The 125874-nt window shown below is 44.4% G+C and overlaps 1 pseudogene; it reads left to right on the top strand.

The window, feature by feature from the left end:
* The first annotated feature begins 22325 nt into the window (after nucleotides 1–22325).
* Nucleotides 22326–107984, top strand: LOC131277692 (protein arginine N-methyltransferase 2-like; annotated as a pseudogene).
* Nucleotides 107985–125874: the final 17890 nt, after the last annotated feature.

Raw genomic sequence — 125874 nt, forward strand, 5'->3', positions numbered from 1 at the left:
CTACGACCCCTTTGGCAGCTAACTATTTTCCTTTTGAGAAACAGCTTCTAGCTTGCTCTTGGGCCTTAGCAGAGACTGAGTATCTAACCACGGGACATAAGATGGCCGTGAGCCTGAGTACTACCTGACCCATCTAGCCGTAAGCCTGAGTATTTGTAGCAACAATCTATTTTCAAATGGAAGTGTTACATGTGAGACGGAAACTTGGCCAAGTATAAAGGTACAATAAGTTTCATGAGTAGGTAGCTCAGACTTCTTTGACACCAAGACCTGTCAATTGTCTCTCCCCTCTCAGTCCACGTCTGTGGCCTCTTGGGAAGCTCCTTATGCCTCTGCGCCAACAGGCAAAAATGGTTAATCTCCTGGCTCAAGCACCTGATCCCAGAATCAAGGAAAGGTTGGGTCACTGCTATACAGTGGAGGCAAGGAAGACTATGTCTGTAACCAGGGGATTTTCTGAGGCAACTCTTACTACTTCCATTGCCAATATAGTAAAAGTTAATGGAAAACTACAGGAACCGGAAGAAAAAAAAAAAGGAAACTAAAGGCTCAGACCCTTCAGGAATGAAGGGTCTCTCCACCTAAGGAACCCAGAGCAATCGAGACAGAGGGCCAGGGAGCTATGGAATGGGTAGTTGAAGAAGAAATCCATAGTATCAGCTACAACTTCATGACCACTTACATCAAGAGGACTAGAGTAGCGTGGCACATTTTCTCTTTGCTTGTTATATACATGTGCTTATTTGTATGTACTAACCATTTTATTATCTCTCCTCATTTTTATTTTATATACCTGTTGTTGGAGGTTAACTTGTCAATTTAATATTTAGGTGACTGAATATTCTGTGGGCCTACAACTGAATTTGAACAATTAATATGGCCATCAACAGATACCATGACTGCTGGGATTGTACATCTTCTCAGTTGGGGAAAAGTGAGAACATCTTCACTTTTAATAAAAATAGTTGTATCTTTTTAGGTAGAAATAAAGAATTATTTTTTTATCATGAGGGAGTGCAAATGTGTAGAAGGTTGCTTGTGGAAGCTGAGGAGCTGAAGGGATGCATGGTGCCAGTTATCAATCTGTTACCTCTAGGCTCGAATGCACTCTTCAGGACTTGCCCTAGGTTGATGGACTGGACTATTTAATTACTTTTCCTCTACAGTGAGCATGATGTTAAGCTTTACTAGTGGAGGGTATTAGAGGAGCAAGGCTTCCTCGTTCTGGGGTAGTGTGGTTGGCTTTCCTGCCCCTGCCTCAAAGTTCTCCCTCAGTACTTACCCAGGGGCATGCCCAGGGGTGCCCTGCCCTGGCCATATGCCCAGAGACCTTGCAGCCCGGCCCAGGAGACGCCCTGCTCTGTGCCTCTTGACGTGGACCCTGCACACTCCAGAACCAGCCTGCTGAGCGGCTCCAACCTCTTCTGCGCGTCCACCCAACCTGCCTCGGCAGGCGCTTCCCACCGCCTTTGTGTGGTAGCTGAGCAGTTCAGGGCTCACACTCACAAAGCCACCCCAACTCCACGTGCACCCCATCACCAGCCCTGATCCTCTGTGCTCCAGAGGTTGTGCCGAGAATTGTGAAGGATCTGGAATTCCACCATGTGTTTAGGGTAAGCAGAGAGCTGGGTAAAGTGACAGCTTCCTGCCCAACGGAGGGGGTACCTCAGACCAAAGAGGCTCAGACACGCCCAGCTTGCAGAGCAGAAGAGCCTTCAGGAGAGGGTTTCCGTGGGAAAGACCTTCACCGGGCGGCGGAGCCGAGCCTGGCTGTGGCCTGAATCCTCATCCACGGCAGCGGGCAGAGCGTGGCGCTCCCAACGCTCACGCGCACTGGCCACAAAGCAAGAGGGGCCTTTGGGGGACGTGTCTACATGCGGACGGGGGCACGTGGCAGCGCACACACCGAGGACCGGGCGTCAGTGTCTCCCAGCAGGCGGAAGCTCCCTCTCAGTGGCCACGTAGAACGAGCCTTGACAATGTTGGTCCCTAAGGCTGAAGTTACCGTGAAGGTGGTCAGACCACGCTCAGATCAGATTATTCTGCGGGTTTCCTGGGAGAGGAGTCTGAGCTCACTTATAGCCACGAGCTCAGAAACAGCCATCAAGGCTGGCCGTGTCGCTGCTAAGAAATGAAATGCCGACTCAGAGGGGAGCGCGCGGGAGGGGTGCTGGGGATCACGCAGAGCCACATGTGCCACCCCTGCCTGCACGCTGACAACTCAGCCATCACTGTGGCAGGAGCAGGCGGCAGCGGGAGGACGGAGTCCCCACGGCAGGGGGGGCCCTGCGTCCTGTCATGCTGCACTCCTCACCCGAGCCGGACGCCGCCCTGGGCCCCGAGGCGCTGGGCGGGCTGCCGGGAAGCGGAGCGCTGACTGGTGAGGCCGCTGCGCTTTGTCCTGGTCACCGAGGCTGCTCCCTGCAGAGGCACCTCCGAGAAACGTGGAAGTGGGGCGGCCCAGGACAGCGCGCAGGGCTCTTGCTCTAACCCTAACCCTAACCCCAACCCCGCGGGTGCCCGCAGGGCTTGTCCTGCCCAGTGGCCGGGGGCCAGCCTGGCCTCGGCACCAGCGCGGTCTCCGGAGGTGAGACCCAGGCCTCGGGCACGTCTGGGTGTTCCTTTATATCATGGCAGGTGCTGTCGTAGTTTAACACTCCTTTATATTAAACTTTCCCCGTTTAAATTACTGGGTGGTTTCTGTCACTTGATTAGAGCCAGACTGATGCACTGACTAAAAAGAAATACAAATAGGTTTAGTAAATTTTTGCAACTCCTTGTTAGACTAAAATGACTTAAAAATAAAACTTTATGTAAAAGAGATAATATCTAGAAAGAGTAAACTTAGACAGACAAATGGAGAAAAACAGTAGCACTGATGCCTAGAATCAGTACTTAGGTTTTAAATATGTAAAATGTCCAAACTGACATAACGAGGCATCATCAATACAAATATTCCACGTATAAAAGTGAGCAATTAATTGAAAGCTCAGGAGGGGACGTGCGGAGCTGGTCATGGTATCGACCTTCAGGCGTCTCCTCCGAGGGGCAGCCGGGGCCTGGAAGGACAGCGTCCTGCACACTAACAGGCTGAGGGAGCCGCGTGGCCTCGCGCCGGCCCTGGCTGGCCGGCACCGCATTGTGGAGAACCCCCAGCATTTCAGTCTGCGGAACTGGGGAAACGGTGGAGGGCCGAAGGGACCCGCGCCGCGCCAACGAGTCCTTGTGGCCTCCGTCCTCCCCGACGGGCCTGGGAGCCAGGCTCGGCCTCAGCCAGGGGGAAGGGGCTGTGCTGCCCGCATAGCGGCAGGCCGGCTGGTGGGCACAGGGGCCTCCTCGGAAATGCAGCACGCGTCCCCGTCCTGCCCCGAGACGCCCCTTCCCCTCCAGCCCACCCCTCGCCCGCCCAGCCCGCCTTGGCGCAGTCGACCAGGGAACGGCGTCTGCTCTGCTGCTTTTCCAGGAGCAAGGTCCAGGCACAGGTGCAGCTCCCCGCGCCCAGGGCAGCGTGTCCACCGCGCGCTGCTCACGAGGCTCGCCGGCCACGGCTGATATTCCTGAGGAGAGAGGGGCCTCTGTGCGTGGGACGTGGGTGGCATTCACCGCAGGGTGGAGCAGGACAAAGCGCTTCTGTTGGAGAATGCAGTGAGAAGCAATTGTCCTTCCTATTTCAGAAATGCTGCCCCAGCCAGCAGGAAGCCGGCAGCAAGGACCCCTGCTCTGGAGCCTTGGAGCCGGGTTCAAATTCTGCCTCTGTGGAGAGACCTGCAGCGAGTGACATCCTTTCTCAGCATTGGAAAAAGAGGGGTGTTGGAGGAGTAAATGACATTTTAAACACAAACATGTACACATGGACAGAGTAAAGTGCCTGGTATAGGTGACACGCTCAATTAATGGTCATTATTATTATAAAATTACTACTCTTGCCTATCAAAAGAACCTGGACCTGTCAGGCGAACTCCTGGCACGTGAGGCAGATAAGGTGAAGCAAAGCACAGCTCATAACAGAGGTACAGATACTGCTTTCTGAGCCAGACCAGCAGGGCCCCAAAATGCAGAACAAACCCATGGGCTAGTTCGGATGCTCGAAACCCAGGAGCCCTGCCTGTGCTGGTTTTGCACCCCTCGGATCCCATGAATGCCGTTGGTTGTTAAGAGCCATCCCAGCGCCGGGAGCAGGCCAGGCCACCGGCAGCAGCCGCGGGGGTCCCAGCTGCACGCAGCCGCTCGCCGGAATCCATGGCAACCTTGGGGCCAGTTCCTAAAAATGAGGCTTTGTTTTTGTTTTTCTGTTCTCAACTTTTTCCTTTCTTCATGTTGAGAAGCAGCTGGAGGTTGGAGCGTAGAAAGCTGGCAGCGCACACCCAAACAAAGCCGCTCTTCACGGTACCGGCTCTGGGAGGCTGCTGCAGGAAGTGCGTTTCCATGAGCCGTGAGCAGCCGGGGAAGGCATCAACACTAAAACTGTGCAGTTCGCCCCTTGTAGAACTCTACTGCCCACATGTTTATTCCCATTATGCTTCTCATACCTTTAGGTGACTCCTGGAAATTTGCCATAAAATCATGTCAAGTTTAGCTTATTTGCTGTTTCTTCAACGGGAGCATTTTTGTTTAACCCCTACGTAAGCACCACACGGTCTTGTGGCTTTGTCCCATCCTTTAGGACACAGGACTTGACACGATATTCAGCCTCAATAAGCCAAATGGAAAAACAACCCATCAATAGGTGACACTGTCAGACATATTTAACAGCAGGGTTCATGCACCTTGATTTTTAAAATGCTTCTTTGGAATTGAACCATCTCCAGCAAGAATGATCCCGGTGTCGGGAGTGGGCTAATTTATTTGGAGAATCAGATGAAGAATGTACCATACAAAAAAGAATACTTGAAAGATAAGAACGTGTAACCCTGGAAGCCTAATCCTTAATAGTTTTCCTACCACAGGGCAGTAACATCTTTTACTTTAAAAAAAAACAAGCTTTAAGTTAAAGACACTATATTTAAAATTTTAAGTATAACTGAAATATATTCACTGGTATATTCAGTATCTAATAAGCGATGCTATAAATAAAAATTTAAAGGATACTTAGATAAAATCACAGGAAGGATAGTAAAACTATGACACAGTTGAATAAGTTGGTATGATTCTTGTAATATGCATATCAACATTAAACTTAACAGTTAAAGTTGACACCTCTTATACGTCTGAATGTGTCTTAGGTACTAGTTTTCTATCACTAGCTCGGCAAGTGTTTTCTTGAAGTATTGACACCTCTTTGCAGGTTCTTACAGCAAGCCTCCGGCTGTGGCCTCCGCGCTCCCACAGCACAGGGGCCCTCAGGGTCCCTGCAGAGGCTTTGGCAGACCACCGGCCCCTCCAAAGGCCCGGGGTCCTCTCCTTGCCTTCCCCACTCCCCAGCTGGGACCACGGGCACAGAGGCAAAGGAGCAGTTTCTAAAACAAAACGCAGCACCCAGGCATGGCCCGGGCACCTCCCCACTGAACCCCAAAGAACAAAACGAGGCAGCTGCTGACGCTGCTGCCTGTGACAGTGAAGGTCACCCCCGTACTCCTGTGCTCACTCCCCTCAGCCGCAGGGCGGGCTCGGGGTCCTCCTGACAGGAGCAGGGTGGGCTTGGGGCCTCCTGGCAGGTGTAGGGTGGGCTCAGGGCCCTCCTGGCAGGAGCAGGGTGGGCTCGGGGCCTCCTGGCAGGAGCAGGGTGGCTTGGGGCCTCCTGGCAGGAGCAGGGTGCATTCCTCCTGGCAGGAGCAGGGTGGGCTCGGGGTCCTCCTGGCAGGTGCAGGGTGGCTCGGGGCCTCCCCTGGCTGGAGCAGGGCGCGTTCCTCCTGGCAGGAGCAGGGTGGGCTCGGGGTCCTCCTGGCAGGAGCAGGGTGGCTTGGGGCCTCCTGGCAGGTGCAGGGTGGCTCAGGGCCTCCCCTGGCTGGAGCAGGGCGTGTTCCTCCTGGCAGGAGCAGGATGGGCTCGGGGTCCTCCTGGCAGGAGCAGGGTGGGCTTGGGGTCCTCCTGGCAGGAGCAGGGTGGGCTCGGGGGCCTCCTGGCAGGAGCAGGGTGGCTCGGGGCCTCCTGGCAGGAGCAGGGTGCATTCCCATCCCACCCAGGAGCAGGGCCTCCTGGCTTCTCCCCGGGCACACCTTGCTCGGGGGAGAATTCTGCAGCATGGTGGTTTGGGGGCTGTGGGCCCGTGTTCAGGCAGCAGTTCTCAACTTGTGTGCTCTGGTCACCCATGTTGCTGGGGAGAGCCAAGTTTGGGATTCTGGAGAGGGTTCCTCAGAAGGCGACCCAAGATGCACCCCGTTTGGCTGGCAGACCCACCCCTGACTCAGGGAGCGGCCCCAGTGACAGGGCTGAGGCTCCGCCGGGGGTGCACATGCTTGAGGAAAGCCCAGCAAGGCCGGGGAGGGGGGTGCTGGCAGCAGGCATTCCCTGCGTGAGGGAAACTGAGGCTAGAGAAGGGAGGCCCTTCCTCAGGTGCCATCACTGATGAGGGTCAAAGGCACATTTGAACTGGGAACTGTCTCCACATCCAATTCTAACTGCTGTGAAACGCTGCCGCCAAGCCCTGCAGCACAAGGAAAGCTCCTGAGAGAGACTATAACTTTCTGGGAGTAAATTTTGCAAATTCAACAATTTATTTTGATTAAGTCTTTTGGGGAAGATATGAATGAAAGTGAAAGGCAGGTAGGCCTATATTTGATTCCCTAATCTTAATTTTTCTAAGAGCATTTCTAAAAACAAAATAAAGTTTTGAATATATATCTGAATCACTTAATTTTTGCCAGAGATTCCTTATAAATAAAAATCAATCATGAATACTCCATTTAAAAACTTTGTGTGTTTTTACTCACAACTGCCAAAGGTGAATGAAAGACTTTATTAAGAAGTGGCCAGAACTCCATCATCAGACTGACCCCCTCCTGCCAGCGTTCTGGACCACATGTGTCACACAGCAGAAGAGTCCAGTTGCTATTGCTACAAACTACTCCAACCCTAGTGGCTTAAAGCAAAAAACGTTCTATTAGATCCCAGTGGTTCTACAGGTCAGGATTTGGGCTGGCCTTGGTGGGGCTATTTTTGTCCCATGTGGTGGGACTGAGGCCACTGGTTTATTCGGGGGCACTGGGCTTGGTCTAGGGGGCCAAGGGGGCCTCACTCACACTCCTGGTGCCTTGGTGGTGAGTGGTGAGCACCTCCCTGTGGCCTCTCCAGCACGGTGGTCTTGACAGGTTAGTATAGTGAAAGGGGAAAACTGGCTGGCCGGGCAGAGCACACGGCCGGCAGGGAACACGGCCAGGAGACCACTCGGCCAGCAGACCAAATGGCCAGGAGACCACTCGGCCAGGAGACTGCCTGGAAACCTCCTGAGAGATCTTGCAAGACTCTGGCCATAAGAATCTCATTTGGAATGAAAATCTCATTTGGAACAAGAATACCATTTGGGGTCAAGGGAAGCCCCGGATACCCTCAAAAGGCCTCACCATTGGCCCCTGATAAACTGACAGGTGGGAAAACCAATCAAAACAGCAAACAGCAGGGGTCCCATCCCAGCGTTATGAAAGAGGAGGAAGAGAGACTTTAAAAACCCTGACCTGGGCCCATATGCGGAACTCATCCATGCCTCAGACCATGCACTTTTCTCATCTTCTTGTTTCTTAATAAACTCTTTACTCCCTTGCCTACCTTATGGCGTGTTCTTAAATTCTTTTATGCAACTTAAGCCAAGAACCTAGAAGCCCAGAATCCAGAGCCATCTGGTAACATTATGTGGTGAGCCAGCCAGGAGACAGAGCTAAGTGGCACTCCCTGACCCCTGCAGAGTCTGATGAGTTCTAATTAAATTCTGTCTGTGCCCTCTTTTGTTTTATTAGCGAGGCCCAGAGATTCTCACCCTGGGCCGAGAAGTTTGCTCCTTAGCCCCCAGGAAGCCCTGAAGTTCTCTGAATCTATTTCCTCCAGGGAGGGCACTGAGGCTGTTGGCCTGTAAGCCACAGAACAGTCTCTGATTTTGAACTTGCCTTTAATGTCAGGTTTAACCGTGCAACTTGGTTCCTGGGCCTGGTCATGAGATGAGTTTGCTCACTGTTATTTCCCAAGACCTCTGCGAAGCAGACAAAAGAAAGTCCTAGCCAGGCCCTTTCCTAGCAGGAAAGCCCAATTTGGAAGTCAAGGACGGGGACCAGACCCAGAGGTCTCCGTCTAAGGCTCTGGGGATGCCCAGTCCCTGGAATTAGGGACAAGAGCGTGTTCTGGTACCCCAGGACCCTGGCTCAGTGAGCAATCTGGTCAACCAGGTCTAGCTGTGGAATGCCACCCAGACTGATGGATTGTTTCATCCTCCCTTAGGATAAAGGGTGCCTTCTAATTAGGATAACCTGCCTAATGGTGGTCTGAAAAGAAAGAGGCTAATCTTTTTCTGCCATACCATGAGGCCATAGTATGGCCAAGAGTGGGCTCTGTATACAACCCTTAAACCTGTGTAAGAGAGAAGGGAAGGACAGAGAGATCTGAGGGCCAGGACCATGTGGCCATGTCTCCTTAAAGCGGTGAGGAGATGCTCTACCAAACTGGAATGTCAGGTCAATTTCAATAAGCTCCAGGCAATTACGCAGAGGCAGAACCTGGCAACCCAGCCACTCTGCATCTGATATCCACAGCTACAGAAACTTTCCCTGGGCCCCCAAACTTCCACTGACTCTCTTTTAGAAGGAGCTTTCTCAGTTTTCAATGATCGAGACCATGTCACCAAGACTGAGAAGGTGAGGAGTGACAGGCACATGGTCTGGGACAGGCTCACCTTTTAACTGCTACCATTAAAGGCACCGGTCACCCTAGGGTTACCTGAATCTAGGCTCCCTGTCAGCAGGAACCTGGACCCAAGCTATCTCACCACCCAGACCACTGGGGCCTTGCCCAGGGGAGGACAGAAGGGGCCTGAAGCCACACGTGAACCATCAACCAGAGTAGCCCCAGGTGACCCTTGATGTCACAGGTGAGATCGTTAATTTCTTAAGTCAACATGGGAGCCAATTACTTGGTCCTGGCCTGTACTCTGGACCTCTCTAAACTTGGTTGTGCCTTATGAGGGGAGTGAAGGGGGAGTTAAGATCTAGGCCGTGTATTAAACCTCCCCGACCTCTGGGCCATGATTTAGATTACCCTGGCTCTCCTAGCTCCCTGCCTATTCCCTTGTAACACTCGAATACCTCCAGTGAAAAGGCCTAGCAGGGCTTTACCACTTGTGGAAAGTAACTAATGGAATGCAGCCCCCAGAACATCCCCAATTCATGTTTGGTCAGGGGAAGGGCTTCTTGGGACCCCTTAACTCCATACTTAGTGACTACCCAGGGATTTTCTTGGAGGAACAAAGCTGGAGGGTCCTGCATGAGATTTTTGCCGTGGACAGACACTGGAAGCTTTGTGTTTAGGTGATTCTAAAGGCAGGTCTTTCTGTAAGCGTAGTAAGTGTAGAATTCTCTATTATGTTCCCATCTGTGCTTAACTTTGTTATTAACTTTTAAATCTGTGTTTAACTTTGTCAGTCTGCTAGTGCCTTGGAAGTTGAAAATCAGATTTTGGGTTTGCCTGTTACAGATTGAATAGCAGTGAAAGGCAACCTAAACATGAGTCTTAAAAGACAACCAGTGGGAAGTGGATGTGACTCACCTGATAGAGCATCCACCTACCATATAGGAGGTCCAGGGTTCGAACCCAGGGCCTCCTGACCCGTGAAGTGAGCTGGCCCATGTGCAGTGTTGCTGTGCACAAGAGTGCCATGCCATGCAGAGATGCCCCTGTGTAGGGGAGCTCCACCCGCAGGGAGTGCACCCTGCAAGGAGAGCCGCCCAGTGGGAAAAAAGCCCAGCCCATCCAGGAGTGGCGAGGCACACACGGCGAGCTGACACAGCAAGATGACACACCAAAAAGAGACACAGATTTCCATTGCTGCCAAGAATGCAAGCAGACACAGAACACACAGTGAATGGACTTGGAGACCAGACAACAGGGCAGGGGGCAAGGGCAGAGAAATTTTTAAAAAAGACACCTAGCAGATAGCAGAGTAAGGAGATCCTAGAGTTAGTTTGAGCTACAGGGCAGTTAGTAATCACCCAGAGCTATCTAAAGCACCTGTTTGGGGGCTCCAAGAGACCAGAAGAGCATCCTGCAATGTCCTTGAAAGAATGGAAGGAGGAGACTGCCCACCTGCAGAGAAGACTCATGAGTAGAGGCTCCATGCGCTGGAGGCTGGTGCCCATCCTCCACTGGAGGCACAAGCTGCCTTGGGAGCTGCTCCATGACTGGAATTGGAAACTCCACCTCCCCAGAATGAGGGAGGAAGAGACAACTGGGCACCAACTTCAGCTACTGACTAGTAAATTTGTTGGGCTAAAGTATAATCCTGAGAACAGCTAAAGTTTAAACCTTTCCAAGTCAGAAAGAGGCAGGTAGCTGCCATCTTAACTCTGCTCCCAGCATGAGGGGAAGCGGGGCTGACTGAAAATCACAGTGGGGACTGGCTTCTTCTCATCCAGATCAAATTGCAGCTCTAGCATAAGTCCCAGCCCCACCTCTGACAGGGAGGAAGCTGGGGGGACCTGCGCCAGCCTCTCTGGGAAAATACAGACCACACCATGGAGGCCAGTGATCATCCTACTCTGGTGGTGCAAGCAGCCCCAGGAGCTGTTCTGTGGCTCGAACTGAAAGCTCCATTTCCCAAAAATGGGAGGAAGAGAAGGTTGGCCACCGACTTCAGCTACTGATGAGTCAGTCCAGCTAGCTAAAGTATAACCCTAGGAACAGCTAAAGTTTGAGCCTGTCCAAGTCAGAAAGAGGCCAGTAGCCTCCATTTTGACTCTGCCCCCAGCATGAGGGGAAGCCAGGCTAACCGAAAACCACAGTGATGGTAGGGACCGGTTTCTTTCACCCAGATTGGCCTGCAGCCCCAGCCTAGGCTTCAGCCCCGCCTCTGGCAGGGAGGAGGCTGGCAGGCTCCACACCAGCCTATTCAGGTAACTGCAGGTACACTCAGCTGGTACAGACTGAATAGATCGCTGCTCACATCTGTAGCTCCATCCCTGCCAAGGGTGTGTAACTTCCTCACTTTCTCTGGGCAACTACAACTAGGCCTGTACAACTTGGATTATTACATACAGCTGTGGCTCTGTCCCTACCCCTGGCAAAGATGAAACTTGGGAGAAGCTTCGTCTGTTCCCTGGGGAAATGAGGGCAGCTTGAACCTCCACAACTTACAGCATCAATTACATCCTTGGCTCCTACTACACAACCAGCAAGGGAGAAAGGGAAAGAAAGCCCTAAATTAAAGAGAGGAACTGCACCCAGAATAAAGACATCTAGTAAGCCAGATGCCAAGACATCAACAAAAAATTACAATTGAGAACAAGAAACAAGAAGATATGGCCCAGTTAAAGGAACAAGATTAACTTCCAGATGACATTAAGGAGTTGAGACAACTAATCAAAGATGTTCAAACAAATCTCCTTAACAAATTCAATGAGATGCTAAAGAGACTAAGGTTATTAAGACATTGGATGAGCACAAAAAATAATTTGAAAGCATACACAGAAAAATATCAGATCATATGGGAATAAAATGTACAATAAATGAAATTAAAAATACACTGGAATCATAACAGCAGCTCTGAGGAGGCAGGAGAAAAGATGGGTGAGGTTGAAGAAATGGACTCCAAAAGCAAACATACAAAAGAACAGGTGAAGAAAAGCATGAAAAAAAATTGAATGAGGTCTCAGAGGACTAAACAACAGCAAGAGACATGCAAACATACATGTCATGGGTATCCCAAAAGGAGAAGAGAAGGGAAAAAGGGGCAGGAGGAATATATATTTTTTAACAAGTGATTATTTTATTTTTCAATTCCCAAAGCACTTTATTTTGTTTTTTAGAAAGAATATTTTTTAAGAAATAATGGTAGAAAATTTCCCAACACTATTGAAGGACATAGATATCCATGTCCAAGAAGCACAACATACTCCCATCTGAAAAAATCCAAATAGACCAACTCCAAGACACATACTCATCAGAATGTCAAATGCCAAAGACAAAGAATTCTGAGAACAGCAAGAGAAAAGCAATGCATAACATATAAGGGATAGCCAATAAGATTAAGTGCTGATTTCTCACCAGAAACCATGGAGGCAAGAAGACAGTGGTATGATATATTTAAGAGAAAACTTCCAGCCAAGAATCTTGTATCTGGCAAGATTGTCTTTCAAAATGAAGGTAAGTTTAGAATATTCACAGCTAAACAGAAACTGAGAGTTTACAACAGAGACCAGCCTTGCAGGAAATACTAAAGGGTGTGTTACAGTCTGAAAAGAAGATACAGTAGAGACAGGCTTGGGAGAGAGTCTAGAAATGAAGGTTATATCAGTAAAAGTAACTAAAATTGTCAAAAGAGTGGTGAAAATAAAATATGACCGATAAAACCCAAAGGCAAAAATGGATGAAATAAGAACTTCCTTTGCATTAATAGCATTGAATGTTAATGGACTAAACTCCCCAATCAAAGACACAGACTGGCAGAATGGGTAAGAAAATTTGAGCCATCTATATGCTGTCTCCAAGAGACTCACCTTAGACCCAAGGGTACCAATAGACTTAAAGTGATAGACTGAAAAAAGATATTCCACACATGCAATAACTAAAAAAAAAAAAAAAAAAAAAAAAGCCAGAGTAGCTGTAGTTTTATCAGATGATATAGGCTTTAATAGGCAAGGACAAAGAAGAATTTGAAAATCTGAATAGAAAAGTAACAGAGCACAGGGGAATGAAATACATGATAGACAAGATAAAAAACACAAAGCTATAGCAGTTTGGTATTATTTATGAATTCCAAAAATAGATATTGGATTATATTTGTGGACTGCTCTGTTCTTCTGGGCATATCAGATTGTACTGGATTCAGAGGTTTCACTTTTGCTTGATTAAATTATGATAAAGGCTTTGATTGGGTTATGTCATTGGGCCCCACATGGCAGAGGAAGGAGTTGGAGTTTTTGGATACTGGAACCCCAGAAAGTAAATACAGGAGAAGAACAAAGAGGAATAGAGATGGCTCCATAGATATGGTAGAAGCCCTGGGAAGAGAGAGAGCCTGAGAGTTTACAGCTGACCTTGTGGAGAGAAGAGAGCAGCTGAGCCCAGACAGGAATGAGCCCTGGGAGAGAGATGAGACTTATCCCAGCCTACAGCCAATATTGGAAGAAGTGGGGACCACAGAGCCTTAAGAGGAAGAGGAAGGCTGAAACCTCACAGACATAGGCAGCCATCTTGCTCCAACATGTGGCAACAGACTTTGGTGAAGGAATTAATTTACACTTTACGGACTGGTAACTGTAAGCTTCTACCCCAAATAAATACCCTTTATAAAAGCCAACAGATTTGTGGTATTTTGCATCTGCACCCCTTTTGCTGACTAGTACATAGGCATACAAAAGCAGACTCAAAATGATTGAAGAAAGAATAAGTGATACATAAGGGAGAACAGCTGAAATAGAAGAGAGAACAGAAAGAGAAAAGAATCGAAAAAAAATTCAAACAGGGGCTCGGGGAGATGAATGATAACATGAAATGCAAGAACATATATGTCATGGCAGTTCCAGAAGGAGAACGGAAGGGAAAAGGGACCAAAAGAGTATTGGAGGAAATAAAGGCTTAAATTTTCCCAACTCTCATGAAAGAAATGAACTTACATACCCAAGAAGCGCAGCATACCCCAATCAGAATAAATGCAAAATAGACCTACTCCAAGACGCATACTACTCAGAACGTCAAATGTCAAAGAAAAAGAGAAAATTCTCAGAGCAGCAAGGGAGAAGCAAACAATCACATACAAGGGATGCCCAGCAAGATTTAGTGTAGATATCTCTTCAGAACCATGGAGGTGAGAAAACAGTGGTATGATAAAATTAGGATACTGAAAGAGAAAAACTGCCAGCCAAGAATCCTCTATCCAGCAAAATTGTCCTTCAAATATGAAGGTGAGTTTAAAATATTCACAAACTGAAACTAAGAGCATTTGTAATAAAGAAATCCACATTTCCAGGAGATATGAAAAGATGCCTTATAGCCTGAAAGAAAAAGACAGGAGAGAGAGAGGCTTGGAGAAGACTATAGCAAAAGAATAGCAGAAAGTACAGTAAAACCAAAAGAGTAAAATGACAGATAAAAATAAGATTTGATATATGAAAATCAAAGGATAAAATGGTGGAACTAAATAATGCATTTACAGTAATATCATTGAATGTGAATCATCTAAACTCCCCATTCAAAAGATAATAGGCTGACAGAATGGATAGAAAATATGAGATATCCATATGCTGTTTATAAGAAACTCACCTTAGACCCAGGGATACAAACCAGCTGAAAGTGAAAGGTTGGAAAAAGACATGCCACACAAATAGTAACCAAAAAAGAGCAGAGGTAGCTATACTAATATAGGACAAAATAGACTTTAAATGAAAAAGGTTACAAGAGATACAGAAGACCTTTATATATTAATAAGAGAGAGAATCCACCAGGAAGAAATAACAGTCATAAACATCTATGCACCCAATCAGGGTGTCCCAAAATACATGAGGTAAATTCTGGCAAAAACTGGAGAAACAGACATCTCTGCAATAATAGTTGGAAACTTCAACACACCACTCACACATTACATAGAATGACTAGACAGAAGATCAACAAGGAAACAGAGAACTCGAACAATAATAAATGGTTAGACCTAACAGACACATACAGAATGTTGCATCCAAACTCAGTGGGATATACATTCTTCTCAAGTGCCCATAGAGCTTTCTCCAGGATAGGCCATATGTTAGGTCACAAGGTAGATCTAATAAATATTAAAAGATTTAAATTATGCAAAGCACCTTCTCCGATAATAATGGAATGAAACTGGGAATCAATAATAGACAGGAAAAAGGTAAATTCTTAAATGTGTGGAGGCTAAACAACACACCTCGAAAAAAAATCAGTGGGTCAAAGAAGAAATTGCAAGTTAAGAGAGTAAATATATTGAGACAAATGGAAACAAGAATACAACATATCAAAACTTATGGGATACAGCAAAGGCAGTCCTGAGAGGGAAATTTATAGCTTTAAATGCCTATATTAAAATATTAAAAAAGAAGAAATAGCTAAAACCAAAGACCTAACTAACTAAACAGCTGGAGAAACTAGAAAAACAACAGCATACCATTCCCAAAGCCAGGAGAAAAAAATAATAATAAAGGTTAAGAACAGAAGTAAATGAAATTGAGAAAAAAAGTCAAGAAAGCCAACAAAACCAAAAGCTGGTTCTTTGAGAAGATAAATAAAATTGATAAACCCCTAGCTAGATTAAGAAAAAAAAAAAAGAGAGAGAAGATGAAAATAAATACAATCAGAAATGAAAGGAGGGAAGTTACAACTGACCCCACAGAAATAAAAAGGATCATAATAGGATACTATGAGAAACTGTATACCAACAAAGTAGTCTACCTAGACGAAATGGCCAAATTCCTAGAAATGCACAAACAACTGATACTAACACTACAAGAAATATAAGAACTTAACAAAGCAATCACATTTAAAGAGATTGAAGCATTCATCGAAAATCTCCCAACAAAGAAAAAGTCCAGGATCAGATAGCTTCACAGGTGATTCTACCAAGCATGTCCAGAAGCATTAACACCAATCCTGTTTAAACTCTTCCAAAAAGTTGAAAGGAGGGAAAAATTACCCAACATATTTTATGAAGCCAACATCACTCTAATACAAAGCCAGATAAAGACACTGCAAGAAAGGAAAATTACAGACCAATCTCTCTAGTGAACATACATGAAAAATTCTCAGCAAAATACTTGCAAATCAAATCAAACCACATATCAAAAGACTTAAACACTACAACCAAGTGGGATTTATTCCTAATATGCAAGGTGGTTCAATATAAGAAAATCAATTAACATAATATACCACACTAACAAATTGAAGGAAAAAACCCCATGGTCACCTTGATTGATGCAGAAAAGGCATTCAACAAAATCCAGTACCCTTTCTTGATAAAAACACTTTGAAAGATAGGAATAGAAGGAAAATTCCTCAATATCATAAAAGGTATATATGAAAAACCCACAGCCAACATTATAATCAATGGGGAAAGGATGAAAGTTTTCCCTCTAAGATTGGGAATAAGGCAAAGATGCCCACTGTCACCATCATTATTTAACACTGTTCTAGAAGTTCTAGCTAAAGCAATTAGACAAGAAAAAAAGAAAGAAAACTCATCCAAATAGGAAAAGAGGAAGTAAAACTCTATTTGCAGAATGCATGATCTGATATTTAGAAAATTCTGAAATGCCTGTGACAAAACTACTTGAGTTAAAAAAAAAAAAACTAGTTCAGGAAAGTGGGAGGATACAAGATCAACACATAAAAATCAGTAATGTTTCTCTACTCTAGTATTGAACAATCTGAGGATGAAATCAGGGGAAAATTCCATTTATAATAGCAACAAAAGACTCAAATACCTACAAATCAATTTAACCGAATAAATACAGGACCTATATGCAGAAAATTACCAAAAAATGCTGAAAGAAATCACCGAAGACCTAAACAAATGGAAAGACATTCCGTGTTCATGGACTGGAAGACTAAATATCATGAAGGTGTCCACCCTGCCCAACTGATTATAGATTCAATGCAATACCAATAAAAATTCCAAAAGCCTACCTTACAGAAATAGAAAAGGCAATTAACAAATTCATTTGGAAGGGAAAGTACACCTGAATAGTCAAAATCATTCTAAAAATGAAGAGCAATGTGGGAGGAATTTCACTGCCTGAACTTGAAACACATTACAAAGCTACAATGATCAAAACAGCATGGCATTGGCATAAAGATTGACACATTGATGAATGGAATATAATTAAAAGTCTGGAAATAAATCCTCACTTCTATAGCCAACTGGTTTTTGATAAAAGAACCAAATTCATGTTATTGGGACAAAACAGTCTCTTCAACAAATGGTGCTGGGAGAACTGGATATACATAACCAAAAGAGTGAAAGAGAACCCCTATTTCACTCCCCCTACAAAAATCAACTCAAAATGGATCAAAGACGTAAATATAAAAGCCAGGACATAAATACTAGAAGAAAATGTAGGGAAACATCTTAAAGACCTCATGATAGGTCATGGTTTCTTGGATCTTATGCCCTAAGCATGTGCAACAGAAGAAAAAATAAATGGGACCGCCTCAAAATTAAACACTTCTGCACCACAAAGGACTTTGCCAAAAGGATGATAAGACAGCAGACTCAATGGGAGAAATATTTGGAAATCACATTACTGATAAGGGTTTAATAGCAATGATATATAAAAAGGTACTACAGCTCAACAATAAAAAGGACCCAATTAAAAAATGGGCAAAAGACAAATGTCCACTATGGATGTGGTAACAATCAGATGATATTATCTATAACAAATGTTCCACCACAGTGTGGTATGTTGATAGAGGGGTGTTGTTTGAGAATTCTGCACATGTGCATGATTGTTTTATAAGTTTACAACTTCTGTCATAAAAAATATACTTGAAAATATTAATAGGGTAGGTTGGGGAAAAAACACACCAAATGTAAGATAAGGACTATAATTAGTAGTAAGATTTTGATAATATTCTTTCATAATTTGTAACAAACATCTCACGACAACCCAAGGTGTTGGTGGAGAGTTGATGTATGGGACCCCTGTATGATGATATGCATATTTGCTTTGTAAGTTCACAACTTTTACTATACTTATTGTTTATGTGTATTCACATATAAATAAATGATATAAAGATAATAATAATAGGGTTGGTTGGGGGAAAATACTTTGGTTAGTAGTAATATTTTGACAAAGCTCTTTAATCATTAGTTAAAAAGTTTTAACAACAATGCAAGGTATTGAAGGTAGGGTGAGTTATGAGAGTCCTGTATGATGCTATATATGTTTGTTTTGTAAGTTCACAACTATTAACTATACACTTATTGTTCATTTATGTTTATGTATGAGTGATATACATCAATAAATTAAATAAATTTTAAAAATGGGCAAAAGACTTGAACAGACATTTGTCCAAAGAAGAAATACAAATGGTGAAAAAACACATGAAAAAATGTTCAACATCACTAATGATTAGGGAAATGCAAATCAAAGCTACAATGAGGCATCATTTCACACCTGTCAGAATGGCCACTATTAAAAAGAAGGAACTATAAGTGTTAGAGAGGCTATGAAGAGATAGGAACACTTATTCACTATTGGTGGGAATATAGAATGGCACACCCACTGTGGAGGACTGTTTGGCTGTTCCTAAGAAGTTGAATATAAATTTGCTATGTGACCCTGCAATACCACTACTGGGTGTATACTGCTAGTTACCCTCATGTGATATATGCACATGGGTTAAATTGTATATGTAAGACCATCTTTCTTTGAAACTGAAGAAATGTATGTTTATACTACAAGATGTTAATATCGGACAAAAAATTATGCTAGGTGAAAGAAACCAGACACAAAGTACTATATATATTGTATGATTCCATCTTATAAAATATAGATATAAATCGATTTATAAAGATGAAATTAGATTAAGGGTTATGTAGGGTTGGGGAAGGCCTGCTAAGGGGTGTGGAATTTTTCTTTTTGGAGTAATGAAATTTTTCTAAATTTTTTTGTGGTGATGTATGCACCGCATTGTGATTATACTAAAAGCCATTGATCATACACTTTGGATAGATTGTATTGTATGTGTATTAGTCAGCCAAAGGGGTGCTGATGCAAAATACCAGAAATCTACTGCCTGTTATAAAGGGTATTTATTTGGGGTAGGAGCTTACAGATACCAGGCCATAAAGCATACGTTACTTCCCTCACCAAAGTCCATTTTCACGTGTTGGAGCAAGATGGCTGCCGATGTCTGCAAGGGTTCAGGCTTCCTGGGTTCCTCCCTTCCTGGGTCTTGCTTCTTCCTGGGCTCAGGGTTCCTCTCTTCCCAGGGCTTGTTTCTTTTTCCTCTATGTGCTTACTTCTCTGGGCTCCAGCTTAAGACTTCAACATCAAACTCCAACATCAAAAATCCTCAACTTCGTCCTTTACCATGTGTTTTATCTGTGAGTCCCCACCCACCAAGGGACTTAAGGCCCTAATGACGTGGCTCAAAGCCCTAATCATAACTTAATCATGCCCAGGCACAGATCAGATTACAAACATAATCCAATATCTATTTTGAAATTCATAACCTTATCAAACTGCTACAGTATGTAAATATATCTCAATCAAACTACTTAATAAACAAATAAATAAATTGTGCAAGAATAGCCAGAAATAGCAGCTCTGTAGAGCAGGGGAAGAATAGAGAGATTGAGAAGTGAAGAATTTTCCTGTGTGTCTGTTTTTAGTTTATTATTACTGAAATAATGAAAATGTTTTAATAATGATTCAAGTGACGAATGAACAACTATGTGATTATACCAAATACCATTGATTGTACACTTTGGATGAATTGTATGCTTTGTTAATATGTATCAATAAAATTGACTTGTTTAAAAAAATTATAGTTGGGTTTAATTACACCATCTTGCTACTTGTTTTCCATTTGTCCTATCCATTCTGTTTCTTGAGTTTTCCTTTACTGCCTTTTGTATTAATCCAAGAGGTTTTATTATTTCAGTCTATTTTGTTTGTAGTTTTTTGCCACTGCATTTTTATTGTTACCTTGGAGATTTCAGTATGCTCCCTTGGCCTATTTGCTTCTCCCTGATGCAAGTACAACACTTTTACTGTGTCCTAATAAGGGTACAGCACCTTACAATAGTTTAACTCATTTACTCCCCTCTTGCCCTTTGCACTGCTGTTGTCAAGGCAAGACCTCTACATGCTGTACAGCCCACAAGTCATTATTATTGCTGCTTTAAGCAAAAACTTTAAAACCATTTATCCATTTGCTTATGCATTCTAGTACTCTTTCCTTCCTGCAATTTTGTCCTTCCATTGGAGATTATTTTACTTCAGGTGAAAGGACTTTTCAGCTATTCTTAAGTGCCATTTGCTGGTGTCAGATTCTCTGACTTATCTGAAAATGAATTTACTTTGCCTTCATTTGTGGTGGATACTTTTATTCAGTTTAGATTTATAGAAGGGTAGTTTTTTTTAATGCTTCAAAGGTATAATTTAATTATCTTCTGGTTTACATAACTGCTGCCAAACCAGACAGTGGTCTTGCTGCTTTTGAAAAGTGATGTATCCCAATGATAAAAAAAAAAAAAAGTTAAAAAAAGATAAAAAAACAAAAGAAAAAGGTAAAAAAAAAGTAAAAAAATGAGGAAAAACAAAAGTAAACAACAAAAAAGATAAAAAATAAAAACAAAATAAGTTAAAAAATAAAAGTAATGTATCCTTTACTTTTGACTGCTTTTACAATATTCTCATTGACTTTTTAATTTTAAGCAGGCAAAGATGAATTTATTCGTACCTTCCCTTCCAGGGAAGAGAGGGTAGAACTCAACTTCATTGAAACAAAGGGCAGCAAGCGTTTTGTTTGTTTGTTTTAATTAGAGAAGTTGTAGGTTTACAGAAAAATCATGTATAAAACAGAGTTCCCATATTAACATCTTGCGTTAGCAGTGGATTTGTTACAATTACCAAAAGAACATTTTAGTTTTACTATGATGTGACTATGTGTGGTTTTCTTTGTATAAATTCTTAGATTTTACTGAGCTTAGAAAAATTCTCATCTATTTTCTCTTCAGCTATTCCTTGTACTCCAATCACTCTTTCTCTTTTCACATCTCCAATAACTCATACATTAAGCTTTCTGATTATTTCTTACATAATCTCTTACACTATTCATTTTACTGTTCCTTTTATCTCAGTGCTACAGGTCAGATACGAGCCTACCTCGTTTTATTGCATTTTTTTGTGCTTTACAGATATTGCATTTATTACAAATTGAAGGTTTGTAGCAACCCTTAGTCAAGCAAGTCTATCAGTGCCATTTTTCCAATAGTGTCTCCTTATCTCATGTCTCATTTTAATTATGTCTATATATACAGATATATATGTAGACATAAATGCTATTGCACTTAAAATACTACAGTACAGTATAAACGTAATTTTCACATGCACTGGGAAATCAAAAAATTTGTGACTCACTGAGATATTCACTTTATTGTAGTGGTCTGGAACAGAACCCACAGCATCTCCGAGGTGTGCCTGTAAATAAATTCTTCACGTTTGGGGTTCATTGCTCCTCCTGCCAGGTCTAGCCTGCTGTTAAAGTCATCCAATGTGTTTGTCCTTTTAGACATTGTATTACTTTTCAGTCGTAGATTGTTCACTTGATTAAAAAATATATATCCCAACATTCTATGTAAATTTTCCATTTTATCCTTTTTGTCCAACTTTTCCTTAAAGATTCTAACTTGTCAGTTTTCCTAATTTTAAGGTCCTTGTCGCTAACTTCTGTTGTTCCTCTCTATTGTGGCTCACATTTTCTGCCTCTTACAGGTGTAGCAATGTTTCAAATGGTATCTTCTCCAGTGAGGCCGCCCCCTTGGGGCACTGAGGGGCTCCTGGGGACTCAGCCCACGGGGGACTCAGCCCACGTGCGGCCAGAGCCTGGTCAGTCTTCCAAGACTCAAGGGCAGACGACTTCTGCCTCGTGGACGTCTCGGCCTAGCTCCTTGGCTTCCCACCCGACCCCCTGGACACCTGGCAGAGCCTGAGGGTGGACCCGCTGCGAGTCCTCTCTGGAGTGGGCCGGGGTCCCTCTGCCTTGCGCTCTGCCCAGGTTGTGGCCTCGCCCTCGGAGGCGCTTCTCCTTCCCGACCCACGTGCCAGCCCCCGCCTCCTCGTCCCGCAGCAGAGATCCCTGCTCAGCCCCGCGGAAGCGTCTCCGCCGCGGTCGAGGCAGCTCTTTTTGTTGCCCTTTGGGGACCTCAGGACGCCCCCTTCCACACCATAACGGGCGCGGACGTGGCCTTCTTTATTTTAATCTCAAACTTCCCCTTGGCTGAACACACGTAGCCACTTTACTTCCGATGGCCAGGCGGAGAGAAAGGCGCGCGGGCGGCCTAAAGGACAGCAAGAGGCTCCCCGATGCCCCCGCCCCATTTATACTCCCCGCGATCCCCACCACGCCCGTTCGGGACCCCACGAGCGCGCCCGAGACCGCGGAGGTGGGCGGGGCCGAGGGCCGAGGGGGCGGGACTCGAGGAGTGCGCCAGCGCCGCGACGTCTCCGCGACGGACTGCATGTACTGCGCCTGCGCAGGCGGAGGGCGGGGCCGCGGCTCGGGTCTACCCCGTACTCCTTCCTACCCGGCGGTGTGACTCAGAGGAGCAACCCGGCGAGGTAGGTCTCCCTGTCGGGCGAATGGGGCGGCGGGGCCCGCGAGAGGCCGACATGCCAGGGCAGGGTTTTCGCCCTGAGGTCCTCGCGTGCCTCAGGGAGCGGGCCGGGCGCCAGGAGGCGGAAGACCGACGCTCTACCCCGCCGCGGCCCCGGTGTCCAGGCCTCTCTTCCGGCCACGCCCCATTCGAGCTGCGCCCCAATCTTCCAGGCCACGCCCACTCCCTGCAGCCACGCCTTCCCTCCTCGGGCCACGCCCACTCCCCGCAGCCACGCCCTCCCTGTCGCCCGCCTACTTTTTCCTCCCCCCTTGCCCTACTCCTCTGGCCACTCGCCCCCCACCCTCCCTCCCCCTTCACCCCCCCTCCCCGTTTCCGCCGCGCCCTTCTCCCCCTCCCCCTCCTTGGGGCTCGGCACCCCGCACCCCGGGCCGGGTGGAGGCGGGCTCTGCGGAGGCGCTGCTCCTCGTGCGTCCCGCGCGCCGCGCCTGCCTCGGGGCTCCGAAACTTCCCCTGGTTTGCTTCGTCTGTGAGTCGATTCAGTGACCGACCTTCCGGGATCAAGTCTCTTCCGATGTTCTCTTCTTGCCGGCCCCCTCCGTATTTACCCGCCTAGAGTTCCCTCTCCCCGCCCCCCCCCCCCCCCGACCCCTAAGACCGAGCTCGCATTTTATCATTTCTCTGGTTTCCTTGGTTGTTTTTCCCTCTAGACTCTTAGAATTCAAAGGAATAAATAACCTTGTGGCCTCTCTGGAATTTTCTTGTCATGTTGTTTAACTTTTTGTAAGTTTATCTTATGACCCCAGGTAGGTTATGAGCAGTCTGTGTTCAGTGAGAATCTTGGTACAGAAACAAGCAGTTCCAGAAATTTCAGTGGCTGAAAACAATAGAGATATGTTTCTGTGCCAGTTGGGATGGGCTGATTATCCTGCAGAGAACAAGCCTAAATCGCTGAGATGTGGCCTCAAAAAACAGAGGTTTCTTTCACTCTAATCGGGTTAAGCTGCAGGAACAAACAGCCTGCACCTTGACACCTTGAGCTCAGTTTCCCTTGGGCTCCATGTCTGGGCTGGCAAGCGCTCTGCGTGGGGTCCATCTCCATGGAAACCACCCACTGACTTTGTAAAGTTTCCCCTGTGTCTCTTGTGCTTCTGTCCACATTTCATTGGACAGGGCAAGTCCCCAGACCTTGCCGACCTTGGAACATGCCCAGAAGGTGAGGAGAGCAGAGTATTTGTACCTTGTGGGTCCCAGCCCAGAAAAACTTCTTAATTACCTTGATCAAATTTGATGATGGGCAGTTCCACTGGTAACTTTTAAGCCTTTTTTGCAGTGTTCAAAGGAAATCTTTGGTAGAATCCCTGTATACGAAGCAGGTAAAGTCTTGGCCTTGTCACTGCTTCACAACCACTGGCTCTTGGAACAGAGACTGAGAAAACCAGCCTCCAAGCCAGAGGGGCCTGGCCTTCAGGAGGGGCTGGGCCTCCTGCTTGACCCTGCTCGGGTTTGAGTTTGCTCATTGCCTGGTGGGGTCCCAGCCCTGCTTCTCATGCCTGCCTCACCATACGGTTACCTCGTCTTTGCTAATCCTCGGCCACGTTGGAAGAAAATCACAATGGCTCAGCCTGAACCACGTTCAGTTTATGGTCACCACGTTTCAACAGAATTGAGGAAAAGAAATAAAACAAGGACCTTAAAGATTCATTTAAAAAATACCACTGAAAGGTGTTTATATGAATGATAGAATGTTGTCCCAATGAAAAATGCAGTGTGTATAAGTTAATACGGACGTTTAATTGCAAATGTCACAAAAATAAGTATTAGGTCTTAATTTGGAAGCAAAGCACCCATTTTAAACACAATTGCTGTGCAATTGAAAAAACCCCACATTCATCTCAAGACCAAGTTCTGATTACATTATCACTGGAAAAATAAGACTTGAGAATAGGAAGGAAAGCCTCTGGAAAATGACCAATGGTTACCCATTAGTAGAAAGATTTATTGCTCTAGATTGGGAAATTAAATTTGAATTAAAACTTTTAGAGTTCCAAGAAAAGAATTGACATCTATTGTTTTAAATCAACACGGAGATCTTATAGAAACTAACAGTTTTCAGCAAGAGGATAAGATTAACAGTCTTGTGAAGAAGATACACATTATTTGCAGTTCATAATTTTTAGTTTTAATTGTTTCTGTAAAGAGTTGTGATTATAAATTTCATTTTTACATCATTCTTCACACACTTGTATTTTGTTTCTTTTGGTAGAGGGCCTTTATCATGGACTTAGAGTTAAATGAATTTAATTATTAAGCAGGGTAACAAGCTCTTTCTCTTTTTATAGTAGAGGGGAGAATGGAGCTCTAAAGGCGGCAGCTATGAGGAGAGCCTTACAAAACTATGGCAAATCCAGGCGATGGCACCACAAAGGACCCACAGGTAAATTCAGTTCTCGTGGCTCGAGTGTGTGAATAAAGTGAACATCGCTACTGAGCAAGGGTGTGCCAGACATTGGAAGGTGGTTCACAGAATGGTGAGGCAGAGGAATTGCAGTGTTGGTTAGGGTTGCACATGAAATTCAGAGTTGGAGTTGTAGACAATGTCCTGGAAGTCTTTAGGATACCCCAAAACATCAAAGTCATCTGGGGTTCCATTTATGGGGCCTGCGCTGGTAAAGCAGTTTCTTATCCATTTAACAAAGTCCTTGTCATACAATACATCATACAATTCATCCAAAGTGTACAATCAGTGGTATTTGGTATAATCACATAGTTGTGCATTCGTCACTTGAATCATTATTAAAGTGTTTTCATTATTTCAATAATAATAATAAAAAAGCAGACAAAATTCCTCACCTCTAAACCTCTCTGCTCCCCCTGCTATACATAACTGCTATTTCTGGCTATTCTTACACAACTATTTATTTGTTTATTAAGCAGTTTGATTGAGATATAGTCATATACCATATAATCTATCCAAAGTATATAATCAATGGCTTTTTTAGTGGATAAAAAGTACTTTATTGTAAAATTGTAAAATAAATAGAAAAATAGACTGAAAGAAGTTACAAATTTTAAACGTGAGTGCAAGGCTGGGTTAGATTTAACATAATTATAAAAATAGATGGCATAGCAATAAATACTTGTAAATAAAAATTCTAATATAGTAGAAATTAATTATAACATAACTAATTTTTATACTGTAGTTTTAACTATTGGACATAATCTCTAAGAATGAATAAATTATTAGTTTATTTTTTAGTTATTTAATTTCCATTTAGGCCATAATTCTTTCTAGATAATCAAATTCCTTTTAGGAATTCTTAGCATCTTATTAGAATGAATATTACGGAAGATAACAATTTTCCAACTCATAATTTTATGAGGTAGAAGAGCTAAAAATCTTGTTTAGTAGTAATAATGCTAAATCATTATTGATCCAGATTATTTTAAAGAGTATGAATAAAAAAGGGTAAAGAAAATGTAGTATCCAAAAGTATATCTCTTTTGCAGCCCTCATCAATTAAAAGCAAGTGTGTGTTTTGTATGAAAAAAAATGCAGAATACTGTCACAGGAACAATTTGCCAGTTGCACTGAGTAATTATTGTCCATATACTGTAATGTTATTTTACATTTATCTGGTCTACTGCAGCTCTTTTTTGGTTACTATTTGCATGGAATGCCTTTTTCTAACCTTTCACTTTTTTGTTTTAAAGATTTATTTTTTATTTATTTCTCTCCCCTTCCCCTGCCCTCCCGTTGTCTGTTCTCTGTGTCCGCTTGCTGCATGCTCTTCTGTGTCCACTTGCATTTTTGTCAGTGGCCTCGGGGTGTCATCTTGCTGCATCAGCTTTCTGTGTGTGTGGTGCCACTCCTGGGCAGGCTGTGCTCTCACTGCAGGGTGCACTCCTTGCATGTGGGGCTTCCCTATGTGGGGGACACCCCTTGCCTGGCATGGCACTCCTTGCATGCATCAGCACTGCTCATGGGCCAGCTCACCACATGGGTCAGGAGGCCCTGGGTTTGAACCTTGGACCTCCCACATGGTAGGCAGATGCTCCATCAGTTGAGCCAAATCCACTTCCCATCCAGCCTTTCACTTTTAATCTGATTGTGTCCTTATGTCTGAGGTAGATCTCTTGTAGACAACATGTAGATGACTGTAGCAAAAATAGGTATTGGATTATGTTTGTAAACTGGTCTATTCCTTTGGGTGGATTAGATTGTATTAGAGTCAGAGGTTCCACTTTCACTTGATTAGATTAAGATTCGGGTTTTGATTTGGCCACGTCAGTAGGATGTTGAGTCCCTGCCCCCTGGTGGGCAAGGACTCAGAGAAAATGACACAGCAGAGGAGAGAGTTTGGGTTTTGATGCTGGAGCCCTGGGAAATAAATACGTAGGAGAAGAACACAGAGGAATAAAGACAACTCCATAGACAAAGTGGAGGCCCCAGGAAGAGAATGAGCCTGATAGCCTACAGCTACAGCTGAACCTAGGTGAGAAACAAGCCCCAGGAGAGAGACAAGACTTATCCCAGCCTACAACTGATATTGGAAGAAGCTGAGTCTTCAGAGGTAGAAGAAGGCTGAACCATCACAAACATCGCCTGCCATCTTGCTCAACATGTGGCACATGACTGGGTGAGAAAGTACCTCTTATGGTAGTTTGAGATGGACTCTAGGGCCTGGTAACTGTAAGCTTCTACCCCAAATAAATACCCTTTATAAAACCAGCAGGTTTCTGGTACTTTGCATCAGCACCCCTTTGACTGACTAATACAATGGCTCATATATTTTTATCCATTCTATCAGTCTTTTGATTGGGGAGTTCAATCCATTAACATTCAGTGTTATTACTGTAAAGGCATTACTTATTTCATCCATTTTGTCCTTTGGCTCTATGTTGTCATTTCATTGTATTGTCTGTCTGCTTATCCTTTAGTTTACCCTTCCTAATCTTCATTTCTAAACTCCTCTTCAAATCTCTCACCCTTATTTTTTCCTTTCAGGCTGCAGCACCCCCTTTAGTATGTCTTGCAAATCTGGTCTTTTGGTTACATATTCTCTCATTTTTTATCTGTGAAGACTTTGCACTCACCTTTATTTTTGAAGGACAGCTTTGCCAGGTACAGAATTCTTGGCTGGCAGTTTTTCTCTTTTAGTACCTTAAATACATCATGCCACTTTCTTCATACCTCTGGTTTCTGATGAGAAGTCTGCACTTAATCTTATCAAATTTCCCTTGTACATGATGCTTTGCTTTTCTCTTGCTGCTTTCAGACTCCTCTTTATCTCTGATGTTTGTCGTTCTGAATAGTAGGTGTCTGGGGGTAGATCTGTTTGGATTTATTTGGTTTGGGGTGCGTTGTCCTTCTTGGATATTGATATTTATGTCCTTCCTAAGGGTTGGGAAGTTTTCAGTTATTATTTCCTCAAATATTCTTTCTTCCCCTTTTCCATTTTCTTCTCCTTCTGGGACACCAGTAATGTGAGTTTCACATTGTCATTCAATTCCCTGAATCTCTGTTCCATTTTTTTTCCCATTCCCCTGTCTTTTCCAGTTTAGATGTTCTGTCTTCAAAACCACTAATTCTGTTTTCAGGCAATTTCAAATCTGCTCTTCTGTGTCTCTAATGTATTTTTAATCTCATCCATTGTGTCTTTCCCATAAGGTCTGCTACTTTTCCTTGCAGGCTTTCGAATTGTTCTTTATGCTCTCCCACTGTCTTCTTAATATCCTTTTTTCAAAATTTTTTAAGATTTATTTTTTATTTATTTCTCTCCCCTTCCCTGCCCCCCCCAGTTGTCTGCTCTCTGTGTCCATTCGCTTTGTGTTCTTCTGTGTCCGCTTTGTATTCTTGTCAGTGACACCTAGAATCTGTCTTGTTTTTGTTGTGTCATCTTGCTACGCCACCTCTCCGTGTGTGCGGCACCATTCCTGGGCAGGCTGCACTTTTTTTGCGCTAGGCGACTCTCCTTATGGGGTACAGTCCTTGTGCGTGGGGCTCCCCTACGTGGGGGACACCTTTGCATGGCACGGCACTCCTTGTGTGCATCAGAACTGTGTGTGGCCCAGCTCATCACATGGGTCAGGAGGCCCTGGGTTTGAACCTTGAACTTTCCATGTGGTAGGTGGATGCCCTATCTGTTGGGCCAAATCGGCTTCCCTTAATATCTTTTATTTCTTTAGTCATACTTACTTTAAATTTTGTCAAGTGATTTAGGAGCGTTGAGTGATGCGGCTGGGGCGGCTAGGTCTGTGTGCAAGTCCGGTTTATTGCGGAAGGGGACACAGCTTTATAGGGTTAGGGACTGCGTGGAGGGATTTGATAGGTGCGGGCGGGTACTGCTTCCTGATAGGTGATTGTAAGCGGTTGCTAGGCAGAGGGCTGGCTGAGAGGTTTGGAATAGGGGAGGGGAAAGGGGGAGTGAGAGCTGGCCGGATGTTGGGCTAGGCGGGAGATAGAAAGGGGGAGGGCGGTGCCGGCCAGCCGCTAGCAGCAAAGGCCTAGTCAGGCGTAGTCACCTTATCTAGGCCCAGTGGGCAGAGGCGGTATCACCTCTTGCCGCACCGTTTGCTACTGTGGCAAGCCGGGCGCCCTTCCTCCCACAGAGTGATTATCACTAATTGTATTAAATCCTGTATCTCTTCAGGATATTTGGTTTGTTCTTTTGGCTGGGCCATCTCTTCCTGTATAACAAGCCTAGTATGGCTTGTTATTTTTTTTGCTGAAGTCTAGACATCTGAATATGTTGGTAAATTTACTCTAATGGTTAATTTCTCCCTCTTGCCTATTTTTTTTTTCACAGTTCTTCTTTGATATTTGGTTCAACTTATTCTCAGTCTTTAAAATTTTCCAGCTAAAGTTTTCAATATCAGGCCAGGAACTCACTAGTGGGGTGCAGATTTTCTCCCAGGGGTTGGATACAGAGAGCACAGTTGTTGTCAATGCAATTTCCAGACTGGCCAGCAGATGGCACTAGTCAGCACACCTTTCCACAGAGGTGTATGTCTTGGCTTTCCTGTGTTCCTGTGTTGACTCTCCAGATTGGAGATTCAGAGCAGTCTCTGCTGGCTGAATTCACTGAATTCACCCTGATCTCACTCTCCCCTTTCCCTTGAAACAGCTGACAGGGAGGAAGATGTCTGCTCCCCTTTCAATCAGCTGCAGTGAGGTCAGTGTTTTACCCCAGCTTAATATTTGGGGGTGGGGGAGAGGAGCTCTTCCTGGCCACCCCAGGGCTTTGTAGCTCAGGTTTGTCATTTCGGCTTCTTCGTCTCTCTGTCCCTCACCCTCCTGGGAGTGGTGTAGTACTGTTGTGGTCTGCTGATCCCCAAAGCAGGTCCCTCAGACAGCTTTTGGTTTTTTCTCCATTGTTTTCGTGAGAACATTTGACTCTGCCTGTTAGTTCATCACCATCTTCTCACAGTCCTTTAATGTATCTTTAAAGCTATAGATTTTCTTCTAATCACTGCTTAAGCTGCACTTTATCCTTTTTGATATATTTTATTTTCATTACTTTTTAGCAAAACATAATTTCCATTGTAAAATCTAATTTACATTATGGAAATAGCACAATGATAACTAGAAAATGTCTGGGCTATTTAGAAGTGTGGTTCTTAATTTCCAAATATTTGGAAATTTTTATTTATCTTTTGTTACTCATTTTTTAAATTGTGTTTTGATCTGAGAACAGACTCTGTATAGTTGCAGTCCTTTGAAATTTACTGAGTCTGCTTTATGGCCTAGTTTTATGGGCAATTTTGGTAAACATTCCATGTGGATTTAAAAGAATATGTATTTTGCAATAGTTGGGTGTAGTGTTTCATAACTGTTATTAAGGTCATATAGATTATTATTATTGTTTAAATCTTCTTCACCTTTTCTTTTCTTTCTAATATTTTTAGTTCCACATGGCAAACTATAGCAGGTCCTTTTTTTTTTTTTTTTAGATTTATTTATTTATTTATTTAATGTCCCCCCTGCCCCGGTTGTCTGTTCTCTGTGTCTATTTGCTGCGTCTTGTTTCTTTGTCCGCTTCTGTTGTCGTCAGTGGCGTCAGCGGCATGGGAAGTGTGGGCGGCGCCATTCCTGGGCAGGCTGCACTTTCTTTCGCGCTGGGCGGCTCTCCTTACGGGGCGCACTCCTTGCGCGTGGGGCTCCCCTGCGCGGGGGACACCCCTGCGTGGCGCGGCACTCCTTCGGCGCATCAGCACTGCGCATGGGCCAGCTCCACACGGGTCAAGGAGGCCTGGGGTTTGAACCGCGGACCTCCCATGTGGTAGACGGACGCCCTAACCACTGGGCCAAGTCCGTTTCCCTCTTCACCTTTTCTGATTTTTTTTTTTGTCCAATTGCTCCATCGATTACTGAGAAAGATATGTTAAACCTCTACTATGATTGTGGATTTCTCCAGTTCTCCTTTTGGTTCTGTAATTTTTTATTGCATATATACATATATATGAGTTTAATGCTGCTGTTTTTAAAAATTTATTTTAAAACATTTAATTCTTAAAAACAAATACTCCCTTACCTTTATCCCCATGAGCTCGTAACTTCTAATCTGTTTTCTTTCTCTGCAATTTTGCTGTTTCTAGTCATTTCCTTTAAGTGATACCTTATAGTATTTGTCTTTATATAACTTGTTGATTTCACTGGGCTTAATGTTTTCAGTGTTCTTCCATGTTGCTATATATCTTATAACTTCATTCTTTCTTCTGACTGAATAATATTCCATTGTGTATATGTACTATATTTTGTTTATTCATTTATTTGTTGATAGACACAGGTTGTTTCACATTTTGGTTATTGTGAATACTGCTATGATAAACATTAGTGTACAAATATTTGTTTGAGACTTTATTTTCACTCCTTTGGGTATATACCTAGAAGTGGAATTACCAGGTCATATGGTAATGTTGTATTTAACTTTTTGAGGACTTGATATATTGCTTTCTACAATTGCTGCACCATTTTTCATTCCACTAACAATGCTCTAGAGTTTCAGTTTCTCTATATCCTCTTCAACACTTGTTATTTTCAGATTGTAATATCATGGATGTGAGATGGTATCTTATTGTGGTTTAGATTTGCATTTTCTCAATGGCTAATAGTGGTGAACATCTTTTCATATGTTTATTGCCTATTTGTATATCTTCTTTGGAGAAATGTCTGTTCAAGTCCTTTGCCCATTGTAGGGTGGCACCGTGTGGGAGCGCGGCGACAGCAAGGGTCAGCTCGTCTCCAGGCGCCGGTGCGAGTCGGACCCGGGTGGCGGGAACGGGCGTTAAGGCCCTCCGCTTGGGGTTCGGGCGTACTGCCCGCCCCTCTGCCCAGCTGCACCCACTTCCCCCTTGGTGGCCTAACCCCGCCTCTCCCCCGAGGGCCACCGCCGCGCCATGACAGCCCCGCCTCGCTGCCGCCGAGAACCCTGGCTACCCCGTCTTCTGCCCGCAACCAGTGATGCACCCTGCACGAACCTATCAGCCGTCTGCCGCCCCCCGGCCACGCCCCCTGCCCCTCCCCCGTCTTCGCCCTATATTAACCACTGTACTTCCTGAATAAATCAGACTTGCGCACAGATCCTGGTCTCCTCGGTAGTCTTCTTCCTACCGCGCATCCTCCGCACCTTGCCGGCCCCGGAGCGCCTTCTCGGAAGGCCCCTCCGTGTGTTGCAGCCCTCTGCCCGAGCCCACACCGCCCCTGCAGCGGCCCTCCGGGCGAGCCCACACTGCGACATTTGGTGTCCAACGTGGGGGCAACAACTTCCCGGCCGGACCCCCACCCGCCTCGCCCGCAAGGTAAGGACCCCCGTCTTCGCTAGGCCCCGCCGTCGGCGCCATGGGCGGCCGTCTTTCCTCCCGCCAGACGCCTCAGGTTAGGGCCCTTGCCGGCCTTTTAGACACCAATCATATGAATGTCTCAGTAAAGCAGTTCCAAACGTACTGGGACCTTTTGCTGCCTTTCAACCCCTGGCTCTCCACTTGCCAGCTGTGGGACCCGGACACATACACTAACCTCATTGACCACGTCACGGCGGCTATGGAGTATGAGAACAAGCGTTTTCCCCCCAGCCTTCTCCCCACGCTCATCGCCATTCGCTCGTGCCTCCAGGGCACCCCCGTCAATCGGGACGCTTTCCACTGCACCTGCGGTAAGAGCAAGGGAGAGGGGTCTCAGTCAGACAGTGATTCCGACACCGAGTCCTTGTCCAGCCGCCTCAACAATGCCCTGGACTCTTGCCCGCCCAAACCGGACGCGCCTACCTCGCCCCAAGATGGCGAACTTCCGCCTTCTTCTTGGGAGGATAAAGGGAAGTCCCTCCCCCTATACCCGCCCCCTCCAGCCACGGCGCCATCTTGGACCCCGCCAGAAGAGGAGCGGCCGCCATCTTACAAGCCGCCTACCCCCTGGGGCAGTCCGCCATCTTGTGAGGCGCCGCCATCTTGGGATGAGCCATGTTCTCGCCCCACCCCCTTGGGCACCCCCCGCCGCGGATCCCTCATCCGCCAGAGGGCCCATGGGTACTTGGCCCCCGTGGGCAGAGGCCCCCGCGCATCAGATGCCGCTCTTATACCCGCTGAATGCCGCCCCCTCGCGGCACCGTCCGCAGGATTGGTACCCCTTTACAGCCGACGAAATAAAAAACCTCCGCAAGGCTGTTAAAGAGGACGGCCTCGGTAGCCCGTACGCCCAACATTTGCTTGAGGAGCTTAGCACTCAGCTCGCGGTTCCGTATGACTGGGTTTCCCTCGCTCGGGCCATTCTAACCCCCGGCCAATTCATCGACTGGCGTGCTCACTTTATATCAGAGGCAGAAAAGCAAGTGGCACACAACGCCCGTGTCGAGGCTCGCCATCCCCCGGACGCTTACACAGGCACGGGCCAATTCGCCAATCCAGCCCAATATCACAACGCCCCCCCCCCGAGTTCTGGCTCCAACTTCGCGAGCTGGCTTTCCGCGCTTTCCGCAGCTGCTCCGCCACCAGACCTGAGCCACTTGCCAAGCTAGTCCAATGAAAAGACGAAGACTTCGCCGACTTCGTATCCCGGGTTCAGGAGGCCTGCAAGCGCAAGGTCCCTGGCGAGCATGTGCAACAAGCCCTTGCCCGGGAACTCATTCTGGAAGGGGCCACCAATGCCTGCCGACAAGCCATCCTACCAATGAAGGAAAGGGGAGTACATGACTGGATCCTGGCCTGCTCCCACATAGACCTGCAGGCCACCGTGCTGGCTCAGGCCATAGCCACAGCCATGTCCCTCTCCTCCGACTGCTTCAAATGCGGAGAAACCAGACATTTTGCCCGCGAATGCCCTCATGCCGCCCAACCACGACCATCCACGAACACGCCTCAAGACACCGGAGGAGCCAGACCATGCGCGCCTCCCACCCCATGTCCCCGCTGCGGCAAAGGATACCATTGGGCCCGTGACTGACCGCACCACCAACAGCCAACGACAGCCTTTAAACGCGAGAGGGGGCAGGCCTCAGCCCCGCCAGCAAGAGGCCGCTCACCCACGCCACCACCCCCTGCCGTAATGTGGACCGTTCCACTGGGACCCAAGAAACCAATAATGGAGTTAGAGGTTGAAGGCCAATGGTTCGAGGGAATCCTTGACACCAGGGCAGAAATATCCTGCTTCCCAGAAACAGCCGCACACAACTGGGGTGTGCTCCCCGGCCCCCGCGTCATTGGAGCCACCGGAACAGCTCCCTCATTTCAAACCAGCCGAGATCTTATTTGGAAGGACAAGGAAGGCCGCCAAGGCACCTTCCGCCCCCTTGTCCTGCCCGGCATCGACAATATCCTCTGGGGCCGGGATGTCCTCTCGAACTGCGGAGCCATTCTATCCACGGCTCCCCTCCAATGATATACGCCACTGCTCGCATTACACCTCCAGCACCCACTCCTCTTGAATGGGATACCGAGGAGCCCATTTGGGTGGAGAAGTGGCCCATCTCATCCCAGAAACTGTTAGTTCTCCGAGCTCTTGTCTATGACCAGCTCGACGCAGGACACATTGAGCCATCCACCAGTCTGTACAACTCACCCGTCTTTGTCATTCAGAAGAAGTCAGGCAAGTACTGGCTCCTCCACGACCTGCGTGAGATCAACAAGCACATCCGCCCAATGGGCTCCCCCCAAACGGGGTGCCCCCACCCCACGGCTGTACCTAGACACTGGTGCGCTGCCACCATCGACATCAAGGACTGTTTCTTCTCCATTCCACTGCACCCAAAAGACCGTCCAAAATTCGCCTTCACGCTCCCGTGCACCAATCACCAAGAAGTAGCTGAGCGTTACCAATGGTGAGTCCTCCCGCAAGGAATGCGAAACAGCCCGGCCATCTGCCAGCTTTATGTCAATAAGGCAATTCAGCCATTAAAGAACTTTGCATACATTGTTCATTACATAGACGACCTTCTCGTGGCGCATGAAACCCCCGGAGGCCTCCAAGCCATCGTCACGGCATTACTGCGCCATCTCAATGACCTTGGCCTACAAGTCCAACAAGATAAGGTACCCATGGAGCTCCCCTTCACCTTTCTAGGCTTCAACATCCACAACACCATCACGCCTGCGGCCCCCCAACTGGCCATTCCGCAGAAGCTATCTCTGACAGAGCTACAGAAAATCTGTGGGCACATCAATTGGCTCCGTTTGGCTCTCCCGATCACCACCGCTCAACTACAACCCCTCTTCGCCCTCCTGCAAACCGACCAAGACCCTCCGCAGGCCGTAACAAAGAAAATCGCTATTACCTCGGCTGCACAGGAGGCCATCTGAGCTGTCAATGATGCCCTGCGAGAATGCCAACTGCAGCGTCACGACCCCAACCGAGCCATCTTGGCGCTGATCCTGCCTACCACGGGTACGCCCACCGGGCTCCTCTGGCAGAAGGGGCCCCTTCTCTGGCTCCATACCACCAAAAGCAAGCTCAGAAAAATCAGCCCGCAAGTCACCCTCTGGATCTCCTTGGCCATTGACCTCGTCCGGCAATGCACCCACACATATGGTACTCCCCCTGACACCATTGTGTGGCCGCTTGATGCCAAGAAAACCACTGTGCTGCTTCTGTCCAGTCCAGACATGCAAGTCCTTGCGGAACTCTTCCATGGCGAATTTGACAACCACTACCCCAGCCGTCGGCTGCTTCAGGGCATCTCCCAGTTATCCTTCATCCCTCCGCCACACCACCCCTTCCCGTCTCGCCGCCCCTACCCACATGCCACCACCGCCTTCACTGACGCCTCCAAGCACAAGTTCGCAGCTGTCATCTACTCGCCTGGTACGTCAGAGCCTCAAATACTCATCCACATCAACGTGAACTCTGTCCAGGTAGGAGAGCTCCAAGCCGTCGTCCTAGCTCTCCGCGTCTGTCCCGACAGACCCCTCAACATCTTCACCGACAGCCTGTACACCTTGCAAGTCTGCCAAGTCTTGGCTTTCGCCACGTTTTTTCCTGCCAAAAGGCCTATCGACCAAGCACTCCTAACTCTCCAGAGTCTCTTGGAAAACCACACGGCGCCCTGGTACATCGCCCATGTGAGGAGCCATTCTGGCCTTCCTGGACCTATCGCTGCCGGCAATAACCTCGCCGATCAAGCCGTCCAAGCCCTCCCAGCCTCAGTAGAGCGCTCGGGAGGTCGACCACCCGCCCCTCCACCTGGCAACCTCCTCATCCAAGCCAAGCTACTCCACTCTCGATTTCACTTCTCTGCCAGGAGCCTTCACAAGTTGTTCCCGGAACTTTCCATCCAGGCCTGCAAGCACATGGTCAGATGCTGCCAAACCTGTGCACCCCTTCTGCCCCTTGGGCCGCTACAGCCGCAAGGAGTTAATCCGCGAGGGCTACGCCCCAATGCCCGAAGGCAAATGGACGTCACCCACGTGCCCCAGTTCGGCAGGCTCAAGTATCTCCATGTGGCCATCGACACCTTCTCCCACCTGTGCTATGCCGTTCCCCTCCCAGGAGAAACAGCCAAGCACTGCATTCAGGCCCTCAGACAAGCCATCCTCTTCATGGGAGTCCCATGGGACCTGAAAACCGACAATGGACCAGCATATCGCAGCGCTTCCTTCGCCGCGTTCCTGAGGCTATACAACATCACTCATCACTTTGGAATTCTGTTCAACCCCCAAGGTCAAGGCATGGTTGAACGCACTCATCTCTTCCTCAAGCATCTTATTCAAAAGGAAAGGAGCAACCATCCCCGCCACACACCTGGAGAAATTGTCACCTCTGCCTTAATCCACCACAACCTCCTCTGCTTTGATGAGGATGGCCTTTCCCCATTACATGCTCATTGGGGCCCATCCTACCGGCCCACACAGGCCCCCCTTGTTCAGTGGAAAGACCCCAAGACTAACATCTGTTCAGGGCCTGCCCCCCTCCTTGCCCAGGGTAGGGGTTTTGCTTGTGTCTTTCCAGATGACGCCGCCCAGCCCATCTGGATCCCAGGACGCCTCATCCGGCCCGCCACCGCTGAACCGCCCGACCCGGAGAGAGAAACGTCGCCAGCGACACCTCGCCCCTCGGATGGCCATGATGACCCTGAATGCTGAGCCCGACCCTCTCTGCCAACAAGTTCTGCGGCTACTCCACCTAGCCCAAGCTGAAAGGGCCTGGCGGCGGCCGCCGCCACCCACCTTCACCCCCCCCCCCCAAGACAGGCTTCTCGAACGCGCTGCCTGGCGAGGCCCCCCCCAACAAAATGAGCGCTGGCCCTTCCTCTTCCACTTTCTTCGGTGCTTAATAAAAGAAAAGGGGGAAATGTAGGGTGGCACCGTGTGGGAGCACGGCGACAGCAAGGGTCGGCTCGTCTCCAGGCGCCGGTGCGAGTCGGACCCGGGTGGCGGGAACGGGCGTTAAGGCCCTCCGCTTGGGGTTCGGGTGTACTGCCCGCCCCTCTGCCCAGCTGCACCCGCTTCCCCCTTGGTGGCCTAACCCCGCCTCTCCCCCGAGGGCCACCGCTGCGCCATGACAGCCCCGCCTCGCTGCTGCCGAGAACCCTGGCTACCCCGTCTTCTGCCCGCAACCAGTGATGCACCCCTGCACGAACCTATCAGCCGTCTGCCGCCCCCCGGCCACGCCCCCTGCCCCTCCCCCGTCTTCACCCTATATTAACCGCTGTACTTCCTGAATAAATCAGACTTGCGCACAGATCCTGGTCTCCTCGGTAGTCTTCTTCCTACCGCGCGTCCTCTGCACCTTGCCGGCCCCGGAGCACCTTCTCGGAAGGCCCCTCCGTGTGTTGCAGCCCTCCGCCCGAGCCCACACCGCCCTGCAGCGGCCCTCTGGGCGAGCCCACACTGCAACAGCCCATCTTTAAATTGGGTTTTCTTTTTGATGTTGCATTTTGAAAGTTCTTTGTATGTTCTGGGTATTATGCCCAACAATTTTCTCTCATTCTGTTGGTTGTCTTTTCAGTTTCTTGATAATTTCCTTTGATGTACAAAAGTTTTTAATTGTGATGAAATCAAATTTACCTATTCTTTCTCTTGTTGCATGTGCTTTGGTGTCATATCAAAGAATCCATTTCTAAATCCCAGGTCCTGAAGATTTCCCCCTATGTTATCTTCTAAGAATTTTAGAATTTTAGCTCTTATATTTAGGTTTTTGACCCATTTTGAGTTGATATCTGTACATAGTGTGAGGTTGGAGGTCTGACTTTATTCCTTTGCATGTGGATATCCAGTTTTCCCAGCACCATTTGTTGAAGAGACTGTTTTTCGCCACTGCATGTACTTAGTACCCTTGTCAAATATCATTTGGTCATAAGAGTGATATTATCAACATGGTGACATAAGACATCTGCTGAAAAAGTTTTCCCTCAGAAACAGTAAAAGGACAAATCCCATTTGCTTGGAACTGTGGAGGATGATAGAGACTGGAGGAGGACCCCAGTAATGTTAAATTGAAGAAAAAGAAAAAACACCAAAAATGGTAGGAGATCTATGACATGAACCTGCTAGTTCAGAACCCTTCCTTTCACTCCGTCCCATGCAGCTTAATAGAGAGGCAGCATGGCCAGGGTACCTCCTGCCTGTGATGTAGACCATGGAGCCACTCCCAGTGATGAGTTAGAACCCTGTGCGTATGGTCCACAGAGACCCAGGGAGGAACAGGAGTGACTGACAGCACATACACAGAAAGGCCCCCAGGAAAGAAAAGAGAATGCAGTGGAATTGTTGATGGGGGTACACACTCTGGTATGTTGGGTCACCTAAATGAAAAAAATGGACCTTCTTCAATTAATCCAATTTGGCTCCCTAGGGTGAGATACTCTAATGGGGAAGTAACAGGAAGCAGAGAATCTGAAAGAAGGGAAAATGGAATTGCTATAAGGCCGGATAGGTCCCGGAACTGGAAAGTATAATAAAAATGGGGCACTGAGTAAGGGAGAGAAATTAAACTAATCTAAGGAGCTGAGGAGAAAATCCTGCACAAAAACAAACAGAACAGATCAGGATTCCCAGAGAAGGAACAGAATAAAGGAAGCTTTCTCCTGTAGGTGAAACAGTTGCACATAAACAGGCAGTCCTAAAAGTTGTACTTCATATCAAGGGCAAGATTCAGGTGCAGAAGACTTGAGAAAATTGCAACACTTCAACATGGGCCACTCTACAGGTCCAGTATAAGTTGGACCATGCGTCAAAGAAGAGCCTTAATGCATTGCTAAACAGTAGGCAAGAGGGAGAAACGGGCCTTCAGAGTTAACACATAATCAGATGCCCAAACATCAGCAAAATTTACAAGTCATACTAAAAAACAGGAAGATCTGACTCAGTGAAGGGAACAAATGAAAACTTCAGAGGTGACACAGACTTTGGAACAACTAATCAGTGATGTTCAAACAAACCTTCTAAATTAATTCAAGGACATGAAGGAAAACATGGCCAGAAAGAAACTAATGGTGGATAAGAGCTAAAGGATATTAAGACAATGTGTGAGCAAAAGGAAGAATTAGAAAGTTTGCAAAGAAACATAGAAATTACAGGGATGACAGAACAATAATGGAGATTAAAAATACACTAGAGGCATACAACAGCAGTGTATTAGTCAGCTAAAGGGGTGCTGATGCAAAATACCAGAAATTTGTTGGTTTTTATAAAGAGTATTTATTTGGGGTAGGAGCTTACAGATACCAGGCCATAAAGCTTTAGTTATTTCCCTCACCAAAGTATTTTCACATGTTGGAGCAAGATGGCTGCTGACTGCTGTGAGGGTTCAGCCTTTCTGGGTTCCTCCCTTCCAGGGTCTTGCTTTTCTCTGGGTTCAGGGTTCCTCTCTTCCTAGGCCTGGCTTCTCCTTCCTCTGTGGGCTTACTGGGGCTGCAGCTTGAGGCTTCAGCATCACGCTCTACTATCAAAAACTCAACTTTAGAAACCCCCAAATCTGTTCTTCGCCATGCCTAGGTACAGATCAGATTACAAGCATAATCCAGTATTTCTTTTTGGAATTCATCAATTATATGAAACTACTACAAGCAGATTTGAACCAGCAGAAATAAGAATTAGTGAACTAGAATGCAGCACAATCGAAATCATATAATCAGAAGAACAGTTAGATAAAAGAATAGAAAAAAAGTGAGCATTGTCTTAGGGATTTGAGTGATAGCATGAAACATGCAGACATACACGTCATGGGTGTCCCAGAAGGAGAAGAGAAGGGAAAAGTGGCAGAAAGAGTGTTTGAGGAAATAATGGCCGAAAATTTCCCAACTCTTATGAAAGACGTAAATATACATGTCCAAGAAGCTCAGCATATTCCAAACAGGGTAAATCCTAATAGACCTACGCCAAGACACATACTAGTCAGAATATCACATTCCAAAGATAAGGAGAGAATTCTGAAAGCAACAAGAGAAAAGTGATTTGTCACATACAGTGATCCTTAATAGACTAAGTGCTGATCTCTAATCAGGAACCATGGAGGCAAGAAGGTAGTGGTATGACACATTTAAGGCACTGAAAGAAAAAAACTGCCAGCCAATATTCTTTATCTGGCAAAACTGCCTTTCAAAAATGAGAGAGATTGTACATGTCAATGGAAGAACTACTAAAAGATAAACTTGGAACTTTATAACACTGTGACCCAGTGGTGGATAAGGAACGTGGTTAATAGTACAAATACAAGAATATTCTTCCACGAACCAGAACAAAACTTAGTATTACAAGGTGTTAATAATATGTTGATATATGGGGAAATATAACTAATGTAAATCATGGACTATAGTTAAGTAGTGAAAATGTTCTAAAATCGACTGTGGTGAAGAGGGCACAACTCTGATGATTGAGTATACATTTTGGATGAATTGTATATAGGACTGTATACTCAGTGAACCCTGTTGTAGATGATAGACTGTGGTTAATAGTAAAAATGTTAATATAAGAATGTTCTTTCATGAATTATAACAAATGTACAATACTACTTTAAGGTATTAACTTTAGGATGGTATATGGGAAAAGTACATCTAATATAAACTGTGGACTCTAGTTAATAGTAATTTTTTAATATTCATTCATCAGTTGTAACAAAGGAACCACACTAATGCAAAGAGTCAAGAATAGGGGGTATGTGAGAATATTGTATTTTTTTGCATGACTTTTCTGTAAACCTACAACTTCTCTAAGTTAAGAAATTATAATAAATAATAAAACCACAACATTATGCTAAGTGAAAGAAACCAAACACAAAGTACTACATATGGTGTGATTCCATTTATATAAAATGTAAGTATAAATAAATTTATAGAGACAAAAATAGGGAGAGTTTAAAATTTTCACAGATAAACAGAAACTGGAAGAGTTAATCAACAGAAGACACACCCTGCAAGAATTACTAAAGGGAATGTTGCAGGTTGAATGGGAAAGACAGGAGTGACTTGGAGTAGTGTGAAGAAATGAAGATCATCAGTAAGAATAACTAGGTTAAATGCAAAACCCAATAGTACTGTATCCTCAATCTAAAACTCTTTTTTTTTTTTTTTTTTTCTTTTTTGAGGTACTGGGGGCCAGGGATTGAACCCAGGACCTTGTATGTGGAAAGCTAACACTCAACCACTGAGCTCCATTGGCTCCCCTGAGTAGGTTTTTTCATTTGTTTAGCTTGTTTGTTTTGGGTTTTTTTAGGAGGCACTGGGGACTGAACCTGGGATCTTCCATGTGGGAAGCAGGTGCTCAACCACTTAAGCCTCATAAGCTCCCAACTCTACTTTTTTTCCACCAAGCAGAATAATTATTTTAATTCCACGTTGATAAACATCACAGCAAAATTCCCAAACATTAAAAGCAGAAATAATACAGTAAGCAACCAGAGAGAAAAGACCATAGTCAAAAAATAACTATCATACTCCTAAATAATAATAGTAGAAAACAGAAGGTAGTAGAAATAATAGCTTCAGTATTATGAAAGGCTAAAGAACTGATGGATGTAGAGGGGGAAAATGACAAATTTATGGCTATAATTTTGAACTTGCAGTTTACCTTCCTCAATTATTAATAATTTTAAAAGAAATAAAGATATGGACAATTTGAACAAGGAAATTAACAAGCTTGACAATAAAAATATATAGAACTCTGCATTCAACAGAGGAATGATTTTTCTCAAACATGAATGGAACATTCACAAAAAGTGACTATGTATTAAACCATAAAGCAGTTCCTAACTTTTTAGAGAACTAATATCATATAGAATATGTGCCCAGTCTATAATATAAATACTTAGTAATGTCACACAAAAAAGAAAAATACTCAAAATTGAACAGAAATTTCAACTAAAAATGCATGGGCGCAGTGAAAACAGTATTTTAATAGAAAAATTTAACCTGAAATGCTTCTTATAAGGAAAGAAAAAGTATTGAAAATAAATTAGATAAGCACTAAACTTAACAAAAGACAAGTAAAAGGAAGGAGACAATGTATATGAGTAAAAAAGTCAATGACATGGAAATCAAATAATGAAGATAAAGCTGATTCTTTGAAATATTGATAAATCTCAGAAAAATGACCAGGAAGAAAAGAGATAAGGCACAATAAAACAATATTAGGGATGAAAGGGGACCATAATTAGAGATATAATGTAGACTAGAAAGTAATAAGAGAACAGTAAGACCAACTTTATGCATTGAAGCTTTTTTTCTTTTTTTCATTTAGACAAAATGAACAAATTCCTAGGGGGGGCGGGGGAAACTGCCTCCGGAAGAAATCAGAAGAATGGAAAATAAACCATTAGGTAAGATTATAAGTAGTAAAAACCTCCCAAAATAGAAAATGCCTAAGTTCAGTCAAACCTTCAGGGAACAAGCATTTCAGTCTTACGCAGACTTTTCCAAAGACAAGAAATAACTGACGATTCAGCTTTTGAGTCTAGTATATTCGTCTTTTAAAAAATCAACCTCATTGAACTGTATTCATAAATGATACAGTCCATTCAAAGTGTACAATTAATGGCATTTTGTATAATCAGAGTTGTGCATTCATCACTTTAATCAATATTAGAGCATTTTCATTACTCCATAGAAAAAGAAAAAAAAACCCAAAACAAAAACAAAAACAATTGTTCTACCCCTTAGTAGTCATTTCCTAATCTCTCTTTCCTACTGTACATAGTACTTCTTGTCTAGTTTCTTTTAGCATGCTTTTTTTCTTTTACCATTGATAGATGGTTATTAGTATATTACCATAAACAACTCTCCATAGTTTGCTTTGGTTGTATTTTTGCCAAAATATCACCCTGATAATAACATTTTGTAACATTAACAAACATTTGTTTTGTTTCAGAGAAAAATATTCTTTTATATGCCCTATTAACCATACTCATTTTTCACATGAGAGTTCGGTCTGATTTACAGTCCCATGTTTCATTTTTAAGCTTTTCTTCTAGTGATATATATTTTCCTCTCATCCACTATCATACCCATATATTAGCGTTGCTAATTACAAACACTTTGGCGTGCTTTCACCATTTCTATTCATTTCCAAACATTTACAAACAACCTTTTTACCAATTCTGCATAGAGTAAACTTTGGTCTTCCATTCTCTAACCTCGTTCCATTTTCTGGTGTCTTACATTTAACTCTTCCATGAATTTGCTCATTATATTCATTTCATAATAGTGAAATCATACAATATTTGCCCTTTGTCAGACAATATTTGCCCTTTGTGTCTGGCTTACTACTAAACGTAATGTCCACCAGGTTCATCCATTGTGTTAGGGTTGTCTAGGGAAACAATTAATAGGAGATATTTGTAAATAGTATGAGATGTTATAATATTCTCTCACATAACCATGGGGATGTGCAAGTCCAGATTCCGCAGGCAGGCTACACACCAGGGGGCTCTGAGGAAGATCTGATGAAGGTCCTCGATGAGTTCCCAGGAGACATTGGCTGTCCAAAGACAGCTGGAAAATTCTCTCTGAATGCTGAAATCACTTCCCTTTTCAGTTGATTGGATCAAACATCACTCATTGCTGATGTCGATCTCCTTGATTGATTGTAGTTATAATCAGCCATCTATGGAATAAACTCGCTGATGACTAAAGGCCATAAATGTCCTTGTATTACAATTGGCCTAGTACTTGCTTGACCAAACAGCTGGGCACAATTACCTAGCCAAGATGACATAGTAGCCCTCACAGTCCACCCCTTGTCAACTTGGCAACCATACACATCACCTTAAACCATACTTAGTCTCCAAAAAAAACCAATAACAGACATGCGTATATATTTTTTGCCTAATAATATTCAGCTGTCCCTCATACAACCAGAAACACATTAATTCCCTACAGAACAGGGCGTAAGTCCTTGTAATATACGCTCTTAAACTTGACATCCTTAAATATGAAATAAAACTAATACAACTTGTCATATGATAAGGGAAGGGGTTAGGGAAGAAAACAAAGATACTCGTTTTATGTACGTATACAGTCATACTCATAACAAAACAAGGAAGAAAGATTTCATGACCATTATAAGTTCTTGTTTCTGTAACTGACCACATGGTTGAAGTTCATACTGATCACTACCACCTTCCATACCCATTCCATGCTCCTGTTACCCTCAGCAAGCACCTCAACTGACTGTGGTTCTTTGCCCGGTGCAGTGACCCAAACTTTCATTCCTGAAGATTCTGGACCATAGTTAGTCCTGCTTGGATTGCTTTGTTGCAATTTCCCATTGACTTTAATCATGGTGCATGGCAGTACTAGGAGATGTCCTAGAGGATCTCCTGTATTCCCTGCAAACTCTTCTTTACCCCCATTATTCAGATGCAATCCTATTTCCCCTTGATAGGATCAATCACCCCAGCCAGTACAATAATTCCCTTCTTTGCCTGTTGATTCAGAGGTAAGAGGAGCCCCAAGAGGCCAGTCTTAACTTCCAGTTCAGCGGAATCATAATTGCGTTCCCTGGTAGAAGCACTCCTCTTTTTGGAACTAAGACCTGTAGACCAGCAGAGCTTAAGGTTGCAGGGACAGAAAGCAAAATTTTTCTTAGTGGATCATTAGGGGTAATAGTGAGTGGTGCCACTCCCCTTTCTACCCTTTGATTCCTGGACCTGGATGCTGGTTATGGAGAAATAGGACCATAGAGTGGATGCTGATTTAGAGCATACACAACCTCTTGGAAAACACTTCTCCAGCCCTACAAGGTATTTCCACCTTGTTGGTGCTGTAATTGACTCTTCAAAAGACCATTCCATCGTTCTGTTGATCCAGCTACTTCAGGATGATGGTGAACTTGTTAAGACCAGTGAATTCCATTGGCATGTGCCATTCCCACAGTTATTTGCTGTGAAATGGGTTACTTGTTCAGAAGCAACGCTGTGTGGAATGCCATGGTGGTGGATAAGACATTTGGTAAGTGAACGATGGTAGTTTTGGAAGAAGTATTGTGTGCAGGGAACACAAACCCTATCTGGAGTATGTGTCTATTCCAGTTAAAACAAATTGCTGCCCCTTCCATGGTGGAAGTGGTCCAATGTAGTCAACCTGCCACCAGGTAGCAGACTGGTCACCTCGAGGAATGGTGCCATATCGGGCTGTGTGTGGGTCTCTGCTTCTGATAGATTGGGCACTTGGCAGTGGCTGTAGCCAAGTCAGCATTGGTGAGGGGAAGTCCATGTTGCTGAGCCCATGCATAACCTCCATCCCTACCTCCATGGCCACTTTATTGATGAGCCCACTGGGCAGTGACAGGAGTGGCTGGGGAAAAAGGCTGAGCCTTAGCCACAGAGTGGGTCATCTTATCAACTTGATTATTAAAATCTTCCTCTGCTGAAGAAACCCTCTGGTGAGCATTTACACGGGACACAAATATTTTCATGTTTTTTTTGCCCTTTCAGAAAGGTCTATCCACATCCCTCTTCCCCAGATCTCTTTGTCACCAATTTTCCAATCATGTTAACTTCCAAGTCCCTGACTATTCAGCCAAACCACTGGCAACAGCCCATGAATCAGTGTACTGACTCACCTCTGGCCATTTCTTCTTCCAAACAAAATGAACAGCTAGGTGCACTGCTCAGAGTTCTGTCCACTGGGAGGATTTGCTCTTACCTCTGTCCTTCAGGGATGTCCCAGAAAGGGGCTGCTGTGCTGCAGCTGTCCACTTTCGGGTGGTACCTGCATATTGTGCAGAATCGTCTGTAAACCAGGCCTGAGTTTTCTCTTACTCAGTCAACTGATTCTAAGGAACTCCCCCAAGAGGCCAAAAGGTATGGACTGGGAAAGAGAAGGTAACATGGCAGGGGTATTGACCATGGACATTTGGGCTACTTCCTCATGTAACTTACTCGTGCCTTCAGGACCTGCTCGAGCCCTATCTTGTATATACCACTTCCACTTTATTATGGAGTGCTGCTGTGCACGCCCAACTTTATGGTTTGGTGGGTCAGACAATACCCAGCTCATGACAGGCAACTCAGGACTCATGGTAACTTGATGGCCCACAGTTAAGCGTTCGGTCTCCACTAACACCCAGTAGCAGGCCAAAAGCTTTTTCTCAAAAGGGGAGTAGTTATCTGCAGAGGTTGGCAGGGCTTTGCCCTAAAATCCTAAGGGTCTGCATTGTGATTCTCCTATAGGGACCTGCCAAAGACTCCAGACAAGATCCCTACTTGCGACTAACACTTCCAGCACCACTGGATCTGCTGGATCATATGGCCCAAGTGGCAGTGCAGCTTGCACAGCAGTCTGGACCTGTTGCAGAGCCTCATCTTGTTCCGGTCCCCATCAAAACTAGTAGATTTTCTGGTCACTTGGGTAAACAGGCCAGAGTAGCACACTCAAATGAGGAATGTGTTGTCTCCAAGATCCAAAGAGACCAATTTAGTGTTGTGCCTCTTTTTTGGTCATAGGAAGAGCCAGATGCAACAGCTTATCCTTCACTTTAACAGCAGACACCCTGAGATTTTAGTTTCCTTTGTAACTCTGCTACTTGTACAATGAGAGTCTGAGTCTGTTTTTCAGAGATCTCAAGCCTGTGGCTGCAGGAAACAAGATTTTCTTTCAGAGTACACACAGGAACTTTTGCATCCTTCATGCAGTGTTTAAGTTGCAAATTTGAAGCCTTTTGCTCATTCCTTTCTTTTGTAACTGTATCTAGAGTATCTAGGAGGAGCCAGCCAACATCACTGTACCTTTTGACTCCATAAAACTCTGTTAAGTTGTTGAAAACACCCTCATCCAGATCCTTGCAGCTTATAAACATGGAAATAGGGGAATCCAGTAATGATATTTTATGTCTCTCCATTGCCAGCTCACTCCATGGTTGTTAGTGGCCTCTTTGTTATTGGAAAGGGAGTCATTAGTACACTTGAGTCCAATTAGATTAGAGAGCCAATTGCAAAACTCCCAGAACCGCTTCAGAAACCCATGTTTCAGATTCTGTTCCTCAAGAACCACTTCTGGTACCAAGCTGTATTAGTCAGGGTTCTCTAGGGAAACAGAACAGGAAACCTCTGTCAATAGTATGAGATTTTATAAAATTCCTCTTGTGACTATGGGAATGCACAAGTCTAGATTCTGAGGCAGGCTGCAAAGCAGGGGCTCTGACGTAAGTCCGATGAAAGTCCTTGATGAATTTCCAGGAGATGTTGGCTATCTAAAGACACGCTGGAAGATTCTCTCTGAAAGCTGAAATCACTCCCCCTTTTAAGTCATTTAACTGATTGGATTAAACATTACTCATTGCTGATGGCAGTGTCCTTGTTTGATTGTAGATGTAATCAGCCATCAATGCAGTAAGCTCACTGATGACTAAAGTTCATAAATGTCCTTGTATTACAGTTAGCCCAGTACTTGCTTGACCAGACAACTAGGCACAGTTACCTGGCCGAGTTGACACATTAGCCTACTATCATATCTATGCTGCCATTTGCGTCATGATTTCATTTCTTTGAATAGTTGTGTATTGAACTGTATCCTCATACAACTCTACTCTTTAATTCCTATAAGAGTCAGAATACAGCTGAATAAGCTTAAAAAGGTATTTTTCCTGATATCAGACATGCAAAATATAAAGTGGTAAAGTGGGAGAAAAGCAACATAAAGAGAGAAAAAGAGAGAGGGGAACAGAAAATGAGTATGCTATTGAATCTGAATTGGTATTTTTTTCAGATTAGTAAGTTATATAATACAAACCCCAGGGTAACCACAAAAATAGTTAAAAAATAGAAATGGAAATGAGACAGGGGTCCATCAGATACATCATGAAAGATTGATTATACAGTTTTTTCTTTCAGTACTGTGCATATATCATACCACTGCCTTCTCACCTCTGTGGTTTCTGCTGAGAAATTGGCATTTAATCGTATTACTACTGTCCCTTTGTATGTGACACATCACCTTTCTCTAGCTGGTTTCAGGATTCTCTATCTTTGGCATTCTGTTTAGTATGTGTCTTGGAGTAGGTCTGTTAGGATTTATTTTGGAGTACATTGTGCTCTTGGACATGTATATTAATGTCTTTCATAAGAGTTGAGAAATTTTCAGCCACTTTTTCCTCAGATATTCTTTCTACCTCTTTTTTCTTCTCTTCTCCTTCTGGGACTCCCATGAAACGTATGTTTCTATGTGTTGTGCTGTCATTCAATTTCCTGAGACCCTGCTCAGTTTTTTCCATTCTTCTATTTGTTTTTCTTTCTGAGATTTCAAATATCCTATCTTCCAGTTCACTGACTCTTTCTTTTGCCTGGTCAAATCTGCTGTTGTATGTCTCTAGAGTATTTTTAATCCCTTCTATTGTGCCTTTCATTCCCATAAGATGTTATTTTTTCTCTGTGTACCTTCCAATTCTTCTTTATGCTCACCCAGTGTCGTCATCTTTTTTTCTTCCTCCTTTATTTTTAAAGGAGCTTCAGATCACATCAATGTTACATTGAAAATAAAGGGGACTCCCCCACCCCTCCCCCAGCCCACCCCACCCACAACGTCTTTCATCAGTGTGGTACATTTGCCACTATTGATGAACACATATAGAAGCACTGGTATCAGGCATGGTCTGCAGTTCACATTATGTTTTACATTCTGTATTGCACAATTCCACGGGTTCTGACAAGATGCATAATGGCTTTTATCTGTCATTGCAATGTCATGCAGAACAATTCCATGCCCCCGAAATGCCCCATGTTACACCCATTCTTCTCTCTCCCACCAGTTGTCTTAATATCCTTATTTCTTTAGTTATATTTTCCTTCATCTCCTTAAATTGATTTAGGAGATTTGTGTGAACATCATTGATTAGTTGTCTTAAATCCTGTGTCTTTAGGGATTTAAATTTGTTTCAGGATTTTTAATTTGTTCCTTTGGCCTTATCTTCCTGTTTAGTATGGCTTGTAATTTTTTGCTGATGTCTGATTATCTTCATGAGCTTACTCTGAAGGTCAGTTTCTGTTTCTTGTCTAGAGTTTTGTTGTTGGTTGGCTTTGTGTTAAGTCTCTTCTTTGACACTTGGTTCATTAGTATTTCCCAGCCAAAACAGGGCCAGGCACCAGACCAGTTCCAGTGGGCTCCTCAAGGCTATGCTTTCCTGGTCTTCCCAGCAGATGGTGCTCTTTGGCCAAAAGCCTTCTTGTCGGCTCATGGAAGGTGCAATTTCCTGGCCTGCTCAGCAGGTGGTGCTCTTCAGCAACCTATTCCCCACAGGGAGGGTGTTTCTAGAGCTCTGTCTGCTCTGCCCCTGTGGGGTTGAAACAGTGTGTGGTCATACCTCTCCATGACGGGCGAAAAGAGTGGGACCCAGCTTCCAAAATTGCCAGCCAAAATCTGGATCAGTCCTGGGCTTGCCCCCTCTGTTCTTGGGGGGAAGACTTCTGCAGCCCTCCGGGTCCCCAGCAGCAAGCTCAGCAGGGGCTGACCTGGCAGGCACAGGGGTGGGGCTGGGTGCCCGCAACTGCGGCCGAGTGGTCCCTCCGGCTTCCCTGGATGCTGCACAGCACTCCTCGGGCTCCGGAGCCCAGAACGATTTTCTGCCTGTTCACTGATCATTTTCAGAAGTCCTCCCACTACCCTCTGGCCTCCATGGTTTTTATTGAAAAATTCAGTGTTTATCTTATGAAGATCCCTTATAAGTGATGTATTTCTTCTTTCTTGCTGTTTTTAAGAGTCTGTATCCTTGACATTTGACAGCTGTTTATAATGTGTCTTGGTATATAAACCTCTTTAGGTTCATTCTGCTTGGCTTTTGTTCAGCATCTTGAATTTGTACATTTGTATCTTTCATCAGAATTGGGAACTATTCAGCCATTCTTTATTCAAATATTTTTTCTTGCCCTTTATCTCTTTTCCTTCTGGGACTCCTATGATGCTTATTTTAGCATGCCTGTTAATGTCCCATGGGTTTCTCAGACTCTTCACTTTTTAAAAAATTCTTTTTCACTCTGCTTCTTACCTGGGCAATTCCAGTTGTTTTATCTTCAAATTTGCTATCCTTTCTTTTGTCACCAATCTGCTATTGAACACCTTTTTTGAATTTTTCGTTTCAGTTGTTTTACCTTTCAATTCTAGAATCTGCATTTTGTCTTTTATTTCAATCTCATTATTGAAATGATCATTTTATTCATATATTGTTTTCCTGATTTCATTTAGTTCTTTGTCCACACATTCCTTTAGTTCAATGATCCTATTTAAGAGAGTTTTTCTGAGATCTTATATTCGTAATTCCAGATATTTAACTTCCTCTAGATTATTTGCTGTTGAATTCATTTTTTCCTATGCCTGGGCCTGTCTCCTTGTATGTCTGGTATTTTTTTGTGGAGAACTGGGCATTCTGAGAATATACTATGGTGATTCTGGAAGTCTTCTACCTGCAGTCTTCAGTCTGCCAGACCAAGAACAACAGGAAAAAGGAAAGGAAAGGAAGGAGGAAAGGTAGCGAGAAGGAGGGAGAAAGAAACAGAAAAAAAATACCACAGCCAGAACACCTGCACTCAATCCCTAGGGAAAAATAAAGAAAAGGAAGAAGCTGCACTGCCTCTCCAAGCCTTTGCTCTGTTTAATGGAAAGGACACTGCTGCCCTCAAGGCCAAAACCTAGACCAGTGTTGCTGTTGATCCCTCAGGGGCATGCCAGACCCAAAAGCACAAAAAAGAGGAAGCTTGAGAAAGAAAAACGAAGTCCATTGCCCCCACAAAGGGAAAAAATAAGAGGTCACTGGGTCTTCATGTCCTGGTGGATTTTGATGGGAGCTTAGAAGCCACTGCTGCCCAAAGGAATGAAACAGGCCATGTTCTGCACTGGTCGCTCAGGGTTCCTCGACAGACCTGACCGTCAGTCCTGCTTCAGAGGAGGCTTCCTCTGCCCACCTTGGCCCACCAGCTGCTGCTGGCACTGGACACAGGGCTGAAGACTGGGGGCGGGTCATCACTTCATCCCCTCACTCACTCACAGAAGCTGAAGTTCTGGCAGGTCCTCGCCTCCTCGGCCCCCCGTAGTTGTTCTCACATCCATTCTGGTTCCAGGGTCACCACCTAGTTGATGCTGATCTCTCTTCCCACCTCTCGTTTTTCTAGTATAAGGGCAATCTGTAAAACTCCCTGCTCTGCCATCTTACATCTGTGTGACTTGCTTCACATATTATGAAACTCAGTTATTGGATACATACTGTTAGGATTGTTTTTGTTTTCTAGATTAACTGACTAAGTTCAGTGAAATTTCCTCTTTATATGTGATCATACCCCTTGCTTTGAAGTCTGCTTTGATATTAATACGGCTGTGTCAGCTTCTTATAGGTAGGGTTTGGATGGCATGCATAAATGTGTATTTTCAACCTAAGTCCTTACGTGTAAAGTGTTCCTCTTGATAAGAGCCTATTATATTTTTTCCCCCTCATCAGCCAACCTTTGTTTTTTAATTGGAGTTTTAGTCCATTAACATTTTATGTAATTACGCATTTAATGATGTCTGTCATCTTGCTGCTTGTTTTCTGTTAGTCACATTTCTTCCTTGTACCTTTTCCATTCATGCCTTCTTTTGGATTAATAAAACACTTTCTCTAATTCCACTTTGTCTCATCTATTGACTTGTTCTGCTATATCTTTTTATATTATTCTTTTAGTGGTTATCCACAAAATTGTGATATGTGTCCTTAACTTATCCAGTACTTTTTAAACCACCTCATAATTTAAAAATCTTGGAGTCTTCCGTTTACTGGCCCCTGCTTTTGTGCTATTGTAACATATTTTAATTCTGTGTTACAAACTCCATAATAAATTGTTGTTGCTTTATATTATTGAAAGTCTTTTTTAAGAAGTAAGAAGATAATCTTCTCTAGTTCCTCACTTACCTTTTCTGATGTTTTCCCATTGATCCTGCAGTCCTGGTTTTCCATGTAGGACCTTTTCTATTTAAACTAAATAACTCATTCTAGTGTTTAGTAGTGTGTTTCTCCTTGCCTCAGATTGTCAAGTTTTGTTTGAATGGAAATGTGTTTTGTCTACATTTTTTAAGAATATTTTTGCTTGGTGTGGAATTTTAGGTTTGCAGTTTTTTTTTCTTTTAACTCTTTAAATGTCCTTGTCTTCTGGCTTCCATTGTTTTTTATTTACAATCAGCTATCATTCTTACTGTTGTTCTCCCAAATGTTGTGTTCTCTTTTTCCACTCATTAGCTAGATCAATGTTTTCTATTCATTTATTTATTTATTTTACACTTTTAAAAATTCATGGATCACAAAGAATGCTACATTAAAAAACATAAAAAATCATGAGGTTCCCATATAACCCACTCCCCACCCCCCCACCCCATCATTTTTGTAAATTTTATTTTTTTGAAGATATATACATAACAAAAAAAATGTTACATTAAAAACATAAGAGGTTCCCATATACCCCCCACCCCCCAACCCCACTCCTCCCACACCAACAACCTCCCTCATCACTGTGGTACCCTCTTCGCACTTGGTGAATACATTTTGGAGCACTGCTGCACTACATGGATAATAGTGTAGCATGAATGTTTTCTACTTATTTTTAATATTTATTTAAGTACTAAAAATAAATAAATAGAAAATATTTAAACAAATGGATAAGTAAATAATTTACATAGAGATACTTAAACCAATAGGTTTAAATTTATTTAAATTTATTTATTGTATTCATCCTTCTTGTGTTTAGTCAAGTTTCTTCAATCTGTGAGTTTATGTTTTTCACTAATTTCAGAACATTTTCCCTCATTTCTTCAGTTACTTCTTCTGCATCATTCTTGCTCCTCTCTTGGTAAGCCTCCACTTACACATCAGTTAGTTTGTTATATGTCTCAGGTTCTGTTCTCATTCTTTTTTCTTTTTGTGTTTCAGTTTAGATAATTTGTGTTGATTTGCCTTTGAGTTCATTGACTCCAAACAAAATAACTAGAAAAACAGTAGATTTGCAAAAATGTTTGCATCAAGATGACAAATAAGGTTCATATTTTATAAAGGGTTCTAATCTGAAAAGAAAAAAGTGACTAGAGCAATTGGGAAGATAAATAAATTTGGAATTCACAGTAGAACAGATCCAAATGGCCAATAAATGTGAAAACCTCATATTTAAGAAATTGGTATTAAGTAACTGTGAGGTACCACTTCATACCTATCATTCTTACAGAAATTAAAAACAGTGAAAACGCTGCTGCTGCCAAGTATTCAGGCAGAAGGTGCTTTGTAAATTGTTGGTGTAATGTGAAGTGTTAATAACTTCCATGAAAAGAATCTGACATGTTATCCTTCAGCCATGGCAATTTATCCCATAGAAATAAAATGCCACCGTGCATGGGTATATATGTACACATACTTATTACAGCATTGTATGTGATGATAGAAAACTGTATACCAAGAGAAAGATATCAACAGAGGGTGCCTGAGCAGCCAAGCTGAATTCATACCATGGAATATTATGTAGCCTTTGAAAACAATTAGAGTTCTCACAGTTGGGGAGTTTTTCACAAGGTATTGGGTGAGTAAGAAAAGCAAGATGCATAAAAGGATCTGTGATATACTTTTTAAAAAAGCAGTGCTGAAAGATAAAACAGCAACCCATGTGTGTGTGTTATAATGAGAGTGTATATGTATATGGCATGAGCTTGAGGAAAGTACGGAAGGATGAAAATGTACCAGATGGCGAGGGGTGAAGGATGGTGAGGTGGGTGGAGCAGACGAGGGTGGAGGCCCAGCTAAAGAAGAGACCCTGCTCTAAAGCAAGTCCTGGGAAGCAGATGTAGCTCAAGTGATTGAGCTCCCTCCTGACACATGGTAGGTCCCGGGTTCGGTTCCCAGGCCTCCTGGAGAAGACGAGCAAGAAAGCGAGCTGGTGTGACAGGCTGGCATGACAAGCTGATACAACAGGATGATGCAACAAAGGAGACACAAAGAGGAAACACGAGAGGCAGCAAAGCCGGAATGGACTGGGCACCTCTCTTCCACGTGGGAGGTCCCAGGTTCAGTTCCTGGTGCCTCCTAAAGAGAAGATGAGCAGACACAGAGAGCAGATAGCAAGTGCAAACAATGAGGGGGGAATAAAATAAATCTTAAAAAAATAAAGCAAATCCTTTTACCTTACTAGGACAAGTACAAAGGATTCCGAAAGGCAGTTAGCAGAAAAAAAAAATAACTCAGTAAGTTCTTAAAGTCATGGTTGCCCTCACTGGTGATCCAAAAAAAAGGCAAATAGAAGTAACAAAGGAAGTAATTTTTACCCATCAGATTGGCAGCCTGGAAAGTGCTTGGCAGTGTCCGTTTGTGCCAGGAATGGGCCGTGCCTGCACATGGCTGGGCAGCATGAGGCTCAGCCTTCCTGGGGGCATGTGCCAGCAAGGTTCAGAGTCATTGTGTTGCATTGGTTCGTCAGTCCTGGAAAATTGTCTGGAGTGCAGAAGCATGACTTTGATTAAGAAAGTTCATCTTAACATAATGAATGTGTAATAGTAAAAACTGGAAACACTATATGTCCACCACAAGGAGATTGGACAATTTATGATAATTCAAAGAATGGAATACTCCGTAGGTATTAAAAATTGTGGTGTTTAAAAGTATGTTTAATCATAAGGAAAAATGTGTGGAATTTAGTGACAGGCCACTAGGCAGAACTGTGTCATCCAACTTAAACTATATGCATACTCTGTCTACATTTTTAAAAAGCCTGAAAGAATAGCAACATGCTGACAGTGATTATTCCTGGTCAGTTACAGATAGCTTTAATTATCTTTTTTGTACTTTTGTGTTTTCACACATTTTCTAAAATGAAAATGGCTGTTTAGGAAAATTTGTTTAAAAAGTATACTCTGGGCACTGGAATGTTCTGGTTATGGAGTGTATGGTTTGGCAGTCTCCCCTTCCAGTGGATGCCTTCCAGGCAGCCTTATTGTGAAGATAAAGTGGGGGTGGGGCCTCGGCAGAGCCCCAAGCGTCGGGCTCCTTCTGGGTTCCGGGTCGTCATGGGTGTGAGCTGAGGTTGCCCAGACCCCACGGATGCAGGGGCTTCCACCATCACACCCACCTTCCACGTGCCTGCTGCCCTGCAGCCTGCCTGCCTGGGGTACTGGCCCACCCTACCCCCAAGATCTGCCCTCGGATGGGAAGAACGCTGGAGCACGTGCCCCCGACACTACAGGGTCCTTTACAAGTGCTTTTCTTGACTTTAAGCAGGAAAGAGAAGAACCAGTTGAGCTCAGTGAAGAAGGAAGCTTCCAGGAGGCTGTGCAGCCGGAGGAGTTCGTGGCCATTGCAGACTATTCTGCTACTGATGAAACGCAGGTAGCTGTGTGTGCCGCATATGAGGAGGCTGTGCTCCTTGGAGGCCCCTTAGGGCTTGCAACGTTAGGGGGCTCAGTTAGATGCAGATTTCGCCTATATGGGCATCTGAACCAGAAGTCATACCAAAATTAAATAAAGGTGTACTCTCTTCACTGCCTAACGAATTGATCCCAAGCATGGGAACCATCAGCAGGGTGGGGGAACATCATCTGTTCCAGTTTCCGCTTGGAAACCTTATTTAAAACCTATTCCAGTTAAAGAGTAAGGCTATAAAGTGAAAATATCTACTTATAGCTTTTCTTCCTAAGTTACAGTGAAGAGCTTGTTCAGAAATTCTGCCTTAAGCCGTGTTGAAAAAGCTGAATCTTTAATTTTTAAAAAAAATATCAAATAAGCTGTGCTTTTCTTTCAGGTAAATGCTCCACAAAAAAGCTCTGAACCCTGGTATAATTTTCTAAATTGTCAGTTGCTGTCATTACCCACTGACTAATTTTTGAAATTGCCATGGTTTGAGTACCAGTAATGGGAAATTTATCACTAATTGCTGTTATTTCTACTGAATTTTCTCCAGCTGAGTTTTCTGAGAGGAGAGAAAATCCTTATCCTGAGACAGACCACAGCCGACTGGTGGTGGGGCGAGCGTGCGGGCTGCCGTGGGTACGTCCCGGCCAACCATGCGGGGCCCCTGCAGGAGCTCGGGCCTGAGGACACCTGGCAGGACGGAGAGTGCTTGGGCAGCTACAGAGCTCTGGTACTGCTTTCCTGCCCTGTTCCGTGGGCTTCCTCTGCTTACTGCTTGGAGCAGGGCCACAGCCTTTCTCCTCCGCTTAGTGGGCCGTGCGTCCCTGCCCCTTCTCGTCACTGCAGAAGAGGCTGCAATACCTGTAAACAAAGGAGCGTGGCTGTGTTCTGGGAGAACCTTGATTATGGGTGCTGAAAGTTGAATTTCTTATAATTTTCATGTGTCACAAAATACTATTATTTTTTTAAACACTTAAAAATATAAAAACCACGCTTAACTTGCAGCCTAAGCAAAAGTAGGTGGTGGATTAGATTTGACCCATGAGCTGTGTGTAGTTTTCCAGCCCCTGATTTAGACATATTATTTAAGCAATAGGATTATGAGCCTTTCTCAGTGTTAAAAAATAATAAATTTTACTTTAAAAATAAAATATAAAAAGTTATGTAAATTAATAGTATCTTTAAACAATGAGTTTTAGTTTTTTTTTTTTCAGTGGAGAAAGGTCCATGTCAGTTTGCCACAGGGCTACCGATGCAAAGTACCAGAAATATGTTGGCTTTTATAAAGGGGATTTATTTGGGGTAAAAGCTTCCAGTTCTGAGGCCGTGCAGTGTCCAAGTAGAGACACCGTCAGAGGTGCTTTCCGACCAGTCAGCTACTGTCGACCTGGTGTGTCCCCACGTGGTGAAGCACGACGGCTGCTGGTCTCCCCAGGCACCTGCCTCCCCTCCAGAACCTGCCGTCCCCTGGAGCTCAGCTGTGGCGACAGGCACGGGGCGTCGCTCTTTCCGGGCCCCCTCAGTCTGGCTGCTGTGTCTTCTTCCTGAGTTCGCTGGTAAGCTCTGAGGCGTACGGCTCACCCCCCTTGAGGTGCTGCATGGGCTAACCCCTCGGGTGCTTCGTTCCCAGCCTCTGCGCTGCTGGCTCCAGACCCCGGGACCTCTCCCAGCCTCTCAGGGCTTCTCTGTTTTCCTGCAGTCTTCTCTCTCACAGGACAAGATGAAAAATGATTGTGCTCCCTTTTCCTGCATGTCTCTGTGTTTCTGTTTCGTACAAGATCCAGCAGAAGGGTGGAGACTCAACCTGCGTCAGGTCTCACTGATGTAGTCCAGTCCAAAGGGTCTCATACTCACCAGAATGGATTAGTTCAAAAACATGATCTTTTTTGGGGGTTCACAAAATTCAAACTATCACAGCCCATAACCCTATGACCCAGACAATAACCCCTATTGACAGTATTTGAAACTTTTCATTATTGAGGTGTAATTCAAATATCATAAAATTAACCATTTAAAAGTGGACAGTTTAGGGGCATTCAGTACATTCACAGTGTTGTACAATCATCACCACTATCTAGCTCCAAAACGTTTTCATCCCAAAAGGAAAGTTTGTACCATCAGCAGTTGCTTCCTATAATAATAAATAAAAACAAAAAAAATCTCATTGCCTCCTACCCTCTCTGTGCTTCCCCTGCTATACAAGCTGCTATTCTGTTTCCTTCTCTCTAGTTTATTTGTATTTATATTTTGTGTGAACAGTCTTATATGCAATATTGCCCATTTTCATATTTCACATGAGGTTTTACTCTGCTGTACATCCCCATGTTACATTTTTCAGCTTTCCCTTTAGTAATATACATGTCCTTAGACTTTCCTTTTTAACCAAAGCCCTGCTAGTTAAAAAGACAATGATGTACTTTCACCATTTCTATTCATTTCCAGAGACTTATAAACAACCTTTTTACCAGTTCTGTACTAGTTAACCCTCAGATTTTCCATTTTCTATTGTCACTCTATTTTCTGGTGACCTATATTCTAATTATTAACTCCATGAGTTTACACAGTATGTTTAGTTTATAGTAGTGCAATCATACATTATTTGTCCTTTTGTGTCTGGCTTGCTTCACTCAACATAATGCCCTCCAGGTTCATCCATGTTGTCATATGCTTCATGACTTCATTTCTTCTTACAGATGCATAATGTTCCACTCTGTGTATATACCACAATTTGATTATCCATTCATCAGTTGATGGACACCTGGATTGTTTCCATATTTTGGCAGTCGTGAAGAATGCCACTATGACCATTGGTGTGCAGATGTCTGTCTGTCTCACTGCTCTCAGTTCTTCTGGGTATATACCCAGTAGTGGTACTGCAGGGTCACATGGCAAGTCTATATTCAACTTCTTCAGGAACTGACAAACAGTCCTCCACAGTATCTGGACCATTCTACATTCCCACCAACAGTGACTAAGTGTTCCTATCTCTCCACATCCTATCCAACACTTATAGTTCTCTCTCATTTTAATAGTGGCCATTCTTATAAGTTTGAAATGATGTCTCATTGTGGCTTTGATTTGCATTTCCCTAATCACTAGAAATGTTGAACATTTTTTCGTGTGTTTTTTTTTTGTCATTTATATTTCTTCTTTGGACAAATGTCTATGCAGATCTTTTGCCCATTTTTTAATCTGGTCCTCTTTCTTTTTATTGTTGAGTTTTAGTATCTCTTATCTTTTTATATATCATGGATATTATACTGTGATTTCCAAATATTTCTCCCATTGAGTCTGCTGCCTTTTCACCCTTTTGGCAAAGTCTTTTGTGGTACAGAAGTGTTTAATTTTGAGGAGGTCCCATTTATCTGTTTTTTCTTTTGTTGCTCATGCTTTGGGTGTAAGGTTTAAGAAACTACCACCTACCACAAGATTTTGAAGATGCTTTCCTACATTTTCTTCCAGGAGTTTTTATGGTTGTTACTTTTATATTTAGGTCTTTGATCCATTTTGAGTTAATTTTTAGATCAGGTGTGAGATGGGGGTTCTCTTTCTTTCTTTGGGATATGGCTGTCCAGTTCTCCCAGCACCATTTATTGAATAGACTGTTTTAGCCCAGCTGGGAGGGCCTGACAGTCTTGTCAGAAATCACTTGACTGTAGATGTGAGGGTCTATTTCGAGTTCTCAGTTCGGCTCTATTGGTCTGTCTGTATTTCAGTACCAAGCAGTTTTTACCACTGTAGCTAAGTAATATGCTTTAAAGTCACAAAGTAACCAAATAAGTTTTTCTTTTTAAAGATATTTTGGCTATTTGGGGCCCCTTACCCATCAAAATACATTTGATAATTGATTTTTCCATTTCTGCAAAAAAGGCGGTTGGGATTTTGATTGGAATTGTGTTGAATCTGTAAATTGACATCTTCACTTTATTTAGCACTGACTATTCTTCCATTTAAGTCTTTGGTTTTTTCTAGCAATGTTTTGTAGTTTTCTGAATACAGGTCCTTTGTATCCTTGATTAAGTTTATTCCTAAATATTTGATTCTTTCAGTCACTATTGTATGTTTTCTTCTGATATCCTCCTCAGATTGTTTATTAGTAGTGTATAGGATTGCTCTTGACTTTTGTGGATTAGTCTTATACCCCACCATGTAGCTGAACTTGCTTGTTAGTTTTAGTAGCTTTGTTGTGGAATTTTCAGGATTTTCTAGATACAGGGTCATATCATCAGCGAATAATGGAAGTTTTACTTCTTCCTTTACTATTTGGCTGCCTTTTATTTCTTTATCTAGCCTAATTGCTCTAGCTAGAACTTTTAATACAATATTGAGCAACTGGTGACAGTGGGCATCTTGTCTTATTCTTGATCTCAGTCTTTCACCATTGAGTACTATGCTAGCTATAGGTTTTTCATGTATGCACTTTACCATATTGACAAAGATTCCTTCTATTCCTGTCTTTTGGAGTTTTGTTTTGTTTTTTTTTTTTTAAATCAAGAAAGGATGCATTTTGTCAAATGCATTTTCTGCACCAATCAAGAGGATCATGTGATTTTTCTTCTTCAATTATTAATGTGGTTTTATTGCACTAATTAACTTTCTTGTGTTGAACCACCCTTGCATACCTGGGATAAAATCCACTTCATTGTGATGTATAATTCTTTTAATGTACTTTTAGATTTGGTTTGCAAGTATTTTGTTGAGGATTTTTGTATCTATATTCATTAGAGATACTGGTCTGTAAATTTATTTTTTCATAGTATTTTTATCTAGTTTTGGTATTAGGGTGATTTTGACTTCATAGAATGAGCTTGGTAGCATTCTTTCCTGTTTAGTTTTTTCAAAGAGCTTAGCAAGATTGGCATTAGATTGTCTTTTTTCAAAAAATTTATTTATTTATTTATTTATTTATTTATTTATTTATTTATTTATTTATTTATCTCTCCCCTTCCTCCCCACTTAGCTGCTCTTTGTGTCCATTTGCTGTGTGTTCTGTGCCCACTTGTATTCTTGTCAGTGACACTGGGAAACTTCGTCTCTTTTTTTTGTTGTTGGTTCATCTAACTGCGTTAGCTCTCCATGTGTGCGGTGTCACTCCTGAGTGGGCTGCGCTTTTTTTGCGCAGGGTGGCTCTCCTTATGGGGCGCAATCCTTGCGCAATGGGCTCTCCTACCCGGGGACACCCCTGTATGGCATAGCATTCCTTGAGTCCATCAGCACTGCTTGTGGGCCAGCTCACCACACAGGTCAGGAGGCCCTGGGTTTGACCCCTGGACCTCCCATGTGGTAGGCAGATGCTGTATCAGTTGAGCCAAATCTGCTTCCCGAGATTGTCTTTGTTTTTTTTTTTATTTAAGTATTTATTTCTCTCCCTTCCCCCCCCCCCGTTGTCTGTTTTCTGTGTCTATTTGCTGCATCTTCTTTATCCGCTTCTGTTGTTGTCAGCAGCATGGGAATCTGTGTTTCCTTTTGCTGCGTCATCTTGTTATGTCAGCTCTCCGTGTGTGCGGCACCATTTCTGGGCAGGCTGCACTTTTTTTCGCGCTGGGCAGCTCTCCTTCTGGGGTGCGTTCCTTGCGCTTGGGGCTCCCCTATGCGGGGCATACACCCGTGTGGCCCAGCACTCCTTGTGCGCATCAGCACTGCGCATGGGCCAGCTGCACACGGGTCAGGGAGGCCCGGGGTTTGAACCGTGGACCTCCCATGTGGTAGATGGACACCCTAACTACTGGGCCAAGTCCGCTGCCAAGATTGTCTTTGGTGATTGGTGAAATTTACCTGTGAGGCCATCTGGTCCTGAACTTTTCATATTTAGGAGGTTTTTGGTGACTGTTTCAGTCTCTTCACTTGTGATTTGTTTTTTGAGGTCTTCTGTTTTTTCTAGGGTCAGTGTAGGTTGTTTGTGTGTTTCTAGGAATTTGTCCGTCTCCTCTACATTGCCTAGCTTTTGGCATACAGTTGTTCACAGCACTCTCTTACGACCTCTGTTACTTCTGCAGGGTCAGTGGTAATGTCCTCCCTCTCATTTCTGATTTCATTTATTTGTGTCTTCTCTCTCTCTTTATTTTTCAATCTAGCTAAGCATTTGCTGATTTTTTTTTTCCTCAAAGAACCAACTTTTGATTTTGTCGATTCTATTGTTTTTTTGTTCTCGGTTTCATTTTTTTCTGCTCTGATCTTTAATATTTCTTTCCTTTGGCTTGGTTTGGGATTAGTTTGCTTTTCTTTTCTAATTCCTCCAGGCGTGCAGTCAGATCTTCAATTTTAGCTTCTTTTTAAATGTAAGCCTTGAGGGCTGTAAATTTCCCTTTCAGCACTGCCTTTGCAGAGTCCCATAGGTTCTGATACGCTGTGTTCTCGTTTTCATTCATCTCAAGGTATTTATTGATGCTTTTGCAATTTCTTCTTTGACCCACTCTAGTAATTTGATATTATTTATGAATTTCAGAAAGAGATATAATGTTTATAAGGTAATACCCTCTGATTGTATTAGATTCACCTGAGATGACTTTGATTAAATTATGTTAAGATTAGGGCATGCAGGTTTGGGTCCCCAATCGCTTGGTGGGCTATATAAATGGATGCTCAATCAAGAACACAGAATTAGATACACAGAGAAGATACACAAAGGATCCTACAGCCCCAGAAGAGATGAACCTGATAGTTTACAGCTGACCCTGTGAGGAGAACAGAGCAACTGAGCCTGGAAAGAAACAAGTCCCAGGAAGAGAGACGAGCCTTATGCCAGCCTATAGCTGAGACTGGAAGTAGCTGGGACCACAAAGCCTTAAGAGTAAGAAGCTGAACCGTCGCAGACATCACCCACCATCTTGCTTCATCACATGGTAATAGACTTTGGGTGAGAAAGTACCTCTTATGGTACCTTGAGTCGGACTCTTTAGGGCCTTGTGACTGTATGCTTCTGCCTCAAATAAAGACCCTGTATAAAAGCCAACAGATTTCTGATACTTTGCATCAGCACTCCTTTTGGCTGACTAATACACCCGCTGATTATTTAAGAGTGTGTTGTTTAATCTCTATATATTTATCAACTTTCCCTTCTTCTGTACATTTTTTTTTTAAGATTTATCTATTTATTTCTCTCCCCTTTCCCCACCCTGGTTGTCTGTTCTCTGTATCTATTTGCTGTGTCGTCTTTGTCCGCTTCTGTTGTTGTCAGCAGCACAGAAATCTCTGTTTCTTTTTGTTGTGTCATCTTGTTGTGTCAGTTTTCTGTTGTGTGTGGCACCATTCCTGGGCAGGCTGCACTTTCTTTCATGCTGGGCAGCTTTCCTTATGGGGCGCGCTCCTTGCGTGTGGGGCTCCCCTACGCAGGGTCACCCCTGCATGGCAGGGCACTCCTTGTACGCATCAGCACTGCGCATGGGCCAGCTCTACATGGGTCAAGGAGGCCCGGGGTTTGAACCGCGGACCTCCCATGTGGTAGACGGACTACCTAACCACTGGGCCAAGTCCACCTCTATTCTTTTCTATTTCTGATCTCCTCTCTTTTCTAGTTCGGATATTCTGTCTTCAAGCAATTCAATTCTGCTGTTATATGCTTTCAATGTGTTTTTAATCTCATCTATCATGTCTTTCATTCCCATAAGCTCTGTTACTTTTCTTTGCAGACTTTCAAATTTTTCTTCTTTTTTTATTTTTATTTTTTAGTATGTACCGGGGATTGAACCCAAGCATTCAACTACTGAGCTACACCACCCGCTCCACTCAGATTTTCCTTTATGCTCACCCAGTCCCTTCTTAATATCCTTTATTTCTTTAGTTATATTTTCCTTTAATTCTTTGAATTGATTTAGGAGATTTGTGTGATTATCATTCACTAGTTGTCTTAAATCCTGTATATTGTCAGGATAGTTGGTTTCTTCCTTTGGCTAGGCTATCTCTTCCTGTTTTCTAGTATGGCTTGTAATTTTTTGCTCATGTCTAGGCATCTGAATATCTTGGTTAGTTTATTCTGGTGGCCAATTTCTCTCTCTTGCCTAGTGTTGTTTTTTTTTTTTCTTTCCATAGCTGTTCTTTGATTTTATAGTTCATTGTATTCTAAATCTTTAAAATTGCCCAACTTAAGTTCTCAAGATTGGGCCAGGGACTCACTAATAGGGCACAGACTTTATCCCTGGGGACTAAAGAGAGACCTAAAAGCAGTTTTTCTCCTTGCACTTTCCTGGTTGGCCAGTAGATGGAACTCATCAGTGCACCTTTCCACAGAGATGTTTCTTTCAACCTCTGCTTTCCAGCTCTGGTCTGGCCAGAGCTGAGATTCAAAAAAGGCTCTGCTGGCAAAATTTACTGAAGAGAAGCCCTCTGACCACCCTCTCTCTTCTGTTGAAGCTTCTGACAGGGAGGAAGACATCTGCTCCCCTGTCATTCGGCTGCAGTAAGTGTAATGTCTTTAGGGTGGGGAATGGGGATATAAATGATATCTTTGTACTTGGTATGAATCGAAGCATAGGTTTAGCATTATTTTTATGCATTTGCATTTTATTCCTGTCAGAAGTAAAAAGTGGAGTTATAATCCAAAATTACATTAGTACTGGTGTTCATAATTACCCTTTTAGTGGCTTCACAAGAGTTCTTTTTTTCTTTATGCATGTTCATTCTATCTGTTCATTCCTTTCATTCTGAAGACCTCATTTTAGCTTTGCTTATTGAGTAGGTTTAGTGGTGTTGAACTTCTTCAGGTTTGTTTATCTGGAAATGTCTTAATCGCTCCCTTGTTTCTGAAAGATAGTTTCATTGGTTATAGAATTCTTGACAATTTTTTGTCTTATCATTTTGAATGTATTGTCCCACTGCCTTCTTGCCTCCATGGTTTCAGATGAAAAATCACCACTTAATTTTATTTGGGCTGCCTTGTATATAATGTATTGCTTCTACTTGCAATTCTCAGATTCTCTCTGTGTCTTTGGCATTTTACAGTTCGATTATACTTTATTTTGGTGTAGATCTCCTTGAGTTTATCCTGATTGTGGTTCATGGGGTTGCTTTGATATGTATTTTCATGTCTTTTTTAAAATTTGGGAAGTTTTCAGTCGTTTTGCTTTCAGATATCCTTTCTGCTCCTTTTTCTCCTTCTTGGATTCCCAAAATGCTCTATTCATATGATTGATGGCATCCCACAGGTCTTTTAGCTTTGTTCACTTTTAAATTTCATTCTTTTTTTCTTTCTGCTTCTCATTCTGAATAATTTCAGTTGTCTTATCATCATCTTCTGATTATTTTTTCTGCCAGCTCCAATATGCTGTTAAACCCCTATAGGTAATTTTTTATTTCAGTCATTGTGATCTTCAATTCCAGTTTTTGTGTTTTGTTCCTTCTATAACTTCTCTATTGAAATTTTCATTTTGCTCATAAATGGTTTCCCTGATATCCTTTGGTTCTTTATGTGTGTTTTCCTTTAGCTCTTTAAGAATATTTAAAACCATTTTTAAAAGTCTTTATCTGGTATTTGGAAAGTCTGTTCTTAATTGATGGTTTTTGATATTTTTTTCTTGCTCATTTAGTTTGGCCATCATTTCTAGTTTCTTTTTATGCCTTGTAATCTTTCCTTATACATTGGACATTTTAAAATTTTCATGTGATAACTCTGGAATTTTGTATCTGAGATGTCTGTTCCTTAAATTTATAGCTAGCTGGTAATACAACAGATTTTCATGAAGTCAGGAACTAACAAAAACAAATAAACAAAAAAACACCTTTCTTTAACATTCCTTGCTGATTGGAGCTATGTTGACTGATGGACCCCTTCAGAGCTTAGCTTTCCTAAGAATGAAACTTAAGAACAGCTCAAAGTTCTTTAAGTTGGGGTCCTCCTCAGTGTTTTTCTGAGCATTTGTCTTGTCCTGGGCATGTGCTCATGGCCTTAGGAATTCTCCTGTTTACATGGATCTGAGTGTCCCCTCTTCTCCCTGTGAACTAGCCTTTCTTCTAGTCTGGGGAGCTCTGTTCCATGTCTTAAAGCTGGTAGTTCTTTGCCCCAGGCTGTTACAATTTGTGCTTTGGCCTGCAGGGCAGGTTCTGGCACACCAGATCGGAGACTTCTTTAGTTAGCCACCAGGTAGACAGGTACAGACATGCATGCATGCCACTGTAGCAGGATTACACTGTTCCCTCTGAAACTTGCACCAGAGTCCTGCAGTGAGAGCACGTGCTGGCTGTGCACCAAGCTGGGGACGGGGTGGAGGAAGGGCCAGCAGTGGTGCTGGGAGGTTTTCTATTCTTTTAAAGTGCATTTTTCTTGATGAGGCATTCACCGAGTTACTGCAAGCCTTTGTTGCAGTGACTGTGAAAACTGTTTTCCAGAGCTCTGAGAAATATGGTTCTGCTAGTTTTCAAAGATTCTGTGAGGGGATGGAACCTTGGAGCCTCTCACTCACCATCTTGGTGAACATGAACCTTGTAATTGATTTTTTTTTTTTTGAGGCATCCAGGCTAGGGATTGAACCCGGGACTAATATGTGGAAAGCTGGTGCTCAACCACTGAGCCACATTGGCTTTCTTGAGTTGGTATTTTCACTTGTTTTACTTGTTGTTTGTTTCTCTTTTTTCAGGAGGCACTGGGAACCGAACCCAGGACCTCCCATGTAGTAGGTGGGCGCTCAACTGCTTGAGCCACATCCACTCCCTGCAATTGATTTTTTTTTTAAAGATTTATTTATTCCCACTCTCCCCCACCACCTCATTGTCTGATCTCTCTGTCCATTCACTCTGTGTACTTCTGTGTCTGCTTGTCTTCTCTTTAGGCAGCACTGGGAACTGATCCTGGGACCTTCGAGAATGGGGGAGAGGTGCTTAATTTCTTGCGCCCCCTCAGCTCCCTGGTCTGCTGTGTCTCTTTTTGTCAGTCTGTGTCTCATTTTGTTGCGTCATCTTGCTGCTCCAGCTCTCTGCTCAGGCCAGCTTGCTGCGCGGGGCGGCACTCCTGCACGGGCTAGCACTCTGCTTGGGCCAGCTCACTGTGCAGGCCAGCACTCCGTGGGGGCCAGCTTGCCTTCACCAGGAGGCCCCAGGTGTTGAACCCTGGACCGCCCAGATGGTAGATGTCATTTGAGCTACATCCACTTCCCTGCAATTGATTTTTGTATTTTGTAGCCTTGTTAATGCTTGTTTATTAGCTTTAATAGTTTTTAGTGGGTTCTTTAGGATTTTCTGTATACACAATTATGTCGTCGGCTGATGAGTATAACTTACTTCTTCCTTTCCACTCTGGAAATCTGCATTTTATTTTTTTTCCTTGCCTAATTACCCTGACTAGAACCTCAGTGCTTTAGTCATCCAAAGTGGTGCTAATGCAAAGTACCAAAAATCTGTTGGCTTTTATAAAGGGTATTTACTTGGGGTGGAAGCTTACGGTTACCAGGCTCTAAAGAGTCCACGTCCAAGTTACGTCCTCACCAAACTCTGTTGCCACGTGTTGAAGCAAGATGGCGGGCGATGTCTGTGAGGGCTCAGCCTTCCTCTTCCCTCTTAAGGCTCTGTGGGCCCAGCATCTTCTCATCTCAGCTGTGGGCTGGCATAGGGTGCATCTGTCTTCCCAGGGCCTCTTCTGTATCTGTAGAACTGTCTCTCTTACTCTGTGTATCTATTTCCTGTGTCTCCTTGATTGAGTGAACATTTAGATAGCCAACAAAGGGGGGGGGGGACTCAAACTGAGTTGCCCTAATGAAGTGATTGAATCAAAGTCCTAATCTTAACATAATTTAATCAAAGGCATCTCAGCTGAATCTAGTATGGTCAGAGGGTATCAGGCCAGAGGAACAGACCAGTTTATAAACATTCATAAGTAATCTCAAACTGCCACACTCTGGTACAGTGTTGAATAGAAATGGTGAGGACAGGCATCCTCATTGTGTTCCTGATCTTAGGAGGAAAGCGTCCAGTCTTTCATCCTTGAGTTTGTTGTTAGCTGTGCATTTTTAATAAATGCCCTTTATAATGTTGAGAATTAATTTCCTTTTCTTTTCTAGTTTTCTGAATAAGAGAAGAAAACAACAGACCAACATCCCTTATTATCAAGGATGCAAAATTTCAAATAGAATACTAGCAAACCAAATCCAACAGTGTATTAAAAGGTTGTACACCATGACCAAGTATGAGTGCAGGGTTAGGTCAGCATAAGAAAACTAGTCAACATAATATACCAAAGTAATAGAGCAAAGGGGAAAAACAAAACAAAAACGCTTTCGACAAAATCCACCACCCCTTCTTGTGGTGTCTTTGTTTGGCTTTGGTATTAGGGTAATATCCCTGTTGACATTTTTTAAACTACGTAAAAACAAATACTTCAGGATGAACCTAAAAACATAATGCAGAGTGAAAGATGCAAGACATTAAAGAATATGTAGTATTTGATTCAATTATATAATGTTTCAGAAGGTAAAGTTAAAAGTTTATGGATGTATACATAGGTGATAAAACTATAAAGGAAAGCAAGGCAGTGGTTCCCATAAAAATCACGATAGTGGTTCTTTAGTGGGGAGGGGTCTGTGATCAGGAAGGAGGGTTGTGGGAGGTTTGGGGGTGTTGGCAGTGTTCTGGTGTTGGGTATACAGGTATTTCCAATATAATTGTAGTTGAAAAATGCTACAGGAACTTTCTAAGGTACTTTTCATGTATGTCATATTTCAAAATGTAAAATGTTAAAAGAGAAAAATTACTGTGCATGTACATGGTTATAACTTTCAGCTCCTTAAGTTAAGGTAGATAATGAAAAGTATGAAAAGTCCTTGCTCTACCAGGCTCTGACTCCAAAGATAGCTACCATTTAACGAGGTTTATGCTTATAAGCTACATCTGTTTATTTTTTAAAAATTTGTACAAAAGGAATAGCTCACACACACTGATTTTCACTTTGGTCTTTTCTTGTAGATGTATTATTTTGATGTTTCTTCCATATCAGCACCTATACTTTGTAATATCTGCACAGTGTTATGCTTGATTTTATAAGAACCATACTGATGAACAGCGATTAATATCTTTTATTATGACACAGAATGTTGAAGTGAAAATCATCTGTATATAAATCTTGTTAAATTTTGGTTAGAATTTTCATAGGGTAAATTAGAGGGTGTATGCATATATATATATATATTTTTTTCTTTTTCTTTTCGTAGGTAATGTGAATTTGCCCTTCAGAAAGATTCACCAATTATAGACTTATCAATTATGTATGAGATTGCTTATTTCCCTACCATAAATAATCAGTGTAAAAAAAGATCTCCAATCTTAATTAAAGGTGAACATGGTACTTACCATTTTTATTTCCATCTTTAAGTGAGCTTTGATTATCTTTTATATATTTTTTCACCTTTTGTACATTTTTAAATATTCTTTTATGTCATTTCCCCATATTTCTTTTTCCCCCCCAACCCACCCTATTATTTTTTAATTATGTTTTTTATGACAGAAGTTGCAAGCTTATAAAACAATCATGCAAATGTGCAGAATTCCCAAACAACACCCTTCCATCAACATACCGCAGTGTGGTGGAACATTTGCTACAGATAAGATAATATCATCTGATTGTTACCACGTCCATAGTGTACATTTGGCTCACATTTTCCATACTGCCTCAGTATCAACACAGTACATCTTTTGCATAGATGCAAGAATATTATATTACCACTCCTAACCATAGTCCATAGGTCACTTTAGCTGTATTTTTCCCATGCTCCTCCACATTCCCAACACCCTGCAACAGTGATGTACATCTGCTCTAGCTCACAAAGGGCACTCTTGCATCTGTACCATCAACCACAGTTCTCATCCACCTCTTGGTTTACTGTGCTATTCATTTCCTAGATTATTCTCTAGCATTCTGTCAATTGGCATTTACATACCTTGACTACCATTTTCAGTCACATCCCCATATATAAACTAGCAGTTACTCACTGTGTGTTACCATTCATTCCATACATTTCTACACTTTTACAGTAAAGGTAATTAAAGCTTCTACATACGTTAAATGTCAGTAGTCCATCTCAGTTCTCGTCTCCTTTAAAAATCCACCATCTACCACCAGGGTGTACAGATATTTTCCTACAATTTCTTCTAGAAGTTATAGTTCTTCCTTTTGTTTTTAGGCTTTTTTATCCATTTTGAATTAATTTTTGGATAAGGTGTGAGATAGGGGTCCTCTTTCCTTCTTTGGCTGTGGATATCCAGTTCTTTCAGCACCATTTGTTGAATGGACTGTTCTATGCGAGTTCTGTGTGTTTGACAGGCTAGTCAGAAATCACTTGACCATGTGAGGGTCTGTGTCTGAACCATAAATTTGGCTCCATTGGTCTATATGTTTGTCTTTATGCCAGTATCAGACTTTTTACCACTATAGCTGGGTAATATGCTCTAAAGTCTGGAGAAGAGGGTTTGCTTTTCCTTTTTATAATGTGTCTGGCTATTCAGGCCCCCTACATTTCTTGCTAAACGTATTGTTAAATATTTTGTTTATTATTACCATTGTAAATGGTTGGGCAAATTGTTCTCTGTATATCAGTTAAATTAAGTTGATCAATAGTGTTGTTCAAGCCTTCTCTAGCCTTACTAATTTTTGGTCTATTCCTGTCAATTATTGAGGGGAGGCTGTCAAAATCTCTACTATAATCGTGTATTTGTGTGTTTCTCTCTGCACTTCTACCAGTTTTTGCTTTGTATATTTTGAAACTCTGATATTAGGTGCAAACATATTCAGAGTTATATCCTTTTGATGATCTCTCTATCATTTTGAAATGACCGTCTTTATCCCTGGGAATTCTCTTCGCACTGAAATGTGCTTCGTCTGGAATTAATGTAGCTACTTCAGCTTTCTTTTGATTGGTATTAACATGGTATGCCTTTTTTCAACCTCTTGCTTTTACCTAGTTGTGGCTTAATAAAAGTAGGTTTGGGAAGTGGCTATGGCTCAGTCAGTTGGGGAGGCCCTGGGTTCGCATCCCGGAGTCTCCTCCTGAAGGCAGGCTCGCCCGCACGCTGTGGAGAGCCGCTGGCTTGGGTGCCACGGGGTATCGTCCCGCCCCCAAGCACCGCCTCAGCAAGGTGACGCAACAGAAAGGGAGACAAGCGAAAACACAGAAGAGCGCGCAGTGAACGGACACAGAGCAGTCAGCACGCAAAAAGCTGCAAGGGGGGATAAAAAAAAGTAGGTTTCTTGTAGGCAGGATAATTGTGTCTTGCTTTTGTATCCTTTGTTGGTTATGAACTATAACTCTGTTCTGCTTGCTTGGTGTTTGCTGGAAGACTGGAGTCTACATCTTTAACTTGTTCTGCCTTCTAACTTGTGTTCCATTACTGTCAGACATTTTTAGACTCATAAGCATGTATGTTGTTCTGTTTTCTTTAGACAGTTTCCTTTTAAAGAAGTTGAAGTAACAAGACAAAGTCCGTTTCCTCAGGAGTCACCTCTCTGGTTCTTTACCACTTCATGTGGATCCAAATCTCCATCTGGTGTCTTTCTTTTCCTTTATTTTTTTCTGTAAAGGATTTCCTTTAACATTTCTTGTAGTGCCCAACTTGCTCGTGATGAATTCTTTCCATTTCAGTTTGCTTGAAAAGTATTTAATCTTTGTTTTTGAAAAATGTTTTTGCTGGTTATAGAATTCTAGCTTGACAGTTTTTCCCCATTTCATTACTTTAGAGATACTGTTCTGTGATCTCCTGGCTTGCATGATTTAGGACCAGAAATGTGCTGCCCTTAATTTCTCTGTGTCTCTGTGTTAATCTGTCTCCTTTTTCAGGCTTTTTTAAGGATTTCTCTTCATTGCATGTTTGAGCTATTTTTTTTTAATGTACTTTGGTTTTTTTTTTTTTTTTTTTGGTCATGTTTCTTATGCTTGGGATTTGTTAACTTTCTTTTGTAGTTTTAATCAGATTGGGAAAAATTTCAGCCCTTATTTTATCAAACATTTCTCTACTTTTCTTTCCTTTGTGGATTCCAGTTATACATGTATTAGGCACTTGAGGTTCCCCTTGCCCCACAGCTCACTAATGCTCTAATTTTTTTATTTTTCTCTCTTTCATTTTGGATAGCATGTTTTCAAGTCCACTGATCTTTTATCGTACAATGTCTAATCTGTTGTTAATCCCATAGAGACATCATTATCATCTCCAGAAGTTTGATTTAGACTTATATTTCTAGTTATTTCATGTTCAGTGACAATGTACTAGGAAGATATTCCTGGATTACTTTGTTTTCCTCGGCATTTTGGCCTTCAGGTGCTATGGGGAAGTATGAGCACCAGCTGATCTCCTCTGTCCCTTAAAAGGGGCTTCCTGCATGAGCCTGAGGAATCTTTTTTTCATCCTTGAAAAACAGTGACTTAACAAAGATAGTAAGTTCTGTGTGTTTGGTTACGCATTGTTTTCTGGAAGGTACACCCTTCCTTTATGGAGAGCTGGCTTTTCCTTCTCTGAATAAACTTTTTGTGCGATTTGCTGGCCTCTCCACCTCGGGAACACCAGCTGTTCGTCCCCCCAGCCACATCTTTCCAGGATTGCTTTCCTCCTCCTCATTCCCAGCAGCTGTGGTTCCTGCCCAGCCTTCTGCGTGGCCCGAGGGCGCCTCCATCACCGTCATGCTCATCTCAGCTGCCCTGGACCCTCAGGCTTGCCTCACTGGGCCGTGCAGGCCTGGAGCCCTCAGGATCCTCAGCTGGGCGGCAAGCCCAGACCTGGGCAGATGCAGGAGGACCCAGGCCATGAGTCTGAGCCTCCAGGCCTGCGCAGGAGCGGGCACCGAGCTTCCCTGCAGGTCTGCAGCAGAAGTGGCCGGCGAGGTGTCTGACCAGAGCTAGCCAGGCGCAGGATGGGCCTCTGCCCGCAGCTCTGGGGGGGAGGGGTTCGGTCCTCCCTCTTGGCCCCAAACTCACTCTGTACATTTTTTCCTCTCCTCTTTCAGCTCCTACTTTTTTCCCTTTATGCCTGTTAAACATTATACTGTATTTCAAGTACTAAAGGCTCTGTCCAGATCAGAGTGACCTGCCCTGGCTCTGTTCCCACCTGCTGGTTTGTCCTGCCCTCAGAGCGATACCCCTGCCTGCTGCGCTTCCGCAGCTGGAGTGCTGGGGAGTGGGGACTGGGCCAGGGGTGCTGGGGGGGAGGGGGCAGGAGTGGTGCCAGAGAGCAGGGCTGGGGGGGGGAAGGGCGGGGGTGCTGTGTGCTCTGCCGGGGGGATGGTGGGGGGTGCCAAGCACTGCGCTGGGAAGGGAAGTGGGGGGAAGGGTGGGCGTGCCTTGCGCTGCACTGCGTGGGGTGGGGGGAAGGGCGGGGGTGCTGTGCGCTGTGCTGGCGGGAAGGCGGGGTGCTGAACACTGCGCTGGAAGGGGAAGGGTGGGCGTGCCGTGCGCTGCACTGCGTGGGGTGGGGGGGAAGGGCGGGGGTGCTGTGCGCTGTGCTGGCGGGAAGGCGGGGTGCTGAACACTGCGCTGGAAGGGGAAGGGTGGGCGTGCCGTGCGCTGCACTGCGTGGGGGGGGGGGGGAAGGGCGGGGGTGCCGTGCGCGGCGCTGGAGCCTGGGCAGCTTCGGCGGCAGCTCTGACCTCCCCTGGGCCTTGGCGGAAGGCTGGTGTCCTCCCGGGGAGGGGCAGCGCTGGCCCAGCGCGCTCGTCCTCCTGTCCTAGATGCCCCCTCCCTGGGGCGTGGCTGGGGCCTCGCGCATCCCCGCAGCATGGGGTACCCCCTACTTAGCCTACCCCCGACCTGTACTAGTCTATCAGCCCCGCGAGCAAACGGGAAGTTCCTGTGTGAGAAGGGGCCTCCCGCCCGGGTGTGCGGACTCTGGGGGCTCGGCCATGAGCGGGGACACGGTGGGGACGTGGCCAGGAGGGTGTCGCCCGCCCCCCCCCACCCGTCCACGCCTGTCCCAGGCTCTGGGCGGCACAGGGAGACGCTGCGGGGAGTCCCGAAGCTTCTGCCTCGCTCCTCGCTGGCCACTTTCCCTAATGTCTCTTGATGTATTTTTGTTTTTATTTCTATTTTTTGCTGATGTATTTTTCCATCTGTTTTTTTTGTTTTGTTTTGTCTTTAATACAAAGCAAACTACTCCTTGACTTAAATTCCCCCAAGACAGCTTCCTCGCTTTCCCATGGAGTCATCCTCCTTGCGCCTCTGGCAGCCCTGTTCCATACCCTTTAATCCTACTAAAATCTATAATAGTTTTTTTAAATGTAATAAACTTTATTTCAACTTCAAAAAATAAAATAGCAGAAAAAAGACAGCTTAACACATTATGGTAACATTACTTTAGAAAATTCTGTCCAGGTACATTTATCTTATTTAATTCTAAAAATAAACTCATTTGTTTATCCAACATTCAGAAAGACACACGAATGAGCACAGATTTGCTAAATGACATGACCAGGATCTCCTTGTTAATGAAGGGAAAAAAATGCTTGATCATATTCATCTCCTAAAACTAAATCCCGTACTCTTTTTCTTTTTACATTTAGCATTAATACCTTACCTTCTTAGCATTTGCTACAAAAATATTACATTATTGCTGTTAACTATAGGCTATAAGTTACATTAGTTGTATTTTTCCATGTATTACCATATTCTTAACACCATATAATAGAGGAATATTCTTGTATTTTTATTATTAACCATAACCCTCATCCCCCACCTAAATCGCTATGGTATATAGTACCTAGAGTATCCTCTAGCTGTCTTTCAATAAACAATCTCCCTACACTACCCCTTTCAGCCACAGTCACGTTTATAAACATCATAATGTGCTGCCATCAACTCCATCCATTCCCACGTATTTACAGTCAACCTTATGAAACACTCTATCCAGAATCAGCTACCCCTTCTCAACCGGTGCTCTGTCTCCTAGTAACCTGTACACTATTGTTTAACTCCCTAAGTTTTCTCATACTCAGTTCATAGCAGTGTGACTGTGCAATATTCGTCCTTTTGTATCTGGCCTGTTTCACTCAACATAATATCCTCAAGGTTCTTCCATGTTGTCATGTGTTTCCCCGGTTCATTTCTTCTTACCGCTGAACAATGTTCCATCGTGTGTGTTCACCACATCTTGTATATCCATTCACTGGACACTTCGGTTGTTTCCGTCTTTTAGCTCTTGGGAATGATGCTGCTATGAACATCAGTGTGCAAATGTCTGTTTGCGTCCCTGACTCCAGTTCTTCTGAATATATTCATAGTAGCAGGACTGCTGGATCACACAGCAGTTCTGTTTTCAGCTTCTTGAGGAGCAGTAATCTGTCCTCTGCAGAGGCGTCACCCTTCTGCATTCCCTCCTGCAGTGAAGGGGTATTCCCCTTTCTCCACAGCCTCTCCAGCACTTGTAGTTTTCTGTCTTTGTCATGGCTGTTCTATAAGGCGTGAAATGACATTTCATTTTAGTTTTGATCTGCATTTCCCTCTTAGTTAGTGATGTTGAGCATCTTTCAATGTGCCTTTTGGCTATTTGTATCTCCTCTTCGGAAAACTGTCTGTTCAAGTCTTTTGCCCATTTTTAAATTGGGTTGATTTTCTTGTTAAGTTGTGGGACCTCTTTCATTCTAGACAAATGGCAATAATTCTAAATGTCTCATTTTCTCTAGAAACTTCACTTGGAAATGTTGGCAGACCAGCTGCACACAACTAAATAGTGCAACGTTATCCTGCAGAGTAAAGAATCCCTGAAAGATAAAGTGATCTTGGACGTTGGCTGCGGCACTGGGATTATCAACCTCTTCTGTGCACATCACACAGAGCCAAAAGCAGTGAGTAGGAGCGGGGCGGGCAGGGGCCAGAGCGCTGCCTCGGAAGGTTCTGAGCTTGGTGCTTCCCTGTTGGGACCCTTGGAGTTGTGCATCCGTGCAGCAGACCGGCTGGTGGCCACGATGGGATGTTCTCTATGAGACGTTTATTTCAGCTAAATACAGGGCACAGGCGCCGGCTCTGGGTGGGAGTTGCCCTGCTGTGCGTCAGCACGTCCAGGCCCCAGAGTGCTGACCACCTCCACACTCCATGGAGCACGCTGGCCCCCGACCTCTTTTCTGGCGTGGCTGGATGGGGTGCCACCCCCAGGCAGGAAGCTCCCAGCAGGCCCCAGCCTCACGCAGCCCCGGCAGGCGGGCTGAGGCGATTAGGCCGTGGGTCAGGTGGACTTCCTACTGTGGGGGAAGGAGGGAGGAGAGGTGGCTCCCATGGCACGAGCCTTCCCAGGAGCTGTCCCCGCCCACATCTTTCCTGGTTTCCAGGTGTCGTCGGTGCTTGTTCTGGTGCTGCTGCCTGAGTTGACGCAGGCCCGGGTCGCAGCTGGGGTCGCTGCCTGGCTGAGGGTGCCTCTGCCCGCGTGCAGGTGTACGCCGTGGAGGCCAGCGAGATGGCCCAGCACACGGGGCGGCTGGTCGTGCAGAACGGCTTCGCCGACACCATCACCGTGTTCCAGCAGAAGGTGGAGGATGTGGTGCTGCTCGAGAAGGTGGACGTGCTGGTGTCAGAGTGGATGGGCACCTGCCTGCTGGTAAGGGCCTGGGGGGCGCGCGGGGTGGGGGCCAAGGTGGGGGGAGAAGGGCTGGGGGGAAGGGCCCGGGGTGGGGGGAGGAGTGTGGGGGGCTGTGGAGGTGGTGTAAGGAGCCCGTAGAGGGCTGGATTTCACTTGGTTTCTAAACATGAGTATCTCAGAGATCTTCACAAATCATTACTAACTTTATTTTTTTTCCTAAGATGAAATGTAGTGAATTTCTTGTGTGAACACTGCATTTAGTGTCTTGAATTTTTAACTGAGTGGAAAAAAGTGCCTTTATGGGAAATCTAAATCAGAGTTGAGGTGACTTTTTCATGAGTGATTTATGTAAAATAGTTTTCCTTTGAGAAACCCTGAATGTCATTCCTGGGTGTGCCTGCGCAGGCTGTTTCTGAGCGAAGCAGGCTTTGTCCTCCCCACAGTCTGGGCACCTCTCCTCCTAGAAAGCCTAGACCACCGTTTGTGAGGCCAGCTTTATGGCTTGGCCCTCCTTTGAGTGTTTCTTTACCCCGCATGGATGCGGACAGTGGCCGGGCTCTGCCCATACAGATGTTTGTGTGCCCCTGTGAGCTCCGTCTGTAACCTCTCCTCGGCTTGGCGTCTTGGGACATGAGGTTTTTAGTGAAACACCCTCATCTGAAGTCCAGAAAGTTAATATCTGGATGAAGGTGAGAGGAACAGGGCAGCTGTTTCCAGCAGAGAGCCCATTTACATATTGAGCAGATAGCTTCTAGTAGATTGTTAAGATGGGGGAAATGGTAGCAAATGACAGTGGACCTTCAGCCATGTTGAAGTTCTGTTTCAAGACAAAGTGCCCATGATGGGCCTAGGTTGATTGGTGATACTGTGGGCTCCCAGGACAGCAGGGGAGCAAAAGGCTGGTGTCAGTGGGCACGCCGTGTCCCCTCCAGAATTACCTGTTGGGCACCCCTGGAGCTGGCAGTGGGGACGGGGTCCATTAGGCAGGCAGTGAGCCTGGCTGCAGAGGGACAGGCCTGTTCCTGGGCTGGGTGGGGGGAAGGAGGGTGTTTGGCGAGGTGGGCAAGGGGCAACCCGTGGGGAGTGCTATGTCCCCGGGACTTGGCACTTGCCTGGCATGCAGCCAAGAAGCCCTCCAGGACTTAGATGATGGAGTATATGATCGGATTATGTTGGGAGGACCTGGATGCCAGTGGGCATGAGTGGGCAGGGCCAGGCCACTCAGTCTCCTTAGAGGGAGACATCCTGGGGCTGGCCTGGGGGAGTGGCCCAGGGGAAGGGGATGTGAGCCTGGGGGTCGGGGAACTGGCTTAGGTAGCTGGGTAGATTGACTTTTCATTCATTTGTTTTCCAGGTGGTTTTTGAGCACTTAGTGTATGCTAGACATTATTCTGCTGGGCATAGCCATGAAAAAAACAGGGACAGGCCCTGCCTCCCTGGCACTCACATTCTAGAGCAGTCAAGCAGCTGGTCAGCAGGCCTGCTAACTAACAGTGTAGTGCTCGGCTGAGAAAGAGGGAAAGCAGTCGCGGGGTGGAGGGAGGCCTGTGGCTCTCGCCAGTGCAGGTCAGAGGACCCAACCTGGGGTCACAACAGCACGTGCAGAGGCCTGGGGACGCGGCTGTTTGTGGGGGTTCATCTGTGGGCTCGTGGGCTGGGTCGGGGCCTCTGGTTTCGTTTCAGGTAGGTGGAAAGCCCTTGGCAGGTGATTTGGTGGACTGTTGAGAAGGATGATTCGGAGTATGATGAGGGAGCCAGGGAGACCAGGCAGGTTGGAGTGAAGGTGAGATGAGATGGTGGTGTAGTCTGGGGCAAAGCAGAGGAAGGGCCAGGTCTGGGGAGGATTTCCTGGTGGACTGGGTCTAGGTGTGAGAGAAAGGGAGCAGGATGGTGAGCTGTGGGGTGGCTGGATGTCAAGCGTTCCGTCTTAAGCAGGTTGTTTGTGATATGTGTTAGGCATGCAGGTGGAGAGTTCTTCTCTGGTCCTGACACTGCACAGGGCAGAGGTCCTGCAGGGAGGTGGCTTACCTGGGGCATTGGGCAGGTAGCTGTGTGAAGGGTGAGTGGAGTTGAGGCGGCAGAGCAGGGGAATATGCAGGGGGCAGGAGGACAAGATGTGATCTGGGCTCCTGGGAGCAGGGACCTGCTGGGGCAGTATCAGGCTTCTTTGCTGCGTTTGCATGCTGAGAGCAGGATCCCTGAGGTGGCAGTGGGCAGTTTCCTCTCCCCACGTCCTTCCCCTGGACCTGCTCCCCTTCTCCGGGAGCACCCCCACTCTTCAGCATTCCCTCCATCTTCTCTCCTCACAGGTCCCCAAGTCCTTCCTGGCTCTTCTTCCTGCTCCACTGCCAACATGCAGTACTAAATCAGACAGTGAGGCAGAACAGAAAATCTAGAAATAAACCCTCAGACATTTGCATTTAATGAGTGAGGAGGAGAGATTTCCAGACAGGAGGAAAAGATGTATAATCCTTCAAAAGTGGTGTCGAAACAATGATTATTTTGGAGTAATTAGTTAGATCCTTCTTTACACTGTATGCTAAAATAAACTCCAAATGGGTATTAAGAGAAAAAAATAAAAAAGGAATCCAACATCCAGCAAGATGACAGCAGAGTAAGGAGCAGCTTGTCCTGCAGGCAGTTAGTAACCACCCAGAGCTACCTAAAGCACCTGTTTGGGGGCCTCCAGGAGACCAGAAGAACATCCTGCAACATCTCTGAAGGACTGGAAGGAGGAGACTGCCCATCTGCAGAGAAGATTCGTGAGCAGAGCCCATCCTCCACTTGTGGCACAAGTTAACTTGGGAGCTATTCTGTGACTCGAAATAGAAGCTCCACTTCCCAAAAATGGGGGAGGAAGAGACTAATAATCAGATACTGATTATTAAGTTCAGCAGGCTAAAGTATAACCACAAGAGCAGCTAAAGCTTGGACCTGTTCAAGTCAGAAAGAGGCTGGTAGCTGCCACAGTGACTCTGTCCCTAGCTTGAGGCGAAGCCTGGCTGACAGAAATCACAATGACAGTAGGGACCAGTTTCTTTCACCCAGACCAGCCTGCAGCCCTAGCCTAGGCTTCAGCCCTACCTCTTGTCAGGGAGGAAGTTGCAGGACCTGCACCAGCCCATCCAGGTAACTGCAGGTACCTTTGTCTGGCACAGACTGAAAATCGGAAGTCTACTGGGGCAACTGCAGTCATCTGGAACCCACACTGCATAGATTGCTGCTCACCCCTGCAGCTCCATCCCCACCCCAGGCAGGGGAGACAGGGGCAGGAAGCCTCATTCAGTCTCTCTGGGCAACAACAGTCTAGGCCTGCATGACTTGGATTATTCCACACAGCTGTGACTCTGTCCCTACCCCGGGCAAAGGAAAAAGTTGAGAGATGGCTTCATTGGTCCCTTGGGCAATGAGAGCAGCCTGAGCCTCCACAGCTTACAGCACCAACTACATCCTCTGTTCCTACTATACAACCAGCAAGGGAGAAAGGGCAAGAAAGCCCTAAATTAAAGAGAGAAACTGTGCCCAGAATAAATACTCTAGTAAACCAGATGCCAACACACCCACAAAAAATGACAGTCTACACCAAGAAACAGGAAGCTATGGCCCAGGTAAAGGAACAAGATATACTTGCAGATGACATTAAGGAGTTGAGACAACTAATCAAAGATGTTCAAACAAATCTCCTTAACAAATTCAATGAGATGCTAAAGAGACTAAGGGTATTAAGACATTGGATGAGCACAAAAAAGAATTTGAAAGCATACATAGAAAAATATCAGATCATATGAGAATGAAAGGTACAATAAATGAAATTAAAAATACACTGGTAGGGAAGTGGACTTGGACCAGTGGTTAGGGTGTCCGCTACCACATGGGAGGTCAGCGGTTCAAACTGTGGGCCTCCTTGACCTGTGTGCAGCTGGCCCATGCACAGTGCTGATGCACACAAGGAGTGTCATGCCACGCAAGGGTGTCCCCCGCATAGGGGAGCCCCACACTCAAGGAGTGTGCCCCATAAGGAGAGCCGCCCAGTGCAAAAGGAAGTACAGCCTACTCAGGATGGTGCCACACACACGGAGAGCTGGTGCAGCAAGATGACACAACAAAAAGAGACACAGATTTCCATGCCGCTGACAACAACAGAAGTGGACAAAGAAGAACACGCAGCAAATAGACACAGAGAACAGACAACTGGGGCTGGAGGGGGGAAGGGGAGAGAAATTAAAAAAAAAATACACTGGAATCATATAATAAGTTTAAGGAGGCAGAAGAAAGGACTGGTGAGCTTGAAGAAATGGCCTTAAAAGTGAACATACAAAAGAATAAATGAAGAAAAGAATGGAAAAAATTGAACAAGGTCTTAGGGAGCTAAATGACAGTAAGTGACGTGCAAACATATGTGTCATGGGTGTCCCAGAAGGAGAAGGGAAAAGGGACAGAAGGAATATTTGAAGAAATAATGGTAGAAAATTTCCCAACCCTGTTGAAGGACATGAATATCCATGTCCAAGAAGCATAACATACTCCCTTCCAAATAAATCTGAATAGACCAACTCTGAGACACATACTAATCAGAATGTCAAATGCCAAACACAGAATTCTGAGAGCTGCAAGATAAAAGCAGTGCATAACATATAAGGTATACCCAATATGATTAAGCGCCAATTTCTCATCAGAAACCAAGGAGACAAGACAATAGTGGTATGATACATTTAAGATACTGCAAGAGAAGAACTGCCAGCCAAGAATCTTATATCCAGCAAGACTGTCTTTCAAAAATGAGGGTGAATGTAGACTATTTACAGATAAACAGAAACCGAGAGAATTTATAACCAGGAGACCAAATCTGCAGGAAATACTAAAGGGTGTGCTACAGCCCGAAAAGAAAAAACAAGAGAGAGGCTTGGAAGAGAGTCTGGAAATGAAGATTATACCAATAAAAGTAACTTGAAGTGTCAAAAGAGTGGTGAAAATAAAATCTGACAGATAAAACCCAGATATTTAGGAATAAACTTAACCAATGATGTAAAGCACTTGTATTCAGAAAACTACAACTCATTGTTAAAAGATATTTAAAAAGACCTTAGTAATTGGAAGAACATTCCATGCTCACAGATTGGAAGACTAAATATTACAATGCCAATTCTACTCAAATTGATATACAACTTCAGTGAAATCCTGATTAAAATTCCATCAGGATTTTTTTAAATAAATGGAAATCAAGACTATCCAATTTATTTGGAAGAGTAAAGGGTCATGAATAGTGAGAAACATCTTAAAAAGGAAATACGAAGTTGAAGTACTCTCACTTCCAGATTTTTTTGTCTTTATTTCCCCAATGTTACATTAAAAATATATGAGGTCCCCATATACCCCCCTTACCCCCCCTCCTCACAACAACAACCTCCTCCATCATAATGAGACACCCACTGCACCTGGCGAACACATCCCTGAGCACCGCTGCACCCCATGGCCAATGGCCCACACCACAGCCCACACCCTCCCACAGTCCACCCAGCGGACCATGAGAAGACACACAATGCCCAGCAACTGTCCCTGCAGCACCACCCAGGACAACTCCAACCCCCAAAAATGCACCCACATCACATCTCTTCCACTCCCCACCCCCAGCAGCCACCATGGCCACCCTCTCCACACCAATGCTACACCTTTTTCGACTACCAATCACAATAGTTCATGAACAGAACATCAGTAAGTCCACTCCAATTCACACTCCATTCCTCCATCCTCTGGACCCTAGAATGTTTGTGTCCACTCCACATCTATATCAAGAGGGGGCCTAGATTCCCATGGATGCTGGACGCAACTCTCCTGCCTTCAGTTGTAGGCACTCTTGGCTCCATGGTGTGGTGGTTGACCCTCTCCACCTCCATGTAAGCTGAGTGGGGTAAGTCCAAAACACCAGAGTGTAGGAGTTGCAAGTCTGTTGAGGCCCAGGGCCTGGCTACCACACGGTCAGTCCAGAGATCTAGGTCCCCTGGGCACACACCAAACCCCAGCACCAAACACAGCTCCAGTAAAAGTAACAGGAGAGGCTTGTGAACAAAGATTCCATCTGAGTCCAGCTCTACCACACAGAAACACTAACTCCAAAGTAGGGCCAACTGACATGGCACTGAACTCCATCCTGTGCCTGTGGGTCTCTGCAGCCTCCAGAAGAACCAACACCTGGGGGCTGTATCCACTCCATCTGTCTCTGGGACTCTGCTGAGGCGTGCACAAGGGCAACCCCTCTGATAACCTCCCAGCTCTTCTGGAGACCCATAGCCACATAAACTCATTTGTCCTTTCCATTTCCCCCTTCCATTCAGGTCAAAAAGCATTTTTAACTCCTAGTATTACATGCAGACCGAGATATTCTGCTGGTCCTAGTTGACCCCTTTATTCAAGGTCATTTTCTAGCCACATCATCAGCTGGCACTTGGCAGTAATCCCTTGGCACCAGGGAGGCCCATCCCCGGGAGCCATGTCCAATGCTTGGCGGGGGGTAGGCAACACATCTACACGCCGAGCTTGGCCTTGAGACCAGCCACACCTGAGCAACACAGAGGCTCCCAGAGGAGTCTCTGGGAGGCAACTCCCAGGCACCCCGCAGCTCCAGGCCCCGTTCTTATCTCAGGTGCACAGGCCTACAAACATAGTCACCAGCATCAAGGGCTCATTGTTGGACCTTCCTTCTTTCTTGGTCCTTGCCGTTGCACTTGGGGGATTGTTGCCGTTCCTTTAGGGACCATGAAAGAGCCCCCCTACTTCCAGATTTTAAATCATATTACCTAGCTACAATGGTAAAAACAGCATGGTATTGGCATAAACACAAGACACATAGACCAGTGGAACCAAATTGTTGGTTCAGAAACAGACCCTCACATCTAGGGTCAAGTGATTTTTTACAAGCCTGTCAAAAATGGGTGGGCCCACCCAGCTCATGGAGAACAGTCCATTCAACAAATGGTGCTGAGAGAACTGGATATCCATAGCCAAAAGAAGGAAAGAGGACCCTATCTCACACCTTATACAAAAACTGAAAATGAGGAAAAAAAAAAAAACTAAATATAAAAGCAAGAACCATAAAGCTTCTAGAAGAAAATGTAGGAAAATATCTTTAAGACCTGGTGGTAGATGGTGGATTCTTAAAGGAAATAGGAGAACTGAGATGGTCTACTGATGTTTAATGTGTATAGAAGTTTTAATTAACTTTACTGTAACAGTGTGGAAATGTATAGAGTGGGTGGTAATATATTATAGTGAGTAACAGCTGGTTTATAAATGGGGATGTGGCTGAAAATGGTAGTCTAGGTATGTAAATGCCAGTTGACAGAATGCTAGAGAATAATCTAGGAACTGAATAGTACAGTATACCAAGAGGTGGATGAGAATTGTGATTGATGGTACAGATGCAAGAGTGTCCTTTGTGAGCTAGAGCAAATGTACATCACTGTTGCAGGGTGTTGGGAATGTGGGAAAAATACAGCTGGGGTGACCTATGTACTGTGGTTAACAGTAATAATGTAATGTTCATGCATCTATGTCAAAGATGTCCTGTGTTGAAAATAAGAGAGTATGGAAAAAGTCTGCTAAATGTATGCTATGGACCTGGTAATAGCCTGATGATATCATCTCATAATCTGTAACAAGTGTTCCACTATGGTGTGGTGTGGTGCCAAATTCTGTATTAGTCAGCCAAAGGGGTGCTGATGCAAAATACCAGAAATTGGTTGGTTTTTATAAAGGGTATTTATTTGGGGCTGGAGCTTACAGATAGATACCAGGCCATAAAGCATAAGTTACTTCCCCTCACCAAAGTCTATTGCCACGTGTTGGAGCAAGATGTCTGCTCATGTCTGCCAGGGTTCAGGCTTACTGGGTTCCTCTGGGCTCAGCTCCTCTGTTTTCTCCACAAGGTCAGCTGTAGACTATGAGGCCCTCTAGGCTTTGCCTCTCTCCACAAGGTCAGCTGTAGACTATCAGGCAAATGGCCCTGTCTCTTTCCTTGGGGCCCCAGCTTAAGACTTGAGCATCAAATTCCAATATCAAAACTCCCAACATTAAAAGTCCCCCAACTTTGTCCTTTGCCCTGTCTTTTATCTGTGAGTCCTCACCCACCAAGGGGCGGGGACTCAACATCCTACTTGCACAGAGGTTTACCTAATTACTTAATCAAGTAGACCTCTGAATCCAATATAATCTTATATGCCCAGAGGAAATGATCAGTTTACAAACATAATCCATTATTTCTTTTTGGACTTCATCAATAATATCAAACTGCTACAGATGGGGAACAAGGCAAGGAAGGCCACTCTTCCTCTCCTGTTCAGCCTTGTGCTGGAAATCATAAGTGAAAGGAGTGGAGATTGAAACAAAGAAGGAAAGCTTCATATTCACAGACAGCAGCACAACTGTCTGTATAGAAAATCCCAAAGAACTAATACCTGAGTTTAGCACAGTCACAGAATGCAAGGGTAATGTACAGAAATCGTCTTATCTGTATATGTTATGTGTAGTATATATTATATTGTGTATATAATAAAAGGAAATAATATGTAAGTATAAATCTAACAGAACAGCAGCGCAGGTATAGTTCAGTGGTTGAGTGCCTGCTTCGTATGTACAGGGTCCCAGGTTCAATCCCTGGTACCTCCTAAAGAAGAAAAAATCTAACAAAACATGCATTTTGTATGCTGAAACTAAAAGTGCTAATGAAAAAAATCACAGACTACTTAAGTAAATGGATTGGGAATCTCAATCTAGTGAAGATGTATTACTCCTGATATAGATATAATGCAATTCCCATCAAAATCCCAGCAGGGCAATTTTTTGTGGATATAGACAAGCTAATTCAAAAATGTATGTGGAAAGTAAAGGAACTAGAAATAGCTGATACAATATCTTAAAAGAAGAATAAACTTGGGGGAGTTACACTATAGATTTTAAACTTCATGTAAAGCAGTAATCAAGAAAGTGTACTGTTGGTGAAGGGATATACATGTAAGTCAATAAACAGAATGGAGAGATTGGTCCATGCAGATAATGACTAGTTGCTTTTTAACAAAGGTACAAAAGGGTATTCAACAGATAACATTGGCACTATTGGCAACCCATATGCAAAATAAATCCAAATATAAACCTCATACCTTATAAAAAATTAATTCAAAATATTTCATACATCTATGTGTATAAAGTGTTAAAACTATACCATTTTAGAAGAAAATTTCCGTTATCTAGGACTAGGCAAAGATTTTTTAGACATGACTCCAAAAGCACAGTTCATAAGGAAAGAGTAGGTGTGGGAGGAGGGGCACCCGGCTTGCCTCAGTGGCAAACAGTGCGGCAAGAGGTGACACCGCCTCTGCCCACTGGGCCTAGACAAGGTGACCACGCCTGACTAGGCCTTTGCTGCTAACGGCTAGCCGGCACCGCCCTCCCCCTTCCTATCTCCCGCCTAGCCCAGCTCTCACTTCCCCTCCCCCCTCCCTTAAACCTAATCTCTTAGTACGCTGTTTGCCCAGCAACAGCTTACAACCACCTATCAGCTTAGTAACAGTGTCAGCCTATCAAGAGTTAGCACATACTCTACTGGCCAATCACTAGCCCAATGCCAGAACATTGCCTTATATGGAAACAGCATTTGCCCTAGCCAATCAGAACCCGCCACACCACTCCCCAATCCTATAAATCTGCATCCCCTTCTGCAATAAACCAGACTTGTGCCATCAGCCTGTCTCCGTGACTTCTTCCTGGGTCGTGCGCCTTCCACGCCTTCGGAGCCCCCAAGGGAAGCCTCAGCGGCCGTACGAGGCTTTCTTCCCCACACCAGGGACCCCTCTCATCCCACAACGGGACCCCACTCATCCCGCAACAGGGACCCCGCTCGTCCCATAACAGGGACCCCGTTTCATCCCTCAGTAGGTAAATAGGACTTCATTAAAATTTGAAATGTCTGCTTTTTTTTTTTTTTAAAGATTTATTTATTTATTTAATTTCCCCCCCTCCCCTGGTTGTCTGTTCTTGGTGTCTATTTGCTGCGTCTTGTTTTCTTTTATCCGCTTCTGTTGTCGTCAGCGGCACGGGAAGTGTGGGCGGCGCCATTCCTCGGCACGCTGCACTTTCTTTCACGCTGGGCGGCTTTCCTCATGGGCGCACTCCTTGCGCGTGGGGCTTCCCCACGTGGGGGACACCCTTGCGTGGCACGGCACTCCTTGCGCGCATTAGCACTGCGCATGGGCCAGCTCCACACGGGTCAAGGAGGCCCGGGGTTTGAACCGCGGACCTCCCATATGGTAGACAGAGGCCCTAACCACTGGGCCAAAGTCCGTTTCCCTGAAATGTCTGCTTTGTGAAAGATGCTGTTAATATCACAAAAAGACAGGTGAAGATTGGTGGGGGGGGATCACATATCTGATAAAGGACTATCAGAAAATACAAAGAAATCTCAAGACTCAGTAGGAAGAGAGCAAGCAAGCTCACTGGAAACTGGCTCATTGTTAAACAGGCTCTCAACACAAGTGGATATCCAGGTGGCAGATAAGCCCGTGAAAGGATGCTCAGCATTGTTAGCCACCAGGCAATGCAGCTCAAAACCACAGTGAGGTACTGTCACATGCCTACTGGAATGGCTCAGGTTTTCAGAACTGCTGTCAAGACCAAGTGCTGGCAGGGGTGAGGAGCAGCTAAAACATTCATTGCTGATGGGATCATGGAATGATGCAGCCACTGGGAAACGCGTGGCAGTTTCTGATAAAGTCATGCACACACTCACCACTCCTGAGCGTTTATCCCAGGGAAATTCAAGCTTATGTGATCACGTGGCTACCTGTACATGAATGTTTATAGCAGCTCTATTTGTAATTGCCAAAACTGGAAACAAGCCCAGTGTGCACGGATAAATGAGCTGGGAGTCAGCCACACCCTGGAATACTGCTCAGCAATAAAAAGAAGCAAACAGCTTGGATGATCTCAGAGCCTCTTGCTGAATAAAAGAATTCCGTCTCAAAAGGCTACATTTAGATAACATTCTTGAAAAGGTGAAGGTTTAGGGACCAAGAATGGATGAGTGCTTTCCCTGGGGGGGGGGGGTGATTGCAAAGGGGCAGCATGACATTTCTGGGGTGATGGAGCTAATAAAATTCATAGACCATAGACCAAAGAAGGTCACTTTTATACTAGGGTGATAAAGAATAAAAATAAAAATTACACGTATATACTTTTCCTGTGTGTGTACATTTGTGTCTATGCCTGAAAAGAAATACTTGGTGGTAAATCCCAGAATAATAGTGGTTCTCTCTGGGTCCTGGGTTTATCAGTGATTCTTATTTTTTTGGTGCTTTTCTCCATTTTCTAAAATTTCCACACTGAACATGTATTACTTCTATAATAAAACCTGCTTGATACAGGATGTTAATAATTAGATGGGTTGGAGGAAAATACACCAAAGTAAAATATGGACTATAGTTAGTAGTAATATGTTGATGATGCTCTTTCATAGTAGGTAACAAATATTTCACAACAATGCAAGGTGTGGTGTGGGTGATGCATGGGAGCCCTGGATGAAGTTATGCGTTTTTGTTTTATAAGTTCACAGCTTTCACTATACACTTGTATGCTCATGTATGAATGATATACTTCAAATTTTAAAAACCCTGTTTGAAGCTATCTGAAAGCAACAACACCCCTGCTGTTTCCGACCCACATCCTGGCGGCCCCCCCCGGGTCCTCTCCTGTGAGAGGTGCCCTCCAGGAGCTCCATGAGCCCCAGGGCCCCCCCTCAGGCATCCTCTTCGCCAGACCACGGCCCTGCAGGGGAGAGGCAGCTGCAGACGGGGTGGGCTCATCGCAGAATGAAAGGGCAAAGTCTCTCAGAAAGTGGGAAAAAGGCACTTTCTAGACTTTTCTTCTGCCATCTCTCAACTTGTCATGGTACTTTTTATTTGCTAATTAATGCTGTTCTAAGTAAAAAAAAAAAAAAAACCGTAAATGGTTGATGTGAGTTTTACCATTCATCTTTATATTGTGCAATGCCAGCTTAAAATGCAAATATAAGAACATTTAAAGTGAATGTGGAACCTCTGAAATTTGCTCGGTTTCTATTTCGTTGTTTGTACATGCGTACTTATTTTGTTCTTAGCAGAACACAAAGCTAACTCGACTGATTGTATCTCACCATCCACGGACACTCCCGCCCTTAGCTCACTGAGGGGTGAGGGGCCACGGGCTGCCCAGCTGCCTGTCCTGTGCACTGTGCATGGGGGTTGGCTGACATGGGTAGCAACACGGAGGGAAGGGCACAGGGCTCTTGGACCTGTTTCCTAGGGCGCCCTCGTCATCTCTGCGATTCAGCAGAGCTGCCGGCGCCCGACACTCAGCTGTGCCCACTTGGGCCCCAGGATTCTGCCAGTGCTCAGCAGAATGGGAGAACACACACGCTGCATATGTCTGCTCACACTGTCTCCATTGTCCCATTGCAAGGACACACACACGTGTAAAATCTCACAAAATTTGACTTTATTTTGTGTCTGTATCGTGAGAAGGGACGACAGCTTTATACCAAGTGCTGGCCTTCTGAGCGTGGCCCTCCTCAGCGTGGCCCTCCCCACTCAGTGTGGCCCTCTGAGCGTGGCCCTCCCCACTAAGTGTGGCCTTCTGAGCATGGCCCTCCCCAGTGTGGCCCTCCCCACTCAGCGTGGCCCTCTCAGTGTGGCCCTCCCCTGTCAGTGTGGCCCTCTGAGCGTGGCCCTCCCCAGTGTGACCCTCCCCAGTGTGGCCCCCCCAGCGTGGCCCTCCCCAGCATGGCCCTCCCCTCTCAGCGTGGCCCTCCCCACTCAGTGTGGCCTTCTGAGCATGGCCCTCCCCAGCGTGGCCCTCCCCACTCAGTGTGGCCCTCCCCTCTCAGCGTGGCCCTCCCCAGCATGGCCCTCCCCTCTCAGCGTGGCCCTCCCGAGCTGGGCCCGGGTCCCTGCGGGGGCCCCACACCTGCAGAGCCGCTCTCTGTGTTGCTGGCACCGTCCTAGCGAGGGGGCAGCCAGGAGTGCCACACCGAGGTCGTGGGCATCCCGAGCTCACAGAGAAGCTGCCAAAGGGCCCCGGGCGTTCCCACAGTGGGGAGGGGGGAGCCCCTGTGTGCTTTAGGAGACCCCTCCCCACACTGTAGTGGACTTGGGTGGGCCCAGGGGACCAGGGAGGAAGAGGAAGGCGTCCAGGGAAGGGGGCCTGCTCAGATGCCACGTGAGGCTGCCCCTGCGCTGGGAGAATCCTGAGCAACCCAAACCAAATTTACTTTAACAGTTAAAACCCAAGGCCAGTGGTGACAGCATCTGGTCCTGGGGTGTGTGAGCAGCGCTCTCACGCCGGTCTTCACTGTCTCCACAGTTTGAGTTCATGATCGAGTCCATCCTGTTCGCCCGGGACGGTGGCTCAAGGAGGACGGGGTCATCTGGCCCACCATGGCCGCGCTGCACCTGGTGCCCTGCAGCGCCGAGCCGACAGGGACTACCCAGCAAGGTGCTCTTCTGGGACAACGCCTACGAGTTCGACCTCAGCGCCCTCAAGTGAGTGGGCACGGGCGGGGCCGCCTTCCTCCGTGGGGGAGGCGAGCACCTGCACCCCGTGGCCCCAGGCCCCGCGGAGCCCTGAACCCCCCGCGGAGACCCCCGAGACCCCCGCGGAGCCTGCCGAGCCCCCTGTGGAGCCCCTGAGTCCCCCGCGGAGCCCCCCGCGGAGCCCCTGAGCCCCTCATGGAGCCCCTGAGTCCCCTGCGGAGCCCGCCGAGCCCCCTGCGGAGCCCGCCAAGCCCCCGTGCCTCCTTCCCACCCTGTCAGTCCTGTCCCGGGTGGTCCCGTCCCCCCGCCCCTTGGTGCCTTTAAACCTGCAGCAGCTGGGATGGGCGTGGAAAGTCTTTCATTCTAGGATGTTTATTGTTCCTGGAATTCCCAATAAGAATGGGAAAAATAAGGACATGTTTAAAGATGAGGCCTTTAAAATACCCGTGGCCTCTAAATCAGGTGCTGCTCCAGGTAAGAGGGAAGCATTTTTTGTTGAGAACCAGAAAATGTGCTGGTAGCATCAATCCTGGCATTCTACAAAGAAAACAGTGCTCCGAAAGAGTCACGGTCGAGGTTTGGGTTTTTGACGTAGACCACTGCACAGCTGAGCTTCAGATTCCCATTAACGTAGATGGTTTTCTGGAAGGCTGGTCTGGGAAGGACGGTGGCACGAGCAGGGCCCTTCCGGGGGTTGCTGTGGAAACTCAGGAGGAACCCAGAGAGCCCTGGAGATGCTGAGGGGCGTCAGTGCCTGTGGCGAGGTCGGGTGGGATGAGCCTGGGTGGGAGGCTCTGGGCCTCTTGACTCGTTAAAAAATGTAAAGAAGAAATAGTAACTATGTGAGGTGCTCCCCAGGCAATCATTGCAATCTCACCCAAAATACCAAAGGATTGTGGAGAAAGGTATCCTACAAAGATGCTGTGCTCATCCAGAAGGAAAGGAGGGGTGAGAATGACCGGGAAGTGTTTGGGAAGGACAGTGCTACCAGGTTAAAATATCTTATAAAGTTACAGGAGTTTGGGATAGAAGGTGAGGATGGACAGGGGAAAAGGTGCTGGTACGACCAGGAGGGGATGAGGGAAGATGGCAGGTTGTCCTGGGACAACTGGGTTAGCTCTTTGGGAAAGAATTCTTTTCTTACCTCACAGCATACATTAAAATTTAATTCTGCATGGGTTTTAGGATTTTTTTTTTTTTTTGTTATTAAAACAGCAATGACAGTTATAAGAGAGGTGGGTGCAGATCTTATAAGGGTGGAGAGGAAATCAGGAGTAGAAACAAAACCCAAACAGGCGACATAAAAACTGACATCTGTGTCAGAAATGAGTGAAAACACAACTCTAAAAGGCAGTAACTAATTAGAGAAAGTTACTTGCTGACAGTCAATTAGAAAAAGGTGAATATTAAAATGAAAGTATGAGTAAGTTCAAAGTCCAGGCAAGCCACACACAAAAATAAAATTACCAGTGAATAGTTACAAAACACAAGGTCATTAGTAATTAAAATGCAAATTAAAATCAATGTCATTTTTGCCCATCAGATGAGCAAAAAGTACAGTAAAATACATTCCGTGCTTGCGCAGCTGCAGAAGTGCTGAGGACCTCGGGAGCTGCTGCTGGGCATTCACAGCCTGCCTTGTCTGAGGCCTTTAGAAGTGGGGTGTGCACAAGCCAGTGAGAGCAGAAGCGAGGGGCTCTTTTCAGGAAGCGGAAGATATTGTAACCCAGTTGATAGAATACTGCAGCTGTTTTTAAAAGTAAAAGTGGCAGGACTCACACCTTTATGCAGTTTGGTTCCTATTTTCTATACCCAAAAAGTATTTATCTATAGGAGGAGGAGAATGAATAACTGTCAAAATGCTAAGGTAATGGATTTTGTTTTTTTCTTTGTATTTTTCTGTTATCCAAATTTCCTACAAATGCACAATTACTTTACCATCAGAAAAAGTATAACTCAAAATGTGATAGCCAGGTCCTGAGCCTCAACAGACTCCAGCACCTACAATCTGATTTATTGGGCTCACCACACTCAGCTAAGATGGAGTTGAAGAAGGACAACCACCACACCATGGAGCCTTGAGTGATTACAACTGAAAGTGGGAGGATTGCATCCAGCATCCATGTGGAATCTGAGCCTCCTCTTGACATAGAGGTGCAATGGACACAACCAATCCAATGTCCACATAGAAAAGGTGGCATTGGATTGGGAAAAGTAGACATGATGGCTGATGGGTATGGGGAAAGGCAGGAAGAGATGAGAGGTGAAGGCGTCTTTGGGACATGGAGCTGCCCTGGATGGTGCTTCAGGGGCAATCACCGGACATTGTAAATCCTCACAGGGCCCACTGGATGGAATGGGGGAGAGTATGGGCCATGATGTGGACCATTGACCATGAGGTGCAGAGGTGCCCAAAGATGTACTTGCCAAATGCAATGGATGTGTCATGATGATGGGAATGAGTGTTGCTGGGAGGGGGGGGGAGAGGTGGGGTGGGGGTGATGGGGTTGAATGGGACCTCATATATATATATTTTTAATGTAATATTATTACAAAGTCAATAAAAAAAATAAAATAAATCACTCAGAAAGGAAAAAAAAATACCTGTGTATAATGGAAGCTTTAGTAAAATGTTTGCTTTTATTTGCTATTTTAAGTTTTCAGTATGCTTCCTTTTGGAAATGTTCCTGTGGTAAATAATGAATTACTTTCTGGTAAGCATGTGGTACAGTAAACAAAATGGGAGCGCCGAGGGCTGTGAGTCTCGGCTGTCTGTTTCTGGGATTAATTTATGTAGCCACAGCACAGATATTTCAAAAGATTCAGTCTCCAATGGGCAGCTTCAGCTCTTTTGATTTATTGTAGCGTAACCTAGAACAGGAATATCCTTTCTGTTAGCTGTGAAGAGAAGAGCCATGGAAGATCATTTGAAATAGGAAACAGTTGTGAAACTAAAGAAACTGCACGGCATCCCCGTTTCTCGGAGGTTATACGTCTGTGTGGAGATCCTCGCAAATACGACAGGAAAGGGGGTGGCCCAGTTCCTCGACAGGCTCAGTCCTCCAGCAGTGAGGGAGGGAGGGGCCCCTCACAGCCCCCAGCCCCACAGTCCTGCTGTTCAGGGAATCAGGCTTCCTGCTTACTTGGAAGAAAAAAACACGCTAAGTATTTACGTTTCAGAGCCTAAGATGCTCGTTGTAATGATTGTGACCTCTTCCCAGATCTTTAGCAATTAAGGAGTTTTTTTCAAAGCCCAAGTATAATCACATTTTGAAACCAGAAGACTGCCTCTCTGAACCATGTACTATATTACAGCTGGACTTGAGAACTGTGCAAATCTCTGATCTAGAGGTGAGAAAAAGGTGAACTGTTTCTGTTTTGTTTTGTTTTTCTTAAGTAAGCAAAGCCTATAAACCTGAGAGTGGTACCTACAGGGGAATGTTGGGGCATGTGTGATTTACCATTATATATATGAATATAGAAACTTTTTAGCATTGATTTTTTTTTCAGTCATTTTTCTGTTATAGTTTATTCTGATTTTCTGTTTTTATATATTTTTTACATTTTCTTTATAGATACTCATTTCAGCATCCTCAATTATTTTCGGACTGTAAGTTTAATATTCTCAGCATCTTCAGATTCAAATTACTTATCTTCAGTTTCATCATGGAATTTGAAATAAATTTTCAAGTCTTTTCTTTTTTTTAAATTTTATTTTATTCATTTTGTAAAAATATTACATTAAAAAAATATGAGGTCCCATTCAACCCCCCCACCCCACCACTCCCCCCCCAGCAACACTCCCATCATCATGACACATCCATTGCATTTGGTAAGTATGTCTCTGGGCATCTCTGCACCTCATGGTCAATGGTCCACATCATAGCCCATACTCTCCCACGTTCCATCCAGTGGGCCCTGGGAGGATTTACAATGTCCAGTAATTGTCCCTGAAGCACCACCCAGGACAACTCCAAGTCCCAAAAATGCCTCCACATCTCATCTCTTCCTCCCATTCCCCATACCCATCAGCCACCATGGCCATTTTTCCCACACCAATGCCACCTTTTCTCTGTGGACCTTGGATTGGTTGTGTCCATTGCACATCTATATCAAGAGGAGGCTCAGATTCCACATGGATACTGGATGCAATCCTCCTGCTTTCAGTTGTAGGCACTCTAGGCTCCATGGTGTGGTGGTTGACATTCTTCAACTCCATGTTAGCTGAGTGGGGTAAGTCCAGTAAATCAAAGTGTAGGAGCTGACCCTAGAACATGTGGGTCTCTTTAGCCCTCAAAAGAACCAATACCTGGGGTTGTATCTACTTTATCTGTCTCTGAGACTCTGCTCATGTGTGCATAAGGGCAATTCTTCTGACATCCACCAGACTCTTTTTTAGAGACTCATAGCCATATAAACTCATTTGTCCTTTCCATTTCCCCCTTAATTTAGGTCAAACAGCATTTTTAACTCCTGTTATTATATGTAGACAGGGATATTCTGCCGGTCCGTGTTGAACCTTTAATTCAAGGTCATTTTCTAGTTGCATCATCAGTTGGTACTTGGTAGTGATCCCTCGGTGCCAGGGAGGCTCATCCCCGGGTGTCATGTCCCACGCTGGGGGGAAGGCATTGCATTTACATGCTGAGTTTGGCTTTGAGACTGGCCACATTTGAGTAACATGAAGGCTGTCAGGAGGAAACTCCTAGGCACAGTGCTGCTCTAGGCCTTGTTTTTATTGCAGGCATATAGGCTCACAAGCATAGTCATTAGTATCATGGGCTCACTGTTGGACCCTCATTCCTTCCTGGTCCTTACCGTTGCACCTGGGGGACTGCCGCTGCTCCCCTAGGGACCATGACAGAGCACCCCCGGCCAGGAACCCAGTACCCCCCAGCTGTAGTTTTTAATTGTTGCCACTATGAGTATATCCAAACATTACCATGCACCCTGGACATATGCCCTGTATAGCTCTGTCAATAGCATCCTATATCAGTATTCCTCTGCTGCCATTGTTGAACCACTCTGTGATCCAAAGCTTCCTGAAAAGTGAAGCCCAATATAATGTCAGGATCCCTTAGTAGTAAAATGGAATATAGCAATGGGTTTAAAGGTTAGATATAGAATACGTATTGATTTGGAAAAATTCTACATCCTATCTTTTTCTTTTCTTTTTTCCTAATTATTGAGCTTCTCTTCACAAGAGCACTAGATCACAGTAATTCATATATACAATATACAGTACTCCCACACATCTACCATAAAACCTTTTCCCTTCCACAGCGATATTCTTGTAACTTATTCATATCATATTAAACTGATGTACAGACTCTGAGACAATAGCTTTCAAACAAGGTGACATCTGTGCTTACATTGTGGTCCATACTTTAGGATATACAGTTTTCTAAATTTTTACTTATCCTATGTTTTACATTATGGTTTACATTATTAGTCTTTCATCCCCTATATGTTTTTGGTGTAATATTACATGTTTTATATCCATCCTTGTGTACTCTCGCGAAACTCCTCTCTTACCCCACATTTACCTTGGTTCCATCCATTCAACATCCATTTTCCCCTCTCCTTGGGGCCCGCAGTGACAGCCAACCTCCATTTCCTGAGGAGCCATGTCCAGAGATACTTGCAACAGTGTTTAGGGCCTGACTTGCTCAACTGCCCTAATGCCCTGGGAGCCACCCTTTCTCTCGAGAGATACAGTTCCCTCTATTTGATGGCATTAGTCCTCCCCAGGATGTGGGTCCACCCCCACTCTCACTACTTGGGTCTCTACCCAATGGTACAACCCAGTCTGGCAAAATGAGCATTCAGACATTCCCCAGGAGCCCGTCCCACATCAGACCATCCCCTCCGAGCATCCTAAACAGGTACTACCAAATTCTTTCTAAAAATTCTTTCAGTTACTTTCCTTTTCCACAAGGTGGCGCTGCTGTGAGTCCAAGAGGAAGCCCCCTTTACCTGGGCACTGGGGGGGCAGGGGGCAGTGTCCGTCCCTGACAGAGGTGTTTACTCAGATCCAGGAACAGCTGGTTAACGCAGCCAGTCCACTCCTGCTCTCTTCTGTGAGCTGAACTTTTTAGGTTTCAGTTAATTTTGGATTCGTGGAGGTCCAGTCTGGAGCTCTTGTTTTCTACCTAATGCAAAGTACCGAGCATAGAAAGTATTCTGTACATATTTGGAGACATCGAGTTAGGCAAACAAGGCCTAAAATGCTTGAAAACTTCTCTGATTATCTGCAGTGTTTGAATTTACAATGTAAGGTTTGATTTTTTTTATTAGAGCAGTTGTAGGTTTACAGAAAAATTTTGCAGAGTCCAGAGTTCCTACAGACCTCTACAGTTTTCCCCACCATTAACATTTGCCTTAGTGTGGCACCTTTGTTAAAACTGATGAAACAACATTACTATTGTACTAACGACAGTTCATGGTTCACATTAGGGTACACGCTTTGTGTTGTACATTTCTGTGGGTTTTTCTGTTGTAGCGTATAAACAGCCTAACAATTATTTACCATTTTCAAGTATACGGTTCAGTGGTGTTAATTACATTCACAATGTTGTGTGACCATCACCACCAGCCCTTACCTAAACTCGTCAGTCACTCCAGAGGAATCCCATTTCCCACCCACTCCTGCCCCTGTGTACTTGCCTTAGGAGGAAATTTTGTAGGATTTCCATGTGCTCAGCTAACTAGCATGTTGCAGTGTTTCATAATTACTGAAATAGCACAGCTATTTAGTTCAGAGTAGGATGTGGTATGTTTTGTATAATGTTCAGTGAGCGAGGGACACACTGATACAGAAGAAGCATCTTACCAAGTGGACACTTACTAGACTTGGGCATTTCACATGCTTATGAGATGGGTGTTTATTTTCTTATTCGTTTATTTGAACACAGACAATGAAAGGCGAATTGTGCTTCGATATCAAAAAGCTGGTACTCTGCATGGATTTACTGCCTGGTTTAGTGTAAGATTCCAGAATCTGGAAGAAGACAAGCCGCAGCTGGTGTTGAGTACCGGGCCATTCCACCTGTAAGTGTGGTCTGTGTCTGGGCTGCTGTGCAAGCACAGCTCTGATGAGTGTAACGTGATACACGTTTGCCTTCACTGTTAACATGCCAGGAAGTGTGGCAAAAGGTGTGAGCTTAGGGATTTCTCCAGGCCAGGGAAATCCCTGTAATGAAGAAGTAGGTGCCTGGGTGATGGTGGGTCGCTGGGCAGGTGCAGGGGGCTTGCTGGGCTGCCCAGGCCCCAGGTGCAGTCGGGCTCTGTGGGCTGCGAGATTTCCGCTTCCCCCGTGGGTGCCCCTTGGCTCCTTTTGATGAGCACGTGTGGTGTGTTAGGGTTTCTAATAAATTGAGATTTAGCTGCATTGTTGGAAATTCAGAGGAAGGTGAAGTTGAACTCCCCAGAAGAAACTGGCTAGCTTAATTACAGATAGAAACTCTTCTCTCTGACTTCTGAAACCCTCAGTTCTAGCTTAAGGCCTCCACCTGATTGGATGAGGAGACTCCCCTCAGCGCTGACAGCAGTCTCCTTTGTTGACTGTAGATGCAGGTGTGTAAATCCGTCTATGAAATACCCTCACAGTAACCATCAGGCCAGAGCTTGCTGGCCCCAGCAGCTGGACACCATAACCCACCACGCTGACATGTGGCATTAGCTGTCATGCTTGGGGCTGCGCAGGTGCATGTTTCATCTTCGCTCCAACTCTCCTAAACTCTGCTGTAATTCCTGATTGTCAAGCACAAAAACAGAATTTTAGAGTTTGCTAGACTCTTTGGAAGGCAGATGTTTCAAGGGACAAAATTTCTTTACTAACTTCCCCCACTCCACCCCCAAAATGGCTCCCTCACCTGTCTGCGTATTGTCTGCTCTTCTTTAGGAGGCACCAGGAACTGAACCCGGGACCTGCCATCTGGGTGCCCACCCACTTGGTTTACATCTGCTTCCTGCTCATTGGTCACTTGTGTCTGCTCATCTTCTTTAGGAGGCACTGGGAACCGAACCTGGGACCTCCCATGTGGGAGGCAGGCACCAACTGCTTGAGCCACCTCTGCTCCCCCAAATTCTTTTTAAAGGAAAGAGTATGTCTTCATCTGACTGCCAGAGATTAGCTTCCTTGTGTGCAGGCTGGCTTGGGTGCAGCGTGTTTAAGATTCTAAACCCAGGAGCTCCTGTGGAAATGGTCCTTCATTCACACTGGTTTCTCATCTCCGCCTTTTCATTCCCCTCAAACGTGGTGGTCAGTGGACAGTGGCTGGGGCACCAGGGAGGAGACTGCAGACCCTCTGGACAGAGGCAGGCTGTCTTCTGACCCCAACCCCCATGTCTTGCAGCACGACGCACTGGAAGCAGACTCTGTTTATGATGGACGACCCCGTTACGGTCCACACGGGGGACGTGGTCACAGGCTCGGTCGTGCTGCAGAGAAATCCCATGTGGAGAAGACACATGTCGGTCACACTGAGCTGGGCCGTCACGTCCAGACAAGACCCCACATCTCAAAGAGTAAGAGACGCCAGCCTCGGCTGTTGGTTTCCATCATGTGCAATGGATGCTGCTCCCCAGGAGGTGGGCCAGACCTGGGGCAGGACCCCCCCCAGCTGGACCTGCCGCCTTTGTATTTAGCCCTCTCAGCAGGAAGGGGGGCATCCACTGTTCAGAACAGCAAACGGAGGTTCAGGCCAGAAAGTATTTCCTTAAGGAGACACAGCCAGTGAGCGGGAGCAGAGGCTCAGCCCCAGTGTAGACGAGCCCTCTCCAGGAGAGCAGGAAGCCCAGAGCCAGTGTAGACGAGCCCTCTCCAGGAGCACCCAGAGGTGGCATGAGGGAGGAGCTCAGCCTGTGCTCATCCATTACATGATACTCGTGTCATTACACATGTAGTTTGTCTTGATATGTGACAGGAAATACATTCTTCAGCTCTGGGGCAGTGGGTCATTGAACACGTGGCTTCACATACAGTGGTGGGGAGTGACAGTAGGGTGACAGTGGGGTGACTGGGTGCCTTTTCAGTTTCTATGATGCTGCAGGAGACTTCTCTGGTTTCATTTCTCAGAGACTAGTGAACAGTGAAATTCTCTTCTTCAGACGAGAGGAAGAAAAAAGAATCAAATATTTTTCCTTTAATTTTTAAAGCCTGTATTGTGCTTTGCTTAATGTTAAAAGTTTAAATGTCTTTTAAAAAATATTCTGGACCAGAATACCATTCTCTTGTCCAATATTAACTTATTATAAAATACTGAATGTTAGTCAAGTTGAAATTATTAGATTTGTTTACTTCTGCCTTTTTCAGGTTGGAGAAAAAATCTTTCTAATCTGGAGATGACGTTTCGTGGTGTGTTTGAGAGTCAGCTGCATATTTGGAGGGGATGGCACGCCAGGGAAGACTCACCTTGGAGCTGATGTTTGCACTTCCAAGTCTGAGCACCTCCACCGCAGCCCGATATTACCCGCAAGCTCACGGCTCAGGCTCCTTGCCGCCCAGCATTCCCACAGGCTAGTGTCTTTTCTCGTAGAAATAGCCTGTGCTTTCCAGGTGTTCCCCCAGTACTGTGCACGGCACCCACCATAAGCACGCCAGTGGCGTGGTGTTCCCGAGCCAGAGAAGTTCCACCCTGAGTCCCTAGGACACACACATCCACTGCTGTCTGCTCCTGTGAGAGTCGTTCATCTCCCCAACATGGAACATGAGATTGCATAAAGCGGTCCTGGGGTGTGTGGGCTTGACTTGGCAGGAGAGCTGGAGAAGGGAGTGCATGCGATGGTCATCCACATGGGGTAGTTCTGCATAGATTGTCTACCAGCCCATAACAGGTGCCCAATAAATATTCTTAAATAAACGAATGTTAGTGTATATCCTATTTCTGTTTATAAAAAAAAGCATGGGGTCATTCCACATACAGTGCTTTGTAACCTTTTCTTATCTAATACATATATATCTACACTGTTTTTGTTTTGATTTTAGTGAACTTTTTATTGAAATGCAAAATATACACCAAAAACTGCTGAAGTCATGACTATAGTGGACACACATGTAACCAGCAACAAGACCAAGAGACTCCTGCTCCAGAAGCCTGACGCTGCCTTCCAGAGTCCTCGCCCCCAAGGGCACTGCCCTTTCCATCACGACAGATCACAGTCGATGGTTTCTGAACTTTTTCTGAATGGATTGGCACACGGTGTGTTCTTTGGTGTCTGCCTTCTTTAATTCAACATTGCTTGTGAGATGCATCCATGATTTTGCAAGTAGTCTGATTTACATTCTTATTGTTGTATAGTGTGTACTACTGAGTGAATGTGCTGCATTTATGTTTCTCATTTCATTGCCCATGGATGTTTGGGTCGTTTCCAGTATTATTAGTGCAAATATGAACATGTCTGTACATACTTTTTGGTATACTTACATACACATTTTTGCATTGTGTTTATACCTAGGAGTTCAGCTTTAGTAGATACTGCCAGAGTTTTGCAAAGTCAAATTTGCCTTCCTATTGTTTTAGTTTCCTTGGCTGCTTAAACAAATACTTAAAATGGGTTGGCTTAAAAAATGGAAATTTAATGGCTCAGTTTTGAGGTTACGAAAAAGGTTCAGATCAGGGCTCCATAAGGCGATGCTTTCTTCCGAGTCTGTGTGGGACTGGCTGCGGGTGACCCTTGGTTCTTGGCTGGCCCATGGTAGCCTCTCCTGGCCCCTCCCTCCTCTTCTGGGTTCCACTAACATCCCACTTCTGGCTGCTCCCTCTGTGGCTTTTTCTCTTTCTCTGAATTTCTCTCTGCTTACCAAGTAATAGGATTAAGGCCCATCCTGCAGTGGCCCACACCTTCACTGAAGTGCCCTCAACAAAAGGTCCTACTTACAATGGGTCCACGCCCACAGAAGTGGATTAAGTTTAAGAACTGTGCTTTTTCTGGGGTACATCTCCAGACCACCACATATCTTGATACTCCATATCTTGTCAACACCTGGTGTTGTCTTGTGTTTTTCATTTTACTTGTTCTGGTGGGTGTGAGGATTTGATAGGCATTTCCTTGATGACTAATGCTGGCTCACATTTTCCCAAATCATGTAGCTATCCTATCTGTGAAGTGCTTGTTGCTCTTTTGCCTGTTTTACTGTTAGGGCCGTCTGTTTCTAATTGGTTTTCTAGGAATTCTGACTAGGAATCCTTTATCGGTTATTCATTTTGTGAGCACCTTCTTGCCTTTAACTTTCTTAATAGTCTTTTTGAAAAATTTATTTAAGTATATCACTCATACATAAACAATAAGTGTATAGTAATAGTTGTGAACTTACAAAACAAACATATGTCATACAGGACTATGGTACCTCACCCTACCACCAATATCTTGAATTGTAAACATTTTTAACTGATTGAAGAGCATTGTCAAAATATTATTACTAACCAAAGTATTTTTCCCCCAACCCACCCTATTTTTATTATCTTTATATCACTTATATATGAACATACATAAACAAGTGTATAGTAAAAGTTGTGAACTTAACAGAGCAAACATGCATCACATCATACAAGGGTCCCATATATCAACCCTCTACTGACACCTTGCATTGTTGTGAGACGTTTGTTACAAATTATGAAAGAATACTGTCAAAATCGCACTACTACTTATTGTCCTTATCTTGCATTTGGTGTATTTCTACCCCTACCCATCCTATTACTATTTTAAAATATATTTTTATGATAGAAGTATAAACTTATGAAACAATCATGCACATGTGCAGAATTCTTAAACAACACCCCTCTATCACCACACCACACTATGGTGAAATATTTGTTACAGATATCATCATCTGACTGTTACCATGTTCATAATGTACATTTGGCACACATTTTCCATACTGCCCCATTATCAACACAGTACATCTTTGGCATAGATGCAAGAATATTATTACTGCTAACCACAATCCATAGGTCACTCCAGTTGTATTTTTCCCATGCTTCTGCACATCCCCACCACCCTGCAATAAATGATGTACATTTGCTCTAGTTCACAAAGGACACTCTTGCATCTGTACCATCAACCACAATTCTTATCCACCCCTTAGTTTACTGTGCTATTCAGTTCCTAGATTATTCTCTAGCATTCTGCCAATTGGCATTTACATACCTGGACTACCATTTTTCAGCCATATCCCCATTTATAAACTAGCTGTTACTATGTGTTACCATCCACTCTATACATTTCCACACTTTTACAGTAGCGCTAATTAAAATCACATACATTAAACATCAGTAGTCCATCTCAGTTCTCTTATCTCCTTTAAGAATCCATCATCTACCACCAGGTCTTGAAGATATTTTCCTGAAATTTCTTCTAGAAGCTTTATGGTTCTTTTATTTTTAAGTTTTTGATCCATTTTGAGTTAATTTTTGGATAAGACATGAGAAAGGGTCCTCTTTCCTTTTGAGTATGGGTGTCCAGTTCTTTCAGTACCACTTGTTGAGTGAACTGTTCTGCCTGAGCTTGTGGGTTTAACAGGCTAGTCAAAAATCACTTGACCAAACATGTGAGGGTCTGTTTCTGAACCATCAATTTGGCTCCATTGGTCTATGTGTCTGTCTTTATGCCAGTACCATGCTGTTTTTACCACTATAGCTAGGTAATATGATTTAAAGTCTAGAGAGGAGAGTTTGCTTTTCCTTTTTAAGATGTTTCTGGCTATGCAGGACCCCTTATCCTTCCAAATAAATTTGATAATCATGGTTTCAACTAAAAATGCTGATGCAATTTTTATTGGGATTGCATTGAATCTGTATATCAATTTCAGTAGGACTGACATCTTAATGATATTTAGTCTTCCAATCTGTGAGCATGGAATGCTTTTCCAGTTATTTAGGCCTTTTTTTGAATTAACACTGAGTTGTAGTTTTCAGAATACAAGTGCTTTACTTCATTGGTTAAGTTTATTCCTGACTATTTGTGTTTTATCTGTCATTTTATTTTCACCACTCTTTTGACACTTTTAGTTACTTTCATTGATATAATCTTCATTTCTAGACTCTCTTCCAGGCCTCTCTGTCCTGTCTTTTCAGGCTCTAGCACACTCTTTAAAATTTCCTGAAAACCTGCTCTTGCTGCTTAGAAATTCTCTCAGTTTCTGTTTACCTGTGAATATTCTAAACTCACCTTCATTTCTGGAACATAATCTTGCCAGATATAAGAATCTTGGCTGGAAATTTTTCTCTTGTATTATCTTAAATATATCGCACCACTGTCTTCTTGCCTTCATGGTTTCAGGTGAGAAATCAGCACTTAATCTTATTGGGTATCCCTTATATGTTATGCATTGCTTTTCCCTTGCTGTTCTCAGTATTCTTTCTTTGTTTTTGGCACTTGACATTCTGATGAGTATGTGCTCGGAATTGGTCTATGCTTATTTTTTTGGATGGGAGTACATTGTGCTTCTTGGGCATGGATATCTATGTCCTTCAATAGGGTTGGGAAATTTTCTACCATTATTTCTTCAAATATTCCTTTTTCCCCTTTTCCCTTCTCTTCTTCTGGGACACCCATGACACGTATGTTTAGTCTGTCATTTAGTTCCCCGAGACCTTGTTCAGTTTTTTCCATTCCTTTCTTCATCTGTTCTTTTGTATGTTCACTTTCAGAGGCCATTTCTTCAAGCTCACCAATCTTTTCTTCTGCCTTCTCAAATCTGCTATTATATGATTCCAATGTTTTTTAAATTTCATTTATTGCACCTTTCATTCCCATATTATCTGCTAATTTTCTGTGTATGCTTTCAAGTTCTTTGTGCTCATCCAGTGTCGTCTTAATATCCTTTTTAGGGTGGTGCTTCACGGAAAACTACGGGACATTGTAGATCCCCCCAGGGCCCACTGGATGGAACGTGGGAGACTGGGCTATGATATGGACCATTGACTATGGGGTGCAGCGATGCTCAGAGATGTACTTACCAGGTGCAATGGATGTGTCATGATGATGGGAGAGAGTGTTGCTGTGGGGGGAGTGGGGGTGGGGGTGGTGAGGTTGAATGGGACCTCATATTTTTTGAATGTAATATTTAAAAAATATATATATATATATATCCTTTTTAGGCATCTCATTGAATTTCTTAAGGAGATTTGTTTGAGTATCTATGATTAGTTGTCTCAACTCCTTTATGTTATCTGGAGGCTTATCTTGTTCCTTTAACTGGGTCATAGCTTCCTGTTTCTTGGTGGGGGTTGTAATTTTTTGTTGATATCTTGGCATCTGGCTTATAGAGTATTTATTTTGGGTGCAATTTTTCTTTTAAGTTTAAGGCTTCCTGCCCTTTCTCCCTTGCTGGTTGTGCAGTCAGAGCCAAGGATGTAGTTAGTGCTATAAACTGGAGGCTCAAGCTGCCCTCATTGCCCCAGAGACTGATGAAGCTTTCCAACTTTTTCCTTTGCCAGGGGTAGGGGCAGAGTCACAGCTCTGTGGAATAATCCAAGTCATGCAGGCCTAGACTATAGTTGCTGAGAGAGACTGTTGAAGCTTCATCCTCCTTTCTCCTCTGCCTGGGGCGGGGATGGAGGTGCAGGTGTGGGCAGCAGTCTATGCAGTATGGGCCCAAGATGACTGCAGTTGTCCCAGTAGATTTCTGATTTAATCTGTGCCAGCCAAATGTATCTGCAGTTATCTGGATAGGGTGGTGCAGGGCCTGCCAGCTTCCTGCCTGCCAGAGGTGGGGCTGAAGCCTAGGCTAGGGCTGCAGTCTGATCTGGGTGAAAGAAACCAGTCCCTACCATCACTTTGGTTTTCAGTCAGCCCGGCTTTCCCTTATACTAGGGGTGGAGTCAAAATGGTGGCCACCAGCCTCTCTCTGACCTGGAGAGGTTCATATTTTAGCCGTTCTTAGGGTTTTATTATAGCCAGCCGAATTTACTAATCAGTAGCTGAAGTCAGTGACCAGCCATCTCTTCCTCCCCTGTTTTTTTGGAAATGGAGCTTCCAATTCCAGCCACAGAACAGCTCCTGGGGTGCCTTGCACTGCCAAAGTAGAATGATCACTGGCTTCTGTGACTTGGCCAGTAATTTCCTGGAGAGGCTGGGCAGGTTCCCCAGCTTCCTCCCTGCTGGAGGTGGGTCTGGGGCCTAGGCTAGAGCTGCAATCTAACCTGGATGGAAAGAAGCCAGTCCCCACCTGCACTGTGATTTTCAGTCTGCCCTGCTTCCCTTCCTGCCAGGTGCAGAGTTAAGATGACAGCTGCCAGCCTCTTTCTGACTTGAACAGGTTCAAACTTTAACTTTTCTTAGGATCATACTTTAGCCCACTGAAATTTTCTCATCAGTAGATGAAGTTGGTGCCCAACCATCTCTTCCCCATATTTGGGAAGTGGAACTTTGAATTCCAGCCACAGAATAGCTCCTGAGGCGGCTTGTGCCTCCAGTGGAGGATGGGCACCGACCCCCATGGCATGGAGTACTCTACTTACGAATTTTCTCCACAGATGGCCAGTCTCCTCCTTCCACTCTTTCAAGGATGTGGCAGGATGCGCTTCTGGTCTCCTGGAGCCCCCAAGCAGGTGCTTCAGCTAGCTCCAGAGAGCTCTGGGTGTTTACTAACTGCCCTGTAGCAGGACCTGGCTCTAGGAGCTCCTTTCTCCACTGCCATCTTGCTGGTTGTCCTCTTAATAGTCTCTTGATACACCAAAATTCATAATTTTTATGCAGTCCAATTTGACAATTTTTCTTTTACGGTTAGTACTTTTTGTGTCCTGTTTATGATTCCAAGATCATAAAGATATTCTATATTTTCTTTTAAAGCTTATTGAATTTGTCAGCCAAAGGGTTGCTGATGCAAAATATCAGAAATCTGTTGGCTCTTATAAAGGGTATTTGGGGTAGAAACTTACAGTTTCCAGGCCATAAAGCATAAGTTACTTCCGTTACCAAAGTCTGTTGCCATGTATTGGAACAAGACGGCTGCCAACATCTGCCAAGGGTTCAGGCTTCCTGGGTTCCTCTCTTTCTGGGGCTCATTTCTCTCCAGGCTCAGCTGCTTTGCTTGCTCCACAAGGCCAGCTGTAGACTATCAGGCAAATGACACTGTCTCTCGCCCTGGGGCTTCTGCTGTGTGTTTATCTATTCCTCTGTGTTCTTCTTCTTTGTGTTTACTTCCTGGGCTCCAAGATTAAAACTCCAACCTCCCTTCTCTGTGGTGTGGTTTCTCTGTGAGTCTTCACCCACCAAGGGTGCAAGGATGCAACATCCTACTGACACGGCCCAATCAAGAGCCTTAATCATTATTTAATCAAGTAAAGGTGAAACGTCTGAATCCAATATAATCTAATATGCCCAGAGGGACAGACCAGTACAAACCTAATCCAATATCTATTTTTAGAATTCATAACCATCAAACTGCCACACATTATTTTATCTTTTACACTTAGATCAACAATTCATCTGGACTTGATTTTTGTCATTGATGTGAGGTAGGGGTCAGGATTCATTTTCCCTCCAAGAGATAGAAGCTTGGTCTATAGATTTCTAACCTTTTTTTCTCATGCATGCATTAAAACTCTAAATAATTTTCCTCTAAAACTGCCTTAAGTACAACAGCTGATTTTTATATAACTTCATTGTTATGTGATTTCAAATATTTTTAAATTTCTGTTGCGATTTCTTTTATTATCCTACAAGTTATTTGGAAGTGTGTAAGCTTAATTTCACAAAGGTGATCTTCTCTAGTTATCTTTTTTATTGATTTCTAGCTTAATTCCTCTGTTGTCAGAGAAGAAACTCCACGTGATTTTAAACCTATGAAATTTGTTGAAGCTTGTTTTATGACTCAGAATATGCCAACTGTATTGTGTACTTGTAAATAATATATTCTGTCATTGGATTCAGTGCTCTAAATATGTCATGTGCCTCCACTGGAGGCACAAGTTTGTTAGCCACGTTGTCTGGAAGTTGGATTTTTACTGATTTTTTTTATTATTCATTTTTTTAAAATATTACATTCAAAAAATATGAGGTCCCCATTCACCCCCACTGCCCAAACCCCACCACTCCCCCCACAGCAACACTCTCCCCCATCATCATGACACATCCATTGCATTTGGTGAGTACATCTCTGGGCATCGCTGCACCTCATGGTCAATGGTCCACATCATAGCCCATACTCTCCCACATTCCATCCAGTGGGCCATGGGAGGATCTACAATATCCGGTAATTGTCCCTGCAGCACTACCCAGGACAACACCAAGTCCCAAAAATGCCTCCACATCTGATTTCCTCCTCCCATTCCCCACACCCAACAGCCACCATGGCCATTTTTTCCACACCAATGCCACATTTTCTCGATTACTAACCACAATAGTTCATGAGTAGAATATCAGTAAGTCCACTCTAACCCTTACTGTATTCCTCCTTCCTGTGTACCTTGGATTGGTTGTGTCCATTCCATATCTATGTCAAGAGGGGGCTTAGATTCCACATGGATACTGGATGCAATCCTCCTGCTTTCAGTTGTAGGCACTCTAGACTCTATGGTGTGGTGGTTGACATTCTTCAACTCCATGTTAGCTGAATGGGGTAAGTCCAATAAACCAGGGTTTTACTGATATTTTAATTGCTTATTCTATCAGCTACTGACAAGGAGGTTTTAAAGTCTCCCAATATGATTATATTTCTCTTTTTAAGTTGTTTAAGAATATTATAGATATAGTATCTTTATATTATTTAGAGTTATTTAAAATTGGTCCATCACTGTGGTGGATTGACCCATTGAAGTAACTCTTTCCATGTTTAATGATTGATGGCTTAAGTTCTATATTTATCATTCCATTTTCCCCTCCATCAATGTGTCACTTACATATAATTGTATTATTCTTTTATCATTTACCTGTGGTAATCTTTATTTACCAGAATTACCAGAATTTTAGGAGAGAATTAAGCCCTGATGCCTTCAGATTTCTATTTTGTGGAATGGATGAACTTTTCTCCTATGATTCTAGACTTAGTTATGTATCATTCATGGGAGAATTGAAAAAATAGTCATTCAAATTAATTTTGTGCTCTGTGGTTTAGTTGAAGAATCCTGGTTAAGCAACAACATGCATCCTCAACTTGCTATATTCAAATATAGTATTTCCCTGTAAATGCCTTAGAATATACTACATCTATTTATTACCCTCCCACTTTTTTATATTACTGTTTTCTTAAATTTTAAGTATATGTATATTTAAACCCCATAGTGTACATTATTATTGTTTTATACAATTAATATAATTTATAAATATTTGCACATATATTCATTTGCCTTTTCTGTTATTCTCTTGACCTTCCTGCATTTCTGTGGTTCTGTCTGAGATAATTACTTTTTGCCTGGAGAACTCTCTTTAGAACCTGTTTTGGCTCAGATACATAGACTCTTAAAGTTATTCCAGTTTTGTTTACTTGTTAGGGTTAGGGTTAGGGTTAGGGTTAGGGTAGGGTTAGGGTTAGGGCTAGGGCTAGGGACCCCTGGGCATGGGGGGTCTGGGAGGAGGACCCAGAGCCCAGCCAATGACAGCTCCTGCAGCCAGCAGGGCGGCATGCTATGGGGGCCAGCTCTTCCAGGTTCCCCAGCTCACCCACACAGCACCCGCCATGCCTCCTAACAGCCGTCCACGGGGGTGTTTCTATTATTTACACAAAAGGAGACAGTGCAGCAGCCCAAAAGGAGGGAGCTGAGAGGGCAAGCCAAGCTCCTCACTCCAGCTCCTGTTTGGGCTGGGTGGAAGTATGCACCCCGACAATGACATATTCTAAACCTGAACCCTCATTCCTGCGCTGTGGCCCCACTCCGGCAGGCGGGACCTCCTCCCCTATTCCTGGAGGCCGTCTAAAAGGCCTGAGGTTGGGGAGACTGAGGACAGTGCCCTGGGTCAAGGAGCCCTGCGATTCAGAGGCCACAGGCCTTGGGAGAAGGCGCAGCCTGGATGACCTTGACTTGACTTTGGACTTCTAGGCACCAGAGCAGCGAGTCAGTAAATGCCTGTTGTGAAGCCAACCCCTTTCTGGGGTCTGCTACAGCAGCCCTGGCAACATGGGATGGCATGGATAGAAAGGCCTGTACTCCACCCAGCCTCACCTGTAGGCGGGCCTGCTCTCCAGCCCCTCCTGGGTGCTCCCAGGCTAGCGGGGTGGGAGCATGAATAGAGCAGAGATGCCGGCCTGGCTGGCACAGGTGCCCTGGCCAGGAGAGCTTACTGTTAACTGCTTTCTTTTTTTTTTTTCTCCCCACACCATACTTGTTATTCTTTTTTTTTTTGTCTTTATTTATTTTTTAATATTACATTCAAAAAATATGAGGTCCCCATATACCCAATACCCCCCTCACGCCACTTCTCCCCCCATAACAACAACCTCCTCCATCATCATGAGACATTCATTGCACTTGGTGAATACATCTCTGAGCACCGCTGCACCTCATGGTCAATGGTCCACACCATAGCCCACACTCTCCCACAGTCCACCCAGTGGGCCATGGGAGGACATACAATGTCTGGCAACTGTCCCCACAGCACCACCCAGGACAACCCCAAGTCCCAAAAATGCCCCCACATCACATCTCTTCCTCCCACTCCCTACCCCCAGCAGCCACCATGGCCACTTTCTCCACACCAATACCACATTTTCTTCGATTACTAATCACAACAATTCATGAATAGAATATCAGTAAGTCCACTCTAATCCATACTCTATTCCTTCATCCTGTGGACCTTAGAATGGTTGTGTCCACTCCACATTTATATCAAAAGGGGGCTTAGATTCCAAATAGATGCTGGATGCAATCCTCTGGCTTTCAGTTGTAGTCACCCTTGGCTCCCTGGTATGGTGGTTGACCTTCTTCACCTCCATGTTAGCTGAGAGGGGTAAGTCCCATAAACCAGAGTGTAGGAGCTGAAGTCTGTTGCGGCTCAGGGCCTGGCTATCACATGGTCAGTCCAGAGATTCAGGTCCCCTGGGTATACACTAAACCCCAGCACCAACTACAGATTCGGTAAAAGTAACAGGAGAGGCCTGTGGACACAGATCACATCTGATGTTAACTGCTTTCTTATTGTCACTGTCCTGGAGGTGGTTCATTCAGAGGATGAGGATTAGAAGTTTGATTTGTTTTTGCAGATTCTCTTTGCTGTCCCAAACTAAATGAAGAAGAAGAGAAAAGAGGACTCTTTTTCTTTTCTTTTTTTAAATTTATTTCTTTTATAATAAACTGTCTTTTTTAAAAAAAGATGCATAAATCACAAAAAATGTTACATTGAAAAATATAAGAGGTTCCCACATACACTACTTCCCACTCCCCCCACATCAACAAGAGGACTCTTTCTGAGTTTACTTCTGGGTTTCTTATAACAGCCATAGAGACAGCTGAGTTTTGTCTTAGGTGAAGATTAAGATGGATGCCTGGCAGTGTTAATTATGCTCCATAGGAAACTTCCCTAAAGGCCATCAAAGAGACCAAGCAGGAAACTAAGTAGGATCCTCAGCCTGAGGGGAATCAAATGATGGCACAGGGGTAGGCTGCCTTGCCACAGCGCTGGTTACCAGCTGGGCACCGCGTGGCTTCTGTTTGGAGTTCTCACATTGTCCAGCTGATTGCCAGGCAAGGCAGACCAAGAGCAGCAGCAGCCCAGGGCTGCTCAGGATAGGACAGTGGCACAGGGCTTCCCCAGAACCTAGCTTAGCAGGGGAACTTTCTAAGAGTTTTTCTTCTTGCCCCATTGCCAGAGGATTACAGATGAAAGAGAAAGTTCTTTCAAAAAAAGTAGTGCCATGGCAGAGAGGGCACGAGTCCTCCACAAGAAAGCATGCCTCCTCTCCCTTGGGGAAAAAAATCTCACCAAAAGGGCACAAATGAGGATGTTTTAGCCCCTTTACAAAAATATGACCAGCCAAGAGAGCTGATCTGAGGCTTGAGCTCACAGGAGAAAGCAATGAAATCTCTGAGAAACTGTAGATGTATGTAAAAACAACAACAAACTGAATAATAGAATTGATGGACCAATCTGGGCATGAATTTAAAATAAGTACCCTAAGTATTCTCAAAAAGAAAAAAGACAATACTGGAAACATGAAACAGAAGCCAGAAGTTGTAAAGAATCAACTGAAGATACTTGGTATGGAAACAATTACAGCATAAAAAGATAATACAACAGATAGGTTGATCTTAGCAGAAGAATGGATTGGTGAGCTGGAAGATCAAGCCAGAATTCCCACCCACCCCCACAAAGACACACAGAAGGAATAAAGTTTAAAAACATAAAGATAAGTACTGTGCTCCACATTCATATAATCAGAGTCCCAGAAAAAAAGTTTTTAATAAAAATTTTTAAGAAAATACATTTTTTAAAAGCCTGAGGAAGAGGCAAGATGGCATCTGAGTATGTACATTGTCGTCATCTCCCTTACAAAAGACCGGCTGTGTGGTGACGGAGTCCTACCAGAGCAGGCTGTTTCAGGAACCTGCAGGGCGGGAGGTGTCTGGACATCGAACTGGAGAGACTGCAGCAGAATTGGTGTTTGCTCAAGGTAGAACTGTGGGTTTCTAACACTGAACGCAGAAACTGTGGGAAGGTAAATCCCTCCCCTCCTAGGGCTAAGAGCCACAGTGTTCACTGAGAATGGCCGGTCGTGGGTCAGAGTCTCCAGGCCCCGTGCCCCCAAATGCATGAACCCCAAGCCTGTGTCCCCTGACCCCCATGGCCCACGCTAAATACCCTGAGTCCACATTCTCCCAGGTCTCTGTTTACTGAGCCCAGCACTCCTGGAAATCTGGCATTGCCCTACCCCTCAGGGCACAGACTAACTCCAGAAGGGGGAGAGTTTAGGTGGGAGGTGCAGAGGCGCCAAGGAGTGCAGGTTCAATTTTCTGGTTCCCCCCTTCCTAGGAATAGAGAAGAGGCAAATCTGGTGAGAGAGCCCAATTTACCTAAACGCCCTGGAGTAAAAAAATTAACCAGCCCCTTTGTAGCACACCTAAGGGAGAGGGACAGTAGGACATGATTTACAGGCTTCCAATAGCATATTTAGGGGTCCTGGCAAGAGATGGGTGCTCTCTCAAGAAATTAAGAGTCATTATTTTTTCAGGTGAATTGATTCACCAGGGACCCATTTGAATTTCCTACAGGAGCCCTCAGGCAGCCTTCCTGCTATCTTGAGAGAGAAGGAAGTTAGGAAGGGAGAAAGAGGGAAGGTCAGACTCCTAAGCAGTTTATTCAATTGCAAAGAGGATTCTTTGCCTGAGGCCTTGTCTGGTCTTTTTTTTTCAGTCTGTTTTCTTGTTTTTCTTCCTCTTTATCCCTCCCCCCACCGCCCTTTTTTTTTTCCTTTTTTCCTCCCCCCACTCTGCTTTTTTTTCTTCTAACTTTTTTCTCCTTTCCCCTCCCCCTTTTTTTTCATTTTTTATATTAGTGCTGTAGGCAACATTTCTTATTTGCTGTGCTTCCTCATCCTCAATTTTCTCTTTTCTGGGTGTACTGATTTTGGCTTCCAATGCTATCCCCTTTCCTTTACATCATTCTCTCCTCCATCATTTATTCTTTCTCTTACATTCCACTTCTCTCTGTTTAGCCCCCAATATTTCTGACTTTTATCTCTAATACCTCTAATCTGTTTTCTACCACTTTTTCACTCTTTATGTTATTGTCCTCTCTTTTCTTTATCCCTCTCACCTGATCACACTGACCTTTTAATTAATAGTATATTCCTCCCCATATTCAGTTTAATATCTCATTATAGGTACTCCACCTTTTTACAGTTATAATTATACACAGCTTCCATGAGTTCTATATCCATTCTCCTAGATCTCATATGGTTCTGCTGCTAACACTCACTATCAATACTATTATTATATTTTTCTTTTCTTGCCCCTTTTGCTTTCTCCAGACTTAATATTTTCCTTCAAGGGAACTTAGCCAACAACAAGGAAATAGAATAAGAAGAAAAAAGTGACAAAGAGAAGACTTAACACACACACACACACACACACAAAACTAATTAAACCCCAAGGCTAGAATAAGAAGATAATCAACAGAATAAACCCAACAAGATAAAATGATGACCAGACAGCAACAAAAAACTACAGACCATACCAATAACCGGGAAAACATGGCCCAATACAATGAACAAACTAAAAACCAGGAAGAGAAGTGGAACACCAAACAAGTAATTAAAGTTCTCAAAACATGTATCACGGACCAATTCAATGAAGTGAAGGAAGAGATTAAGCATATTAAGAAAACACTTGGAGAGCATACAGAAGAAATTGTGATCATGCACAAAAAGATCAGAGATGATGGGGATCAATAGCACAATCCAAGAAATCAAAAATACACTCTGCAAATAACAGCCAATTTGAAGAGGCAGAGGAAAGAATTAGTGATGTAGAAGACAGTATATCTGAAATCAAACAGATAGTAGAATTAATTGATAAAAAGATAGAAAGAATCCAGCAGGGAATTAGGGATCTGTATGACAATGCAAAATGCACAAACATACACATTATAAGCATCCCAGAGGAAGAAGAGAAGGGAAAGGGGACAGAAAGGGTGTTGGAGGAAATAATGGCTGCAAACTTTCCAAACCTATTGAGGGAGAAGGATGTACATTTCCAGGAAGCAAAACACACCCCAAACAGCATAAATCTTAACAGGCCTACCCCAAGACATATACTTGTCAAATTATCCAATGCACAAAACAAAGAGAAAATACTAAAAGCAGCAAGAGAAAAGAGAACCATCACATACAAGGAAGGCTCCATAAGATTAAGTGCTGATCTCTCATCTGAAACCATGGAAGTAAGAAGGCAGTGGTATGACATAGTCAAGGTACTAAAAGAAAAGAATTTCTCATGAAGAATACTCTATTCAGCATTCAAAAGTGATGGGGAGCTCAAAATATTCAGAGATAAACAGAAACTAAGAGAGTATGCCAACAACCTGCCCTTCAAGAAATACTAAAGGGAGTTCTGCAGGAGGAAAGAAACAAACAGGAGAGACAGAGTTGGAGGAGAGTGTAAGAACAACTAAAACTACAAAAGAAAAATCAAACAACATAAGACAAACACAAATCCAAAGAAAATATGGCTAATATAAGTAATTTCTTGAAAGTAATAACACTAAATGTCAGTGCAATAAACTCACCTGTTAAGAGACACAGATTGGAAGACTGGATGAGGAAATATGGCCTATCTATATGTTGTCTACAAGAAACTCATCTTAGACCCAGGGACTCAAGGAAGTTGAAAGTGAATGGCTGGAAAATAATCATACAAGTAAACAATAACCAAAAAAGGGCAGGAGTACCTATATTAATATCAGACAAAATAGACTTTAAATGCAAAACAATTGTGAGAGACAAAGATGGACTCTACATATTAGTGAAACGGATAATCTTTCAAGAAGAATGAACAATCATAAACATTTTTGCTCCTGACAAGGGTGCCTCCAAATATGTGAGGCAAACACTGGAAAAACTAAGTGAAAGAATAGATGCCTCTACAATTATAATGGGGGACTTTAATACACCACTATCAACTTTGGACAGAACATCTCAAAAGAGAATCAATAAAGAAACAAAAACTTTGAAAAGTATATTAGAGGAGTTGGACCCAATAGACATATACCGAACGTTACACCCAAATACAGCAGGATATACATTTTTCTCAAGCGCACATGTATCATTCCCTAAGATAGACCATATGCTAGGCCACAAAGAAAGTCTCAATGAATTCAAAAAGATTGAAATCATACAAAATAATTTCTCTGACCATAGTGGAGTAAAGCTGGAAATCTGCAAGGGCCAGAGGCCCAGATTTCACAACAAGATATGGAAATTAAACAGCACCCTCTTAGAAAAACAGTAGGTCAAGGAGGAAATTGCAAAAGAAATTAATAACTGCCTTGAAACTAATGAAAATGATAACACAACATACCAAAACTTATGGGATGCAGCAAAAGCAGTAATGAGAGGAAAATGTATAGCCATAAATTCATACATCAAAAAAGAAGAAAGAGCTAAAACTGAAGAACTAACTGCACACTTGGAGGAATTAGTAAAAAAAAAAAGAAAGTAACCCCAAAGGAAGAAGAAAGAAAGAAATAACAAAGGTAAGAGCAGAACTAAATGAAACAGAAAATAAGAAAGCACTTGAAAAGATAAACAAAACCAAAAGCTGGTTCTTTGAGAAGATCAATAAAACTGACAAACCCTTAGTTAGACTAATAAAGAAAAAAAGAGGGAAGATGCAAGTACATAAAATAAGAAATGAGAAAGGAGATATCACCACTGACCCCACAGAAATAAAGACTATCATAAGAGGATACTTTGAAAAACTATATTCGAACAAGAAGGACAATTTAGAAGAAATGGATAAATTCCTAGAAACACATAAGCAGCCTCTATTGACAAAAGAAGAAATTGGTGATCTCAACAAACTAATCACAAGTAAAGAGATAGAATCAGTCATTAAAATCCTCCCAACTAAGAAGAGCCCTGGGCCAGATGGCTTCACAGGAGAATTCTACAAAACATTCTGGAAAGAACTAATGCCAATCTTGCTTAAACTCTTCCAAAAAATTGAAACAGTAGGAACATTGCCTAACTCATTCTATGATGCCAACATTACCCTAGTACCAAACCCAAACAACGGCATAAATAGAAAGAAAAATTACAGACCAATTTCTCTAATGAACCTAGATGCAGAAATCCTCAACAAAATATTTGCTAATCATATTCAACAACACATTAAATGAATTATACACCATGACCAAGTGGGATTCATTCTGGGTATGCAAGGTGGTTCAACATAAGAAAATCAATTAATGTTATACACCATACCAACAGATTGAAGGGGAAAAAATCACATTATAATATCTATAGATGCTGAAAAAGCATTTGACAAAATACAGCACACTTTCTTGGTAAAAACACTGTAAAAGATTGGAATACAAGGAAATTTTCTGAACATGATAAAGGGTATATATGGAAAACCCACAGCCAACATCATTTACAATGGGGAAATCCTAAAATCTTTCCCTCTAAGATCAGGAACAAGACAAGGATGCCCACTATCATCCCTTCTATTTAACATTGTCTTAGAAGTACCTGCTTGAGCACTGAGGCAAAAACCAGATATAAAAGGCATCCAAACTGGAAAGGAAGAAGTCAAAATTTCATTATTTGCAGATGACATGATCCTACACATAGAAAACCCTGAGAGGTCTACAAGAAAGCTTCTAGAACTCATAAATGAGTTAGTACAGTCACAGGTTATAAGATCAATGAGCAAAAATCAGTAGCATTTCTGTACACCAATAATGAGCAATTTCAGGAGGAAATCAATCAAGAAACAAATACCATTTGCAATAGTAAATTAAAAAATCAAATACCTAAGAATAAATTTAACTAAAAATGTAAAAAACTTATACACAGAAAACTACACAACTGTTAAAGGAAATCAAAGAAGAACTAAATAAATGGAAGAACATTCCCTGTTCATGGATAGGAAGACTAAGTATTATTAAGATGTCTATCCTACCAAAACTGATATACACATTCAAAGCAATCCCCATAAAAATAAATACAGCATTCTTTAATGAACTAGAAAAACTAGCTATGAAATTTATTAGGAAAGGAAAAAGACCCCGAATAGCCAAAGATGTATTGGAAAAAAAAAAAATGAAATTAGAAGAATCACACTACCTGACTTCAAAACATACTACAAAACTACAGTAGTGAAAACAGCATGGTATTGGCACAAGGGTAAACACACTGAACAATGGAACCAAACTGAAAATTCTGATATGTATCCTCATATATACAGTCATATAATATTTGACAAGGCCACCAAACCCTCTCAACTGGGAGAGAATGGCCTCTTCAACATATGGTGTCTGGAGAACTGGATATCCATATGTAAAAGAATGAAAGAAGATTACCAGCTCACACCTTATACAAAAATCAATTCAAGATGGATCAGAGACCTAAATATAAGAACTAAGACCATAAAGACTTTGGAAAGCAATGTTGGGAACCATCTACAGGAACTTGTAATAGGAAATGGCTTCATGAAATTCACACCCAAAGAATGAGCAGCAAAAGAACAAATAGATAAATGGGACTTCTTCAAAATTGAAGCCTTCTGCACCTCAAAGGAATTTGTCAAGAAAGTGAAAAAAGAGCCTACACAATGGGAGAAAATATTTGGCAACCGTATTTCTGATAGGAGACTTATATCCTGCATATATAAAGGACTCCTATATCTTGAAAATAAAAAGACAAACAACACATTTAAAATATGGGAAAAATATTTTAAAAAGACATTTCTCCAAAGAAGAAATACAAATGGCTAAAAAGCACATGAAAAAATGCTCCAAGTTTCTAGCTATTAGGGAAATGCAAATAAAAACTACAATGAGATACTATCTTACTCCCATAAGATTGGCACCTATGAAGACTACAAGTGCTGGAGAGGATGTGGAGGAATGGGAACCCTCATCCACTGTTGGTGGGAATGCAGAAGGATCCAGCCATTCTGGAGGACAGTTTGGCGGCTTCTCAAAAAACTAGCTATAGATTTGCCATATGACCCAGCAATTCCACTGCTGGGTATATACCCAGGAGAACTGAAAACAAGGACACAAACCACTATATGCACACTAATGTTCATAGCAGAATTGTTCACTATTGCCATAAGTTGGAATCAACCCAAATGCCCAACAACAGATGAATGGATAAATAAAATGTGGTATATACATACAATGGAACACCACTCAGCTTTAAGAATGAATACAGTACAAACACATTTGATAACATGGATGAATCTTGAGAACCTTATGTTGAGTGAAGCAACCCAGGCATTGAAGGACAAATACTACATGACCTCAATGATATGAAATAAGTAAACCAAGCTGCCTCAGAGAGCTAAAGACTGGATGATAGGCTTAAATGAATTTGGGGGGGGGTAGAGGAAGGTTGCGAGCTGACACCTACCTGGGTAAAATCTATGATAAGCTGGAGGTAAGTATTTGTACAGGGAAGGGATAAAATGGGGGCATAGGGATACCTTTGGGTGGGGCTTTGTGGGCTTGAGGGGAGCTAGGGATGGGAGGAAGGGTCAGATGACCCAAGAAATTGGGGGGAGGGTGGGGAGAACATTTGAACATAGGAGATTGTCAGGTATGTGGTTGAAACTATAATGTTGAGAAAACTTAGAAAATATAATAAGGAAGGTTACCTGTTTAAGATGCTTTGCGGTCACCCCTCGGGCTGAAGTGTGGTTTGCTGGCCTGGCGAGGGGAGTGGCCACGGTAGGCCTAATTCCGCTGCCCCCATAATAGGGTGGTTGGTCGGGCCCACCGCCACCCCTGAAGGAAGCTCGGCATGGGCGCAGAGTGCCCTCGGGTCTCCCCTTCTCGGCAGCCATGCTTCCGCGGCCGCCCCTCCTCCCAGATGGCGCCACCCGATGCCTTGTGGGGTGGCACCCTTCTTCTTCCTTCTCCCTGCACAGGTGCAGGGCAGAAAATTCCAGTCTGCCCTTTTCCCCTCCCCCTACAGCAGCAACAGCCAGGCGTGGGCGGAAAAATCCAGTCTGCCCTTTTCCCTCCCCCCGACAGCAGCAACACCCAGGCGTGGGCGGGAAACTCCAGTCTGCCCTCCACCCCAGCAACAGCAGCCACCAATCCCTAAACCCTGCCCCTTCCCCCAGCAACAGTGACAGCCAATCCCTTACCACCACCCCTCCCCCATCCAGTACCGCCCACTGACCTTTTGCCGGCAACCAATCAGAACAGGGTGTGGCTTCGACCAATCAGCCTTCCCCAGCCCCTATAAAACTGTTGCCTCTCCCTCAGTAAAGTGGACTTGCGTGTTTACCTTGTCTCCGCGGTAGTTCTTCTGCCGTGCGCCCTCCAGTCCTGAGAGCCCCCGACAAGGGCCTGGCCTCCCTTGTCCCCAGTTCATCGCCTGCTTCTCCGGGCGACCCCTTCGTCGCCGGCTTTGCCGGGCGACCCCATCAGCCGAACCGCGCAACCCCTGTGAGACCGATCCCTCGTCTGCTGCCGGACCGACCCCTCGTCCCAAGTGGGACCGACCCCTCATCCCGAGCGGGACCGACCCCTCGTCCAGAGCTGGACCGACCCCTCATCTGCAGCCAGACCCCACCTCTACCGACCGAGCAAGCCGCCGCAATGCTTAAGTGGGGGCATCTGACACAGGGCAGGCTTCTAGGGATGTGTGAGTGCTCATTTTGTCATAGTGGGTTATATCATTGGGTGGAGACCCATACAATGACTGTGAAGGTATACCCACATCCTGGGGAGGACTGATGTTCTCAAATAGAGGGAATTGTATCTCTCGAGAGAAATGGTGACTTCCAATGCATTAGGGCAGTTGAGCATGTCAAACCCTCAACATTGTTGCAAGTATCTCTGAACATGGCCCTTCAAGCAATGAAGAGTGATTGTCACTGTGGGCCCTGAGGGAAGGGGGAAAGAGGTATTGAATAGGTGGAATCAGTGTAACTGTGGGGCAATGGAAGTGTTCCACAAGATTATGCAAGGATGAATATAGGACATGTTAAATTACACCAAAAATGTATAGGAGCCTATAGGCTAAAATGTAAATCATAATGTAAAACATAAGATAACTAAAAATTTAGAAAATTGTATAGTCTAAAATATAGACCACAATGTAAATCCAAGTGTAACCTTGTTTGAAAGCTATTGTCTCAATAGCTGTACATCAGTTGCAGTAAATATAGTATGAACATGTAAAAGATTATTGCTGGGGAAGGGACAAAGTGTCTGATGTTGAATATGTGGGAGTACTATATATTGTATATATGAATTACTGTGATCTAAAACTTTTGTGAAGACAAGCTTAATAGTTAGAAAGAAAAAGAAAAAAAAAAAGAAAAAGAAAGGATGTAGACCCTGAGGAAGAGATGGAAGAAGTTGCCTTCCCAATGCGCATACAGGGCAACACTTATTGCAGTGATGGAAGGCAAAACATCAAAAACAAAGCTTTTTCATTTTTTAATTTTTTGATACCCCAATTTATTTTTACTTTAATTTTTCTAAATTAGTACATATTCTAAATCTAACCTCTAAACCCATCACTATATTCCATTTTACTATTAATGGAACCTGGCAATATATTGGGCTTCATTTTCAGAGAGGCTTTGGACCACAGAGGGGTTTGATGATGGTGGGGGAGGAATACTGGTGTGGAGTGTTATTGGTGGGGGGTGCATGGTTGGGATGGCATTCTCCAGGGCATATGTGTAGGGTGCATAAAAATGTTTGGATATTTTCATAGTGGTTACAGTTGGGAGCAATGGCTGGGGAGTGCTGAGTTCCTGGCCAGGGGAGCTCTGTCACATTCCCTAATGGAACAGAAACAAACCTCTGAGTGCAATGGCTAACACCAATAAGGAAGGATGGTCCAACAATGAGCCTTTGATGCTAATGACTATGCTTGTGGGCCTGTGAGCCTGAAATAAGAACCAGGCCTAGAGCTGCAGGGTGCCTAAGAGTTACCTCCTGAAAGCCTCCGTGTTGCTCAAATGTGGCCAGTCTGGAAGCCAAATTCAGCAGGTAAATGCATTGCCTTCCCCCCATCCCAGTGTGGGACATGACTCCTGGGGATGAGCTCCCTGGCACCAAGGGATTACTACCAAGTACCAGCTGATGATGTGGCTGGAGAATGACCTTGAATAAAAGGATCAACTCAGACCAGCAGAATATCTCAGCCTACATGTAATATCAGGAGTTTAAAATGCCTTTTGACCCTGAATAAAAGGGGGAAATGGAAAGGACAAATGAGTTTTTATGGCTATGAGTCTCCAAAAAAGAGCCGGGAGGTCATCAGAGGGGTTGCCCTTATGCCCTCAGCAGTGTCCCAGAGACAGGTAAAGTAGATACTACCCCAGGTATTGGTTCTTCTGAGGGCTACAGAGACCCACAGGTTCTATGGTCATGGCAGATGGAGTTCAGAGCCATGTCAGTTGGCCCTACTTTGGGTTTGTGTTCCTGAGTGTGATGGAGCTGGACTCAGGTGTGATCTTTGTTCACAAGCCTCTCCTGCCACTTTTACCAGACCTGTGGTTGGTGCTGGAGTTTAGCGTATACTCAGGGGACCTGAATCTCTGGACTCTCCATGTGACAGCCAGGCCCTGAGCCTCAAGAGACTTGCAACTCCTACCCTCTGGTTTATTGGAGTTACCCCAACCAGCTAACAGGGAGGTGAAGAAGATCAACCACCACACCAGGGAGCCAAGAATGCCTACAACTGCAAACAGGAGAACTGTATCCATCATCCAAGTAGAATCGAAGCACCCTCCAGATACAGAGGTGGAGTGGACATAACCATTCCAGGGTCCACAGAATGGAGGAATAGAGTATAGATTAGAGTGGACTTACTGATACTCTATTCTAGAACTAATGTGATTAGTAATCGAAGTAAATGTAGCACTGAGATGGAGAAAGTGGCCATCGTAGCTGCTGAGGGTGGGAATGGGAAGAAGAGACGTGATGTGGGGGCATTTTCAGGACTTAGAGGTGTCCTGGGTGGTACTGCAGGGACAGTTACTGGACACTGTATGTCCTCCCATGGCCCACTGGGTGGACTGGGGGAGAGTGTAAACCATAATGTGGACCATTGGCTATGTGGTGCAGCAGTGCTCAGAGATGTATTCCCCAAGTACAATGAATGCCTCATGATGATGGAGGAGGTTGTGGTTATGGGAGGAGTGGGGTGAGGGGGGTGGGGGGTATATGGGGACCTCATATTTCTTCAATGTAACATTAAACATTAATTAATTAAAAATAAATAAAACAAAAGTAATTTAACAGAAAAAAAAGAAAATCAATTAAAAAATAAAAGTCTGAAAATTTCATAGAATTATAGTAAAAATGTAACACTCAGATTGTTACAATAGCTCAGAGAGGGCCAAACAAAATAGTTAAGGAAAATCAAATACAAACCTAGACAAATGAAAGTTCAGGGAAGTAGAAGAGAATATGAGCATGGCAAACAGAGAAATGTGAGCTAGAAAACAGACTCAAATGAAACCTCTAGAGATGAAAAATACCATATGTGAGGTAAAAAAAATCACTCGATGGAATTAACAGCAAATTAGATAGGGAAGAAGAAAAGATCAGTAAATTTGAAGAAATGATAGAAAGTATCCAAAATGAAGGGCAAGAGAAAAAAAAGAATAGGAAGAAAATGAACAGAGCATCAGTGAGCTGTGGGACAGTATCAAAAGGCCTTACAACTGTGGAATTGGAATTACAGAAGGAAAGGATAAGGGGCTGGAAAGAGAGAAAATAATTGAAAATAATAATGGCCAAAAACTTCGAATTTTGTGGAAACTGTAAATCCACATATCCTAGAAGTTCAACAAACAAGCAGAGGAAACATGAAGAAAACACGCCAATTCACAGCATAGGCAAATTGCTGAAAAACCAGGAGAAAGCTCAATTAACAATATTAATATCATACAAATTAGACTTCAGGATGGAAGACATCATAGGGTAGAATACTATATAGTGTTAAAAGAGTAATAAAGCAAGAAGATATTAAATGCAAAACAAACAAACAAACAAACAAACAAACAAACCAAATTCTAGAACTTGAAAGTAAAACATTAAAATAAAACCTTCACTGAATGGGAGATGAAATAAAGAAACATGAACTTGAAGATAGATGGGTAGAAATTATCCAATCTGAGGAGCAGGTTAAAAAAAGATTGGTGAAAACCCAAAACTTTGGTGACCTAGAGAGCTGTATAAAAAGATCTAACTTATGTGTAAATAGGAAAGGAGAGAGAGAATGATTCAGAAAAATATTTGAAGGAATAATGGTCAGAATTCTTCCAAGTTTAGAGAAAGACGTAAATTTGTGCATTCAAGAAATTCATTGAAACCAAGCACCTCACTTCCCACTCAAACTACTGCAAATCAAAGATAAATTATACTCTTGAAAGCAAGCAGCCAGATAAAAACGGATCTTTTCAGAGCAAAAGAAAACAACTTTATTTTAGTCCACATGGGAAGACGTGTATAAATAGGGATATATACCATGTTCACAGAAGATATGACTTGACCTTATAGATAACAGTTTTCTCCATTTTAATCTACAAATTCATTGCAATTATACAAACAATTCTAGTGAGATATTTTAGGAACCTGACAACATAGATGGAAGAATAAAGCCAAAAATAAGACACTTTAAAAAAGAAAATCAAACAGAGTTTCACTCTAACCAATATGAAGGCAATTACAAATTCATAATAAAACCATAGATGTTGTCTAAGGAACAGACAAATAAATCAGAGGAGCTACAATAAGAAGTTCTATTATTTTAGTGGTAACACCACAAGCCAGTGAGGACAGGATAGAATGCCTAGCCGATGATATGCAGAGAAAATTTTCTCACTTTGTAGAAGAAAATAAGGCTGAACCCCAGTATTATATCATACATTAAAGGTGAACTCCAGATGCATTAAACACAATGTGAAAGGAACTAAAAAGATACTAGAAGAAATGAAAGCACTGCTATTAGAGTTTCCAGCTTACAGCCTGCCATACAGAATTCGGACTTGCCAGCCTCCAGAGTTGGGTGAGCCAAGTCCTTGTAATAAATCACATATATGATTTATCCTACCAGTACTGTTTCACTGAAGAACCCCAACATAACAGCCAAGGACATATTAGAGTGGGTCCTTGGGCGGGGGAGGTGGGGAGTCAATGAAAAAGGGGGAATAATAATAAAGTAAAATGTAAAAAGAGAAAGACCTTGTCCCAACTGGTGATGGTTGGTGCCAGGAACCAAGAATTCTGAATATAAGATGCTAGCAATCCCATTTCACAGAGGAAAACAATAAGGTTCAGAGAGGACCGCTGACCTGCTCCAAGTCGACGGAACCAGGACTCAGCCCTTGGGCCTCCTCTGACTCCTCGCCTGGTGCTGGCTCCCCATGCCAACTAACCCACAGCCAACCACAGCGCTAGTCGCCCTTTCCATCTGGCTGCACCGGCCCTCGGGTGTCAAGGCCACCCGGGGCGACCCCTCCGGAGGATGGGGCAAAGAGTGCCTCAGGACAGCTGCCGTTCGTGGGCACCCGAGGTGCCAGGTGTGTCTACTCTTTCTCATCCGGTCCTCACAGCCCCCAGGAGTGAGGGCAACTACCCAAATTTTAGAGATGCGGAAAGAGAGTCTGGGCGAGAAGTCGCCCAGGGGCAGCTGACAGGTGGCCCAGGCTGGGATTCACACCCAGAGCTCTCTGACTCCAGAGAGATGATCTTTTGTTTTGTTTCAAATGTTTACAGCAGCTTCAGTCAAAATCACCAGTCGCCCCAAATTGGAACCACCTGCCTGAGAGGAGAGCCCCTCGCCCGTCCCCCCGCAGCTGACACAGGGGCGGCTCCGCAGGGCCCAGGCGCCGCCTTCTCGCTCGCCCCGGGGAAGCGCTGGCCTCCCCGCCACGAGCGCCGCCTGCGGGCGCACGGCCAGCCCAGGCCAGCCCCGCAGAGGGGCCCGAGGAGCCCACGCGCGCAGGGGGCTCGCGGCCCCAGCACGCGGGTCTCCCGGGGCCTCCACCTCCTTTATGCCTGTCTCCCCGGACGGCGGGCGGGCGGCGGGGGGCGCCCGAGGCCCGCCAGTAAGGACGACCCAAGCACTCGGCGGCCGCCCGGGCTCGCACCCGGCTCCCACCGAGCACGCCGAGCCAGGTGACGGAAACCCGGCCGCGCGAGCTCGGGGGGCCGCGCTGCCCCGCTCCCGGCTGGCGAGGTGGCGCAGGCCGGCCGGGCACGCTGGCCGCAAACGCCTGCTGCTGGGCCCACCACCCGCTTCCAGAGCCTGCTTCCCGCGCCTGCCCGGTGCCCACCCTCAGCGTCGGGTTTAGCTCCAGACAGAACTCGCCTCGGGTTAGCCAAGGTTTGCAGCCCACGGCGGGCGCTCCGCGGCACCTGCCACCCACCAGCACAGGCCCCGGGCACGACCGTCCCCCGAGTGTCCCCCACCGGCACTCAGGCCTTTCGGGGGCTGTGGGCAGGGTTGAAGGAAAAGTTGGGCAGCAGAGGTGGTGGCGGCCACACAAGGTGGGGAACATAACGGATGCCACTGCAGTGTTTATTTGAACGTGGTTTAAAAAGGGGGAATGTCCAAGAATGCTACTAGAATAACATTTCTTTAAAAAACCCTAGGACTGTACAACACAGTGAACTCTAATGCAAACTAGGGACTGTAGTTAATAGTACAGTTATGATAATACTCTTTCATCAACGTAACAAAGGGAGCACACTAAACCAAGGTGGGAATGACAGGGTGTTACATGGTAACCGGTATGTTTTCCAGGGTTTTTCTGTAAATCTACAACTTCTCTAATAAAAAATAAATAAGTAATACTAATGGGGGGGTATGTGGGAACTTCGTATTTTTTTTAAATTTCTATCCCCTTTCCCCCCCACCCCGGTTGTCTGTCCTCCATGTCTATTTGCTGCGTGTTCTTCATCTGCTTCTGTTGTCAGCGGCACAGGAATCTGTGTTTCTTTTTGTTGCGTCGTTTTGTTGCATCAGCTCTCCGTGTGTGCAGCGCCATTCCTAGGCAAGCTGAACTTTCTTTCATGCTGGGCGGCTCTCCTTATGGGGTGCACTCCTTGCACGTGGGGCTCCCCTATGCGGGGGACACCCCTGCATGGCAGGGCACTCCTTGCGCACATCAGCACTGCGCATGGGCCAGCTCCACATGCGTCAAGGAGGCCCGGGGTTTGAACTGAGGACCTCCCATGTGGTAGATGGACGCCCTAACCACTGGGCAAAGTCTGCTTCCCTGTATTTATTTTTTAAAGCATCCACCTCCTCCCTGTCGCCTCTCCCCTCCCCTCCCTCTCTGGGTCGCTCGCATGCCAGAGTCAAATCTCAGGAGCACATGGCAGGCACCGGGGAAGGAGGAAGGGAGCGACTACACAGCCCGAGGGCCATAGCCAGGATCTGCCCTAGCCTGTCCCCATGGGAACAGACCCCCTGTTTAGCAGGGAACCATGACTGGGGTGGGGGTGCCCTTAGTGTCCCCACTTCCCTAGCTCAGTGCCTCACACACAGCAGGCCTCAAGGTTTGCTGAATAAGTGAATGAATGAGTGCTGCA

Source organism: Dasypus novemcinctus, unplaced genomic scaffold, assembly GCF_030445035.2.
Source record: "Dasypus novemcinctus isolate mDasNov1 unplaced genomic scaffold, mDasNov1.1.hap2 scaffold_305, whole genome shotgun sequence".
NCBI lineage: Eukaryota > Metazoa > Chordata > Mammalia > Cingulata > Dasypodidae > Dasypus > Dasypus novemcinctus.